Here is a 118,820-nt window from a genome sequence, read left to right on the forward strand (position 1 = left end):
ATCTACCAGTATTTCTTCGTCCTTTTCAGTTCCTCGATGCCTAAACCATCGGGAAAATCCTTTATTTAAAAGAAACCAAATTCCAGTGTACGGAGGTAAAAACTCCGTCCCTGGGTAAGCAGAAGGCATAAACTTTCGCCCCGCCCCCTGTAGGAGGCGGGAACCGAGCCAGGCTTAAGGCGATTGCTCGGTTTCATTTGCATACCCATAACACACTGCAACTAATATAGATAATTTCGTGAAAATATACTTACTTATTATTAGAAGTTTTAAAACTAAAAACATATATGTTATTTAAGGCAATCATGAAGAAATTTCCGTGCGTTAATAACGCTTTAACTATATCGTCACCGTCAGTAAACTAGGAGGTCTTGTTACTACAGAAATGTATCACGCCTCCTGGTCTTCATACTCTGGTTTCTCTTCAGATCGTATAAATCTTTCGCCTTTTACTAAAGATTTCCGTGGAGAGGAACAACTCTGAGTCTTAAACTAATTTTTTGAGGCCTTGTTTTTACAAGGCTCCACTTTACAGTCCTAAAAGTAGAGCTACTTTCAGCTTGTTTGTGCTGTGCTTCTTTAGTTTCTTCGCTGTGCTTATGGCAGTAAGGATGGTGATGGCTTTCATTGCATCTCTAGGTAACACCTCCAGCTGTAGGACTTCGACTGCACACAAGGGAGATCTATGTCCCAGCACTTAACCTACGGGGTAACTCAGGTATGATGGGAAGAATATAAGTACCCCAGCCCAGCCCCAGGAAATGATCATATTGGGCGAGTGTTTGGTTTCACAGACCAAGCCTTTTTTTTTTCCTATTAAGTTTTAGATACAATTGTTGGGTATTCTTTTTTCACAGCCTTTATATGAAGAAAGCTGTATTTTAGCATGTATACCAGGACCTGCAAGATGACTCACCAAGTCTAATGCCCCATGTTTCATCCCCATGGGGATCCAATGTCGAAGGAAAAACAAAAACAAAAACCAATGTATAAGGAAAAAAAAGAATTCCCCCAAAGTTGTCCTCTTACCTCCACATGCACCAGAGTACTTGAACTGGCATGTGTGCAGGACACACACACACACACACACACACACACACACACACACACAAGGACACATGATCCATGCACTGCATATTCAGAGCTCAGAGGAAAGATCTGGCTATGACCACCCACTGCCTTTCTGCCCCAAGCGTTCCTGGCATCACTTTGAGATTTTGCTCTGCTCTCAGTTGTCTTCAGATACACCTTTGGGTCCACTCTGTCAGAGCCTGAAGAAGTTAGGAGGTGGTGAGTGGATAGGAGGAGAAACGAGAGCTACTTTGACTTTAAGACTTTTTTTTTTTTTGCGGTTTTTGTTCTTTGTTTTTATTTTTAGACAGGATTTCACTGTGTAGCCCTTGCATTTCTAGAACTCTCTATGTAGACCAGGCTAGTCTTGAACTCACAGAGATCCACCTGCCTCTGCCTCCTGAATGCTGGGACTAAAGGCGTGCACCACCACTGCCTGGCATTCCAGAGCAAACTATTACTACTCTTGTAGAATCTCTCAGCTAGCTGGGCATAGTGACACATACCTTCAACCCCAGCACTGGGAGGGTCCAGGCCGATTTCTGTGAGTTCGAGGCCAGTATGATCTACATAATAAGTTCCAGGACAGTCAGAGCTGTCTCAGAAAAGAAAGAGAGGGAGAGAGAGAGAGAGAGAGAGAGAGAGAGAGAGAGAGAGAGAAACAACAACAACCAACTAATCGATAAATAAAACCTCTCAACCTAAAAATTAAATTGGCAGCCAGGAGTGATGGTGAATCTCTCTGAGTTCGAGGTCACCCTGGTCTACAGAGAGAGTTTAAGGGCTACTCAGAGAAACCCTGTCTCAAAAAACTATCAAAACCAAATTAACCAAACAAAGAAGAATTAAATTGGCATAAAAAAGAATAACTGAGCCAGACCTTGGTGGTACACACCTTTAATCCCAGCACTCAGGAGGCAGAGACAGTTGTTCTCATGAGTTCGAGGCCAGCCTGACCTACATAGTGAGTTCCAGAAGAGATGGCTTAGTAGTTAAGAGCACTGGCTACTCACCCAGAGGATCTGGGTTTACTATGGTAACTCACAAACATCCGTAATTTCAGTTCCAAAGAATCCAACACCTTCTTCAGACACTCAAAGCTCCAGGCACACAACGCTGCGCACACACATTCTTGCAGGCAAAACACTCCTGCACCTTAAGGTGCAAATCTTTTTTATAAAAAGATTAATAAGTGAAAGTATATAAATTTTACATACAAAAACACCCCACAGGGGCTGGAGAGATGGCTCAGTGGTTAAGAGCATTGACTGTTCTTCCAGAGGACCTGAGTTCAATTCCCAGCAACCACATGGTGGCTCACAACCATCTGTAATGAGATTTGGCACCCTCTTCTGGCCTGCAGGTATACATGGAGGCATGTTGTGTACATAATAAATAAATAAAAATCTAAAAAAAAAACACAGAAAAGTGGCCACTGAATAGATGATCACGTGTTTGTGCACTGCGGAAGACAGAACAGGAGCAGTGGACTGGAGCCAGGCTGTACGGCTCTAAAGAATGGAGTCCACATTGGGTAGAGCTCTGCCCTCGTCTCTCCTTCCAGGTTTAATCCAGCAAGGCAGGTCAGCCATCTGGCTAAGGGACCACCTCTAGGGAGAAGAGTTCACTTTACAATTAGATTTGTCTGTTGTTTTCTTTTGTTTTTCGAGACAGGGTTTCTCTGTAGCTTTGGAGCCTGTCCTGGCACTCACTCTATAGACCAGGCTGGCCTCAGACTCACAGAGATTCGCCTGCCTGTTTCCTGAGTGCTGGGATTAAAAGTGTGCCCCATCACTGTACAGCCAGGTTTTTCCCCCACACAAAGGTCTTCGGCTCAGAATAAATCTTGTGCCTCAATGTCATATTCTACTGTTCCTTCAGGAGAGAGGAATTTGACCCCCGTCTCCTCTTTCCTGTGAGAGAAAAACCCAACATCCCAAGCCCATTTCTCAAGTAGAAAACTAAACCAAAAACATGGCTGAGTAAACCCTGATCAACATAGTAATCATCTATTTAAATGTAATTAATTAAAACAATAAAATAAGAAGTCCGGGAGCTGAGACTGGCGAGATAGCTCAATGCATTTACTGAGAACATTTACAGAGGACCTGGATTCGGTTCCTGGCACCCACGTGGTGGCTCACAATAGTCTCTCTGCAGTTCCAGGAGATCTGACACCCCCTTCTGGGCTCTGCACACACGAGGTATACATGCACAAAAACCCCAGTGGTGGTGTAACCACAGGCAGAGACAGGCAGATCTCTGTAAATTCAACACTAGCTTGGTTCACAGAGTGAGTTCCAGGACAGCAAAGGCTACATAGAGAGAAACCCTCTCTCAAAAACAAACAAACAAAACAACAAACAAAAACAAAAGAAAAAGTAAAACAACAAGAACAGATTTTTAAAAAATAATGCAGGACCTGAGTGTGCACGACCTATCTCACAACATTCATTTCCCAGGTACGCTAATGTTTCAAGGGCCCAACTGTCACACAGGAACAGTGGCTGTCAGAGTGTGTGCGTCTCTTTTCCGCCACAGCTATTCCAAACCGAGAGCTCCAACACCTTCCACCCTGAGGCAAGAACTGCTGACTCAGCCCATTGCCAGCGAGGCTTTCCCCATAAGGGAGAGGTGGCCAGAGCAGGGTGTCGGGGTGCATGCCTGTGATCCCAGCATTTGAGAGAGTGAGACGAAAGGATGGAGTCTGAGGCCACCCTGAGTCACATAGCAAGACCGTCTCCAAAAACACGAAAAGAGCTGGTTTCCATTCATGACAGAGTCAGGGTGGGCCAATCCCGGGAGCCACTGCACTAAAGTTCAGGGTCAGAGACCCACAAGATCTTACCACAGCGGTGGCAAGGCCTGCAGAAAATCGGAACCAGCGTGTAAGCTGCAATTATATTATTTATTTATATATTTTGCTTTTTTTTTTTTTTTAATCGAGACGGCGGCTCACTCCAGGCTGTCCTTGAACTCACAGGGATCCGTCTGCCTCTGCCTCCCAGCACACCACTACCCCTGGCTGCAAACTCCAATTTTAAAGCAAGCTTCGTCAGAGATTCTCAAATAACAGATAAGAAAGCAGAATATTCGCAAGTGAAGGGCTGAATGCACAGCTAACATCCACTACAACCGTAAACAACTTAGATGCCCACTGTGAATGTAAGAAGCAGAAAACCGGTACCTTGTTTATACCCATCCCTCACTCTCAGTAAAGCGAGGAACCCGCATCCTGAATTTAGCGCCCCCACAGTTGATAGCTCTTCTTGTTGGAGTCTATTGCAGTCATTAGGGCTGGGAATGTAGCTGGTTGGCAGAGCGCTTGCTTGACATGTGTGAGGTTTTAAGTCCAATCCACAGAACTAAAAAACTAAAACTAAAAAAAAAAAAAACAAAAAACAAAAAAAAAAACCAGCCTTTAAAGTTAATAAAACATAGACGCAAACCGTAAAACCTGAGTCCTGGACTGAGTGCAGATCCGCTCTTAGCCAGTTCTCGGCGACCGCCCTCTGGCGGCCAGGCCCGGCACTGCATGAAGTGCCGCTTCCACCCTCGTCCACAGGGCGGAGCTGCCATAAATTTGCATACCCATGGAACACTGCGCACAAGACAAAAACAAAACGAAAAATTAACGTATCGTTCTAAGAATGTCTTCGTGAAAGTCAGCTTTGATTTATAAAACAAAAATAATGGTCCCTTTTTAGTTACAATATTTTTGCGCCAAGAAGACACCATCACTCAACTAGGAGTTGCTGTTGCCCGAGCTGTGAGTGACACCAGGCTGAGGCATACTCTGGTTTCTCTTCAGATCGTATAAATCTTTCGCCTTTTACTAAAGATTTCCGTGGAGAGGAACAACTCTGAGTCTTAAACTAATTTTTTGAGGCCTTGTTTAGGCAAGGCTACACAATACTGTCTAACATAAGAGCTTTCTCGTTATTCTACTGAGCTTCCCTTGTAGTGGGTGTACAAACGCTGCCCATAGCATGCTTCTTGTGAATCACTTTCATGACTAGTTCTTTGAATCATGCTAGAGACTTTAGCCCTAGTTTCTAGAGCTGGATGGTATTACAGATATGAGTCAACACTCACAAGGTCCCAGAGTAGCCAATTTAGCAGACTTTGTGGTTGACAAGAGTCAAGGTTATTGTAGCAATAGGAAAAAGAGACTGGGGAGATGGTGAGTCAGATAATCTCTTAACCCCTGTCCCCCAGGCTCTGACAGTTCATGTTAAGGCCCTGGGCTCCAGAGAGTAGAGATAAGAGAACCAAAGTGCACAGTCTGTAAGAACCGCCCCTGCCTTTAGCTACTACAAGGCTGTCCATCCTATGGGACCTGACTCAGACAGGCTTCCTGTGGGGATGAAAGAAGCAGCGGGGACAAAGCCATACTGCAAAGCCAAGCCAAGATCGACAGGCTACATATGCTGTCACGTGCTCATGCACATTCATAGAAACAGGCACACAGTAATGTGTACTCGTGCATGCTTAGTCACACACCACATGTACACTTGCATACATACATTCCCATAAATAACATGCAGTTACTTATACACACATGCACTTGCCTGCATAATCTCACATGCCGGGCACGTGTAGCTTGCTTGACTACAGCCTCAGGCACACCAGCAGGCAAGTGCTTGACCACTGAGTTATAGTAGCTGCCCATGGAAAACTTGCTGTGTTGAACATTAGCCTGGCCCCTGGAACGCTACAGCAATGGACCCGGGGAAGCCAGGCAAGCGAAGGGCAGTGGAAGCAGACTCTGCCAAAGGGGCATAAGGGTCTTGTGGAAACAGAGGTGTGGGGGTCAGATCTTGAGGCAAACCCAGAATGTCCCAACAAGGACTAGCAGGTGCATCTCCATTCAGAATGGGTAGACTCCCTCCCAAGCTTTGTGTCAGAGTCCCTGTGGCTCACACTAACTCCTATTGAAAGGAGCTAATTCCTGCTCCATCTCTTCTCCTCTTCAGGCTGGTAGCTTTTCCAGGATGGAAAACCAGCCCTTGTCTGTCTATCCTGGGTCTCTAACTTAAGACAAGCTGCCGCCAGTGTATACTCCACATCCGGCCCATCAAGGAGGATGTGGCACGGCTTCAGGGCTGTTTATGCCCAAACATCTGACCGTGGTCAGTTGGGATCACTCTGCAAAATGGCAGACCTAGTACCATTTGAACACCAGTGTCCTGGAAAACAAGCGAAGCAGGGCTGTTGTGGAGTGAAGGGGAGTACAGATGTGACCAGCTGGAAAAGGAGGGAGAGCTTTCATTCGACTTTGGATCACTAACAAGGACCCCATCGGATGCAGAAGACAGGATATAAAGGGTTATGGCAAGTTATCAGTAAAGAATCACCAGGTTCTGCTCTTCAAAGATAGTCCACAGAGACATACTCCATCTGAAAACTCCCACAGTCCATTGCTAGAGTAAGCACAGGCAGAACTCACCAGACAGGAGCTGAGGACCTGTCACTAGCGCCACTAGCAATGGTAGTCACATAGCCTTCAGAGGCCTCGAGGGTCTCACTAGTAAGGTGATAAGAACTTTTTTTCTTTTTTGGGGGGGAAGGTGGGGTTGGTTTTTTGAGACAGGGTTGCTCTGTGTTCTGGCTGTCCTGGAACTCTCTCTGTAGACTATGCTGGCCTCACACTCACAGACATCCCCCTGCCTCTGCTATCCAAGCATTAGGATTAAAGGTATGTGCTATTGAGCCCAGCAAAACAAATCTTGGGGGGAAAAAAAGGGTAAAATTATTATATCAAAGCCATGTGTTATTAACTCTTCAGCATTTTTTTTAGATTTGTATGTATCTGAGTGTTTTGCCTACATATATGCCTGTCTGTGTACCACGTGGGTGCTTAGAGCCCTAAGCAATATGCAGGGAATTTATGAGTACATAAAGCAACTTGTTGAAGAATGGCTTTAGATTTTCATTTCTTTTGAGATACGGTTTTACTATGTATTAAGTCTGACTTGATTCATCCTCCTGCCTCAGCCTCTGGAGTTTTCAAGTGATAGTCTTTAGTTCTTCTAAGAAAGATTTTTTTTTTTTTTTTGCCATGAAAACCGTTCTTTACTTGACTGTGCCCTCTGCCGGGATGCCAAGTTTTCTTCCCCTGTTCAGAGAAGGGTCTCCTTATTCATCCTCAAAGGCACCATTGGTAGCCTCCATTTGTCTGGACTTCTTGTGCCTGGCCCACAGTTTCCCAAGGGTGTCCGTGGCAGGACAGCCTGGCTGACTCAGAGTGGAGTGAACAATCTGGGGTCATCTTAAGAGTCCGTATCCCTTCCCTGGGCCTGTCACCTTGGCCATAGTAGGACCTTCAGTGATTCAGGCCACTGAAAAGTTTTTTTTTGTTTTTTTGTTTTTTTGTTTTTTTGTTTTTTCGAGACAGGGTTTCTCTGTGGCTTTGGAGCCTGTCCTGGAACTCCCTTTGTAGACCAGGCTGGCCTCGAACTCACAGAGATCCGCCTGCCTCTGCCTCCCGAGTGCACTGAAAATTTAATGGTTCTCAGAGACAGCATTTCCGCTTAGATCCAGTGCTATGCAGTGGGAAGTCTCCCCAGATTTGGGGCTTCGGGAGGAGGGTGGTCCCCAGGTGGGCCTAGCCAGTCACATTCCAGCCCCACGGGGAGGCTCGGGGTTCTTCTTGGGGCTGGACAGCGAGGAGAGAAACATGTTTACCTTTCCATTCAGCTAGCTGCAGCTGTCTGTCCTTAGTCTCTCTCTCTCTCTCTCTCCCGTGGCGGCTTTTCTGGGTCTGCGTTACCAGGTGTTCCAGGCTGGCCAGCTTATGAATCTTTTGCTTTTAAATGACAGGAAGAAAAAGATCCTGATTGGTAGTCAGCAGTGGGAGGGCTGCTTCTGGCTCACGGCTCCAAGGTCACTGGGTCACTGATGAACTCGGATCCGAGGAGGGCAAGGACAGCGGAAGGGCACTGCACAGGCCTCCTAAGGCGGAGGACCGACAGAAACCCAGAAACCGGAAGTCTTCTCGGGATCTGCCCCTGAGATACAACTTCCTTCCTCTAGGTTCCGCCTCCTAAGGCCTCTTACTTCCCAGTACCCTGTCCTTCAACACGTGGGCGTTCAGGAAAACATCACAGGTGTGAAATATAACAGTTTAACCAAGTTCTCTCGCTTGAGGGTGGGAGTATATGGGTGGAAAAAAAGGACAAATTGTGTATGTAAAGGTGTGCACGCGCCTGTGTGCATGCATGTAGGGGCCAAGGGTTAGCCTCAAACCCTATCTGTTGCTGGGCCCTAACGTCTTCCTCGGGGGAAGGGGTGAGAAGCCACAGTGTCAACGTCTCCGACACTGGGAGTCAAGTAGAAGGCTTACAGCAGATTCGTTTAACAACGGGGAAAATCTTACAAACCCTCCCATCATCCAGCCGTTCTGATCCATTGACAGTCGCTGTCTCATGCTAGACATCATGTCTCATTGGCTAGACATGATCAGGACCTCTGACAGCACTGGTTCTAAAGCCCTCAGAAAACACCACTTGGATGTTCCTTATTGGCTAGGCACGGTCAGGACCTCGACAGCGCCAGGCAGACGCTAGGTTGGCTCCTTTTGGCATCGCAGGCCTTAACTTCCTAAGGGTATTGTTCCTCAAGCGCTATCCATTTAGGGAAAAAAATTAATTTAGTTCGTTACCATCACCATTATGGCTTGTGTGCATGAGAGTATGCCTGTTCCTAGGGGCACACACTGTAGAAGAAAGGACAGCCTTCCAATGTAGTTCTCTCCTTCCTTATGGGTTCTAGGGGTTGAATTTAGGTAGACAGTGCTTCTACACTCTAAGCCACCTCAACAGTCTTTTAGATTTTTTTTTATTTTATTATTTACTTTAAACTTGTTCTTGGGCTGGTGTGGGAGCCAGAGAATGCAGCCCATTTCCCTCATTTGTCTGACGGTCGGAGTAGCTGTCAGACTAACTGGTGCATCCCGCACTTTCCGACATAGGAGGTGCTCACCTAGCTCCTTGGATAGTAAAGCAAACCGGGCGACGTCCTGCAAGTGGTCAGGATATGCTAATGTTGTTCTGCTCCTTGTATTGTAACTATGAGGTCTCCTGGGGAAGAAGTGTTTTCAGTCTACTTGACAAAATGGGCATGACTTAAGTCATTCCTTCCCCGCTACCTAGGAAACAGAATGCTAATGAAGTTTTTGTTACCTTCCCCTTCCGGTTATGTTGATATAAAAGCTGTTTGAAAAATAAATGGGGGGAGCTGGAGAGATGGCTCAGTGGTTAAGAGCATTGCCCGCTCTTCCAAAGGTTCTGAGTTCAATTCCCAGCAATCACATGGTGGCTCACAACCATCTGTAATGAGTTCTGGTTCCCTCTTCTGGCCTGCAGGCATACACACAGACAGAATATTGTATACATAATAAATAAATAAATAAATAAATAAGTAAATAAATATTTTTTAAAAAAGAAAAGAAAAAGAAATGGGGGTAATTTCACGATTTGAATGATCACTGAAACTCCCTCCCAAAACTTTCATGTGAATTGTGTTTTTAATATGCCCACACTTCCACGCTGGTATGAAAAATGATTTATGTTGGGACTGGTCCATGACAGGCTGGAGAGAAGGCTCAGAGGTTAAGAGAACTGGCTGTTCTTCCAGAGGTCCTGAGTTCGATTCCCAGAACCACATGGTGGCTCACAACCATCTGTAATGAGATCTGGTGCCCTCTTCTGGCCTGCAGAGATACATGCAGACAGAATGCTATAGATATAATAAATTAATTTTTAAGAAAGGAAGTGGTGCTGGGAGGTGGTGGTGCACACACGGGAGGCAGGCGAATCTCTGTGAGTTCGAGGTCAGCCTTGTCTACAGAGTGAGTTCCAGGAAAGGCTCCAAAGCTACACAGAGAAACCCTGTATCAAAAAAATAAAAAAGTGCTATCAAAAATTTTATTTATTTATTATGTATATAGAGTTCTGCCTGCCCTGCATGAAACCTGCAGGCCAGAAGAGGGCACCAGATTTCATTACCGACAGTCGTGAGCCACCATGTGGTTTTGTGGCTGGGGAAAAAACTCAGGACCTCTGGAAGAGCAATCAGTGCTCTTAAATTCTGTGCCATCTCTCCAGCCCTAGGCTCATGTATTTTTTTATGTATGTAATTATTTGTTTATGAGATGGTCTTATTATTGGGTGACCTGGAATTTGCTATGTAGATTGTCTGCCCTTGAACTCACAGAGATCTGTCTGCATCTGCCTCCAAAATGCTGGGATTAAAGGTGCCCACCACTATGCCCAGCATTTATTTCACCATCTGTTTATTCATACACACACACACACACACACACACACACACACACACAGAGAGAGAGAGAGAGAGAGAGAGAGAGAGAGAGAGAGAGAGAGAGAGAGACTCATTTGTTTGAAACTCACCAGACAGGCTGGGCTGACTGGCAAGAAAGCTGTAGGGACCATCCATCAGTTTCCATATCTTCAGTACTGGGATTATGAGCATGTGCCAACCATGGGCAGCTTTAATTTTTTTGTGTGGGTTCTGGTAAATGAAGTTAGATCTGTCTGCATTTTCATATACTAGTTCCCTAGTCCCAGAAGACGACTTCACAAGCAGGAAGATACAGAAACAAAGCAAGGCAAAACCTTTGTAGTTCCTGCCTGTGACACTTGCTGCTGGTGCCACTGCTCTCCACAGGGAAAAGCAGGCATGGCCATGCTGCCCATCTCAGAGGTTACGGAAGACGGAGCATGTGCGTGAGCAGCCCATCATCATCATCATGTCAACCTTAGTGCAGCCTGGGCCATGGTAGCAACGCCAGCAGGGTCCCTTTGGGGGACAGCGTCCTGCTTCACAGGTGGTAAAGACTCCTGACTCAGAGGTCTGTACCCCACCTATCTCTGCCAGCTCTAGGCCAGGGGTGCCCGACGAGATTTTCCAGCTGCAGGGGATAGTGTGGACACATGGCTCACATCTCTTTGTTGGTTTTCAGCAAATTAAAATTTATCTCTCAGGGAGGAAATGAGAGGTCAGATATTTTTTCTTCTTCTTAATGGGTCCTGATGAAGGGAATGAATTGGGGGGGGGGGAGGAATCAGAAATCCGATCCACCTCTGCTGGCTCAGAAAGGGAGTGGGGGCTCCCTGCACCCTCAGAAGGGCAGCTGGGCACAGTGAGTTTTATTATATAATTAACCTTGACCCTTGTGGGTTCAAAGAAAGAGGTTAGTTGGAAATAAATCAATAGTCTGGTCTGGTCACTTCAAAGGCTACAAAACCCACTGGAAAATCCCATGTTTGTTCAGTGTGTGAATTGGAATAGGTGTGCAGTTCTTTTTGAAAGTAGGAGGAGGGTTTTAGGTCTAAATTAAAATTAATTGTATATCTGCTTCCTCTAATCAGGCAATCAGGGCCTTTATTGTGTGTCTTGCAGGAAGAGGGGGAGGCCAGGAAAAAGCGTTGTGTGACTGCTGGGCCCGATTCAAGAACAAGAGCTTGGGGAGCAGTAGCAGGGTGCGGTCCTTTGTCATGTCTGAAATAGCTTTTTCTGTTTTACCCAGGGCCTCTTGCATGCCAGCCAGGCAAGCCCTTTCCCTGAGCTGTATCCCAACTGGAGTCCTTAGACTCACCCAACAGCGACCATCACGACACAAAATGTTTATTGAGTGCCTACATTAAACCAGGTGCCAAGAATTTTCTAGTAGGGTCCTCATTTGATCTCTTCACAAAGCAGCGGTTTAAATCTGGTTATGATCGCCACTGGTTAAGGAATTACTCAGTGGGGCAAAGGTCAAGTCTGGAACTGCACTGAGATTCTCAGAGTCTGTTTTCCTGCCCTGGAGGAATGAACGGGAGCTGGGGAGGGGGCGGGGAAGAGTCTTATACCGCCAGCTTCCCCAGGCTCTTTGTTCATTTCCCTTAAGTTCGAGACCAGCCTGGTCTACAGAGCTAGTTCCAGGACAGGCTCCAAAGCCACAGAGAAAAGAAACCCTATCTCGAAAAACCAAAAAAAAAAAAAAAAAAAAAAAGGAAAAAAGAAAAGAAAGAAAAGAAATTGGAAGGTAGCTGGGGCTGGAACCCAGTGCTTCATGCCTGCTCAGTGCCTGTTCTACCTGCACTGCAGCTTTAGGAGCAAGCTTATTTGTTTATTTTTACTTTTAGATATTTATTTCTGTGTGTCTATGCCTCTGTTCACGTGTACACGCAGGTATGTGGGATGTTACCTGTGTGCTGGGGTCTGTACTCTGGTCCTCAGGATTACGTAGCGAGCACTCAGCCACTGAGCCATCTCTCCGGCCCTATTATTATTATTACTACTACTAGTACTAGTACATTTGGTGGGGGGAATGAGGTCTTGCTATGTAGCCTAGGATTGAAATTACAGAGGTCCATTACCATTTCAGCTCAGGTTTATCTTTTGTTTTGTTTTGAGAGACAGGATCTCACTGTGTAATCCTGGATGGCCTACAATTCACTATGCAGAACAGGCTGCCCCTGCCCTTAAACTCACAGAGACCCCTCTACCTATCCTCCCAAATGTTGAGACTAAAGGCATGTACAGCCTCAACCACTCTTGGGTTCATCTCCAGTTTTATTGCTGTCTTTCTTTTCCCCCCTCCCCCCCAGACAGGAATTCTCCGCTGCGTAGCTTTGGAGCCTGTCCTGGAACTCTCTCTCTGCAGATCAGACTGGCCTTGAACTCACAGAGATCTCTGCCTCCCGAGTCCTGGGATTAAATGCATGTGCCACCACCGCCCGTATCGACTGCTTTTGGTCTGTCCCTTCTCTCCTCCACATTTCCTGCTGTTCCACAAATTTTCACTGAGCATTTAGCACAACCTCAGTCCGATCCTAAAGTCCCTCGGCCCTTGGGAAATTGAACCCTAAGATCACCAAGCCCGTTGTGCTCTAGTGTTTCGGGGCGAGGGTTCGGTATGAGAGAGCTAATCAAGGCACAGTGGAAAGTGTAGAGGGCAGCAGTGGCTCTAGCTGGAGAGGATGGGGAAAGATCTCCCCAGACCAAGGTGGTGGTTATTACAGACCAAAGGCACAGCCTGCAGAAAGGCCCAGCCTTCTCACCCTGAAACAGGCCAGGAGAAGCCAGGCCTTGTTTTTAGATAGCTGGACTCGGTGATGGAAATAGAACGTTAGCCTCATTAATAATAATGACAGTGTGCTCAGCCCTGGGGCTTCTTGTTCACGCCTCCAGCAACCCATGAAGGAGGAAAGTGGGACGGAGATGAGGGTGTGTCTGCCAGGTTGCTCAGCTGGACATTGACAGAGCCAGGATTATAAACCTCAGCCCATACTCTTAACTACCCCCGCCTCTGGTGAGGAGACCTTGAATGACGGTCATAAAGCATCTGTTCTGATCTGCGGTGGTGAGGTCACGGAAGGCTCCCTGCTCATTTTATGAATATTTAACTCTCGTTTGGACAGGAGGTGTGTGTGACAGCCCAGGATCTCCTCATTCTTAAAACAAACAGCACACAAGTAACATTATGCAGACTGAGCAGGTTATATTTATATGTTCAGGAACACACACACACACACACACACACACACACACACACAAAGAAAAAGTGGCCACAAATTTGAGAAAGAGCAAGGGCACATATGGGAAAGGTTGGGGAGAGGAAAGAGAAGTGGCAAATGATGTAATTATATTTAACTCAAAACTTATAATAAACAAAACCAAAACAACTCCATGTTAGTTCGTTTCTATTCTACCCCCCAATAATCCTTCTGGAAACACAGAACAAGCCAGTGGCCTGCTAGGACAAGGACTCTGGTGGTCAAGCCCCGATCACTCTTTACTTCCCTGGGTCTTGGGTTTTTCATCTGGTTAAAGCACTTGCTTCCCCCCTCCCATTTAGCTTTTTATTGATTCTTTTTTTTTCTTCTGGTATTTCTAGGGTTTCTCTGTAGCTTTGCAGCCTGTCCTGGAACTAGCTCTTGTAGACCAGGCTGGCCTCGAACTCCCAGAGATCCGCCTGCCTCTGCCACCCGAGTTTTAGGATTAAAGGTGTGCACCACCACCGCCCGGCACTTTTTATTGATTCTTTGTGGATTTCACTCATGAACCTTGATCTCACTCATCTCTCCACCCCTTCACATCTGCCCTCTGCCCTTGTAACCTCCCCCAAGATCAAACAAAACAAAATTTAAAGGAAAAGAAAGAAGGAAGGAAGGAAAGAAAAATCTCGTTGTAGAAGCTGCAGTGTGACATAGTGAGCCACACACTAAACCCTTTAGTTCACATGTCATTGCTTACAAGTGTTCATTAAAACGAGTCTGATTCGAGGCCTCTGGTTTCTGCTGTTCTGCCAATCCTGGGCCCTCACCGGGACTCCTCTTGGCTATCCTGTCATCCTGTGTCAGGAACTGCAGGACCAGTCCCTTCACGAGCTCCGGCAGAGCACAGATGGGGTGGATGTTGGGGTGGGCCAACTCAAAGCCCTATTTCTGGACCTGGGTGGCTGCTGGGTTGGTCAGACCAACAGCTCTCCTTCACCAGCAGGGTGAGCTCTCCAGCACCGCCCCAGCTAGCTCATCATGTGCAGTAAGCAGCAAGGGGCAAGGCCAGTTCTGCTCGCACGCCCTCTGCGCCCTCTAGCTCACGCCTGCACCAGAATCAGCTCTACCGTGTTTCCCAGGTGAGGAAGCACCTGCTTTTAAATCTGGCTGAATTCAGTCCTTGAGAGATCAGACTTCCATAAATTGTCCTGTGACCTTCACATGTGAACCATGATGTACAGACACATTTTCCTCCATAATAAACAAGCAAATGTAATAAAAATGTTAATGCAAAGTAAAAAGAAGAAATTACAGATGTCATGATTATCTTTGGGACATGAGTCTTCACTGAGGCCCCTTTCCTCTCTCAGAAGATTCCAGGCCACATCAGACCATGTGAAGAGCATCCGCTGGGGGAATCTAACAGTTGTTCCGTTTATACGCTTTCCATTGATTATCTAAGCGCCACACCCCACGAAGCAAATGACATCCTCCTGACTGTCCGGTGACCTCCTGGTTCACTTCCACACCTCCAGCCTTTCTTTGCTACCCCCTGGCTTTTCTATTCCTCAATCCAGTACTTCAGCAATTCTGTGCCTTCTCTTTCTACAGCAGGCTGCTGCTATACACCCGAGACAGTCTTTTGATACTTGTGAGTTATTTGTATTGTAGGTTCATAGAGGTTGTCTCTGCGCCTCTCTTGCAGGGGGCAAACGAAGCACATCTTGACCGCTACTGATGTTTAAAACGGCACGCCTGTCCCATTGGCTGTAGTGTTCATTGATTCCACAAGGTGGCAGCAAATCCCTCTTGTCACAGCCCCGTTCCATAAGTGCTTGGCTACCAGGCTGCCAGGGTGGGACCAGAGGCTCCTTTAGCTCCAGAGAGCTCCAGGGAAGTCAGGTCAAGTATAGAATTCCTTCCCACCTGAGTTGCGGATTCCCTCCCCCCACGTAAGCCACGTTTGGTTGGTTGGTTATATGTGACTGTACATGTTATAGTGTGCCTGTGGACGTCAGAGGACAACTTGCAAGAATCAGTTCTCTCATTCTACCAGGCTGGTCACAGGGTCATCAGGTTTGGTGGCAAGTGCCCTTACCTGATGAACCATTTCACCTGCCGCCTCTCCTTGTTTTTGACAGGGTCTGTAGCCCAGGTTGGCCTCAAACTCTCTTCTTTTGAAGATGACCCAGAACTTCCGATCCTCCTGCCTCTACGACCCATATGCTGGGGTTATAGGTGTGTAGCACCATGCTTGGTTTATGCAAGTCTGGGAATTGAATCCAGGGTTTCATCCCCAGCCTCTGGCTCTGTGTGTATGTGCAGGTGTGTGGAGGGGGACTTGCCTTAATTGCTTTTTGCCTGGGTGTTTTTTGTTTGTGTATGTTTATTTTTTATTTTTGAGACATCATCTCTCACTGGACCTACAGGGTTTGCTTTAATAAACAATGTAGCAGTCATACTATTGTTTCTTTTTTTATTTATTATGTATACAATATTCTGTCTGTGTGTATGTTTGCAGGCCAGAAGAAGGCACCAGACCTCATTACAGATGGTTGTGAGCCACCAAGTGGCTGCAGGGAACTGAACTCAGAACCTTTGGAAGAGCGGGCAATACCCTTAACCACTGAGCCATCTCTCCAGACCCGTACTATTGTTTCTAACCTGGCCCTAGAGACACAATAGGACCACTACATTGTTTATTAAAGCAAGTCCTGAAGGCTGGTCATACTTAGGGAAATAGATTACACCGATGGGAAAAGGGTCAGCTGGGTGAAGCTGAGTAGAACAGAGATGGCTGCCCAAACCACAGCTCCTAAGCAGATTAGAGGCCATGTTAAAACACATTACAGGGCACCAGGCAATCAGAATGGGTTTAAGCCCTGGCTACTACCATCTTCTACCTTGAGATGCTAGATGGGGTGGTTGGTGGGAGAGGAGGGGCACCAATGTAACTGAGGACCCTGCACTTATCTTCCTGCCTCCACCTCCTCAGTGCTGGGATTACAGTCACACACTACCATGCTTCGCTTATGTAGTGCTGGGAGGTAACCCAGGCCCTATGCTAGGCAAGCACTAGGCCAACTGAACTCCAGCCCCAGCTTCCCCGCCTCCTGAGTTGTGACCCTAATAATGGGAATGATCACTAGTACAGCTATTTCACAAGGCCACGAGTAGACGTGTGACCTGCCCACAGAGTGCCCACTTGGGGGTGCCTCACACAGTTCTGAAGGTATCATTGCCAATATCCCAGGCCCTGATACTATGAGGGCCCTTTCCCCAAAACACGCCCCCATCCCCCTGCCCTCTCTAGCCCAGAATCTGACCCAGTATCAAAAACCTCAACAGTCACTTTGGCAACAGTATCTTTATTCAGTTAAAAATGGACAGACTGTGACAAACCCAAGCCAGGCCAAGGAGGCGGCCAGTCCCATCTCCCCACAGCCCCTCTGACCAAAGGAGTGGGAGGAGCCCTGGAATCCACCTACCATCTGGGAGAAGGGACAAACTGCCCTTCCCAAGTTCACTTGGACAAGACTCTAGTTTTCTATAAAACGCCACGAATTCTACCTTTATCAGCTAATATCTAAAGTTCAGGGTGGGCAGTCCCTAGAGGATCTGGGGTCAGGGACTTTATGTTCTAACCTCATTTTTAAGGAATACATTTATCCCCCCTTTTTTTCTTTAAAAAAAAGTTTTCCTTCTGCTATTTAAAAAAATGTTTCTGAGTGTAACCAAAAATAGGTATTTCTTTCTTTCTTCTTTTTCTTCTTTTTAACCTAAGTAGCTCAAAGAACAACACAACAGAAAAGAGAAATAAAACGTAAACACACCTCATACAAAAATAACTCCTGGCCACCCCTGCTGACTGCGTAGGTCAGGTTACCTGGGTCCCGTAATACAGAAAGCTGGGGTGCCTCTGTTGGGGTGTACCCACTCCAAGTAATGCAGTACATTCTAGGGACTGGGCCCCATGTCTGGGCAGGACAGGGGACAGCCTCCAGGTTATGTCCTACCTTCCCCAGTGCCAGGCAGGGAGGGATCAGAGGGATCCCAATGGCCAGTGGGTTGTCTGAGAAGATCAGAGCAGGGGTGGACAGACACGGGGGATGGAGGACAGGTTTGGTATGCCAGGAGGTGACCAGTTTGGGACAACAATTTATACTTCAAGGAACAATTTTCCTCTTGATTTGGCTTGTTTCACATTTTCTCTCTGGCCAATTTCATCTCTATTTCTGTAAACCCCATGGTTACTTAGCCACAGACTCCTCTGTTGGGGCAGAGGCAGGCAAGGCTGGGGGAAGAGGGAGGCTTAGGAGGGCCCAGTGACAACACAGGCCCACACCGAGGGCCTTGAGGCTTGAGGTAGACAGTTTCTTTCACACTTAGAGTTGGGATAGTGTTTTTTTGTTTTGTTTTTTTCTTTCTTTTTTTTTCTTATTTTTTCTCCTTTTTCTTTTACTCTCAGGGCAAGAATATGGGGTGGGAGAGGTACCCAAAAGGGGGCTTGAGGTAGGAGTGCATTCGGGCTCTGTGGGGCAGGGGGCTGAGGCTATTGCCCCGCTACTCCCAAGGACATTCATTCCGGCTGAGGTAGGTGCTGAGAGTCCATCCTGAGAAAACAAGATTGGTACAGGGCGAGGGCATCAGGGCCAGGCTGCAGCAGGGACATATTGTTGGCAGCACAGTTTACTTCCTCTCTCTCTTCTTTCTCTTTTTTGACTTTCAAATTTTGATTTTTAAAGGAAAACTTTGTTTCATTAGAACTCTTGTGGGCAGCAGGCATTGGTGAAGGGACATTAGCTCTAGCAGGGGAGATGCCTTCCTGTAGGACCCACTGGCTCCTGTGGTTTGAGAACCCTGCCCTTCAGTTAAACTAGAAGCACTGGCGAGCTTCTAGAACCACTCAAGTCCCACGGAGCAGGAAAAACCTTGCCTTCAACCTGAGAATGGGGCACTGCCCCTCCGGAACACATCAAACGCTGGCTCACAAGGAAGCCTGCACTGCTGGAGGCTGGGCGTCCTGTCCTTCACTGAGGAGGCCTACATCCTGGGGATCTGAGGCAGGTCCAGGCCCTGCAAAGGAGGACTTGGCCTCTGCTGTCCTTCCTGCCAGAAGGCTGAAGCCTTGAAGCTGCACCATGGAGAGCTGGGTCTCCCCACACAGAGGAGGGGCTGCAGAATCCTGAGGAAGGAAGGTTGGGTATGGATGTCAGTATCAGAGCTAGAGGCAAGGGTCGGTCCCCATCCCACCCCAGGATGTGGGGCCAGCGGTTGTGTCTAAACTTTTCATATCCAATGTGTCAGCACATTGTCCATTGTCATCAAAATGATCATGCTGAAGACCATTCAGCCAAGTCACATGAAAAAGATATATATAGATCCTTTCTTTCCAACTGGGCAGTGGTGGCGCATGCCTTTATTCCCAGAAGTCGGGAGGCAGAAGTAGGTAGATCTCTGTGAGTCTGGTTCTGGGCTGCACAAAGAAACCCTGTCTTGGAAAGAAAAAAAAAAAGCAAAAAAAAAAAAAACCCTCAAAATCCTTTCTCTTTTTTCTTTGAGACAAAGTCTCACTCTGTAGTCCTGGATGGCCTAGAACTAGCGCTTGTAGACCAGGATAGTCTAGAACTCACAGATCCACCTGCCTCCTGAGTTCTGGGATTAAAGATGTGGACCACCAAGCTTATAATCATAATTTTTTAGGTTGGTTCTCTATGTAGCCAAGGCTAATCCTGAAATTCTGATTCTCATGTCTTCACCTCCTGAGTATTGCTGGGATGACAGGCATACACCACCACACCCAGTTCATCCTGCTGTTTTTTTTTTTTTGATTGTTTGTTTGTTTGTTTTTTCAAGACAGGTTTTCTCTGCATAACCCTGGCTGTCCTGGAACTCATTCTGAAGACCAGGCTGGCTTCTAACTCACAGAGATCCGCCTGCCTCTGCCTCCCGAGTGCTGGGATTAAAGGCGTGCGCCACCACCGCCCGGTTTATGTAAATTTTCGATTTTAAGTTAGGCCACATTCATAGCTGTTCGTGCCAAATGCAGAAGCATGCGGACTGCAGGCTGCAGGGTGGGTGTGCCTGGCCATCCGTAGGCTTCCCAGACTGACTCAGGACCCAAGGAGCAGCCCTGACCAGGAATTAGGTGCCCCAGGAAGAGACGAAGCAAGGGGCAGCATGGGGGAGTCAGAGACTGAGGGAGGTGGGTGGGGCGCAGGTACTCACAGAGGGCCTGGAGCCTGGCTGCCCAGCTGGTCCAGCTGCAGGGAACAACTGCTCCAGCTCCTTGGCACCCATATGCTTCTCATCTCGGCCGAGCTGCGCCCCCTCTCCTCGGCTCATTCCATTCAGGGACAGGATACCAGGGTCCCTCTGACTCCGGGGACCCTGAGGAGGGGAGAGCTGGTTTTCCACATCCTTACACAGGAGGACCCTAAGAGATGAGGCAAGTGTTAGGGGGGTACCACTGGGGACAGAGGCTGAGCTGCCAGCTCTGTCTCTGTCCCCCGCGGCAGCTCCTCCCCAGACTCAGGACCCACCTGCCCCTCTGGCCAAACAGGAGGAAGAGGATACAGAAGACGATGCAGGTGACTCCGATGTGGATGCCGATGACAATGCCTGTGGTGGATGTATGGTTGGTGACATCTTCCTTCCGGCAGTCACAGGGGGGACTCAAGGCTAGAGGGCAGGGCAGGTTGGGCTGGCCTGAAGCAAGACTCCCCAGCCTTCTTCCTCTGCTCGACCCCTTTAACCTTTCCTTCGGGGCCCCAGCTCAATCTTTCAGCTCTTTCTCTAAGTTCTAAGCACCGGGTTCTGTATCAGATACCAAGACTTGTGCTATTTATTTTGAGACGGGGTTTCACGTAGCCCAGGCTGACCTCAAACTTGCTATGTAGCTGAGGATGGCCTTGAACTTCTCATCCTCCAGCTTCCACCTCCTGAGTGCTGTGATTACAGATGCTATGCCTGGTTTCTATGGCACTGGGGATGGGACCCAGGGCTTTGGAGCTGCTAGGCAAGCACTCATCAACTGAGCTGTGTTCCCAGCCAAGAGCAGCTGTACTTTGTTTTGTTTTTATGGACTGTTTCATCCTTGCCATAGTTTTACAAAGTAGGAACCATTAACCCTGTTTCATAATGGGAAATAAAATAAAATAAATGAATAAATAAATAGAATAAAGCTTGAAAGAAGTGGAGCAACTCGCCCGAGGTCACGCATACAGCTGCAAAGCCGCACAGTTAAGCTTTATGCTTCCAAGCCGTGTGCACGAGGGCTGCAAACAACAGCCTCCCTCCCACCCTTTTGTCACCCATTCGCCCCTTCAGGTCAGGCTGCAGCCCATGGCCTATCCTTAGCCCTTACCTGTCCTCTCAGAGGCTCCCTTCAAAGACACGAAGCGGACGGTGGCGTTCCCGTCTCCATGCTGGTTGTAGGCGAGGAGTTTCACCTCATACACAGTACTGGGGTCTGCAGGAAGCAGGGCTACTCAGCAGCTTCCCCTTCCCTGCCAGGCAGCTTTGTTCTGGAAGGGGAGGGACACCACCCCGGGCACCCAGTGTCATTGCCTTGCCCAGCCCCTCACCCTGCATGTCTCACCAAGCTGGCTGAGGTTGTAAGAGGAGACAGTCCCAGGGAGCAAGATGGGGCCAGTGAAGGAGGCTGCGCTGACCGGGCGGTAAAACAGCTTGAAGCCCCCGTTGTGTTGGACCAGGCGTGGCCAAGGCTTCCACAGAAGTTGCAGAGAGGAGCTGCCCAGCAACCGCACCGATAGCGGGGGCGGGAGGGGGGCTAGAGGGCCAAGATGAGAGCAGTCAGTCGGAGCTTTAGTTTTCTTCCCGTGACCTAGAACCCAAGAACCTGACAGCCTTCTCCTAACCTGAGGCACAGGGCATGGCCTCACTCTAAAAGGCTGCCCCTTCTTCCCGGGAGAGCTGTCCCTGCTTAGCCTCAGGACCAGTACCGGGTGCTCCGATAGCCCGAGCATCTAGGGTTCCGCATCCCAATCTCCTTACCTTCCCCCAGGGTGCTGGCCAGGGTGGGGACAGAGGCTAAACTGGCCCCCCTTGGTGTGTAGGCCTTGATATAGAAGCTGTAGGCTGTGGAGGGCTCGAGATCTCTGACCAGGTGCTGGAAGGTGCTCTTGCTAACTGCTTCCTGATACTCCAGCTTGGGAGAGTCTGGGAGGCAAAAGGGAGCCCCAGGGAGTGTTAAGAGATGGGAGGGCATCTTGGAAGTTTTGGTGAAATAAGGTGGTCAACGAGCCGGGTGTGGAAGGAAAGGGGGTCAGGATATGTGTGGTTCAGAGGGTTAGCTACAGTTAGGGTGGGTGACAGAGCTCTCCTGATGGTCACTACGTACCAGCAGCCTTCCTGATGTGCAAGACATAGCCGATGATCTCCTTGGTGTGGGCAAGAGGCTCACTCCAAGATACTTGAACCTCGGTGGAGGACACAGAGACAGCACGAACATTGCGTGGGGGGCCTGGCAAACCCTCAGCCCACAGCACGGTCAGCCTGGCGCTGGCTTGGGATGAACCAGCAATGTTCTCAGCCACACATTGGTAGATGGCCTCATCTTCAGGACCAACTCCAGAGATGCTCAGTGTGCTGCAGGGAGAGGGAGAGCCTCAGAGGTTGGCCACATTGCACCCCCCTGAGAGATGGAGAGACTGAGCCCCTGCTTGTCTGAGCAAGACTTATCAGCACAAGGGTGGCAGGCCCAAGACGTGAGTCCCACGTCCCAGAATCCCTAGGATCCCATCCCATCTCCCCTGGCTAGAGAGAGGTACACGCTTATATTTGGACCACTGACTTCAGACACCGTTTCTTCACATTATAGTACCACAACACAGCACGTGCACACACACACACACACACACACACACACACACACACACACCTGTTGTTGTTCTTGAGCCTGACGTGGCCTCCCGGCCCCAGCACTTGACCATTCTTCAACCATGTGACATGAGGGGGTGGTTCACCTTGAGCTTGGCAGGTGAACATGGCCGTGGTTCCAGCCGGCCTGGAGATGGACTGGGGATGCTGGACAAACTCTGCTGGGGCTGAGTGGACACAGAGAAGCATGGGGTCATAGGGGTCGTGTAGAGAGGCACAGGGACAGCCATGAATGGAGGGGTGAGGAGAAAGGGTTAATGGGTCAGAGAAGAGGCCAGGAATGGCTCCCTTTCTTCTTCCTTCACCCCAGCATCTAGGAATAGGATTCCATCTTAAGGACTATTAAAAAAAAAAAAAAAAAAAAAAACACCCTGACATCTGTATCCGAAAGCAATCAAGCTGAGCTCCCTGCTCAGGAAATTGTTAAGTAAATAAATGTGCTAATAGGCTGGCTGCACCTCCAAGGCTGTAATGACAGGAGATGGATGAGCCCCCCTTCACCACCCAATCCCACTTCCCTCCAATCCCCAGCCTCAAGCCTCCATTAACACCCAGGAATGGAATACTCCATCACTTTCACGCGGACAGATTAACAGCACGCAGCAAGCTAAACAAACGGCATTTAAGTTCCTGATTCCCCACTTCCCATCTCTATTCCCATGCCATGGAGGAGAGACAGCCAGGGAGAAGCCCTGGAAATGGAGGCTGCCTGCGGGGGCCCCACATCCCGAGAGAAGGAGATGGCAGGCACACTAGAGCGCACAGCAGGCAGGTGTGAGCGTGGAAGAGCCACATGTGTGAATGAAACGGCTCCGCGGGAAGGGACACGTGTGAGCCAGGGGAATGACCTGCTGATATCAGAAAGTGGCAGAGCTTCCCAGGGTGAAGGGGTGGCACCAACATGTGCAGGGCACATAGGTTGTAAGTCAGAGAATGCCACGCCCCTCTGGCGCTATGACTTGTGTTCTCGGGAAGACCTGTGTCTTTGACAGGGCCAGAGACGTATGAGGGGTGAGGGGCAGGGCTCGGGCGAGGCTAAGCAGCTGCAGTAATAGAAAGTACTGATCTCTGGCACAGACCAGAGGTGCTGAGGGGTCATGGGGAAGCAGGGGTTTGGCTGCTCTGTACCTTGAACCACCAGCCGGCCCTGGGCTGTCCTCCTCACCCGAGTGCCAGGCCTGTTGGCCGCACAGACATAGACACCTGAGTGCTGGACGGTCACATCTGAGATGATGAGGTTTCCTGTACCCAGCACCTGGATGCCCTCCACACCAATGGGGCGACCATCTGCAATGGAAGTGGAGAGGAATGAGCGGCGGGAGTGTGGAGATGGGAGAGATGAGAACATTCCAGAAGCCTTACCCCTTTACTAGTCTTCCGGAAAGCCCCCACCTACGGCTTTGGCACCGTCCCTCCACAGAAGTTCGGAAGTGGCAGAGAAATGCATGGTACTTGAGTCCAGCAGCAGGGGCCAGAGTCCTGATTCTAGCACGATTGCTGGCTGCTTTTGCTGTTATTGTTTGCTTGGTTTTTACCCAGCCTCCCACCGCACAGCCTAGGGTGACATCCTCCCGCTTCAGCACCTACGCGCTTCTAGTCCCTTCTCCTTGAGTCCATAGAGGACTTGAATTTGATCGGCAGTTGTAAACTCCATGGCTGAATATCCATTCTAGTCCAGGCTGCCAAGGCACAGACAGGGCCCTGAACATAAAGGCTCTGAGAAGTCCCTTAGTAAAGAGCCTTGGTTAACTTTGTTTCCCACACTTGTTAGGCCCCTGAGCCATTCTTTCTCTCCTACTAGGCCTAGGCCGTACTCTGGGAAATGACGGAGCAGATGGCTCCTGGAGTGCCTAGTGGCTCCTGATGGTAGCCTACTCTTTCCATTTTCTCCCTGGGACCCAAGCCCTCCCCCCACCCCAGGGATCAGATTAGCACAGTCAGAACACAAGGAGACAGCTCCCCATTCAGGCCCTGAAGTGGTGAAATCTACTCCATTATCCCACAGGGCCCCTCCTTCCCCCATCACTCAGCTGCTAGTGTGGCATAGTCTCCTCGTGCATGCGGCCCCACCCCACCCCTCTGGAGGCTCCTTCCCCCAGTGACCTTTCGGCTTAGACTAGTGGCCCATCTGCACCCTTTCACTGCTTTCTTCTGTTGCCTGCGAGCTCTGGCTGGGAGCAGGCAAGCCTGGGAGTGGGATGCTTGCTAAGGCTTAGGATTGCAAAACTGGGGGTGTGGCCAGGGCATGGAGGGTGGGGTGGGAGGGACTGGGTGCTTAGGGCGGCAGAGCTCTGGGGCTGGAGAGACACTGAGGGAGAACTGTCTCTACTCCGTAACCCAGGGAACTAAGCCAGCTCCGCAGGGAGAGAGAGAATGCAGGAGCAGCAGGCTGACCTCCAGAAAAGCTCAGCCCCTCCCCAGGCCACAGGGGAGGAGACTGACCCTTGCGGAGAACAAACACAATTTAAAGTCCTCCAGAGCTGGGTGATGAGACCACGACACCAGCCCTCCCAGGGGGTAGGCTGGCCAGAGAGCTGGGCTATGGATGAGGCTCACCCAGGCGGCTCCAGGACACAATGGGGCGCGGGTTGCCCGTGGCGACACACTCCAGCACCGCAGTCTGGTGCACTGTCAGGGTGAGGTTCTCAGGCCCCACCAGGATGGTGGGCTCCTTGTAGACCCCGGAGCCTGAGCCTGAGGGGAGAAGACCACATTTCCTTAATTCAGTGGGAAGCTTTTCCACTTCCTCACTCCCACTCATGACCCTGGAGACACACACCAGCCCCCAACAAGTTCTGAAGACAAGGAGATGTTGGGGAACTTCAGGGTCCTGACAACCATCCTTACCCCCAAGCTAGACCTCCAGCATTGGAAGAACCCAGGGATCACTGGGAAAAGGAGAGGGCTAGAGACCAGCCTCGGCTGCCAACTGGGTGTGTCTGGGAGTAGACCAACTTGGGTGACAGAACTGGGCCGAAGGAGCTCACCTGATACAGTAAGCCTGGCCCCGTGGCTGACCCGCACACTGGCAATGTTTGAGGCCACACAGTGGAAGACACCACTGTCTTCAGTCCGAAGTCCTGTTATCTGCAAGACCCCCTTGGGCAGTAATGTGTACCTGTTGGGGGAGGGCACAGTTGACAACCGGCATGACCTCAAGCCATGGCGACATAAACCGAGATGTGGGCACTAACCCAGTCATACTGCTGTGATCACAGACACTCACTGGGACCCTCCCGGGTGGATATACCATCCTAATCTTGATAACAATCACACGCGACCCTCACACACACCTTCTTGAGCCTAGGATCAGGGTCCAGTAAGCCATGTGGACCCCCAATTTTGACTGCAGCTTGCATAAAGAGCACTGCCCCAGGTTGTAGGCACTGTAGCACACACAAGGCTGCAAGTTTTTATCCAGATTCAGTACCTCCGTCAGCCTCTCTGTCCTCCCCACCAGAGGCTCACCTCTCATCGTCCGTGTCAATGGGAACTCTGTTCTTCTCCCACGTGATCAGGGGCTTGGGAAGCCCATGGATTTGGCACTGGAAGCGGGCTACACCACCCTCCTCACCCATGGTGGCCTGGGGGTGCACGTGGAAGTCTGACATGGCTGGGGAAACAGAAGAGGGGGGCAGATAAGGTGCACTGTGGAGGTGCAGAGGAAGTGATGAGGGGTCACCCGCTGAGGTGCAGTCTGTTTGAGGCAGGACAGTAGCTTAAGAGACATACCAGCCCTCCCCTCAGCCCTCTCTACCATGGGTAGGCACACTCTGATCCCAGAGATGACATAATGTTTAAGAGACCTAGAGAGGAGACACTGAGACAAGACATTGTTGTATGCAAAGTTCACAACTGAGAACCATGCAATCTAGTTACCAAAAAAGGCAGAAAGAAAAAATTCATAATGTTTTAAATATATTTACAACATTGTGCTGGACTGGATTTATGACCTCCCTTGGCTTGTAGGGTGAACATTCCTGGGAGGCCAACTCCAGAATGATGAAGCTTGCTGGGCAGTGGTGCACGCCTTTAATCCCAACACTCAGGAGGCAGAGGCAGGCGGATCTCTGTGAGTTTGAGGCCAACCTGATCTACAGAGCGAGTTCCAGAACAACCTGCTACACAGAGAAACCCTGTTTCAAAAAAAAAAAAAAAACAAAAAACAAAACCAGAACAGAGCGATAAGACTCTAAGGAGGTATGTGTGGGCTGTGGAGGCTTCCCAGGGAGGAAAGGGTCTCCTGGACCTCATTCGTGAAAGTCACCTAGAGGAAGGCACTTCTCCCAGACTGGCTACTGTCTTTTTTATCTGCTGGTACCTGAGCAGTATGTGCCACATTCTACAGAACTGCAAACTGAGGCCCAGAGAGTGAACCGGTTCACCACTGTCACCTTGTAGGGACATTGTCAATAGTAGCGTGGCCAGCCTCTTCCCTACTAGGGCCCAGTGGCTTTCTATCCTTTCCTTCCTTGTCCTCCCCCCTCCCCCCACACACACATGAAGCTCTGTAGTTTCCACAAGCGCCCCAAGAGGGTAGTGTATCCATGCAAGGTGACAGGCCTCTCAGAAGACTGTCAAACCTACCAATCTACATTTCAATGTGTCATAAATATTCAAGGACCCCCTCCCCACCTTTTGGGGATCAGACTCACACTTAAACTCTGATCTACAGAGGGGGCCATGGTGCCCCCTTGTACCCCCAGCTGGTTAAGTGTTCCTCCCACCCTGCTCCCACCCTGGCTCAGGCCCCACACTGCAAACCTGGGGAAAGGCCCCTCCCATACAAGCTCCCAACTTCAGCACCCGGACTGAGATTTCATTAAAATCCACTTTGCTTCAAGTGCAGGAAGGCGGTACACCATCTGTCCAAGCTGCGGCCCCTCCCCTCTGGCACTCCATCAATTGGGGCAGTGGCTCCCTCCCTCTCAGAAGGAGCCCCTCCCTCAGCAAGCAGGGACCCTGGAGCTTGTTGCTGGCTGTCCCTGCTCCAGGCTCCCTGGCATGCCTGGACAGCCCTCCTCATGGCTCCAACGTCCTCTCTCAGGCTCCCTCAATCCACAGTCCTGCTCTGGACTCCTGGCCCCTCAGCAGCTTGCAAGGATTGAGGACAAGCCTTTGTGCCTTCCTCGAGAGTCTCTAGGGGCTGGCTCCTTTGTGGCCATTCTCCATCTCATTTGCATGTGGTTCATTAAATATAAACATGCATAAAAATCCCCTGCCCAGCCTCCTCCTCTCTGATGGCCTCCTGGGAGTGTGGTGGATGGGTGTGCACAGCTTCTTGTACATGTGTTCCAGGCTGAGTGTTTGCTGGGAAGCCTGGCTCTGTCTCTTGTATCTGGCCTAACTGTCCCCGTCTGGACAACAGTAGGGGTTTGATCTGCCAGCTACTGTGGCTGGTATGTGTTTCTGGTGTTGTGTTGGTGATCAATCACTAGTGTCTCCCTGTGGGTAAAGCTCTTGTGGACAGGACTTTGGAGCCTGGCTTTGAGAGGGAAGGACAAGTGGTCCAGCTGGGGCCCCCATCAGGCTGGATGAGAGGATTCCCCAAGGAGCATCCAGAGGTCAGCCTGCCCTGCCTCAGGCCAAAGGGTGTCCTTGGAGAAAGGCCTATAGGTCAACCCAGAGGCTCAGGAGTGGAGGTTGAAAAGTCTCTGGGGTTCTGTCTAGCCCAACCTCCAGGGCTGGAGATAGACCTTGGGGGTGGGGGAACGAGTACCCAGGCTCCAGAGTTGCTATCTTGCTCCCTCATAAAGACCCTGCCTAAACAGGAGCTGGTGTCCTCTTCTCTAGCTGGAGAGGAGCTGTATCCCTAGGCCCCCATCCTTACAGATGCTTCCTCATTACTGAATCGAGTCTTTTGTGCCTTTAGGCCCCAGGCTGGACTCCCTGGAGGTCCTAGAACTGGTCTGAGGAGAGACAGAAGAAGCTCCTACTTTTCAGGTCTGGGCGCTGGGATGGCAGAGTCTGGTCTTTATGGGTCAGGCCTCCCTCAAACGCTCAACCTTAGAAGGACACTATCAGCACAGCGAGGCTGAGTATGATGATGCTGGGAAGGGATGCCAGTGCTGGAACTGGGTGGCACCCCAGTAGAGTCACTGGACCCCTAGAGGTTCCCTGGGGCCCTCCTAGCCCTCACTGCCTTCATTGGAGGGGACCTGGTAGACCCTGCGTGTTGTCTTACTGGCACACTTATTCTGAAGGGTTGCTTTGCTTGTACAAAAATGCTTGAAAACCCATTTTGAAGTGAATCTTTTTGTCTTGTAAAAGGGGTACTGAAGGCCAGGCCTTCTGCAGGGGTGTCCTTACTACCCTAGCCAGTTTTTCTCTCTCTCCAAGGCCAGGAACCCCTGCAGCAGACTGTACATTAAACCAGGCTCCTCTTCCTTTCTTCCTCTTCCTCTTCTTCTTAAAGATATCATTTTGGCTGGGTGGTGGTGGTGCACGCCTTTAATCCCAGCACTCGGCGGCAGAGGCAACTGGATCTCTGTGACTTTGAGGCCAGTCTGGTCTACAGAGGGAGTTCCAGGACAGCCATGGGCTACAAAGTGAGAGCCTGTCTCGAGAAAACAAACAAAATATACAATATTTATTTATTCTTATTTTATGTGTATGGGTATTTTGCCTGTTCCTCAAATAGACTGGAAGAGGGTGTCAGATCCCCTGGAACTGGAGTTACAGATGGTTGTGAGCTGCCATGTGGGTGCTGGGAAGTGAACCTGGGTCCTCTGGAAGAGCATCCAGTGCTCTCAACTGGACCATCTCTCCAGCCTGGTCAGCTTCAGCTTCACCCGGGGAGTCGAGCGGGCTATCAGGTGTGTTCTTCTCACCAAGCCTCCTGCTTCCCTCTCCTCTTCCTGGCCTTCACTTACTCTTTGGTCAGCCTGGGGCTTGCTGAGTGACCTAGTTTACGCAGCATACATGGAGGGGTAGGTGCCCTCAGGACCCTCAGATTCTGCGCTAACCTCTACCACAGTCTCCAAGTCAGAGAGCTTACCCAGCTTAGCTGGAGAACCAGAACCTTCAAGGCTTTGGGTTCCTCTTGTATCATGGCAGAACATATTTGGTTCTTAAGTCTTGTGTGTTGTTTGTTTGTTGTGGGATGTTTGTACACGGTGTGAAGATACATTGCTGTAATTGTTTTTTTTAAAATATTTATTTATTATGTATACAATATTCTGTCTGCATGCCGGCAGGCCAGAAGAGGGCACCAGACCCCTTTACAGATGGTTGTGAGCCACCATGTGGTTGCTAGGAATTGAACTCAGGACCTTTGGAAGAGCAGGCAATGCTCTTAACCTCTGAGCCATCACTCCAGCCCTGTAATTGTTTTAATAAAGAGTTTAATGGCCAATAGCCAGGCAGGAGGTATAGGCGGGACTTCTGGGCAGAGAGAGAGGAAGTAGGAGATGAATCTAGACCTGCAAGGGATGACAGGAGACAGGGAAAGAAATAGGAAGGGCAAGATGGAAGAGAGATAATGCCACATGACAGAAAGTAGATTAATTAAATAGGTTAATTAAGTTACAAAAGCTAGATAGGAACAAGCCTAAGCTATAGGCTGAGTTTTCATAATTAATAAAAAGTCTCCATGTCATTATTTGGAAGCTGGCTGGAGGGACAGAGAAAGACTTGTTACATACAAACAGGCTTTTGGGCTCCTCTAGTGTCAGGGTAGAGAGTCAGACGGGGGTGGTGGTGGCGCATGCCTTTAATCCCAGCACCCAGCACTTGCGGGAGGCAGAGGCAGGCTGATCTCTGTGAGTTCGAAAGCTACGGAGAAACCCTGTTTTGAAAGATCAAAAAAAAAAAAGGTAGAGCATATTTAGTTCATAAGTCGTGTGTGTTTGTATTGTTTGTTTGTTCTGTCCTGTTCTTTTTTTTTTTTAAACAAAGTTTTGCTATGTAGCCCAGGATGACCTCAGACTCAATGTAATCTTTCTTCTGAGGTCTCCTAGGTGTTGGCATGAGCTACCTACCACACCCCCCACAGAAACCTGTTCTTAGCCAGGTGTGGTAGCGTACATCTGTAGTCCAGGTATTCAGGAGGCTGAGGCAGGGTGATCATGAATTCAAGAACAGCTTGAGCTACACCGTGGGATTCTGAATCAAAAATGAAAATAAGGTCATCACAGAGGCCACAGTGTGGTTGATGACTGTGGCCTGCGTTAGCTGCTACCCATTACCCAGTGCTATGGTCCTGGCAGTTGATGCGTCCACTTCCGCACTTCTCGGTCCTCTGAGGACAGTTCTGGGTTCTTCCCTTCGCTGGGTGACAGAAGAGGTAAGGAAGTAGGTGGGAGCCTGCCAGGTGTGAGGGCCAAAAGGAAGCAACAGGGAAAAGGAGATAGCAAGCACCCTATCCCTGTGCACTTGTGAAAGGGTCTTCCGGCTCCCCTGTGACCCATTCACCGTGGATGCAGCAGGTTACGGCAGAGGTAAGAGGGGAATAGAAATGACAGGAAATGGTCCTGGACACCCCTATAGATCACCCAGAGGGACAGGGTCTCCAGAGAACCAGAGCTACAGCAGCTCCAAGAAGGGAACTTATTACCTGGTCCAGGGCCTTTGCAGAGGTCAGGCCTGGATTTGATTAGCCAGGCTCCAGAGGGACATGGGGGACAGTGAAAGGTTAAAGCAGAGCACTGGGAATGAAGCTCAAGTCTCCCACCTTTGGCTGCAGCCACATTACTATCTGATGTATGATGATAAAAAAAGAGCTGAGGACATATTTGGAAAACTTCGACTTTGCCAGAGTTCGTAGATGGGGGTGGAGGTTTCTGAGAGCTCACTGCCCCGTTCTCATGCACTCGTTTAAGAGGGGATCACTGTGAAGACGAATCCAAAGATCCTGAAGTCTAAACACACACACACATACATACACATACGTATACATGCGTGCACACAAACATGCACACACACACCATCTCCCTACCCATCTATCACTGTCAAGGATTAGGGCACACAACATCTGGAAACCCAGCTCCTCCTCAGGCAACATGGACACTAATAACATTTTGCTTACACCAAGCACACGCCTGCACCCTCGACACTGCTACCCATTGCTTCAAACTTGCCCCTAGAATTTCATTCTTCAGTAAGTCATGTCTGGGAACCCATGAAGCATCGGTTCCAGAGCCCTCTGCAGATAGCACACATCCATGCTCATGTTCCTTACATAAAATAGTGCACACACTATTTGCATATATATATGATATATATGAGTTCAAGGGCAGCCTGGTCTACAAAGAGAGTTCCAGGATGGTCAGGGCTACATAGATAAACCCTGTCTCAAAAAACAAACAAACAAAATGTAAATTCTGTTCCTTGACTTACTGCCACTTTTCAAATGTTCCACAGCCACAGGTTGGCCGCTGGCTAGCGGGCAGCCAGCCATCCCAAAGTTCTATCGCTAGTGCTCATCTCAAGGCTTCAGAGCCCTAACTGCTTCTGTTTCCCTGTCTCACTGCTGCGCCATCAGAAAGGACCCCTGCTCTCCGTCTTCACTCCTGACCTGCCCCTGCCTCTCACAGTTGCCCCCTCTCGGCCATATGAACACAGAAACAGAGGACCAGCGCCACATTTGTAGGCTGACCTGTAAGCCACGATGCTTCACATGGCAAGATTCTGTACTGTCCCAAGTCAGCAAATATTTGCTAAGAACGTTTTAGGATAGTGGTACAGACATCACAGAAGACTCTAGAATCACCCAGAACTGAGTTCAAAGTTCAACACTACAGTTCAGTCCAACTTCAGTCCACTGTTATGAACTCTGAGAGTTTGGGCAAGTGAGATGACCTCCCAGAACTTTTTTTTGTTGGCTTTCTGTTTGTTTTTTGTTTGTTTGTTTGTTTTGGGACAGGATCTCACTATGTAGCTCTGAATGACTTCCCAGGGGTGGGAAGTAATGGCCTCAAATTCAGAGATCCACCTGCCTCTGCCTTCCAAGTGCTGGGAGAAGAGTTTTGTGCCATTCCACCTGGTCCTCAGAACTTCCTTTATTATTATTATTATTATATATAATAATAATAATAAAACAGGTGTGCTCCCTTCACTAGGCCTGCTGCTCCCTGATGCTCCCTGCTGCTGGAGGGGATCAGGAGAACTGAACGGAACTAAGAGAGAGCCCCCAGGTAATGGAAGAGCAAGGCCGGAGGCGAATGACTCCACCCATGGAAGAGACTCTTTCCCTGGAGAGGACAGGGCAGATGCAGTCCCCTGGAGATGGGACTGCAGAGAATTTGCAAGAGGATGGAGAATGGGGAGGGGGTTCTTGGGTGGGAGACAACAGGGCATTAACCAGAGTGTGGTCTCTTCTATCTGACTTCTGCTGGGAGGTTTCACGGAGGCAAGCTGTCAGTTGGAAGAGGCCGTTGGGTAATCGAGGCCTTGATTTCTCTAGTAAAATGTTTATGAAGCCCATAAAGTCATGCCTTTATTGGCCAGGCTCATTCCCAGCGTTGGATGTGGCTCTCTGAGGCATAGTTAAAACACCTGCTGAACTAGGCACCGAGGGCGACTCTGGCCTCAGTCCAGACCTTTCAGCAGAACCAGCAGTGAAGCCTAGTGGAATCTGAATGCTGAAGGGCAAGGAGCTGTGTCCCTCATATGTTCTTTATACCAGGATACCTCTGTAAATGCCCCCTTCCAAAATGACTAGGGAAGGGAGGGCAGAGATGGTGAGAAACCCTGGGTCCTGAGGCAGCGGGGGTATTGCTCCTGCTGCCCTTACCCCAGGGGTGGGAAGCACTGGCCTTTAAACAGTTATCGGACCCAGGCTCACCCCTAACACTGTTCACATTTCCCCATTATCCAGACCCCCCTTGACTTTAGCTCTGTTAAGGAGCAATATGCCCTGACCAGCTATGGTCATCGAGATGGTTAGCGCACGACTCAGTAGTCCTGGGGACTTTGCTGTGGGTGGAGATGGGGCTCTGAATCCAAAAGTTCACTCGGAAGTGGGAAGGACCGTGTGGATGTTGGAATTAGCAGAGGAGGGTAGATGGACCTACAGACAGCTTCCTAAGACTGTGGTTGGCTCAGAAGCCTGCTGGGCTTTGCTGGCCCACTTTGGCCAGGTGACCCTGCTGAGAAACCTCGGCATCCCTTCATCGGCCAGCATCCCTTCATCGGCCGGCATCCCTTCATTGGCCTCCCCGAGCTCCTGACCCTTTCTTGGGCCCCTGAACCCCAGGCCCTCTCTCCCACCCTCTGGCTCCACCACCAATCCACCAATCTCCCCTACCCTGGCTCCAATTCCAACACAAAAGGCAACTTTGTCTTTCAAGTCCCCAGCCATAAATCCACAGCTCACCCCTCTGCAGCCGCCTCTGACAGATGGGGGCCTGGAAGGGGGAGCAGTGGTGTGGGATGGTGTGTGGAGGGGCTGCGTTCTCCTTAAGAACGTCTGTGCGTCCAGCTACTGCCCGCTGGAAGACTGGGGGAACCTCCAAACTTTGATACCACAATAGGTCAAAGGCAGGATGGCAGGGGATCCCAGAGGCTGGGGCCAAGGGGAATAAAACCTCAAAGCCCTACTTTTAATTACTTAGCCAGGACGTTTGGAAGCTCCAGCTCTTCCCTAGACACCTTCTCCTCCACTTCCAGCCTCCCATGGAGGGTGTGAAGTGCGCCTGGAGAGGGTGTGCTTGCCTATTAAGTATGTGTGCCTAACGGGGGAGGGGGATGTGACACTTGGTGGTGGCCTCTGGAGCACTGGGGCGGGGAAGGTGAAGGAGGAAATGTAAGGGAGCCCCACCCCTGCCCCAACTCCTGCTCCGTGTGGTCCTTCTGCCACAGCTGGGGTTTCAAAAGCATACCCAATTTCAAGTATTTTGTCCTGTTCTCATGCCACGTGTCAGGTGAACCCATGTCCTGGGTTTGGTTCAGGAAGTCCAGTCACCTGTCCCAGTCACACAGTAGACCTGCTGAGCCCTCCGTGAACATTTACTCCACATACACACACACACACACACACACACACACACTGAAAGGAAGTGCCAACATCAGACTCGCTGGCATCCCAGGAACAAAACTACCCCACCCCTGAGCACTGTTCTTAGACACCGCCACCACACTCTGAAAAGAACCTAGTGAAATCAGCAGGCTCCTATATGCTGTCACAGAAACATGGCTATGAAGGCCGGAGAGATGGCTTACCGGTAAGAGCACCGGCTGCTCTTCCAAGAAGCCAGGTTTGATGTCCAGCGTCCATATTGTGGCTCACAATAGCCTATAGCTGCAGGGGATCCAATGTCCCTCTTCTGGCCTCTGAGAGTACCAGATACACACCTGGTACACAGGCAGACACATAGGCAAAACACCCACACAAGTGAAACAAAGATTTTAAAACGTGGCCCTAAAATCCCTGAGAGCCAGGGGTACGCCTTTAATCCCAGCACTCAGGAGGCAGAAGCAAGTGGATCTCTGAGTTCAAGGCCAGCCTGGTCAACAGAGTGAGTTCCAGGACAGCCAGGGCTACACAGAGAAATCCTGTCTTCAAACAAACAAACAAACAAACAAAACACATACATGCACACACACATACACACCAAAAAAAAAAAAGGCCTCTATTTCTTACGTTTGCATAATAACCACATTAGGTAGGGTTTTCCAGCTTTTCTGGGGCTCAGAGAAGTTGAGAATTTGATCAAGGGCACACAGATAATCACTGGGATTAAGGCAGGCATTTCTTCATTTTCATTTTGAACTCAAGGTGGGCTGACTCCAAATTCCAAGCTCCTTCCCAGCAGCACAGCTGCCCTCACTAAGAAAGGACACATTTCCGTGCTGCTCAAATAGGAGTGGCAAGCCCACAGGAAGGCACAGGGTGCCCTGCATCTTAGACCCCGCAGCCGTCTTTCCTGACCACTTTAGAGCTACCCACACACAGCCAGCTTCACTTCAGTCTAACTGCCCCAGGGTTTGGGGATTTTATAGAGTGTAACTAATGCAGAAAAGCACCCTGATAAGGTGGTGTTATCACCACACTAATGGCCCCTAGATTCTATTAACACAGGTAAATAAATAGCTAAGATGTGCTTGTCCCAGGTGGCTCTTTCCTAAGCAAGTCCAGTTCTTCCCACATCAGAAAATCTGAGGTACCGCTCTTTCCAGAGTGGGGAGGCCCAGAATACCCCAGTAGGATATACAAATGGAGGAGTCTTTTTTCCTCAGGCTGAGAGGGCAAAGCATGGTGAAATGCCAGGGGCTTTTCAATAACTGCTTCGGCAATCACGGCCAAGTCAAAGTCCTTCTCTGTGCCTCAGTTTTTGTTTTGTTTGCTTTTCCCTCAGTGTGACTGGGGAGTTAAGGCTGTGGAGTTACAAAGTGTTATCCAGATATAACCTTCAAGGCACCAAGTGCAGCCTGTGGTGCCGGTCAGGGGGTGGGAGTGGACCTAGCAATGAATCCCTGCTTTGGATTTGAAAATGCCCAGGTCCAGCAGAGCCTCCCTACGCAGACTGTGTGTCTCTGTTAGTGTCAGGGTCACCAATCTTCCTTATGTAAACCTGCCGGGTCCTACCATATCCTTAACTTCCGTTGTTCTGGTCCGGACACCGGATCTCCCTCACCTCCCGGAAGGGCGTCTGGTTAGGGGGCCCAGGCTGGAGCTATTAAGTAAATTGCTTTCACATGACCACCAGGACAACTCAACAAAAACAGACACTTCCCCCAAATTTCCAGAGCCATATATTAGGATTTGTAGGGATTGGTGGAGTGGGGTTAGGTAATAGAGGCAAACTGGATCAGGCTCGGCTCTGACCAGGCTGGGAAGACTTTCAATTCCAACCTGGCTTTTACTTGTCTGTAAAATGGAAGTGGAGGAGGATATAAAAGGTAATACCCAAGATCCAGACCTAAAACAGAAAAAGAGAATATCTAGGATTCTAAACCGGGGCTTGGCTGTCCTGCACCACAGACAGGTACTCTCAGCACTCAAGTGGAAAATCAGAAAGACCAGAAGTTCACGGTCATTCTTGAATATTTGAGTTTGGGACCAGTCTAGGCTACATGAGACCTCGGGGGTCTTCTATTGTTTTCTTAAAGACTAGAGAGTTGGCTTAGTGGATAGAAGCATATATTGTTCTTGCAGAGGACCTGCGCTCGTTTCCTATCTGATAATCACATAACTATAGCTCAAGGAAGATCTGATGCCTCTGACCTCCAAGAGGCTCTGCATTCATGAACACACATACACACAATTAAAAACTTTTTTTTTGTTTTGTTTTTTTCTTTTTTTTTTTTTCAACTGCTCAGAAATCTTTATTCTCTAATAGGGTGACACTTTCCCCTTCCCAAGCTGCTGCCCCTCCCATTCAGGGTTTCTCTGAGTTCAGTATCATCTATCCTGTTACAGGGGGAAGGACCTCTTCTTTCTGGGGGGCTCGGGGTGGGTTTTGCTGGTCTTTGTTGTCTGGGAACAAGGTGGGGAGGGACATTGGCCGCCAGCACTTAGAGCTCCATGATGTCCCCAGCTGGGGATGCAGGGTAGAAGGGACTGGGGGTATCCCCCAGCCTCAGTAGCCTGAGGGGCTCAGGGATCAGGCTCCCAGGATAGCGCCACAGAAGCAGCTCTGGGCAAGAGCTCCTGAGTGGTGGCAGGACCTGGGGGAAAGTCACAGGGGGGCTGCAGTAGGGGTGGTCATTATGTAGGCTGAGTCGAGAGAAGTGGGTGGCCATGTTCTCCTCGGAAAGAAACTGCTTGTGCAAGGGCTCCCTGGCGTCCAGGCCGCGAGCCACCCCAGTGGTGGCCCGTGGGTCCCGACTTGGGGGGCCTCGCTCCAGGAGCTGTTGTAGGATCATTACGTTTCAGGGTCCCGCAGATAGAGGTTGTTTTGTTTTTTTCAAGACAGGGTTTCTCTGTGGTTTTGGAGCCTGTCCTGGAACTAGCTCTGTAGACCAGGCTGGTCTCGAACTCACAGAGATCCGCCTGCCTCTGCCTCCCGAGTGCTGGGATTAAAGGCGTGCGCCACCACCGCCCGGCCACAATTAAAAACTTAAAAAGATTCTAGGACACTAGGCGATGTCCCCTCCCCATTCTGCAAACGGCACTTCTGTATTACATCTCAAAGCACGCTGTTGTTTCCTGGAATTTCTGGTGCCTCAATACCAAACCCAACAGATGGAGACCTGTAGCCCCTCCACCCCAATAACTCTCTAGAGCCAGCCATATCTGTCTTCAGGAGGAGGAGGTCTGTAACCCCGAGAGGACCCTGGGGCTCCTTGGCTCTTACGGGACAGTGGCTGGAGATCTCCTAATCCCTTAGGAACCATCTGCAGAGGGGTTCAAAAGTTTTCCCAAGAAGTCATAGGACTCCTCGACCTACTCAAGTGGAGAGTCTCTTCTTTCTGTATACTTTTTATGAATAGCCTCATCATGTGCCAGGAGGCCAGGTTATAAACAAAGGAGTCACGGGTCCACCTCCCTCCCTCCCATGGCTAGCTGATCCCGACTTATCTTTCCTTCTCTTCTCTACTGCCCTGGCTTAGGGTTTCATCACCTGCTGTAATAGCACACCCACCTCCACCTTCTCCCTTTCAGTCTTCTGTCCCTCCTCCCAAATGTCCAAAGCCACCATGTTCTTAAAGCATGGGTAGTGTCTCTCCATTGCTGTTTTCCGGGGAACTCTACTTAGATTGACATTCATGGTCTTCTATATTAGGGGCTTGCATCTCTCTATGCTCAAAAGACAGCTCATGCACTCACATGAGATAAGTTTTCCTTCCCTGAATAGTCTTTTTTGTTTTTAAAAAAAGATTCATTAGTTTTATATGTCTGCGTATTTTGCCTGTGTGAATAGGTGACATCAGAGTCCAGAAGAGGGCACCAGAGCCTCTGGAATTAAAACTGAGGCTAGTTACAAGGTACAGGGAACCCAACTCAGGTCCTCTGCAAGAACAAGGGCTCTTAAGCACTGAGCCATCTCCCTAGCAACCTGAGCCTCCCACACACCTCCCCCTTAAAAGACATGGTCTCTCTATGTAGACCTATATGTTTGAAGCTGGCCTCAAACTCAGAGATCCATCTGCTTGCCTCCGTCTCCTGAGTGCTGGTATAAAAGGGTATGTAGACCAGGGCACCAGGCTATACCATGGATGCTTATGCTCGGCCCAGAACTATTTGGCACCTTCCCCTGCAAACACTTTCCATCTTCCACTTCTCCCAAAGTAGACAGCATTGCCGACAGCTCCCACCCAGGCCCTTATCAAACTGTATCAGAGCCAAGTGCCCACATAGCTTTCTGCCTCGTCGCCTGTGGGCTGTGAGTCCCAGAGAATGAAGAACAGACTAGCTTGCCTTCTTATTTGTAGGAACAGACACAAAGCAAATAGGTCTTCATAAACTGCAGTCTACTCGGAACGGTCTAGGTTGGCGGTTCCTTGTCATCTTGAGATAAGGCCTCCTGTACGCCAGGCTGGCCTGCAACTTGATGTAGCATAAGTCAGCCTTGACCTTCTGATCCTTCTGCCTCCACCTCCCAGGTTCTGGGATTAGATATGGGACTATGACACAGAGTTTATGAAGTACTGGCTTCAAGCATGCTAGACAGGCACGCTACTAACAAGTCCCCAGGCCTTCCTCATCTTGTCTTCCACTCAAACCCCCACTTTAGCACAATTTCCTCTACTTCAGCCTAAGCTTCTTCAGTGAAAACTAAAAAGCTGGACAGATCTCAGTACTCAAACTTGGTTGTGGATTCCAGCAAAGCAGAGTTCTGCCTAACAATGCAAAAGGCAGTATCCCACTGTCAGAGATTCGTTGGTCTGGGGTGGATGAAGTGGACAAGAATCCGTTTCTACAAAAGCTCCAGGAGAGACTCACACACTTAACTGGTTGTGGGTACCTCTGGCCCTGAGCAGGTTCTTGAGAACAGCCACAAGGGCAGATTCTCAGCCCAACCCCCCACCTCTTCCTGGAGGCCGGCTGGTCCTAGTATTCCGACTCCAGCGCCCAAGGCAAGGCGCAGAGGGCAGCAGGCGGGCGGTGGGGGAGCCTTCAGAGCGCAGCCCCCCCGGGGGCCCGGTGGAGGCATTCGGGGGGCGGGCGGGCAAGGTCAGGGCCCGAGCCGGGGGCCCTGAGAGTCTCGTTCGCTCAGCCGCAGAAGTAAGTGGGACCATCTGCTCCACTCCTCGGAGGTCATTGCTTTGTGTCAAGCTCCCCATCCCCCTCGCTCCCCTCGCTCCTTTCTCCCCCTCTTTGCCCTTTGACTTCCAAGACTCAAAGGGAGAAAAGCACTTGAGGTCCTGATGAAAGTGGGAATGTGATGGGGAGCAACACCAGCCGCCGCGGCACCACCGCACAGCCTAGGCCCAGAATCTCCGCAGCCCGAGCGCAAGAGGCGCGATCTCGGTCCGCGGTGCAGGCGCAGGCAGCGGGAGCTCCCGCAGGAGCCAGGCCGGGTTCCCACAGCCCGTCGGGTCCGCCGGGCCCCTTTGAAGTGGCCGCAGCTGCACACCCCGCCCCGCGGCTAATCCGGGCCAACGCGGGCGTCCTCGTCGCGTCCCCCCATCCTCCCTCCCCCCCGCATAGCAATAGTGTCCGCGCTGAATGGCACTGGCTAATTACCTCGCTCGCACCACCGCGGGTGAATGAGAGAATCCGACATTGTGCGCAGCGAATGGAGAAAATAAGACAGCCATTGTCCTCGCACGCCAAACGAGGGTTTGATGTCGTTGGGGCGAGCAAAGCACCATTTCCCGCCACCCCCTCCCTCCCTAGGGGTTCGAATTCCCCAGCTAGGCCTGGCCTCCTACTCTGGTAAGGGGAAACTGAGGCAGGCAGCAGTCGCTGTCCCCTAGAGATGATGGACGAGACGGGAGCACCCCTCCTGCTCCGAACGACTCCTAGCTCGTCAGCCAGCCGTCTCCATTGGCGGCAGTCACCTCCTCTGGTCTCCCGCTTCCATGCTTGACACTGAAAGCCAGTAAAGGCCTGCGTTCACCAGGACCTAATTAGATTTCGTGAGAACACAGGAAACCATTGGCGGGAGAGTGGGGGGAACTGCCCACTTTGGTGCCCACCTGTGGGTCACCAACTGCAAGCAACGATAAAGTTTAGAGATTGGGCAGAATGACTCAGAAAAGCTCAGAAGTAATAGAAAAAAACGGCAGGAGGCAGTCTGGGAGGCCAGGAGGCAGGATTTGAATCAGAAGCACTGAAGCCGAAGTTTGGACTGATAGGGACCAACGCCGAGTTCCAGACACAGATAGGTGAAAACAGACAGCTCGTCAGAAACCAATCAAGCCTGAGGCATTTCTTCATCTATTAGGATAGTTAGCTCAGCTAAGAAATCAATCAGAACTAAAGGAAACTGATACAGATGGGCAAGCTGATGGCCCTGCTGTGTAAGATGCTTCATGCCCACTGGGCTTCTGTCTTTTCTTCATCACTAACAAAAAAGACAAGGGGCTTGGGGTAACATGGACAGCACACCCTTCATATGAGGAGTGTCTTCCCTCTCTGCCCGGGGTTACAGGTGTGTGCCACCATGCCTGGTTTTAGTGAGCATCATCATTTTGACACATACCAAAAAAAAAATGTTCTCTGCATCTGCAGGATTTTCTAACATCCGTGTCATTACAACATCACAAGGCCTTTGCAGGCAGCCACAGCAAACTCCTTAGTTGGAGAAATAGCATCAAAAAAAAAAAAAAAGAATGGAGGGCTAGAGATGTAGCTCAGATATTAGCACACATACATAAAGCCCAGAGTTCGATCCCCAGTACCGCATAATCCTAGCACCCAGGAGGCAGGGGCACCAGCAGTTCAAGGTTGTCCTCTGCTGAGTAGTGAGTTCCAGGCCAGCCTGGGCTGTATGAGACCCTGCCTCAGAAGAGAACAGGGACGACACTGGAGGGAATGAGTGAGCAGCCACCAAGCTGTTCCTTGCTGTAAGCAAATGTGTTTAACATTACCAAATACTGGCTGTAATCACATGTGAAAAGCATGTTTTCAAATTTTAAGTCTAGCTCATTGTTTTCCTTACCCAATTCCGAATCAAGGTTTAGTGGAACCCTGATCCTCGCCCTAGATTTGATCGCGATGTTTTCCTCCTTAACTCTAAGTAAATCTTTGTCCCGGACTTTTATTTCTCCTGCCCAAGGCTGTATGGGACCTTTTAAGCCTGCTTGGCTTCACAACACCTGCTGCTGTGAACTACTTACATTTGAAAGATCTGCCTAGTTAGTCAATTTAGAGAACACCAGAGCAAAACAAAGAGATAAAAGCGGAGTGGCTGTGTATGGGGTAGAGGCAGGAGGTCTGGGGCCCGCCCCCAGCCCAGACCCATTCCCCCTCCCTCTTCTTCCACCTCTAGTTCTGGAGTCCCTTCTGCAGAGCCACAAGTCTCTAGGAAATGATGTTTAATGTTTGTTCTTCTACAGAGGAGAAGGTTTTATCCAAGGAGACAGCTGCTAGTAGCAGGGTCAAAGATCATTTGTAATCTAATAGAGTCTACTACCTTCACTTTGTGTGTGTACTTGTGAATGCATGTGTGCACATGTGTTCATGTGTGCACAGGCAGGCAGAGACTAGAGCTTGAGTGTCAGGTGTTTTCCTCAAACATTCTTTATCTTATTTTAATTATTTTAGATTTTTATTTATGCGTGTGTGCACTCACGCACACACATGTCATTGGAGGCTAGAAGAGTGTGTCAGATTCCCTAGAACTAGAGTTACAAGCTGTTGTGGGCAATCTGGCCACTGGAAGTGGGTGCCGGGGCCGGAAGTGGGGTCCCCTGGAAGAGCAGCGAGGACTCTTAAAGGCTGACCCCACCACCTCCATTTTTGAGATAGGTTCCCGGGCTTACCTGGAGCTCATCAATTTAGCTAGACTGAATAATTACCCAGAAAACTCCAGGGTACTCCTGTCTCTGCCTACCCAGCTCTGGGACTACAGGCATGCGCTGCTGTGTCAGACTTTTATATGGGTGCTAGGGATCAGAACTCGGGTCCCTATGCTTGTACGGCTAGCACATTACCAAGCAAGCTATCCCCCAGCCTGCTGCCTTTATTTTATAAGACTTAAATGCTGAATAAACAGAAATAACATGTGTGCACGCACATGGTGTCTTTGTAGTTTAACCAGATTTCAGAGTCAATGCTGAATGCTTAATCCTCAGATATATTATAATTTGGAAGATGGTTCATGATTCAAAAACAAAAGGAGCCTCCAACTCAAATTTAACTCTGTACTTTTGGCTAGAGCCGATTTCACCTATCTACTCAACCCAAATAAGTAACTTCTGAGAAAAATACTCCACAGGTAAGCACTCTGGAAGAAAGATGAGGTTCCTTTTTCCCTTCACCATTTCCACAGCAATGTCCACCCCACAGCTGGCTTCTGTGCTTCTATGGTTGTAATGCTTTCGGGTGACTGGAAGACAGGCATGGATATGAGTTGTTCTTCCAAAGAGAAGGCACAGAGGCTGGAGAAAAGGGAGACTTTCAGCATAGAGTCTGGCCTGTTATCATTTTTCGGGTTGAGGTCGGTAGTCTGACATCCTGGAAATGCCTCTCACTTCCCCAGCAGATAGTCCACCCTGAGATGACTGTACCTCTCTTAGTGGGGAGAAGTGCCCTTCGCACTGGACACTTGCTAAGGACGCCTGTGACCTTGGAGGGAAGGCCCTTCAGAGACCTGAACAGAACGGTGACGTAGGAGTGGACTAAGACTATAAGTGACTAGAATGGGCGCTAAAGGGCACAGTCAGAGGAAGAGATCAAGCCAGGCGGTAGTGGTGCGCACCTTTAATCCCAGTACTCAGAGGCAGAGACAGGCAGATTTCTGTGAGTTCGAGGCCAACCTGGTCTACAGAGTGAATTCAAGGACAGGCTTCAAAGCTACATAGAGAAACCCTGCCGGGCGGTGGTGGCGCACGCCTGTAGTCCCAGCACTCGGGAGGCAGAGGCAGGCGGATCTCTGTGAGTTCGAGACCAGCCTGGTCTACAGAGCTAGTTCCAGGACAGGCTCCAAAACCACAGAGAAACCTTGTCTCGAAAAAACCAAAAAAAAAAAAAAAAAGAGAAACCCTGTCTTGGAAAAAAAGAAAGGAAGGAAGGAAGGAAGGAAGGAAGAAAGAAAGAAAGAAAGAAAGAAAACTCTTTTTCATCTTTGAGCTTAAGCAGCCAGGCACAGTCACCACTGTGGACTCCAGATGTAGGGACCGAGAAGTTCACTGAAGTGGGTTAGGGGAAGCCACTACTGGAGCCCTAGATAAGCTCAGCTTGATTCACCCACCCCATCCTGTCTGTGGAACTCCAGAAGGCAAGCAAATGACGGCAGGCAGGGATCCTATCTTCTCATATTGGACTCCTAATTCCATCCTCAGGGACCAACTCCAGGCCGTGCTCCGAGTCTACAAGAAGGAAGGATCCCATCTGTGTCTTCTCCCCTGTCTGGTCAGAGCGAGAGCTGAGTCATACACACCTGTCCCAGAAGGACTGAGCCCACTTAAGCCCCCAAAGAGCAGAGCAGTGCACACAACCCCGTGACTCCCCCGCCCCCAGAATGAAGGGATAAAAGCAGTAGCTTGTGGTGCTTGGTGGTACACGCTTCCAGTTCAGCATTTGGGACTGTCTCAGCAGCAATCAGGCTGGGACTATAGCTCAGTCAGTAGACTGCTTACCAGCATGCAGGAAGTGCTGGGTCAGAGTCCCCAGCTCTATATAAACCAGGTGCACTCTGAGATCAGAAGGTCACGATTGTCATTAACTGCATAGTGAATTCAAGGCCAGCCTGGGATATATGAGACCCTCTCTCAAAAAAATAAAACAAAATAATACATTCAATTAAAAAAAGCAGCAGCATTTTATCTCAAAAAGTCTTAATCCCAGAAACATCACAACAGGGTGCTTGGTGTGATCTTAATTTTGGCACAGCTTGATGGGAAAATGATGGACTTGTCAGAAGCAAAAGAGGGAAGAGGAATATCAATCACGAACAATGCTATCTAATACCACATTGGTGATCTGAAGCCACAGAAACAGCCTAGCCTAGGCAACCTGCAGGCGATACTACATTAGACAGGGCTTCTCTAGGGCAATAGAGGAGTGTGACATAATTATCAGGGATCTCAAGAAAATCAGGGAGAAGAGAATTGTTGCAGAAAGGGTGTGACATTCTATATAAGATGATGTGTAAGAGACATGACCAAAAAAAATACCCCAAAAGAAAAGGAAAAAAATAAGCCAAAATTGAAGATGGCAGAAAGAGATCTAGGAATTGTTGTTTATCGCTGGGTTACAATTCTCTAAGGTCCTATTCAACTCTGGCTCTGAAATTAAAACTCAAATCCCATTTGACCAATCAGCACATGGGAAAGAGCATCTGGTTCCTTGCTATCTTCTGTCACAGCTCTAAATTCAGGACTTGGGACAAGGTTCTCCATTTCCAGTGGTATGAGAAGCAGACTAGTCAGGAGGATGGAAGAGGGGAGGTCCGGGGCTGTGTGAGCTTGCGATGCCTTAAGAGTTATCCTTCCCTTTCTGATGCAGTCTGGGCAGAAACATTGTCAGGTTGATGTGCACCCATCATGTTTAAGTCTGCTTTCCTGCAGCCTCTGAGACCTTTGATTCTTCCCTCCCAATTTCAAATTGTAGACAAATTGTCTAGCTCTGCCCCTTGATCAGAATTCCTTGGCCAAGCCCCTTAGGAAGAACAGAAGGGGGAGCCCAAGGCTTATAGCTCTGGCATTTTTTTTTTCTCTGCAGTTCTAGATTCCCAAACTGCCATGGGGGGCAAGTTTTCAGAGTTCACCAGGTAAAGATGTTCCTGTTCAAAATGACCAAGCAGGCTACAGAAGGAGGGACTCTGAGACACTGGGCCTGGACAGCCAGAGCCAAGGAAGCAAGGAAACACACACAAGGGCACAGCCACACGTTCTCACACTTGCACGGATGCTAGTGGCTGTAGAGCTGACCTGGCAGCAAGGGACTAATAAACTACAGAGGAGAGAGGACGTAGGTTGGGAGGGTATGAGGGGCTGCACAAGATCAACAGAGACACAGTGCTGAGCAACGCATTTACGAAGTGACTTCAGGCTGAGTGTGCACCGGGCAGAATCAGAAGTAACAGTGGCTGAGGAAGACTGGAGCTTTGAGCACCATGGCTGTCAACTGAGTCCCAAAAGATACAACGATTGATCTGTTTGGGGGCCTCTTGGTCACGTCTACCCTTCACTAAGGATCTCTGTTCTGTGCCCTTCCAACAAACACCTTTTACTCTTCCCTAGTGAGCAGGCTGCTACATGAGGGCCAAGAGGGCAAGGGGACCACCGTGGACTTCTCTCTGGATTAGTGGGAGGAGGTGTTCTTTCCTCCGCCGCCACAGGCCCTGAGAGAGTCTAACCTTGGGCAGAAGTGGGCAGATAACTCCTGGAAGCTTCAGGCCACCGAGCCCTGGGGACAGTCGTTACCGCCTTGGCCAGGAGACAGCACAAGGACAATCAGCAGCCAGCAGCCTTCACTCCTTCCTCTGGGCTGATTATGGTTCTTCCCTGACACCCTCCTTCCCCTCCCCCTCCTGCTAGGACCCCTGGGGAGAAGGAGCCAGCACAAACCAACCCAGTTCCTCTCCTGTGATTTGTTCTGAATTTTCAAACAAAGAGTAATTATGACAGCTGTGGAGCAATCAGCATCATTATGCGTGAGGAACAAGAAAGTGAAAGGGAGCCTGGGGACCCTGTGGGGGGGGGGAGGGGAATTCGTCTTCCCTCCTCAAGAACAGGCAACTCCCTCCTCTACCTCCAGCAGCCCCAGCAAACGCCCCAACTTCCTTCGCTAGTGCGTTTCTCACTCTGCCCCCTCCAGGAAGGTGAGCAGAGCCCAAGCCTCTCTGGGAGGCCCAGCAGTGGCTCAGGGTAGGAGGGAAAGAGGAACCTCCTAGGCCAGGATTCTAGGCTGGTCTCCTCTCCACCCCCATGTGTTCCAGAGAGCACCGCAGCGGGCTAATCTGGGCTTTAATCTCAGCTTCCCTACTTCCTGTGACCCTTGAGGAAGTTATTCAATTATTCCGGACCCCCATTTTCTCATCTGCAAAACAGCGCTAGAAACACTAATGGAACTGTTGTGGAAATTAAGTAAACAAGCCCAGAGAGAGTTCATCACAGAGCAGAGCAGACCCCCTTCCCCGTGATCACGACTGCATCTTTTATTGTTATTATTAGCTGGTTCACTGAGTGCCAGCTCATGGCCAGTGCCCTATATCCAGTGTGCTTTGGGAACTCATTAAGACCTCCGCAATCTGCCACGGGTGTGTCAGCATCCTCCTCAGAACTCCAACCGTGACAAAAGCAAAATAGAGACGTACACGTTCGACTAGGAGGGGCACAAGGGATGCTTCCCCACCCCCCCTTCTGAAGTAGCCGGGAATAAGGTTCTTGGCAAAGGCCAGAATTCAGAGAGGCAACGAGCCAGATTTCCGAAATTTCTGACATGGAAGTGGCTGGGCCAAAGCCTGAAGAATAGGAGAGAGAGACAGGGTTGGGAGTCCTGGGTACAGGCTGCCCTGGTTCAGGCAGGGAGAAGAGTTTGCTACCCAGGCAGAAGGACTGAGAAGTCCTTGGGCAGGTCTTGCCCTTGAGACCCCAGTTTTTTTTTTAAATTTTCTGTGTCTGCATGTGCATCTGTATGAGTGTATGCCACACGTGTGTGCCGGTGGCCTCCAGAGGCCAGAAGAGAACAATGGATCCCTTGGAAGTGGGATTACAGATAGGTGTGAGCAGCTGGATGTGGGTGCTGGGAACCGAACTCAGGTTCTCTCCAAGAGCGGCAGCAAACGTTCTCTACCTCTGGGTCATCCTTCCAACTCTGAAGCCTCAGCTGTTAAGTCTATAAAACCAAGTATGGCCACGCACATTTGTAAGCCTTGAGGTCAAGGCCAGCCTGGGCTACTTGGGAAGAAAAAAAAAGGAAAAAGAAAGAAAGGAAAAGGAAAAAGGAGCTAGATTCACTCACAAGTTTTTGCTGGCTACTCAGTGGGCTGAGCATTTTAGGATCTTTTTCTGCAGCATGCCATTCAGGCAAGAGCTACAACTTGGGTCTCTCTCATGGTGGTCTGCCCCTCATCTGCCCCTCCTCTCCGTTTAGGTGGTCTGGTCTCCATCTGCCCACCCCAAGTCCCCAGGGCCTCTTGATAGTCTCCACTCCCTCACATTCCAGTGGCCTTGGGGGCAGCAGCGAGACCAGAAAGTCCAGTTTCTGCCCATTATCAATTGCTAGCATCTCTTTGCAACCCAACACCAGCATTCCAGAGAGCAGCCTAGGGCTGCCCCAGCTCACAGTCAGGGTCAGTGTCCAGCTAAGAGGCGCTAGCTTCTCAGATTCCTCTGGAGAGGCCCTTGCTTATGGGGGAAGCCTGCGGAGTCCTTCTTTTGGGGTCCTCTTTGAGCTTCCCTCTCTTTGGCTCTCTACAGAGGCCTTCTGCTCCCATAGCAGAGGGTTCCCTGGGAGCAGAGCAGGTTAGAGAAATCACTATGGAGGAAGGCAGGCGAAATGGCAGACTAGTAAAGGGAGAAAAAGAACCGGTGAGGAGAAGATAGGGAGAACAGAGCAGAAGAGATTGGTCCCATTATTAAAGGCAAACACCCTAAAAGCTGCTCTGAGGAAGGCAGAGGTGTGTATGGATAGACGTTGTGAGCAGCACAACAGAGACAGAAGAGGCAGTGGGTGCTTGCAAGTCTCTACCCCAAACTCTCTCCTCTGTCTGAACCAGGATATACAATGCCTAGGTTCAATTCACCTGCCCCTCCAGGCCTTCTTCAGGCTTTTCCCCATCTTCTTCGTATGGGACATCAGGTCCAGGAGCCCCTCCTTGTGAAGTGCACAAGCATTCCCCTTCCTGCTCTTTGATAGCAGTAAATATCAGAGTTTTATCAAGTCTTGGGACATGGCAGCAAGCTCAGAAATGAGGTTGGGGGGGGGGCGGTCAGCACATGTCCATAGGCTCACTTAGGATGGCAGGCAGATTTAGGGACCCACAAAATGAATGAAAACTAAAAATTAGATACCTGGGGAGCTACGGCCATGTTCACCGCCTTACAGTCTAAGACCTCACCCTCCAAGCCCTGACCCGTGGTTCACCTGCTTCCTTTGCACTTCGGCCCATCAGGACAGGAAACTATCAACCTTTTATGGGGTCTGCGCCAGCTCCGCAGCCCAGCCAGGCTATGCTGCTCACACGAGGAGGGCGGATAGATGAACCTGCCCCCCCCCCCCCCACGGCTACAGCTAGAGAAATGTAGGGTGTCACAGATTGACACTAGGAGGGCGGAGAGATGAACCTGTCCCCACTCCACGGATACAACTAGAGAAATTTAGGGTGTCACAGATTAGCTGCACACAGGGCAGACATTTTTTGATGGAATTAGTACAGTTTCAACAAGACAGGAGGGAGCTATTGGGTTTGCCATTCTGGGTACCTTTCTGTTCCATTCACTTTTATTAAAGGAGTGTAAAATAACCTTTAAGCTACTGTGCAAAAGTCTCTCTTCAAGACACACACACAAACACACGCACGCGTGCATACACACACACACACACACACACACACACCCCACACACACATACACACACCAGCCTGCAGGGGCTCTGGAGAGGAAAGAGAAAGGCGATACAAGTAGGCCAGGAGTGAAAAAGTCCTTTCTCCCTAGGGGTGGGAAGAGGGCAGAGGGCTAGGGGGGGTTGGGGGCCTGTTTCATTTGCAGGCTGCAAATGCCTCTCCTATTCACGGGCCCACATTCCCAGCCCAGGCGCCTGGCCACTGACAATGCGGGGACAGGAACAGAGAAGATTTGCACATTGTGTTTAAGGGGCCAGCTGGCTGCCTGCGACAGTGGAGCCAAGGTGTGGGAACCAGAAGCACTCAACTTCCACACTCAAGGCCCGCGGGTGGGGTGAGGGGCAGCCCTGAGCCCTGCACAGGGCTGGACGTCTCCCTCTCATCAGGCCAAAGTGCCTGGGCTAGCAGGGCCCCATCCGGCCAGAGAGGAAAGTTCCAGGCTAGAGATCCAAGAGCTACTGGGAGAATTAGGCAATCACACCCGATCTGGTGGGGCAGACAGAGCTTCCAGTTCCTCTAGAGAAGAGCGGACACCCATGATCCTGCCCCATATAAACACAGTGTACTTTCAGGCCCAATCTCCATGCTCGTGGTCTCTGTTCTTTGGAGCTGTGTTATCAGTCCGTCAAATTTAGAAATGGAGAGAGAGAGAGAGAGAGAGAGAGAGAGAGAGAGAGAGAGAGAGAGAAAGGGGAGAGACACGTACTTTGGGTACAGAGGCCACATGCTCATTTAGTTTTTACTCAGGCAGGAGATGTGAGGAAGACAAAAACTGAGAAGCCTTCCAGGAGCTTAAAATCTAGCTGAAGAGACAGATGGAGTGTGTAGCTATAAACCAGTTACTTAACAATGCAAGCAGCCATCACCCAGGGGAAGGACTCTAATCTGAATGCCACAGACCACAATTGTTCCCACCCTAGGAGAAGGAAAATAAATGACTGTAAATTAGATGGCTAGGGAGGAACTGGTAAGGGAAGAAGGGCAAGAATGGGCTGGGGAGAGTTCCAGCAAAGGCAGGTCTGTGAGGACTTTATAGCAGAGATGGGCCTGGGCCACACTCTCAGGGCCTTGTTTGTTCAGGCACACAGGACTCTTGGGTCCCCAAAGGGCCTTTCCACTCTCCTTCCCTTTCTACCACCCCTCAAAGTGGCTCAAGACTGCCAAACAATGGTGCACACGTGGGCTAGGAGACACTCTAGTCAATAAAGTGCTTGCCTTGCCAGCATGAGGACCTGAGTTCAATCCCCAGAACCTGCTTGTAGAAAAACAGACAAACAAAATGAGACATCAGGTGGATACAGGTAGGTCCCCAGCACCCTGGCTAACAGTCTGCTCTACTTTGAGAGCCAAGGTATTGAGAAACTCTGTTTTAAAAACAAGGTGCGCTGGGTGTAGTAGGCCACACCTTTAATCCCAACACTAAGGAAGCAGAGGCAGGTGGGTCTCTATGACTTCAAATCCAATCTGGTTTACACAGTGAGTTCCAGACCAGCCAAGGACACGCAGTGAGACTCTGTCTTAAAAAAACAAAAACAAGGGCTGGAGAGATGGCTCAGCGGTTAAGAGCACTGACTGTTCTTCCAGAGGACCCGAGTTCAAGTCCCAGCAACCACATGGTGGCTCACAACCATCTGTACTTTCTATACATAATAAATAAATAAAATCTTTAAAAAGATGTCATGCCTACAGAATGACACCCAAGAACGCCCTTGGGTTTCTACACTCACACACACGCACGTGCACACACACGTGCACGTGCACAAACACACACCACTGTGAGGCTTGACTGGCAGGTAAAGGGGCTGACCCTCACCCATCTGTCTTGTCATAATGGGATGAACTTCAGCAGGAAACACTTCTACATGTGGACAGTCACCTACCAGTTGGCACTTTGGCTGCAGTGCCTGCTTTCTGCCCTGACAGTAACCAGATGTGTGTTTGAAAAGCAGTTAGGGAGCTAGGTGATGGTGGCCCACGCCTTTTATCCCAGCTCTCAGGAGGCAGAGGCAGGCAGATCTCTGTGAGTTCAAGGCCAGCCTGGTCTACTACAATGTGCATCCCAGGACGTCTAGGATTGTTACGCAGAGAAACCTTGTCCCCAAAAAACAAAACAAAAGACAAACAAACAAAGCAGCGAGGGGCATTTCCTTGGCTCTCCTGAGCTAGGCTGCCCTTCAGGGACAGTAGGCCAGCTTTAGTTCCACACGCTACACCTGGACAATCAACCATCAGGTGACAGAGGCCATCACAGTTACCAGCCACGGTTCTAGGACCCATCTCCCTACCACCTATCACCCTACCTCCCCATCACCTTACTCAGAGCCTTGTAAATGCTCTGAGCTTCCCGCCAAGCGTAGCCCCCCACAGCTCCTGCCCAAACTTCTCCTAGTCCCACCCAAACCTAGCTCCAGATCCACACAACCACCAATCGTGTGGAAAGGGGACCCAGAGCTGCCCCAGCTGCTCTCTCTTGTATGTGCTGAGAGTGATCCCGTTCTCTGAAGCAGGAACTGTAGCTCTGGAGAGAGCAAGGAACTAGAGTTGGCCTTCCTCCTTTGCATACCCACTGTTTTACCTAGGTCCTGATCTCTGATCTTGTTTGTTTTGTTTTGTTTTTGTGTTTTAAGACAGGGTCTTACTGTGTGTCCTTCCTAGGATCGCACCACAGCCAAGACTGGAGTCACAGCTCAGAATAGAAATCGTTCACATTGTGGTTCCTCATCAGTAGCCAAGAGCACTGCCTGTGCTGAACTCTCCATGCACATAGTCCTGAGAAATCTGGGGCTCCAAGAGGTTAAGTGAAGTGCCCAAGGTCCCAAAGGCAGTGGAGAGTGGGGGCCAAGGCCCAAGGCCACCCTGCCCAGATCTGTTTGCTGTACCAGCCCATGTCTGAACTCACTGTTGGGACTGCCCAGCCTGCTTGATAAATATACAGGTGGCATTAGTGGACAATGCCTACCCCTACGCAGGATGCTCACTTGCTTTTCCTAGATGTCAAGCCCTTTAGTCCACTACCTCAAAGAATGTTCCCAAAGCCAGGTACACTGAGCAGATCACAGCCTGTGGCCAGCTGGGGAGACAGTGACTCAAGAGGATTAAGTAACGCTGTGCAGAACTTCTGATCGATGAGAAACAGAGCTGCTTCAAACCTCTGCCCCTGAAGCCTTGGCTCTACGGACTTCACTAGGCCACCCACAGTTTTCCAAACTCTATGACGTGAGCCTGGGTGGCCACGGTGGCCACGCGGCGGCAGCTGGGTGTCAGCAGCACTGACATTCCCTGAACTCTCATTAGACACAGAAATCTGGGCCTTGTCTAGATGTTTAGATTCAAAACCGTATCTCATCAAGATCTCCCCACCCTGGGGGGTTGTCAGGATGGGTTCAGTTTGGGGAATCCTTGAACTTGATCATAGGGTGTTTCTCTTCCATTCCTCCAGGAGCCTGGGACCAAGAGTCAAGGAGGCAGGACTGAGAGGTTCTACCAGAGGACAGAGAGCTTGGAATAGACCCCTTCCTTATCTCTACCACTTGAGCCTCGGCCATCCCCCTCCTTTTGAAACATTTTTATTTTGTGTGTATGGGTGTTTCACCTGCATGTGTGTCTATGCACCATCACGTCTCTGCCTGGTGCCCAAGGAAGCCAGAAGAAAGCATTAGATTTTCTGGGACTGGAGTTACTGATGGTTGTAAGGTGCCACGTGAGTGGTGGGAATTGAACCTGGGTCCTCTGAAAGTGCAACAGGTTCTCTTAACCATTGAGTCATCTCTCCAGCCCTTAAAATCATCCCTTTTTGAAGTAAATCAGCTACAAAAGTCCCATTCAACAAGAGGAAGTCAATGAATGCATGTGTCCCCAATAGGGATAGCAGGGAGTCTCTGGTAGGTAGGCTGGGAAGGGTTCCACAGAGCATGGAGCCCACAGACTCATGGCCTGGAAGATTCCATGGAGCTTTTTCTAGATGAATGCCAACAAGTGAGAAAACCCAGGCTGGGAGTGGAATCAGGTAGTTGGCTTTAGCTGAAGATGACGTTTAAAGCTTTTTGTCTGTGAAGATGACTTTAAACAAACATGGGTTCCTGAGAGATCTCTGTTTGTCAGGAAGTTTAGGATGCATTGGTCCTCGTGACTTTCCTTCAAGAAAAGACAATGCACGTGCTGTGGGCCAGGAGATGGCCAAGGGAACAGGGACTCCATATTAGCAAGTCTGTTTTCAAGTCTCACGCTATGAGCCTGTGAGACAGCAAAGCAGAGTCCAAGAATCCCAAGGTCATGCATAGATCTTAGGACTCAGAGCTGCTGTACCCCAAACTGAAGTTCCAAGGATGTCAGACTGCAGCACAGCCCACCTCTGGAAGAATGTGGTTTAAGGAGCCCGCATGGGACTGATAAATGTTACAGTTGTATACCGTGGTCTTCTTGAGGGACTCCTAATAGTGGGAGCAGGTCCTGTCTGTCTCTTTTGCCGGCTTTTGGGATCCTACTCCTCATACTGGGCTGCCTTGTCCAGTTTTAATACAAGAAGAGGTGCCTAGTCTCATGGCAACTTGATATGCCATGTTTGGTTGATATCCAGCTGCCCACGTGTGAGGACCTGAGTTCCGATCTCCCGAACCAATGTAAAAAAGCTGGGCCTATACCCCCAGGGCTAGGGAGGTGGAAGCAGCAGGATCTTGGGGCATGCTGGCCAGTTGGGTTAGCTAAATCAGTGAGCTTTGAGCTCAATGAGAGACACTATTTTAAAAAGTAAGGCTGCTATTAATTAAGAAGGTCACCTGACATAAGTTTCTGTCCTCCACACATATATGTACATTCCCTCATATGTGCACACACATGAACATGTACACAATACAACACACATACGAAGACACCGAGAGATAGAATCCTTACTCAGTATGTTTAAGTTTCTCCTAGCATGAAAAAAAGAAAAGGGAAACACATCTACCATTTTCCCCTCATACCTCTTCTCTCTCCTTCTGAGGTTTTACCTCCCCAGATCCTTTGCTGGTGATACAAAGACCCAACAGGCCTCTATCTCTCTGCACTAAAGCAGGCCATGACGGTGTAGAAGGACTCATCACCATAGCCCTTACCATCACTGTCACCCCAAAGACTCTGGGTAGCCCTCCTGGGAAGCTGTGGCGTGTGCTCACTGTGGGACTTGTCAGAACATAATCCCTGTACCCACTGGCTCTGCCAAGGATGTGGGCAAGGTCACCCCAGAGCCGAAGGGGATGCTCACTGGCGAGGCCTTCCGTGTTCCTACCCCTGGTGTGTCTGTCGTGGATCTGACATGCCGCCTGGAGAAAGCCGCCAGGTACAATGGCATCCAGAAGATGGTGAAGCAGTGTTCACTAAATGGCATCCTGGGCTACCCTGAGGACCAGGTTGTCCCTCAAGTCTTCAACTGTGCTGCCCACCTTCTGCCTTTGCTGCTGGAGCTGGTGCTGTTCTCAGTAACAACACTGTAAAATCCATTTCCTGCTATGACAATGACAGGGTGGTGGATGACTTCCATGGCCTCCAAGGAGTAAGAAACTTTGGACAATTCACCCCCAAAAGAACAGAGAGAAAGAGAGAGGCCGTCGCTGCTGAGGAGTTCCTCTCCCAATTCAGTTCTGAAGCACGTACTTGAGTATCTATCTCCCCTCACAGTTTCCATTCCAGACCCACAGAAGAAGGGGGAGGAGCTTAGGGAGCACTGTTCTCTTGAACACCATCAATAAGTTCATTGCACTTGCCGAAATAAATAAAATAAAACAGAACAGAACAGGGAGGTGGGCAGTGTTTTCCTGGGCAGTTCCTCTCAGTCTCCTTCTTCCCCCCTTTCCTCATTCATCCTTAGTCAAGCCCAGACTCCAGGTCTTCCCCTGGATCCCACCCTCTACTCACACACCCGGCCATCTGCTCAGAGGCTGTACCAGTCTCTCTTGCCTGGTGGAGAGGGCCAGGGCCAGGGGTGGCTGAGCCAAAAGTGATTCCCATCTCCAAGTCCAGGGCTGCTTCCCAGCAAGCTCCATATGGGGGCCTGGATCGGCCTTCCTCAGAACAAAGGGGCATCTTCAGCCCAGCACGAGGGCTCCTGCCTGGAACAATCCATCACTCACCAGCCTGTTCACAGTCACAGTTGCAAATGTCCCCTGAGCCAGGAAGGAACTTGTCAGCTTTCACAGGAAAGGAGGCAGCATGCCATAGGAGTTAAGTGGGAGGATAGAGAGTTCAGGTTGCCCAGGCTGCAGCCTGGCTCTTCTGCCTCCCAGAATGTCACTACCAAATCCCATCCTCCTCCAGGCCCAGCTTTCTCATCTCTAAAAGGGGGGTTTTAGTGAATGTCTCCCTCAGTCGTTGTGATGAATCAATGAAATAAGTCGCATAAGGAATTTTGGGTGTTCATCGTCCACCCAGTACTGAATAAATGCTGGCTAGCATTTGACCAAAGTCAAAGCAGTGTTTTTAAGTTGTTTCCCTGAAGTACAGAAATTTAGGATGGAGAACACTGTCCACTGGCCTCTCAACCCTTGCCATTTCTCAAGAGGAGTGTCATTTTTTTCTCCTTCTTTCCTTTCTTTCTCTTCCTCCTCCAATACCCCCCCCCCCCATTGTTTGAGACAGGGTTTCTCTGTGTAAGAGTCCTGACTGTCCTGGAACTCATTTTGTAGGTCAGATTGGCCTCAAACTCAGAGATCCACCTTTTTCTGCCTCCCAAGTGCTGGGATTAAAGGCATGTGCCACCACCGCTTGGCTATTCTCTTCTCTTTTTAACATTTATTTATTGTGTGTGTGTATGTATGTTCAAGTGGAGCATGTGTGTGTGTTTGTGTGTGTGTGTGCGTGCACGCACGCATGCATGCACCAGAGATCAACCTTAAGTATATTCCTCAGCAATGCTGTCCACCTTGTTTTTTTGAGGCAAGGTTTCTCATTGGCACCTAAGGCTTACCAACTCAACTGAGCTGGCTGGGCAGTGAGATTCAGGGCTCCTCCTTGTGGTGATATTTTGTTTGTGCTATAACAAATAAAGCTTGCCTGACATCATAGTGGGGAGGTAGCCACTAGTTAGCCATAGAGGCCAGGCAGTAGTGGTACACACTTTTAATCCCAGCACTCAGGAGACAGAGGCAAACAGATTTCTGTGAGTTCAAGACCACCCTGGGCTACACAAGAACAATCCAATCTAAAAGAGAATCAGAGCCAGGCGGTGGTGGCTCACACCTTAAATCCCAATATTTAGGAGTCACATGCCTTTAATCCCAGCACCAGGGAGGTGGAGACAGGAAAGGATATGGCTGGGCAGAGAGAGGGATATAAAGCAGGTGGAGACAGGAGCTCACGGCATTCAGTCAGAGGATTCGCTAGAGGTAAGAAATAGTGGCTGGCTACTCTGCTTCGCTGATCTTTCAGCATTTACCCCTATATCTGACCAGGAGGTTTTATTATTAAAACCACTTAGCGTCCGTACTACACCCCCTATCTTCCCTTCCCCAGCTAGAACTACAGGCTGCTTCTGACAAGGGTTCCAGGGACCAAACTCAGGCCCTCTTGCTTGTGTGGCAAATGCTTTGTGATTCACTGTTTCCCCAGCACCATCTACCACATATTTTTGTTGTTGTTTTGTTCTTAAAGAAAATTGTTGACAGGTTTGAGAACCCTATTACTGGCATAGTGAAGACTTATCCTACTCAAAATGTTTCAAAAATTAATCTATAGCTAAAAATTTCATGTTATTAAAATGACTCTTTAAAAATCTAAGTACCCCACAAAATAAGGCAGATTATTCTATGTTTATACCCCAGAACACACTCAATGGACCAGGATGCTCCTGGCACGACACACAGCTTGAGAAGCTGAATGAAGACATGGGTGAGGCCCCACCAACAGCCTATGAGTCTCTGACTACAGTCTCGTCAGTTTACATTCGAGTCACTAAAAAGAGCACATGACATAACTGTCATTTCCATGCAAAGACACCCCTGTGCCACCAGCCAACTGAAAATCTGTTCTTCTGAGCTTCACAAAATGGGTCTCCCCCCGCACCCACACACACTGGTCACCAGGCTGGTTTATGTCAAGGGGAAAAAGCGGTATCTACTTACTTGCAGCCTGGATACGGGCCTTCCGACTGACCAGCAGCCCAAAGCGGTTCTGAGCCACGCACTCATAGTCCCCCTCGTCTGAAGGGCCACCTTCGTGGCCCAGCCTGAAGCAGTGGATCAGCAAGGACCCATTGGCCAGGAGGGTAGAGTGGGTGCCCTCAGGCAGCTCTGCTCCATTCTTCCTCCAGGAGACCTGCACTGGAGGGGTCCCCTCCACCCTGCAGCCCAGCACTATGGGCTGTCCAGGGACTGCAATATCATCATTTGGCTCCACAGCAAATGCCAGTTCAGCGGAGTGGCCCAGACCTGCGTCAGGGAAGGGGACATGGAAGGAAAGGAGATGTTAGCATGGAATGTATGTACAGCCAGGAAGAATTCCATACACAGAGATTTCAAATTTTATGGTTCTATGTACCCATCACATCCCTGTGATGTATCTTTGGGCTTAATAGAAATCCCTATTATACACAGAACTTTTATGTTTACAAAATGCCATCCTGTGTATTTTACTCAATTCCAACCACTGCAGAAAAGTGAACGCCATTTGTATCACTCTTTCTTTCACAGATAAGAAAATTGGAACCTAGATGTCAGGTGACTTGCCCAGGGCCTCACAATTGGTCATTGCAAATCTGAGTCTTGGAGGACTGGAGAGATGGCTCTGTGGCTAAAAGCACTGGCTTCTCTTCCAGAGGACTCATGTTCATTTTCCTGCACCCACATGGGGACACAACAACCACCTGCATCCAGCCCTGGTGATCTAACGCCCTCTTCTGGCCTCCATGTGACCCGGGCACAGAGGAAATGCACAGACATGCATACAAGCAAAACACCCATACACACAAACTAAACTTAAAAAAAAATTAGAGTCTCAGCTGGGCAGCGGTAGCATGTCTTTAATCCCAATACCCACCATCAATCCTAGCACTCAGGAGGCAGAGGCAGAGGCAGGTGGGTCTCTGAGTTTGAGGCCAAACTGATCTACAGAGTGAGTTCCAGGACGGCCAGGGCTACACAGAGAAACCCTGCCCCCAACCCCCAAAATAAAACCGAATCAGAGTCTCCAAAACAAGACTGCTCCTAACACTCTGCTGCTGCTTTTGGCACCGCCCAGCACAGGCACCGAACCCGCACAGACTTTCCCATGTATCCTGGCGGACCCTCATCAACTATTTAAATGTGACGTAATTAAAAGGAGAGCGCCGAGGAAAATTAAAATCGCTCAAGCAATGCAAAGGACTGGGAATGTTGGTAGAGTGTTTGCCTAGCACACAAAATACGTCGGTCCCCAGCACTGAAATCCAACATGGTTGCCTGTAATCCCAGAGTTGGTAAGGTGGAGGCGCGCGGCTGATCAGTTAATCAGGGAGGCATTCTGGCCATCCACATACAAGGGTGACAAAGATTCCCCCTTACTGTGAATTTAAAAAAAAAGGGGGGGGGGGAGAAAAAAGTTAAGCCTGGTGTGGTGGTGCATACCCTTAGTCCCAACACTCAGGAGGCAGAGGCCAGTAGATCTCTGAGTTGGAAGCCGGCCAGGTCTACAGAGTGAGTTGGGAGTTCCAGGTCACCCAGAACTACACAGGGAAACCCTGTCTCGAAGAAAAACCAAACTAAATCAAACCTAAAAAATGGAGCAAGATAGTAATAAATCAGGTTTCCATTTAAATGCTGGCAAAACTATCAGAGACCTGGTCCTCCAGGGCCTGGTTGGGAGCAGTATTCAGGTATGGACTCAGTATTCAGGGTACAGGTTAGACTATGTGTGACCTGTGCTGTTTCCCGTAAGGGTAACCCAGGCCCTGGGTGTTGGTCCTTTGGCCTTTGTTATAATGAGAGATCAGAAATAATAAACATGAATTTAGATTTCCTAAATTTAGCAGAAAGTGTGTATGTGTGTGTCTATAATTTTCACTCCCAGGTAACTTCACTGCTCTAACAGGATAAAAAGGAGCATGTGAGCGTGTGTGTGTGTGTGTGTGTGTGTGTGTGTGTGAGTGATCGTGACTAGGAGTGAATCAGGGCCCAGGCAAAAGGAATAAGCACTCATATCCCACGGGTGACAGGCAATCTCTCCTGCAAGCAATTTACAAGATCAGCTATGACTTCACTCCAAGAGGAATAAGCTCTCCGTGTCTAAAAGGGCGGGCATAGAGCCCCCTCCTCACATTTCCAGGCCTTGTGATCCTGGACCTGGATGCTCTCTAACAGATCCAAGCCCTTCGCTGATGAGCGAGACCTAGTCTTGGGGCGGGGCAGGGGTGCCTAGGCATTGCCTCCTTTCTAGGATAAGGACACTTTAAGACCTTTGATGCTCACACTCTTCCGATACCTCGCATCCTTCACACATCCTAAGTTTGAGCCGCCTCCGCCTCCAAGTCAACCCCGCTGAAGCCATAGGGGATAAAGTTTCTTCTGGGTGCAGATGCAATATTTTGCTTTTGGGGAGGGAGAGACTAGTTCAAATGTGTGTCTGCGATGAACTTGAAAAAGAGAAGGACCTAGATTTACACCCTTCTTGGGTGAAATGAATCTAGGAAGCGGACGGGTGGCCCCACAAACCCAGGGAAGGACTCCTAGAAAGCTCCCTTGGGGAAGGGCGGGGCCCTGGGCAGTGAGGCTGGCAGGCGCTTGCCCTGGGCGACATCAACTCTCCGGCGGCTCTCCGGGCTCTTGGTAGTGTCACCTTCCCCGCCCACCGGGAATCTTTCTTTCCTCTTCCTCGTACACTCCCGGACCTAGTACCAGCTCTTAACACTGGTGTGTATGTGGGGTGGGAGTGGGTGGGAGATGATGCCTTCTCAGTCCCGTGCAGGCGCGCCCCCATCCCCGGACCCGGATCTGCCGCTTCCGGCTTCAGTTGCCTGGGGCTACTGAGGGTACTCCAGCTCAGCTCTGCACACCCAAGCTCTCCCTCCTTAGTTGGAACTCGTCCGCTCATTTTCCTCCGGCTGGTTTCCTTCAGTCCCCAAAGCCAGCCTGTCTCCCCAACTCCCGCTTTGCCGCGCTCTCAGCTCCTCCGACCAGAATCTGGGTCCAGCCCTGGACTTAGCCTGAGGCCCAGGGAACCGACCCCCGACTCCTCTCCCGAGACTCTGCGCCCCCCGCCGCCCCCTGCCCAACAACCCTCCCAACCACAGGTAGCCTTGCCAGAGTGGCTCTCCCCGTGCCCGCAGCGCGCTGTCCCGCCTGGTCTCGCCAGCACGCGCTCCTATCGCAGGTCTGCGAGGTGTCCCGGGGTCCGCCCCTCTCGCCTGGTTCTGAGCCCCAGCTCACCCCGGCTTGGTGCGGGCAGCGGCAGCAGTAGCAGCAGCGGCAGCAACGGCAGCAGGAGCCGGGGCCGGCGCAGCTCGGGCGGGCGGCGCGGGGACGCGGTGCGCGGCGCAGCCATGGGGCTCTCGGTCCGCTGGGCTCGGCGACGCGCGGCGCTACCCAGGGTGGGGGCCTCTCGCAGGCTCACAGAGTCCCGCGGGGCCGGCGCCGAGGCCGGGGCCGGGGCTCGGGCCGGGGCCGAGCCCGGGCGGCGGGAGGCTGGGGCCGCATGCTGGCCTTAGCGGGGAGCGGGGATCAGGGAGAGCGCCGCTTGCGCCATCTTGCACCCACCGCGGCGATCTGTCAGCCGCGCCCGGGGTGCGCGCTCCGCTCTCCGCCCGCGCCCGCACCGCCCTCCTCCTCTGCCCGCCGCCCCCCCTCTTCTCCCCTCCCCCAGCCCCCTCTCCCCGGAGGCCGGGTCTGGGGAACAAAAGAGCCGGCGAGCGCTTTAAGCTGCCGGACATTCCCGGCTGCGCGGCGGACGCGCCCCCTGCGCTTTGAACTGCAGCGGGAATAGCCGGCGCCGACCCAGGCTGCAACCGGGTGTCCGCTCCTCGTGGCCGGTCCGGACTTTAGGATCTGGGAAAGTGAACACTTATAAGAGAGGGTCCGGGATGCGGAAAAACACGAAAAGCTGAGGGGTTTGCTCTCATCCACTTTCTCTGAGGTGCCTGCCCTGTTCCACAATGTCCAACTCTGTTTTAAAGACAATTTTCTTAAAACTGTTCAAAGTTGTTAGAAATTTGGTATTCCCTAGGTTCCCAGTCCTGTCCGAGGGAACGGGTCGTGTCACTACAAGACTGGACTCTCTAGACTGAGGAGTTAGGACACTCCTAAAGATGATCTGGAAAGAGCAACACCAATACGACAATAAGAGCCCGATAGAAACCCGAGACCCCGCCCGGTTCTGCCGGCTGATCAGCCCAGTCATTCTCACTGAGTTCGTCTGAAACCTGAAGACAATAGTATCTCCCCTCAACTTTTCAGATGTTTAAAAGCCAAGGTCCAGAAAATGACCTGGTAACTGGGTAAGAACCCTGGAAGTTACAATCGCCAGGACCATCTCTGTGCCTTATCTGATGTTTCGCCTATGGGGATGCAACTCTTAAGAGAGACACTTATGTTACCCTACAAGGACCTTGAATCTTGGCCTCTTACTACTCTACACGACCATCCCATCCATCGGGTCCATCTTGGTGGGTGTGTCCATCCAAAGTAAATCCTGGAGGCTAGAGCCTTAAAGTTGGCAGCGCATGCTTCACGAAGGTGCTCTGACTTGACTGGAGTGGTCGGAGTGTATCGAGTCTCTCTCACCTCTGCTAGCAGAGCTTGGCCTGAGTTCACTTCGTCTCTCTCTCGCGGAGGCTGACATTGGACTCTTTAATCCCCCTCCCTCCACAGTGCTAGGATTAGGAGCACGTGCCACCAAGCTGTGGTACAGGTGGGTAAAGCAGTGCAGGCTTGGGGCCAATGAGATGGTTCAGGAGGGAAGGGCACCAGTGGCCAAGTCTGACCGACCAGCTGAGTTCCATCCCTGGCACCTACATGGTTGAAGGAAAAACTGACACCCAGGGCAAACTGTCCTCTGACAGCCGGCCACACTTGCTCTGTGGCACATGTACAGACCACACACACACACACACACACACACACACACACACGATAAATAAATAAAATATGCTAAAATTTTCATATTTAAAAGACGTTCAGAAGAGCTGGACATAGTGGCTCACATCTTTAATCCCAGTACTTGGGGGCCAGAGGCAGGTGGATCTCTGTGAGTTCAAGGCCAGCCTGGTCTAGCGAGTTCCAAGACAGCCAGAGCTACATAGTGAAACCCTGGCTAAAAACAAATACAAACCCTTCAGATCTCTAGAAACCAGTTGCCTGCACACAGACAAATCTGCATTATCATAAGGCTAAAATGATAGTCTGGAGTCATGTGAGCAGTGGAGAGATTCAAAAGCAGGGACCCAGGTCTGCCATTGCCATAAAAGGATTCTCTGAGGAAGGGCCGGGGTGAGGCCTCCACAGACAACAGGGAAGATAGTATTGGAGGAGGGGCCTCTCTGGGGTCTAAAGTCCCGGAATGCCCTCCTGCAGGCCTTGAATCATCAACCACCCCTTCTTGGCGTGTTCGGGACTCCAGAGAGGTCAAATTGGTGTCCTGAATTGCTGTCATTTTAAATTCATCTTGACAAGTGTTTAATTTTTCTTTATCGCAACCCTTGGTCTGAGAGTGATATGCAAATAGTGGCTATTCTGCTGCATGCACAATGTGTAGTATCTCTCTGTGGGATCTGTCAATTAACTCTGAGCCTGGCCCACCACTCACTTTGGGGGTGGTCCCGGGCATGACAGCCTTTGCTGGCTCCTGATTCCTTCCAGTGGGGGGAAAACCACTTTAGAGCCTCCTTAAAGATTTCAGTAAAGGGCAGCTGTCACAATTTGTGAGACCGTGTATACCTTTGAGTTCTTGGATAGTAAGATATTTGTGAAGATGAGTATGTAGCAGTGGTGAGCCAAAGAGTGCATTGCTAGCAGGTGCATCCCAGGAGAGTTAGGAGCGGGGCTCGACGCATCTGTGGGCCACAATGTAGGTCACAATCTTCCAACCTCTCCCTGCACAGGCATGCACGAGGTGCATGTGTGTTCACGCAGGCAAACACTCGTGACACATGCTAGGTGTGCTCATTCTCAACCACACAATGACATTTTCAGCCCCCTTGTCTTAACTTGAAATTTGAAAAAAAAATCATGTTTGTATATATGTATCTATGAGAATATATGCTTGTGTGTGTGTGTGTGTGTGTGTGTGTGTGTGTGGTTTCCTAAGTGCCCATTGAGTGGGAAAGAGGCTCCAGATTTTTTTTTTCTTGGACCCATCTTCCCTCTAAAAATTTACCATTTCCCATCCTGGCAGGAAATAAACTTCCTAGGCCAGGAAGACTGAGGAAACCCTAGTCATTTGGTTCCGTGAAGAACTATCATGAGGCTGAAGGATGGTTCAGCGCTTAAGAGTGCTCACTGGGCCAGGCGGTGGTGGAGCACACCTTTAATCCCAGCACTCAGGAGGCAGGGGCAGGTGGATTTCTGTGAGTTTGAGGCCAGCCTGGTCTACAGAGCTAGTTCCAGGATAAGCTCCAAAGCTACACAGAGAAACCCCGTCTCGAAAAAAACAAAACAAAAGAGTGCTCACTGCTCTTGCAGAGGACCCTTGCTTGGCTCTCAGTGCCCATACTGGATGGTTTACAGCTCCTGGAAGGTCCGGTTCCAGGGACTCTGAAGCACTCTGGCCTCCGTAAGCATCTGCATACGTGTGGTACACATACAATTACACATGTGTGTCCTGAGTGCGCACACAGACACAAGTCTTTAAGGAAATGTTTTTTAAAAAAGAGAGCAACATGTCTGGAAAATAGTTTATTAATTCATTATAGGGACAGATATATGATCAACGCCTTAGTGTAACACTAAAGAATATCATATTTGTAAGAGGAAACATGATGCTGGAAATGCAATTAAATAATACAGCATAAGCCAAGCATGGGTAAATAAGTGAGCATGTCAGTACTGAGTACACTTGTCATGCTTCGAGAAAAGGAAGATTTTCAAATGAGACTCAAGAATTTAAGGCATCCATGGCAAGCGACAAAAGGATTAATACCCTGTAAAAGGCCAATAGACTCTTTTCTAATAAAACCTGCTGCTGCAAAGCCGCAGATGGAGCGCTCCCCGGTTCCTCGGAGCCCGAATCATATATAATGCTCGTGCGTAACGGCTACTTTCTTATCAACTGTGAGTTATAGGCAGATACCAGATTTATTACTTATTTGCTTTTGAGAAACAATTTTCCACCCAACCTAATGGGTTATAAATTGTCTCATTTGCAGCTATTTAATTTAAACCAGAACCTCAGTGCCTGTTAAACAAGAACATGAGAAATGACTATGTGGTGTAATGCTAAGAGCCTACTGTTAAAACAGCTATTTCATTCAAGGCAAGGGGGAAAAAAAATCTAACCAACAAAATAAAATGAGACTTTTGACCTTCAGAGCAGTGAAGAAACACACAGTGGTGTTGGCCATGGCCACTCTGAATGCTAGAGAAGTAGTTCAAGTGACAATCCCGTCTTTAACGAGACGCGAAACCCACATTAATAATCTTTAGTGTTATCATAGGCTGGCTGAAGAGGGGAGGAGGAGGAAATGTAGGTGAGGTGTCAAACGTGAGTGACACACGAGGGTAATAAACACAGATGCTTTCAGGGGCTGCGGAGGCTGCAACTCTGCTGAAAGACATTAAAAAAAAAAAAGGAAAGATACACTGGTTATTTCTAATTTGGCCCAGAAGCCAGAGTTAACGCTTGGTATGCCAGCCGGTGAGAGAGCAAAGGTCCCACATGCTGCACCCCTGGAGAATGACTAAGGTGAGACATCAAACAGATGGCATGGCTTTCGTGACACAGGAGGTACAAGTCAGGCTTGTCCCTTTGTGGGAAGATGATCTCAGGATTCCATTTAACAAAACGAGCCAGCCACCCTTTTCCTGTGCAGGGACATCCCTTCTAGCATCTTGGAGGAAACTCCTTTCCCACTCCGAATCCACTCAAGTTCAAGGTTTAGGGAGCTGAGCTACTGCTGCTCACTTAACTCAGCTACCCTCATCCCCTCCAGCCTCAGCCAGAACTGGAAACTGCGTGGCAAAAACGCACACCCATTTTTCTGTGCAGATGGGTGGCGGTCATTTTGCTCAGCCACTGGGTTTCAGTCCCTACCCCTTCTGCAGCTTCCCTGGTACAGCCGGATTCATCACTTCCATAGAAAACCTACCCATCTCAATCCCAAGGAGAAGGGGACCAGGGAAGCCAAAAGGTCTTTCCCAAATCTACCCTGAGTGGATCATTCGCCTGGAAAGGGTGTTGGCAGGGAGCCGTGGGGACCCAGGGGTCACACTATGGTCTGAAACAGACATGAGGTAGTCATGTTGTTAGGGAAGGGTGCATAGGTTGAAGCCAGGGGCGAGAAACAGGACACAATGACAAGCATGGGAGACACAGAGACAGGGAAAGAGCAGTGAGAAGATGAGAGGCATCACAGGAAAGAGAAGGGCCCTGGGATAAGAGAGCAAGGCAACAAGAGACAGATCACTAGAACAATGAAGGGGCACAAAAGAGGGGATGGGGAGAAAGATTTTCCAAACCAGGCACTTCCCATATTACAAAATTAGGTGCAGGGTTGCTCCAGGGAGAGGGGGGCTGAGCTGGGCTCCCCCAGCCTTCTGGGCCTTAGGAGGCCAGGGGGATGACGGCCATGCAGCTGCAATGTGGGCCTGCAGAGTTGACAGGCCCTCAGCTCAGCCCAGCTGACGGCAGAGGGGCTGGGGCTGTCTTCGTAGACACGGCATTGGAGACACTCTCAGAGTGTAATAGAAGGCTGGGTGACAACGCTATGGCTCAAAGAGCTGGCACTGATCCCTGTTACACCATCCTGCCATGGAGGATCCATTAGGCCACGGTGACCGCTACATAGGGTGAGGTTTCCCAGCTCAACCAGCGCACACACGGGACTTCACACATGTCTAGCCAATGGAGCTGGTCTCAAGTCCCTCCAGCATCCCGTATGTGGAGAACATGGAGGAGTAAAGATCTCCCCCATCCCAGCCAAAGGATCCTAAGAGGCTCCAAAAGGCTTGTCGCTAGTACGCACAAGTGGCCATGCATGTCACGATCCTGAGCCACACCAGCCTTTGCTCAGGGAAGCTGAGCAGAGGTGACAGGAGCCCTGGGGAGGCTTGGGCTGACCGAGAGAGGACACAGGGCTTTGGGCTGACAGCTTTTTCCAGGAGCCTCCTCTAGAGAGGTGCTGGGCTGGAGGTCTGGGCAGGAGCAGGAGGCACTGGCTGCCTCTGGCAAGCAGGTGAGCCTCTCTGGCCCACTGGTTGCCTCTTCGCACCCTTCCAGCTCCCCGCCCAGCCAGTCTGTTCCTTGAGACAGATCCACAACCCCTGAGGTGGAAGGCAAAGCCTCTGTAGGCAGGGGTTCCTCAGGCTCCAGGTCTGGGAGGTGGAAGTCAGGACTTCCTTTGGATGCACCAAAGTCGGAGTGGACAATGACCTCAGCCTCCACCTGATTCCTGCAGGCTGGGGGCGGCTTCTTCCTCCCGTTGCTCTGGCAGAGCAGAGAACAGAAGTCCAGGTGAACATCACTGAGAATGGTTATCAGAAAAATGGCCAACATATGCCAGATGGAGGAAGGCTGACTCTCCATAGATAATATACCAAGGACTGTCCCACCTGACATGATGCTCAGCCCCTGGCAAAGGCAGGGAATGAGAATGCCACCCATTCTGAGGGGTATCTGAGGGGTCACTCAGTTCCAGGTGAAGAAGGAACTGCCCTCAAACTGGACTTCCTGTCACCCACTCCCCTTTGGAAGCTACACGGCCTCCTGAATACATCACTCCCTGGAAAAGCATGGGGGGCCCTTCCCTCCTGCCTTCCCCTTCCTCTCAGGACACGGACCTTTATGGCATCATACACCAGAGCCTGCAGCAACAGCGTCTGCCCAGTTCCAGCTGGAGGCAGCAGGGCACGGGTCAGAGCAGGCCTAGGACCACTCCCCTGGGGCAGCTCACAGCCTGCCCAGGAGCCTGTCCAGCTCAGGCCACCTGGTTGAGCCCAGGAGATCTGCAAAGAAGGAAGATGACAAATGATGGTCCAGGCCTGTGGACCCCTACTATCTCCAGACAGGACCCATGCTAAAACCTCTCCCCTAGGCAGGGGTGAGCACTGGGTTGGGAGATAGGAAGGGCAGAATCATAACCCTAACGACACTTGACATGCAAAGCCCGAGGCTCCCAAGCCTGGTGGACTCTTCCTCATTGCAAAGGAAGGGTGAGAGATGGGAAGACTGACTGTCTTCTTGGTCAGGGTGTCTCACCACTGCAGCTCCCAGGGGACCTGGCCTATGGGGTCTTACATTATCCTGGGTCCAGTCCTACTTGGCCACAGCCTAAGTGATCAGGGAAGTGAGATCTGGGTGCTCCCAGGTGTAAGGCTGGCTACCCTTATCCAAGGGATAAGGAACCCCACACAGGCTTCCCTAGCTGGCCCAGGGCCTGGAGTATGTCTCACGGTCAGAAGTTGTGCTCTGTCGCCCCCTGGTGTTTAGTTTGGGAATGGGTTCGTGTAGGACTCAATCTCACCTTTCTCTTGGAGTGGCCCCGGCAATCTGAAACACTGCCACCCATAAGGCTGTGCACTTCAGCCTTGTCTTCCACATCCGAGGGCGGTGGGGACCAGTCCTGAGGGCGGGGGTGCACGAGGGACTCCAGCTCATGGGCAGAAGGGAGACTGGGGGGCCCAAGTCGAGCTCTGGAGTACAGTGCTGGATTCCCAGAGGTGGCTGTGGAGGACAGCCCTGGGAGGGCTTCCCTGCAACAAGAACAAAGTTATGAGCCAGACAAGAGTGGATTTGGTTTCCAGGTGTGGCATGTGCAACCAGGAAGGGAGGAATACTGTCCGTCCAGCCTGACCCCTCAAATGGCACCCTTCCTCATATGGAGAGGTTGGGCTTCTTCATCCACGCTGCTGGGGGCTACGAAGGAAGCACACAGGGTGGCTCCGCCTGCTTTTACCGAGGTGGGGAGACTGGGGCTCCCCTAAGTTCATTTCACATTCTCATGAGAACAACGCCTCAATTGTTCATCTCGGAATACTAATAAATCCATTACTGATCTGTTTTTCTGCAGGGCCTCACATAGGCTGGGCAAACGCCGCCCTGAATCCACACCTCCTCCATAGCCCTAACTTTAACAGGCTCCATGTGCCGCAGGGAAGTATACACTCCTTTGTCCACTCTGCATCTCTCCTGGAAACCCTTTCAGTCCCGATGGTTCCCTGGTTCACCTGTGGGAGCTCCGTCGGAGGCCGGCACACATGCAAGCCAGGAGGCAGAGCAGGCCCAGGCAGACGCCCACGATGATGCCTGTGACTGAGTGTACATCCAAGGAGTCTGGTGGGGAGGACAGAAGGACACAGTGTTCGTAAATCCAGGAGGGGAGGGGCTTCTGCAGAAGATGGCTAGCCTCAGTCCCACCCTTTGGGGACACCCCTCTCTTCTTCTCTTTTGGTTTTGTTTTTTGAGATGAGGTTTCTCTGTGTAGCCTGGCTGTCCTGGAATGCACTCTGTGGACCAGGCTGGCCTCAAACTCAGCGATCTACCTGCCTTTGCCTCTGGAGAGCTGGGATCAAAGGTGTGTGCCAGCATACCTGTCTTGGAAGCGCCCTCTCTTCTGACTGGAGTATAGAAGGTTACAGAACCTCATTAGGCCTCACACTAAGCCCACCATGGTCTTCCCTGGTATACATCACTTGTTTCTACTTGGAAAACTGGACTTTACAGAATCAGTTTTTCAGTGGCGTATTCTCCCACCTGCCAACAAGGGCTTTCATGGTGTATACATGTATAACGTAGGAGGGCTAGGTGTGGTGTGTATACATGTGTTTCTGTAATGTATGTGGATGTTCATGTGGGGGGTGCTGTGTCCTGTGGAAGTCAGAGGTCCACATCAAAAGATTTCCTCAACCTCTCTCAGTCCCAGAGATCATCCAGTCTCTACTTCCTCAGCACTGGGGTATAGTGGAAATGGCCGTGTCTACCTTTTACACGGGTGCTGAGCATTTGAACTCGGGTCCTGTTGCTCATATGGCAGCATTTTACCAACTGAGCATCTCCTCAGTCCTATGTGTGCTTAATACTCTATTCATATTTGTAACAACTTTCAATAGCGGCCCTGGGCTCTCACGTTTATCTTAATTGAAAGCTGTGAGTTCCCGTCCAGCTTGCTGCCCACTTCCCCTTCACAGAGCTCCCAGAAAACCATCTCTCTGACAGCCTCTGACCACGACAGCCCCTCTACCAAGCTGCCACTGTCTCACCCACCCTCCACCCCCAAGGACTCCAAAGTCGAAGGAGTATAGTTTCCAAAAGCAGGGCCTTAGGAGCCAATCCAGGGGTCTTAGGGCCCCAGGGTGCCCCAAAGGCCTCCTCCCTCCTCCCTGGTACCTGAGAATGTCTCCTGGAGAGTGATCACATCCTGTAAGCGGGAGAAGGGGCCAGGCCCCACCTCTGTGCGGGCCCCCATCTTAAAGAAGTACCGGGTGTCACTCTCGAGGCCGTGCACTTCTGCACTGAAGATGTTTCCTAGGGTGGGGGTGGGGAGCAGGGGGGCAGGCAGAAGGCAGGGGCAGGAGGCAGAAGTACCACTGACTTGGCACCCGGACAGTAGCTTTTGCCTCTAACCCCAGAAGCCCCCAGGACGTCCTAATGACTAACTCGGTCACCTGGGAGAGGGGAAGGACACTCTTACCCTCTGTGGTGAGCAGCGTCCACTGATGCTCAGGCTGAGTGTGGTTGTTGCTGTAGAGAATTAGATACTCCACGATCTCACCATTGGGCTCTGTTGGGGGACACCAGTGTAGCCGAACAGTGGATGGTGTCAGGGGACTCAGGCGTAGGTCAGAGGGGGGTGTCGAAGGCCCTGCAGTGCAGGGAAGGGAGGGAAGGGTCAGAGACACAGCCCCGGCTGAGGGTAGCTGGAAGTTAGGGGATGAGGGAGGGCACCATCTCCCCTTCTTCCTCCTTCACTGGACCCAGCAAATGGGTGGCACATGGGGGAGAGGCAGCGGCTACTCACGGTCAGGCAGGGTGGAGCGCTCTACTACGGAGCCAAAAGGCCCATCCATATCCACACCGTGGGACTGTACCGCAAACTCATACTTGGTGAACGGCTTCAGCCCGCCAATGAGGATGTCTTCTCCAGAGCTTCCGGGGGAAGGGACAGGGCTAGTGCCCTCAGACAGGCTTCAAGCCAGGCAGAACCCCAGACATAAGCTCCTATCACCAGCCAGACCCTACGCTGGAGGGAGCTGCTCTTTGGGACCACTACCCTCCCCAACACACACACCCAGGCAATCCACAGAGAGACCGGATGTACGCTATTTCACGTCTAAACTCCAAACCAGACCCTCCTGGCCTCCAGGAAGCCTTCCTGGATTAATTAAGTTATTCTGCACCTGGGGGACCAATCACTTCTGAGGCGTCTTTTCTTGTCTTAGTCTGTGTCTCTTGCCTTTTTCGGTTGTTCTCACAGTTAGACTAGCAGCACCTTGAGCCTTCTTCTGCATGATGGGAGGCAGAGCCCCAGCAGAAGGAAGGAAGCTTCTAGTCTTGTACCTCACTCTCACCAAACGGTGACCCACAGGCTCTGCCGTCGGGATAGAACCCTTCTCGCTGTTACACCCTGGTCAGCAGCCAGGGAAGAGACACCTATGGAGGTCCTGGTGTGCTCTCGCCACAGCTGAGCCCTGCAGCCCCTCTCCTACCGCCCCCGCCACCTCCCCTTGCTGATACCTGGTATAGTAGGTGACCAGGGAGGCATTCCTGAGTCCCCAAGGACCAAACCGCACAGTGTAGTTGACAATCTTGACGGTGGTAAAGTCTGGCTTCTTCCACCGAAGCCAGATGGAGGTGGAGCTGTTTGGTTCCGCATGGATGTGGGCAGGAGGTAGAGGCGGCCCCCTCTGAATAGGCAGGTCTAGGAGAGGACATCAAAGCGTGGTGAGAGGGGACAGACACTCATAGTCCCAAGAAGCTTTATTTGGTCTTTTTCCTTCTTATTTTTGAGACAGTGTCTCATTATGTAGTAACCTAGGCTGGCCTCTAACTCTCCATCCTCCTGCCTCTGTCTCTCTAGTGCAGGGGTTGGAGCTGTGTGCTACCATGATTGTCACTGGCTCTCTCTTTTGACCCTGTGAGTTGGGTGGCATTATTCCCACTGCAACTGAGGCACCCAAGAACTGAAGTGATTTCCCCCCCCCCCCCCAAGGTCACACCCAGAGCGACTATGAATCATGGTTGACAAGCATGTGACAAAGAAAGCATGCCATGCATCGTGAGCCAGGCTTGGTTGAAATTCCATTTCTGCCACTTATTATCTGTGTGACTTTAGAGAAGCTGCACAATCTCTCTGTGCCTCCATTTCCAGTTCTTATACGGATCTGGTGACAATACCTATGTCTTGAGGTTCTTCTTTTTTCTTTAATTTATTTAAAATTTAATTTTAATTTTTTAATTTTTTGGTTTTTTGAGACAAGATTTCTCAGTAGCTATGGAGCCAGTTCTGGAACTTACTCTGTAGACAAGGCTGGCCTTGAACTCAGAGACCCGCCTGCCTCTGCCTCCCAAGTGCTAGGATTAAAGACGTGTGCCACCACTGCCTGGCCACACATGTATTTGTTATGTGAAGGCAAGGGAGTGGGTGTGCCACGCTGTGCCTGTGGAGGTCAGAGGACAACTTGGAGGAGCCTGGAAACCAAACTCAGGCCAGCTGGCTTGCAGCAAGCCCTTCATATGCCGAACCATCTCACCGGCCCCTCACGGGAGTTCTTATGAGATTAAATTAATGAATACTTACAATGCAGGTAGAAAACTGTCTGGTATAGTATATACTATTTCCTGACAACCATTTATTAGATAAGCATAAAATAAAATAAACTCCAAGAGAACGAAGTTTATTTGTGTTGTTAAACACTAAATTTCCAGAACAGATCAGGTACATGGGGGATACTTAGTAAAATACTCGCTCAATGAAGAGAAATGAACTGTCTGGAATTAGAACCCAGGTTTCTTTGCTTCTGAGTGTCAGGATGGGTCCTCAAGGTGGCAGACAACGCAGGGCCTCAGGGCAGCACAGCACAGCGAGGACCACCCTTCCCTGGGAGGCAGGGTGCTGGGTCCTAGTTAGCCTAGGCTTCGTGTGGCCTTAGATGAGTCCCTTTGCTTCTTTGACCCTTGTGACACTGTGACAGGATGTTGTCACCTATAAAGTTCGCTATCAAGAACTGTGAAATTAGCCTGGTGGTGGGGGCACATGCCTTTAATCCCAGCACCTGAGAGGCAAACATAGGTGGATCTGAGCTTGAGGCCAGCCAGGACAACCAGGGGCACACAAAGAAACCCTGTCTCAAAAACAAAAACAAAGCAAACAGAGAGCTGTGAAATTGCTGGGCAGAGTGGCACATGCCTTCAGTCCCGGCACTTGGGAGGCAGAGGCAGGTGGGTTTCTGTGAGTTCAAAGCCAACCTGGTCCATATAGTTTCAGGACAGTCAGAACAACAAAGTGAGACCCTGCCTCGAGAAAAACAAAACAAACAAACAACAACAAAACCAAACCAGACCCTCCCTTGCCCCCCAACATGGAGCAAGAGATGGTGTAGTGGGTAAAGGTTGCCAAACCTGAGGACTTGAATTTGATCCCCAGGGCTCACGTGACGGAAGAGAATCAGATACTCCTCTCACTCCCACAAGTGCACACAAAATAAACAAAATGTAATAAAAAATTAAAAAATAATTTAAAAAGATTATATCCAAACAAACCTTAAAATATTTTAAGCAAGCTTATGGTTCATGCTGAGCAGAAGCAATATGACAGGAGAGGGGAAAGATGGCTCAGCAGTTAAGAGCACTTACTGCCCTTCTAAAGAATCTGGGTTCAATTCCCAGTACCCACATGGCAGCTCCCAACCATCTTTATCTCCAGTCCCAGGAGATTAGGAGCCCTTTTTCGCTTCGAGGGACACCAGGAACACAGGTGGTGCACAGACACAACACCCAAACATATAAAATTAATTTATTTTTAAGTAAACCATAAAGATATTCTCCCTGTTTAAGAATTATGGGATAGCCGGGCAATGATGGCACACGCCTTTAATCCCAGCACTTGGGAGGCAGAGGCAGGCAGATCTCTGTGAGTTCAAGACCAGCCTGGTCTACAGAGCTAGTTCCAGGATAGGCTCCAAAGTCACAGAGAAACCCTGTCTCGAAAACCAAAAAAAAAAAAAAAAAAAAAAAAAGAATTATGGGATAATCTGATGGATAACGCGATATAGGTGGACGTGGTTGAAAAACTAAAGGTTGAAGGTTGGAGCCAGGGATCACGCATCGAGCATGGGGTTTCCTAAACCTCTTCACACTCTCCCCATTTGCCCGGCTTAGCTTGAGAAGGAGGGGCATATCTGACAGCAGGAGGACTCCTGCCCGAGAGGGTGAGCAGGAGTGAACGTGGCACACACACTGCCTGCTGGCTGATCAGGGAAAGGGGGAAAGAGGCTTTCACAACCCCCCTGCCGCCTCCTCACCTGGCGTGGGCGCCTTCTCAGTCTTGCCCTTCCATACAGCTGCGTAGCCGTCCTCATGTTTGTTGAAAGCTACGAGCTTCACCTCGTACAGCCTGCCAGGGACTGGGGAAGGCCACGGGGGTCACTCTCCCTGCACCCGGCTTGCCCAGCTCACAAGACCCTCCCAAGCCCAGGCCTGCTCACCTAGCTGGGTCAGTTCATACTGCTTCACTTTCTTCTTGAGCCGCACAGGTCCCACGTCCCAAGCCTGGTCTCCTCGGCCCCCTGGGGGGCGGTCACCGTCTGCCTCTTCCTCTGCCCCCACCTCACGCCAGTAGAGTTTGTATCCAGAAATCTGGGTGGGGTGAGGGGGCGGCTGCCATGACACCACCAGGGATTCCATCTTTGCCCTCACCTTCAGTTCTGCAGGGGCAAAGGGAACTGGGGGCAGAGGGAGATGATGGGGACAAGGGGAAGAGAATGAGGAGTGAGGACGTCAGGAACCTGAGCGGGTGCTGGGCACAGCACAGAGTTATGCCAGGGCTTTCCCTACTGCTCCATTCTGCCACCTCCCGGTGGTCTTGAGCACTGCATGCTAGCTGTGAGGGCGGGTCTGTAAGGCATGCACAAAAGAGACGGCAGGGGGCGCGTCTGTCAGAGGGAACACAGGGGCTTCTGCTAGTCTCTTGAAATAAATACAGACAAGGGGCTGCAGAGGTAAGGAAAGAGGTCTGGAACCATTAGAGTGAGGAGCCCTACTCGGAGCTCAAGAATAGAGGGCTGGCTATGTGTAAAACACTGTTTCAAACATTTCGTATATGGATTTTTAAAATTTTAGGTATTTATTTATGTGTGTGTGTGTGTATGTGGAGGTCAGAGGACAAGTTGTGGACTCATTTATTTCTTTTCATCGTATAGATTCTGGGGAGACAATGGGAGTCTGATCCTCTGATAAAAAGAGCAACCCCTTTACTAGCTGGGCCATCTTGGCAGCCCTTCATTCTTATAACTCTATAATCCAGTAAAAAAACAAAACAAAACAAAACAAAGCAGCCGGGCGGTGGCAGTGCATGCCTTTAATCCCAGGCAGAGGCAGGTGGAGCTCTGTGAGTTTGAGGCCAGCCTGGTCTACAAGAGCTAGTTTCAGGACAGGTACCAAACTTACAGAGAAACTCTGTTTCAAAAAACAAACAAATAAAAAACAAAACTAAAACTAAAAAAAAAAAAAAAGCTATCACCTATATCTTACAGATAGAAATTGAGCTCGGGATGTCAAGTAACTTGCCAGATGTCTGAAAACAGTGTTCGACTTTGTGAGCATTTAATCACTCTACTTACTATTAGGCCTTTGGCAAAACCAGCTACCATTTAATGGATTCCTTCCTCCCTTCCTTTGAAACAGAACTTCATGCATCCCAGGCTGGCCCCAAACTCACTATGTAGGTGAGGCAGATCTTGAATTTCTGATCTTTCTGCTGGGACCACCGGCATGGGCCACCATGCTGGGTTTATGCAGTGCTGGGGATCGAACCTAGGGTTTTGTGCTTCTAGGCAAGTGTTCTACCAAGCGAGCCACATTCTCAGACCACGGAGTTCCTACTCTGTGCCAACCACTTTATGTATAATTGCATTACTGACCCTGCCGCCCCTTACGGTAGTAATGAAGCTTTCCGGATGCGACTTGTCAAAGGTCACAAAGGCAACAGAGAGATACCCGAACCCAGCCCTTCACTCCTACACCCAGGCTTCCCTGATGCATTGAGTGTGTGTGTGGCGGGGGGGGGGGGGGGGGGGGGGGGGCGGAGGAAGGTGACAATTACAGGTCTGTGTTGGGTGTGGCCTGGGGTTCCAAGGCCACAGAACACCCGTCCCCACTGTCTGGTCTGCCCCTGAAGCTCCATACCATGGCTCTGGTTGTGCATGCCAGGTGTCCTGTGCTGCATCCACTGGGAAGGGACTCCGTAGCCAGCCCCAGTGCCGGCAGAAATCCGGACTCGGTATACCTTGTTCGGCTGAAGTGAGTTTAACGTAAGCTGTGTCTCATTTCCGGGTACCTCAGTGGAGAAAACCTGATCTTCTGGGACAGAAGAGATGGACTGCTGAGTGTCCTTCATCTGGAAACCGAGATCTCTAACTTATCACACTGACTCTTCCACTTAGGCCCCCGAGGTCCTCTGGGCACTGACCCCTCAGCTGGAGGCAGGCTCTACGCCTCCAGGCTGACCCTGGGGCCTCTGGCTCCAACTGCTGAAGCCCATTAATCTTGGTTCAGCAAGAAAAGACCAAAGCATGTTTTTCTCCTCCCTGTTTATGGTCAAAATAGCCAGTACACACCCCTTGTACAGCCCGCCCAGTCCCGAGAGCTAGCCAAGGGCACCCAGCAGCGCCTGCTGTCAGGAGCCCTGACTGCTACTTGGGGTCAGCTTCCTGTCTCTCTCTTTAGCTTTACTCTGACCCCTAGCCTCTTTTCTTTTCTGCACTCCCCCATTCCTTTTAGAACCACATCAGCGCCCCTAGACCACCACAATCTCCCCAACAAGAACATCCCATGCCCCGTGGGCACACCCGTAGCATCCCATCTCTTCTCTGGTGCTTAAACTAGAAGGGTTCCAAGGACCAACTAGGTGAACTGCTTGCTTCACAGAAAGGAAACTGAGTCAGAGGCTCCGCTGGCTATACACATGGCACCTCCTTATCTTGTTTCCGCTTTTTTTCCCCCTTTTCCTCTACTGCCTCCCTGTACTGGGATTACAAGCAGGCACCACCACCATGGCAGACTGGGATTGAACTCAGGTCCTTGGGCTTGAACATGTACTTTATGCATGGAGCTATCTCTCTAGCCTCCCACTGCTCTTTTCCAGAGCTTTCCCATGCCCCGCTGGGACTTACTCCCACAGACTCCCTATCTGGGGGAGAACCTCCTTTCCCACTGGCAGCTCCCCACTGCCCCAGCCCCACTCACCTTCCTTTCCCAGGCCATACTCTATCTTGTACTTCACCACCTGGCCGTTGCTCAGGCCTGAAGGCAGGGGCAACCATGCCACCCTGATGTCTGAGGGGTTGGGGCTGGACAGGGCGAGCTGGGGTGCCGCACTGGGGACTGAGACAGAAGAACGCTGTCATGAACTCTGCCCCACTGACGGGGAAGGCGAGGTCAGGAGTGGTCAGAGACTTGCCCAGGTCACACAGCAACTCAGGAGCAGGCCCAGGATCAGAGGGAGGGAAGGGAGCCTCTCGGGGAGCCTCAAGCTGGAGGATGAGGAGACCTCCTTCCTACCCCAAGGCTAGAGGACAGTGTGGGCCAGAAGATTTTTGTATCCAATGGCTGGATGGTCCATGGGTGTAAGGAAGGAGGGCTGTAAAATATGGGGACTCACAAGAGCAGGGTTCAAATCTCAGCTGTCCTACTGACCTTGGGCAAGTCACTTTCATTTTCTGATCCTCAGTTTCCCCATTTTACACGGGGAAGAAGAAACCCTGCTCCCTCCTTTACAGGGCACAAAAGACATCACAAGGTAAGGAAGAGGTCCTTGGGGTACACAGTCTCTGGGTAGGGATGTCCTTGGGTTCCGGGCCACTGCAGGTTCAGAGGTCCTACCATCATCCAGTGTATGCACCAGGGCTGGGCTGGAGGTGCGGCTGGCCCCTAGCTGGGAGTAGGCCACCACGTAGAATTCATAATCCGTGTTGGGTTCCAGGTCCCGAACCTGCAGCTCTGTGGTGTCATTGTTCACTGCGAACTGGTACTCCACGTTGTCCACTCCTGAGGTGGTGGCACAGGAGACAAAAGGACCGTCGCAGCCCACTCACTTCAGGTCTTACCAGTCGGAAGTTGGTCTGGGGATCCTAATGGTCTATGTATAGCTAAATCGTGGAAGACAGTCTAGGCTGACGGGTATAAAGGCCCTCGCCTTCTAGTCTACCCATTGTATTAATTCCAGAACTGGTCAGGAAGTTCCTTGTGCTGTCTAGTTAAGTAGTTACTACTGCAGTTAGTTAACTAGGATGGACGACGGCTCCATTAACCCTGTAAAAGCAAGCATCCTCTCAGGGGGAGTATATGCACGGCTCCGAACTCTAATACTAGATCGCTGCCCCTCACCCCATCCACAGAGGTCCCCCCACTGGGCAATCCTTCAGTCATCTAACCCGTGGCTGCCCTAAGTGGGGCCACTTGGTCTTGAGTATACATACCCCTTGCCTTTTGGTAGTGAAGGGAGAAGCCAATGATTTGCTCGCTGTGCAGTTCAGGCCGCTCCCAGGCCACCAGCACAGCGGAGCTGCTCAGAGGCGTGGCTGTAACCCGAGTCGGGGCGCTGGGCAGCCCCTCGCGTACCACCACCGCCAGGGGCGCAGCCGCACACGCGGTTCCTGCGCTGTTCTCTGCTATGCACTGGTAGTAGCCTGCGTCCTGCAGGCCGATCTGCGTGATGACCAAGCTGCCACCACCGCCCTGCACCTTGACTCGCCCGTTGGGTCGCAGCGGGGCCCCGTCGTGCAACCAGCGTAGCGTGGGCCGTGGCTCCCCCGACGCGCGGCACACGAAACGCGCAGTGCTGGCCCGCGTCCTCGACAGAGCCTCTGGCGCTTGCGAGATAGCAGGAGCCCCTGGAGACAGGAGAGTCTCAAGCGTTCCAACACCGCATCCCCAGCCTCTCCCTGAGGTCCTCTCCCCTAGTCACCTGGGCCAAGTTTGGGTCCACCCGCCTGCCCACTTGCTCTGGCCCCTCCTTGATAGCTCTTCTCTCTTTCAGGGCCTGACATCGAACCCACACTCCTGCTACAACCTTCCGGGTGATGGCATTGCAGGCAAGAGCTACCATGTCCAGATTCTGGTTTCCAGGCTTCACACCATATAGTCCATTCCACTATCTCCTCCCATAACCTCACCCCACTCCAGCTCACCCACTCTCTCCCTCTCCATCATCCAAACCAGGCTTTACATACCCCTCTCCATCCCCGTCTCAACTCTCTCCACTCTATCCTCCAAAGATTCCTTCCATGTATGTTACCCCTTTCCACGCTTCATCTTCTAGCAACCCCTCTCCTCCCTCTGACACCCAACTGTCCCTAATGTCCCACAGCTCCAGGCCTCACCCAGCACTCTGAGCTCAGCTGCAGCGGTGGCAAAGTCGCGGGTGCGGGGCTTGTTGGCTCGGCAGACATAAACACCAGAGTGCCGGGGCTGCGCACTGGCGATGAGTAAATTGGTCCGGCCCAAAACGATGACATCCGTGGAGATAGGCTTCCCATCTGGGAACAGAGAAGGAACAGGTTGGAGGGGGACTCTGGGGCTGTCCCTCCACGCCCTCTTCAACTTAGGGGACCCTCCCCACCCTCCCGGACAAAGCAGGATCACAGTGACTGGCTTGAATCCCAGTTCCTCTGGTCCTATTCCTGGAACTCTGATCCCTAGATAGATGGGAGATGAGAGATGGGAGGTGGGCCTCTGGTGGGTGGGGCATGCATTTAATACAGCCTTCTTTTTTGGTGTTCTATTTTTTGTATTTTGAGACAGAGTTTGTATAGCCCTGGCTTTCCTGGAACGCACTTTGGAAACCAGGCTGGCCTTGAACTCAGAGATATGCCTCCCTCTGTGCTGGGATTAAAGGCATAAACCACCACCACTGGGCTTTTTAAATACAACCTTCTTTACACTTTTTTTAAAAAAAAAGATTATATATATATATATATATATATATATATATATAGTGTTCTGTCTGCATCTATGTCTGCAGGCCAGAAGAGGGCAGGGAATTGAACTCGGAACCTCTGGAAGAGCAGTCAGAGCTCTTAACCACTGAGCCATCTCTCCAGTCCTCTCCTTCCATCTTTAGGTAGCTCCTGACTTAGAGCCTGTGAGACACTGTACCATCCCGACCACTTCCCCACTCTTCGCCTCTTCCCTCCACACTCACCCTGTCGGACCCAGGACACAAAAGGCGTGGGGTCAGCGGAGGCCACACACTCCATCACTACACTCTGTCCAGACACTACTGTGGTGTTCTCTGGGGCTGCCACAATGACCACATCCTGGCCCCTGCTAGCCTCCAAGGACCCTAGAGAGACAATAGGAGGACGGGGTCTACCTGCCACCTGCTGCTCCTGTAATGGCTGAGCCAGGGGAGCAGGGGGCATCAAAATTCCTTATGTCAGAAGGGGGAAAACAGCTACTAAGTTCAAAAGAGCTGACTTAGGCCTCAGGGCTTATCCTGGAGCCACAAGAATGCTCTCCGACACAAATGAATCCTCCCTCAAATGACTGGGCAGATCATACCCATATTTCCTCCTAAATCCATCCTACCCAGCCTCTACCTTGGATCCAGCACTCAGTTCTAGATCTAGCATTGCCTAGACAGATAAGGCGTTGTGTGGGTTAGGCAGGTCCCTTTCCCAAAGCGCCGGGAAGGGGGGTTCCTAAGTGCAAAAGCAAGGATTGGGCTCCAATTTTTAGCCAGAAAGCTTCGCATTGTGTTTTTTGTCCAATACTCTCTCGGCACCGCAGAATAGTGAACACCTTGTTTGTCCAGCAGGGGGAGGCAGAGACCCAGTGCAGAAGAGAGCGCAAAGATCTCCCTGAGCAGCGTTTTAGAGAAACCCCGGGATGGCACAAGAGAGCGACCTTCGGGGAGGCTTGAAGTGAGATCTGTTGAGCAGCTGCTGAGCGCCAAACACTGTGCATTCCCATCTCAGCTGTTATTCTCAGCCCTCTGAGCTGGACATTTGATCGCCTGACCAGGGCCGCACTGAGGGATAAGGATTCAAAACAGGTCTTTGTGACCCCAAAACCAGGGGGTGCCCTTGCCCCTATCTTATCCCGGCAGGAGCCTTTCAAAGAAAAGCAGAAAAGGGACTCACAAAACGGCTCAGCAGCTAAAGGTGTTTGCCGCCAAGCCTGAGACATAAGTCGGATCCCAGGAACCCACTTAGTGGAAGGAGACACTGACTTCTACAAATTGTTCTCTGTGTCATGGACGTGTGCACAAACACACAAAAATAAATGTAAAAAATAGAAGAAGGAGGAGGAGGAGGAGGAGGAGAAGAAGAAGAAGAAGAAGAAGAAGAAGAAGAAGAAGAAGAGGGGGCTGGAGATACGGCTCAGCGGTTAAGAGCATTGCGTGCTCTTCCAAAGGACCGGAGTTCGATTCCCAGCAACCGCATAGTGGCTCACAACCATCTGTAATGAGGTCTGGTGTCCTCTTCTAGCCTGCAGACATACACACAGACAGAATAGTGTATCCATAATAAATAAATAAATATTTTAAAAAAGAAGAAGAAGAAGAAGAGAAAGAAAGAAAGAAAGAAAGAAAGAAAGAAAGAAAAGGACCGGCGCACAAGCGGCAGGAGCCAGACTGACGGTATAGCAAAGGAGAGTGGGACAGTTAGGGCACCCGAGGGCGAAAGGGAACCAGAGACCTATGGAGGCATTGACACTTCTCCTTTGATACGTCGTCTGCTCACCAGTTCCTGCCTAATTCTAGGAAACGCATACACCTGGTGGGAAGGAAGGACCCCTCCACTGGAAGTTGGGGTTTGGTTCTCAAACCCCAGTTCTGTCTTCATGTAGAACTACTATCCAATCATTTGTCTGAAGATCTTGCCTGATCCCTTTCATCCCCAGAAAGCTTCAGGTTTTCTTCACCTATCCCCTTACCTCTGAGGGCCACACTCAGGAAAGCCTCGTGGCTGAAGCGCTGGCGGGCGGAATTGGTGGCCACGCAGCGGTAGGAGCCTGTGTCACTGTCCTGGACATCCAGGATCTGGAGGACGCCATTGGGAAGAGTGATAAGCCTTGAGAAGGAGCAGAAGGAGCCTGTGAGGTGGGGGAAGGGCATGTACGAGGTGGCACATGGTGACAGAAATGCAAATTAAAACTGTCAGATCCAACCTCGGCTAACAGACTGGCCAAGACCAGAAGACTTAGTGACAGCTCAGGTGGGTGAGGAAATCGAGGAAGGCACAACTGTCTTGTAGCTGTCACTGAATATATCCTCTTTCCTGGGCAAGCCCCACAGTTCAGCATCAAGGAGGTTTCCATCTAGCCCTGGCACTTCTTGGAGTCTATCGAGTGAGTCCCAGACGTGTGCACAAACACATGCCAGTGTTCACTGCCCTCCCCCGCCTTCCACAAGGCCAGAGGCTGGAAACTATTGGGCCTGGCCTGAGTTCACAGGTTTGGGGACTTCCTGAAATGGGACGCAGCAGGACCAGGAGCCAGACTAAAATTCTTACCAGTTTGTGTGTGAACTGAATGTCCCTGTAAACAGAGGTTGTCTTTGGGGAGGGGACCTGGGAGCCTGGAAGCTGGGTGTATGAGGAACTTATTTTTTATTATGCAGACATGCCCTTTTAATAATTTGGACTTTTTAAAAATTACATATGCGTAGGTATGTGCAAGTGTTCGTCAGGTGTCTGCAGACCAGAAGAGGGCTGGAATTACAGATGGAGCTGGAGTTATGGACAGTCTGGAGCAGCTGATATGGATGCTGGAAACTAAACTCAGGTCCTCTGGAGGGGTTGTACACATTCTAACTTCTGAGCCATCTCTCTGCTACCTCCCTCCCCCCCGCCATTAACCTCTTACCGTGTTTCCTTTTCCTCTCCCTGAGAAAAACTCCTTTATCCCCTTATCTCATTTGACCCTCAGAAGAATCCCAAGAGACTGGAGAATTACAACCTCCATTTTATGGTAACGAAAGAGAATCTCAGATTAGGATGTTGACCTAGGATCTTCAAGCTAGGGCAGTTAAACCCTGAAACCAGGGTCTTGGGATGTGGCTCAGTTAAGCAGAGTGCTTATCTAGCGTGCACCAGGCCCTAGCTTCCATCTTCAACACTGTATAAACCAGCGATGCTCCATGCCTGCAATTACAGCACTAGGGAGGTGGAGGCAGGAGGATGAGAAGTTCAAGGTCATCCTGTAATACGTAGTAAGTTTGAGGCCAGCCTAGATGACATGACACCATAATACAAAACCAAAACATCTTGAGCCTAGGTCTCCTAGCCCACTACTCATAGCTAGTGAGGCTTAAGGGAGGGAATGAACAAGGTTTCCAGTAGGTCCCATCCAGCAATCTGCACAGCAGTTTGGAGGACCAGGAGGGATGAGGAGGCCAGGAGACCTTGCTTAAGAAATCTGGAGCAGGAGGAGGGTTGGGAAGGTGAGCACTGAGCATACTCAACCAAGCAGGAAGTGGTCAGCTCCGGGTGGTGACAATCTTAGGTGTACAGACTAGGTGGAGTCAGAGGGGGCAGGGCAGCTGTGTGCTGGAGGAAGACCCTTTGCTCCTGGAGAAGCAGGGGCTGAGAAAACCCAACTGTCAGAGAAGTGGAGTGGCCCAGGGACTGAAGAAGGGTCCTGGGAGACATTCTAGACAGGTGCTTAGAAACCTACAGAGGCAATATGACTCCTTTTCCTGTTCCCCAGGTGAACCCTTGCACCCCCATAACCTCTGACCTCAGTTCCAGATCCACTCCCACATGCGTTAAGGTAGGGAGGTGGGGGCAGCAGAGCAGGACAGAATGCAGGGAAGTATCTGGGTTGGTACCCAACCCCCCGTCTGGAGAAAATGAAGTAGAACAAGCAGGTGCCTGGTGAGACCCCCTCACTCCAGACTCGACCTAACATGCTGTGTTCCGCAGCCGTTTCTCTTCTCTCCATCCTCCATCCAGACAGCGCTCAGCTAATTGCCTCCACTTTCTAACCCTAATGGTCTCGGTCTTGACAGGAAAATAGTGTACCAAGCGCCAAGAGCAAATCCGTTCATTGAGCTTTGCTTCGTGTGCATGCGTGGACACGCTCCTTCCTTGGGCACAGAGCTGTAGTTAAGCCAGAGGCGAGGTGGGACCCTGCCTGCTCAGGGCTGTCTAAACCTTTTCTGTTTTTGTTACAGTGTGGTTTTGGAAACTCTGATTCTGGAAAGATGTTTGAGATGTATTGGTTAGTAGGGAAGAAGTCACGAAGTATTGCTTAGGAAGAAATTCTTGTTTTGGAAAACAGATAATGATAGGTTGAGATGGATGAAGAAAAAGCAAGGTCAGTGAAGCTTGTGTAGTGAGGGGGGCTAGTAGGGATTCTTACTGGTTGAGCTTTACAAAATGAGATAAATAATTATTTGCGATAGGCTATCACAGGCTGGTCTGGAACTCATTCTGTGCAGCTGGGGATGAGCCTGAACTTCTGGTCCTCCTGCCTCAACCTTCTAAATGCCGGGAGAGGACGTTTTCAAATGTGAAACATCAAAGTGTGTGCCTTTCCCCTTGTTTTGTGACGGAGGATGTCCGCACACAAGCAGCAGTGTGGAAGGGTGAGAGGACTGGTTCTCATGCGTGTCATTGTAGCGAGTGATGTGACGTGTTTGGGCAACAGGGTTCTTGTCCGGAAAAGGGGCCCAGTGAGTCCTGCCCTGCAAGCTTCATAGCCTCTCCCATGAGCTCACATTCTACAGGGGACAGAGACACTGTAAGTTACCAGTTCCAAACACATCTATACAGGTATGAACCTTGTATATATTTCAAAGGACCTGGATGGAATGCTCAAAACGTTAGTGGCTTCTCTTCTCATTCTATAAAGTTGTGTGTTTTTGGCATAAATTTTAATATAAATTCAATTTTTAGTCTCATTCATGACTGGTTCCTATGGAAGAAAAAGTATTCCCTGTTAGTAGAAATTCATGTAAGTGGAGCTGGGCTGTAGCTCAGCTGGAAGGATAGACACAGACAAAAGCCTGGGTTCTATCCTCGGCGCCTTGTGAACATGCCATGGTGGCTCATGCCTGCAGTCCCAGCACTAGGAAAGTAGGGAGTGGGGGAATTAGGAGTTCAAGGCCAGCCTAGGCTCCTGAGATTCTGCCTTTTTTTAAAAAAAAAAATATTTATTTATTTGTTATGTATACAATATTCTGTCTGTGTGTATGCCTGCAGACCAGAAGAGGGCACCAGACCCCATTACAGATGGTTGTGAGCCACCATGTGGTTGCTGGGAATTGAACTCAGGACCTTTGAAAGAGCAGGCAATGCTCTTAACCTCTGAGCCATTTCTCCAGCCCCGAGATTCTGCCTTTAAATAAGTAAACAAGTACATAAGTAAGTAAGTAAACAAACAAATAAATACTAAATGCCAGGGAATTGGCTTGGGTTTAGCGCTATCATAGGTTGGAGAATACGTGCTTTTCCCCTGACAGGGTACCCCTGTGCTGCAGATGCTCAGTTTACAATCTCCTATAACCACTGGGCTGAGTTTACGACTATCGTATTTGTACATCTGGCCACGTGCAAAAATACATTCCTTGGCCTAAATCAAGTTGCTGTTTTAGACATTTCTTTATTCCCTGACACAATGTGCTAGGGCATGTGAGCCTGGGCTATTTATAGTCCAGGATCAATTTTCAGAGGACTTGGTGGCAAGCACTGCTGGAGCTGGGAGCTGGCAGCCTCACCTCATGGGTGAGGCCTGTAACACCATGGGAAGGTGCCTGAATTAGATGCTGGGAGGAGAAGTCTGCTCCCCCACTGTTTTGCTGAGGCCAGCCTGATCTACATAGTGAGGTCTGGACAAGCCTGGGATACACAGGGAGACCCTGTTTAAAGCAAAACAGAAACCTAACAATGAGAGAAAAACAAAAACAAAAATTAATAAATGGGGCCAAGTACACAGGCCTATAATTCCAGGACTGTGGAAACTGAGACAGAAAGGTCATAAGTCTGAGGCCAACTTGGGCTACCTAGCAAGACCCTATGTCAGAAAAAAAGCAAACAATTGATCCCCTCCAAAAGAAAATAACAGTAGTTGGGCAATGAGACAATTCTCCTTTCTTTTTTGTTTATATGAATTTTAAAAATGTATCTTTGAGCTGAGGAGGTAGCTCAGTCGCTAAGAATACTTGCTTTGCATGCTCCAAACCCCGAGTTCCATCACTAGTACCACATAAACTGTTATTCTGAACCCAGCAGACAGGAAGACCAGGAGGTCAGGATCACCCTTGGTTAATGTTGAGTGTGAGGCCAGCCTGAACTATAATGAGACCTTGTCTCAAAAATAAAAAAAAAAAAAAAACCTAACATGTTATAAATTACCACATTTTGGGAAATCACAACTTAATTGAATGTCCTTCCCATTTCATTGCAGATATGGGTAGAATAGAGCTCAATGAAGTGGTACACTAAGGACAAGTGGAGGTCAAGCTACACTAGGTCAACGACGATCCTATCCGTTGACTCTATCTGATCACAGGTGTCCTGTGACTTCTCTATACCTTCCACCCTGACTTGGGCAAAAGTCAGCAAGGCTGGGAGCAGCCCAACAGTCACGAAGCGAGTTGGGCGTGGCGCTTGGGAGTGATTTGGAAGTCAGTGTTTCTGAGCTGGGGGATCTCACTTCCATGCAGAAGGGGAGAAAGACACAGCGGACAGACAGATGCAGGAGAGGACTGTGGAATGCCTGGGAGAGATCTTTGGAGCTGCACCCCCCAAAGATGTGCAATCCATAGGTGAGGCCTACGACTTGACGTCAACCCAGAGGCCACAGAGGCAGGGAGGGTTCTGGCCTGCCATGTGTGTATCTGGACTTGCCAGGAGCTCACTGCAGGGAAAAAGTCCTGGTTGTTCTCTGCTTTGCTTCCAACCTGAAACTTTGCCTGGATTATTCCACCAAGCCACTATTTTTATAGGAAGAGAAGGGGATGAAACAAGATAGACCCTGTAGCCTCCTGGTCAGATGTCTGCACCTAACAGGGTAGAGTGGAGTCAGGAAGAGAAGAGGAGTCCAGGGAGAAACTCCAGAGGAACCTTGGAAAGAGCAATCTGAGCAGAAGCCAGCCCTCTGCAGTGGCTCCTGGTGTGGTCGTAAATAGAACACGGCAGCTCCCTGGCACTTAGTGCCCCAGTAAAGCAGGCAGCAGACTACGGGAGGGCTCTAGACTGTCCTCCAGTTCTGGTTGGTGGCTTTTCTTCTAGAGAAAAAACCTAACTTGACTAGAAGTCAGGCTAGCAGTTGGCTCTTGGTTGAGTTTAGGTGGATAGAACCACCTTGCCTCTATGAATCCCAGCTCTAAGCATGTACGGGAACCCTCTGCCCTGCACTTTGGGGCAGATTCCCTTGCGGGACACTCACCGAGGCTCCTCAGGCACTGTCACCTGGTCCTTTTCCCAAGTAATAATGGGGACTGGCAGCCCTTCTGTGTGACATTCAAAGCGTGCTGTCCCATTCTCCTCCACGGTCTGGGACTCTGGGTGCAGAGAGAAGTCAGCGAGCGCTGGGGATAAGCAGAGTGAGGAGAAAGAACGAGCGTGAAGGTGTGAACACAGTATGCATAGGGACACAGAACATAGAGCCAAGCAAATCCAGAACAAGGCAGACACATTTGGGGAGCAGAGGGAGGATGCCAAGTGATACACAGGTGGGGAGCAGAGGGAGGAGGCCAAGGGATACACAGGTGGGGAGCAGAGGGAGGTGGCCAAGGCAGACACAGTTGGGGAGCAGAGGGAGGTGGCCAAGGATACACAGGTGGGGAGCAGAGAAAGGAGGCCAGGGATTTCTACTTAGATGGTGCTGAGTAAATTCCAAGGTCCTCCTGCTCAGCATCACCATCATGCTCATACTATAGGTACATTTCTTAGTAACATGTGCTCTAGAGAGCCCTGAGGGTCCAGAGCCAGAAGGATAGGGGTTGGCTATATCTCTGTGCACAGCACTGATAGGGGTCGGCTATATCCCTGTGCACAGCACAGATAGGGGTCGGCTATATTCCTGTGCACAGTGCTGTGTGGGTGGGAAACACAAAGAGACAGCTCTGGGGCCCTGACCTCTTCCTGGCAGAGAAGCTAATCCTATACACTAAAACTCAAAGAGTGGGGAAAGGATGGTGAGGGGGTGAAGACACAGTTGAAGGAGCCCTGAATGGTAAGGGCAGATAATAGCAGGAAGGGACCCACTGAGCAGGACAGGACAGGAGGCAGGGAACCTGGGTTGGGCTTCTGGTTCTAGTGTGGGTAACTAACCGTAGTTCTACCCCCACCCCATCCCTTCCCTTTGGTCTCCAAATCTCAACTTTCACCCCAGATGCAAGCACTTACTGGCAAGCTTAACCACAGCAACCTGGCTGGCCACGACTCCCAGTGGGCCATGTGCCAGACAGGAATAGCTGCCCTCAATGACCTTCCATGTTCTAAAAGCTTCCTCATCAGCACCGTCTTCTGGTTCTGGAGGTGAGGACAGCCACAGGGAGCCGTTGGGTAGCAGGTGCAGGTGGTCATGCTCCAGCACGGTGTCCCCATCCTTGCTCCATGTCGCTCTGGTTGGTGGTCCAGCAGCAGTAGCCCCCAAACTACAGTCCAGCACTGCAGCCTGCTGGGGGCCCAGGACCACTTGCAGTGGCCCTGCATCACAGCTCAGCTTGACCGGTGTCTCCTGGGGCAACAGCAGCTCCCCTGTGAGGAGGAAGAACCACTAGGGCTGTGGGCGGGTGGCCTCCTGGTCGCTGAGACACACCACCTGGTACCAATCACTTATGGAAAGACCCTGTCTATTAAAGCCAGTTCTTCATTTGCTAGAAGTTCCTTCCTTCTTGGGTCCCATCTTCCCGGAACATGACTTCTTCACCTACCACAAACCCTCGCTCACTGCAGTCTATCACAACAGCCGGACAGTAGATCAGACCCAAATGTTTGCTTTCCACCTGATAAGCGGTGGCTGTTTTGTTCAGTCAGCAAAAGGGACGAAGAGCTCTACAGGCTAGTACACAGAGGAACCCTGGGAGTGTCATGCCCAGTGCAAGCCGCCTGCCACCAGATGCCACAAACTTTGTGAACTCATCTCTGGGAAATGTCCAGAGATCAACGGTTACCAAGGATTTTGAGCAGAGAGGAATAGGGGAGCGACTGCTAAGGAGCACGAGGTTCCCTTGGGGTGAAAATGTTCTAGGCTTAGACAGCAGTCGAGGAACACAACTTTATTAGTATATTAAAAACCACAGGGTGGAGGGTGCGGTGCGGAGGAGACTGCTGGCACAGCACACATGAAGCCTGGATTTGAACCCCAGAGCCACATAAGTGGGGTGGGTGGTGCACACCTATAATCCCCAAATTCTGGAGATGGAGCCAGGAGGATCGATAGCTCGGGTTCCTCCTTGTCTTCAGCTATATAGCAACTTGGATGCCTGCCTGGGTTGCATGAAACTCTCAAAAAAGCATACTCGTACACGTGGCAAATTCTATGTAAATTGTATCTTGGTTTAAGAAATACATAGCAATTCTTTCCTTTAGGGCTGTCATGAATGCCCACTGCAGCATTGCCTGGCTCTGTGTGGTGCGGCTCAGTGGTTTTATTCCCTCTGCAATCCAATGGGTCATCTCCACCACTATTACCCAACTAACTACACACCACAAGCTAGAAAAATGCTGTAGGTGGAAAACTCTGAGAAACGTGCTATGAGGGTAAAGCAAGTATGAGCATGCGTGCCTGTGTGTATGTGTATGTATGTGCGTGTGTGTGCGCGCGCATGCACATACTGCCTGTAGACCCTAACACTGCCCCTGCCACAAAGGAAAAAGAAGGAGGATCACACATTACCCTGAATCAAGACAAAAATCACAGAGGGAAATATTTCTTGTCATAATTAATGCTTCAACAGGGCCTGCCCATCATCATAATAGAGCAACGGTTCTCCATGTGAGTCCATCATCACAACTGAACTGCTATCCCCCTGTCCCATAAAAACTCAGTAGCCCAAGGTCGCCCCTTAGTCTCTGGCCTAACCAGACCAAGGATGGAGATGACATCCTCAGTATGAGGCAAGTCCGGAGTGACAGAGCCACATGAAGTAGGAAGGCTAGGCATTCTGGGAGATGTATGCCTTCAGCTAAGCACTTCTTCCAGGTCTCAGGTTTTTTAATGATACAGAGATATTGGTTCTGGAGAAAACACAGCACCATCCCACACACACCCCACATGGTTTCATCTGTGTTCCCCTGCATACATGTTCTTCTGTCTGCCATGCTGGTCAACACCTAGACTCCTCTGTGTCCCTATTACTTCCTCCCCATAGCATTCAAAGAGGAATAAGATAGTCCATGAGCTAGACAGCAGTGCACACAGTTAATCCCAGCACTCGGGAGGCAGAGGCAGGTGGATCTCTGTGAGTTCAAGGCCAGCCTGGTCTACAGAACAAGTTTCAGGACAGCCAGAGCTACACAGAGAAACCCTGTTTCAGAAAAAAAAAGGGGGGGGGACTGGAGAGTTGGTTTAGCCATTAAGGCTATTACTCTTGCATAGGACCAGAGTTCAAGTCCCAGCACCCACATGGTGGCTCACATTTATAACTCCAGTTCTAAGGGATCTGAGGTCCATGCAGTTGAACACATACAGAGCGTAGCGTGAGCACAGTGGTCCAGTCAGCTTCCTGCTGACTCTTCATCCTTCACATTCCTTCCCTCATCCCTTGCCTCAGCTAGCTAAGACTGCCTTTTTCCTCCCCTGTATTATTGTTGTTATTATTAATTTTATGTATATAGGCATTTTGCCTGTATATGCCATGAATACATACATACACAAGCAAAACACTCATACACATCAAATACAATAAGCAACTCTAAACTTTTATTTCTTTCTTTCTATTTATTTTTCGCTATGAAGTAGCTCGAAAGGCAGGATTTGTACGAGTGATGCCAGGACACGGCTAGCACTAGCAGACGAGCTGGGAGTGAATAAAGGGTTCACCTTGCTGCCACTCCTCAGCTGCTGAGACAGCTCTAGGCTGCCTCCTCCTCACCCCCCCCCCCCCCAGCATCCTGGTATAGCTGCTTGCTATTTGTTATCCTCAGTGAACCCCATCTCATCCATGCCCTCACTTAAAAAGACAATAACCTCTGACTTTGCATGTACACTTACACGTGAACATGTACATACATCACAAACAACAGGTGCGCGCGCACGCGTGTGCGCGCGCGCGCACACACACACACACACACACACACACACACACACACAGATGGAGACAGAGAGATCAAGGTCTCAGTCTTGCCGCTTCAACTTCCAGCTGTCTTCACAGCCGGTGTCCTCTCTGGGACTCAGTTTCCACACATTTAAAATGCAGGTGCTACTGAGCCTCTGAGAATCAACCAAGTGCTGCATGTCAGAGGTTCAGCCCAGGGCGTGAAGGACATCGCTCAAGAAGTAGAGGGGCTCATTCGCTTTTGGTGGGGTGCTGGGGATAGCACTAACGGCTTTGTAAGGTTAGGCAAAAGCTCACCCGAAGCTGCAGAGGCGCATTCTTTAAGACCCTGGGCACATGGCAAGGAGTTACACAAATGCTCTTTGCGGCCCTTAGCACCCAGTCCTCTCTGTTTTTCTAAAGCCCTAGATTCCACGATTCAAATTCAGAGTTGTGGAAGGCAAGCATGGGCTCTCAGCCCAGCAGCTTCAAATGCTCTAGTCCCGAGGCAGAACTGCAGGCTTGGGTTTCAGAGGAGAAAAAGACCCACAGAACACGAATCCTCGAGCCCTCTGGCAGCCTCCCCACCCCCTAAAGCACGTCCGGGGCTTGGAAAATCCCCTGCCGCGCTGAACAAACAATGTGAACAGTTGGGGCCCGAGCAGCTGCTGGGTATGTCAGCAGCCTGGGCTCAGGCGGGCAGGACAGCCGCCAGAGGGGCTGGTGGCTGGCAGGGGGGCCCCAGGAGCTCCAGTTCCCTTCCTGAATATTCATGGATCAGCAGATGTCTGGCTTGACTACCTCAGAGGAGCCCAGCTAGGCGGAATCAGGGAAATCCACAGGGATGAAGACACAGAAGGACGGGGGTCCGTCTCAGAGAGGCAGCAGCACTGTGCCGCAGCCTAATGGACCCATTTCAGTGGCAACTTCCCCAAGTTCAAGGTCCAGTCCACGGATGAAGTAACTAGAGACCAGACACAGGGGTGCGGTGGGGAGAGCTGAGCAAACTGTCCTTTGACTTTCAGGAGATGAACCCGGAAGGGATGTGGGGGAGATGCTCCTGAGAAAGAGACTTCCCAGGGAGCTCTGCCGGGATGCCGGCCTCCCTTCAGGAGACCTGCCTTCCTCTAGGAAAGTTTTCCCCATGCCATTTGCGAGTCTCTTAAGCATTCTTCGTTCCTGTTAGAGCTGAAACAACGTCGTGCTCCAGCCATCATTTGGTCTTCTCCAGGACTTTAGGGCCAAACGTTGCTTGCACAACCTTGGCTTAGCTCCTTTTCTCCCTTTCTGTCTCAGTTTTCCAGCCTTAAACAGGGGAATCTCCAAACTCAAACATTTGCATCAAACTTCTTGGGCTAGGGAAGTAGTAGCTCAGGCCTAGCATGCTGGAGGATCTGGGGTTGATCCCTAGCTCTGGGTAATTGCAGCTTAGAGCTAGACACCTGAAATAGAAAATATCTGCCCTAGGGAGGTGGAGGCAGGGGGATTAGAAGTTCAAGAGCAGGCTAGAAACATAGCTCAGTGATAAGAGTGCTTACAACCCCCCCCCCAAAAAAAAGCAAAACAAAAAACCCCAAAAACTTGGATTTGGTGGCACATGCCTTTAATCCCAGCACTTAAGAGACAGAGGTAGGTAGGTCTCTGTCTACAAAGTGAGTTCTAGGACAGTTAGGGTTGTTGCACAGAGAAACCCTGTCTTGAAAACCAGAAACAAAACAAAGAGGAAAGAAAAGAGTACTTGCCTAATATGTTTGAGCCCCTAAATTCAATTCCTAACATGCGTACATAAAGTTCAAGGTCACCCACAATGACATAGGAAATTCAAGTCCAGTCTGGGGTACTTAAAACCAAATCAGAGGCAGGTGGAGCTCTGTGAGTTCAAGGCCAGCCTAGTCTACAGTGGGCGTTCTGGAAGAGCCAGGGCTGTTACACAGAGAAATCCTGACTTGAAAAACTAAACAAAACAAAACATAAAGTATGATTCCTCTGCCACCAAACCTGTAAGAGTGGTGACTGAAAGTGGGGGGACCTTACTTGTTCAAGGGACCTTGCTCCCCCACCCACTGCATGGCTGACTCCCAAGTCTTGTGTCCCAGTGTTTTCCTGTTCTTCTCTAGCACACTGCAGGCGTCAGAGACGCTTGCTGATCACCAGTCTTTAGCCTCCAAGGGTTTCCCCTCAATCCCCTAACAGAGATAAAGAACTTCTGTTTTGGGGATCCCCTGGCCATTTTCAGTCTTCTTTTCTTTTTCCTTCCTTTCTTTCTTTCTTTCTTTCTTTCTTTCGAGACAGGGTCTTTTGACTTAGCTCTGTCTGTCCTGGAACTCACATGGTAAGCTTACAGAGATCCTCCTACCTCTGCCACCTAAGGGCTACTAGGATTACAGGCTTTCCCCACTTGCCCTGCCCCTCAATCTTACTTTTCTTTTTCTTTGTTTTGGTTTTTTTTTCTTCTTTTTTTTTAAATTTATTTTTATTTTATGGGTACTAGTGGTTTTGCCTGTATGTATGTCTGTATGAAGGTGTCGAATCCCCTGGAGCTGGAGTTACAGACAGTTGTGAGCTGCTGGGGACTGAACCTGGGTCCTTTGGGAGAGCAGCCAATGTTCTTAACCACTGAGCCCTCTCCCCAGCCCCTCAATCTTATTTTTCAAACGGATATTTCTCTCTCTCTCTCTCTCTCTCTCTCTCTCTCTCTCTCTCTCTCTCTTTGAGACCTGGTCTCATTATGTGGCCCAGGCTGTCCTTGACCCTCCTGCCTCTACTTTTTCTCCCCCCAACCTCTGGCTTTTGAGACAGGGTTTCTCTGTGTAACAGCCCTAGGTGTTCTGAAACTCACTCTGTAGATCAGGTTGGCCGCGAGCCCACAGAGATCAGCTTGCCTCTGCCTCCCAAGTGCTGGGATTAAAGGCATGCGCCACGACTGCCCAATCTTGCCCCTGCTTCTTATACAGGTTTGTGCCACCATGTTGGGCTCTGAGAAACTCTTTTGCCCACTTAGGAGGACAAGTTAGATTTTTATGAGACCAATGAGAACCTAGTCAGGAAGGCAATTTGCTATAGCGTTCCAGGGTCTGGCTGGAGTTATTCCGTGAAGTCATCAGGAGCCTGAGTTGGGTTCCATTCTCCAGGGAATGTTCAAGAAGGACAGCGCATGTAGGTGGGGGAGGGAGAGTAAGGCCAAACATCAGAGCTTCCTCGCTGTCCTCCCTGACACCATAGGCCATTCTTCTTTCCCAAGAAACACAAGGCAGTTTCTTCCAGAGCCTTGGCCACCATCCTCACCACATACTAAGTCCCTCCCTCCAACAGCTGGATGTGGGGTCTGAATAGGTGGCATAGACACGAGAAAGGCCTCAGTCCTCCCTCTCTCTCTCTCTCTCTCTCTCTCTCTCTCTCCAATCCAGAGAATCAGTGTCATCTGGGGCGACAACAAAGCCACATTCAACATGGCTTGCCTCCTCCTGGTCCCCAATACTTGTGCCCACCAAGCCATACAAAACAAGCCACCCCCAAGTGAATACCTTGTGGTTCCCCTGGCTACTTCTTCCTAGAATGGCTTTGGAACTGTCTGATTAGGACACTTGTCCCTGCACTTCTTCCGGCCTTGAGGAAACTGCGTGCCTAGATTGCTGCAGTTACCACTCCAGACCATTTTTGAGACCCTTGTCTCATGTAACTCAGGCTGTTCTTGAACTCTATATGCAGCTGAGAATGACCTTGAACTTCTGTCCCCCTGCCTCTACCTCCCAAGTGCTGGGATTACAGGTTGGATCACAGGTTGGCACAGTGGCATGCTGGGCACAGCGCTCTACAAACTGAGCAACAACCCTGGCCCTGTTTTTGGCTTGACTTTCACAATCTCTTAGGGTTATATCCTAGTTGTCCTTTAGGCTTTAGCATCTGTAACAGTGTCTTGTGTAGAGCAGATCCTCTACTTAAATAGCTGTGTAGATATGCAGACCCTCTCAAGCATATCATAGAATTCTACCCTTATGCCTGTCCAAGCCTTGGCTTTGTTATCTGTGAAAATAGAGTAAATCCCTTCAGAGTTAGGAACAATCTGAATAATACAGACAGAATCTGCCTGGGATATTATTATTAGACACCTAATAAAATGCTTTAAAACCACCTAGACCGGTGGCTGGGGATATGTTCAGCTGGTAGAATGCTTACCTAGCATGCATGAAACCCTGGGTTTAGTCCCAACACTGTATAAACTGCATGTGTTGGTAAACCCTGTAATCCCAACACTCAGTGGGTAGAAGCAGAAAAATCAAAAGTTCAAAGCTATATAGTAAGTTCAAGGACAGCTTGGGCTACAATGGGCCTATCTGAAACAAGCAAACTAAAACCACAGAGAAACAGAACAGCAAATTCATAGTAAAATTTTGTCTAAATATCATTAAGGCAGGGAATCATTTAGCTTGCTGGTTCTGTTACACATCTCATATGCTTCAAAGTATTTCTTCTGGGCTGGAGAGATGGCTCAGTGGTTAAGAGCATTGCCTGCTCTTCCAGAGGTCCTGAGTTCAATTCCCGGCAACCCCATGATGACTCACAACCATCTATAGTGAGATCTGGGGACCTCTTCTTGCATGTAGGTGTATATGCAGGCTGAACACTGTGTACATAATAAACAAATAAATATTTAGAAAAAAAAAGGATTTCTTCTGAGTTCACCCTGTCTCCGCATATGAACTGTTGATGGGTGCCATAGCTCTGTCCTCAAAACAAGAAAGAGACTCCCCTATTAGTTGATCAGGAGTCCTGACTTGCACCTGGGAGAAAGCTTATTGGCCCTTGGCTTCCTTGACCCCAGTGACCTCGTGGTTCCTCCACAGCTACAGAAGTCCTACAGCTGGCCTGGCCAGAGGAGAATGCAGGACCCCAGGGTAACCTTTCTGGTTTTCCTTCCTGAACCCCACTTTCTATCCCATCAATTCTTCCCCCTGCCCTCCTGGGAGCCCCAGGCCTATCTGGCAGCCACATGTGTTCTGAATCTGGAATTCCAAATCTGGTTGCTGTACCTCAGAGACCGTGGAGTGAACAGGAGATGAGCAAAAGAATCCCACATCCTCGGACCAGCCAGAGAGAAAACTCAGGTCTAAAGCTGCTAACTTGTCTTATGTAAGAAGTGCAGAGGGGCGAACTTGTTATGCTCCCAGATCCCTGGGAAGAGTGACTGGGCGGTCTTACAAAGAGGAGCCAGGAGACTGGTAGGACCCAAGATCAGTTTCTGAGTAATGTCAGAAAGCCACACAGGCTTCTCATCTGTAAAATGGACTCACAATAAATTCTTTCTATTACTTTCTATTTTTTAACGGGAGTAACTTGAGTAGCTATGTAGACCAGGCTGGCACTTAACTCTCAGCAATCCTCCTGCCTCAGTCTTTCAAACACTAGGGTTACAGAGAGGCACCAGAATGCCCAGTTTCCTATGTCTCTTTGAGTGCTGACATTACATGATGATCATGAGATTTCTTAGTTTGAAAGAGATACTGTCAGGAAAATATCCATATATCAACATGTGATTAATGAGGCCATGGAAACACACACAGGTTCACACAAAGGTCTAGGTAAATTCCCTGCAAGAATCACTATCAAAAGAAGCTTCCTCATCTTTAGTCCCAGTACACGGGGGGCAGAGGCAGGCAGATCTCTTGAGTTCCAGGCTAGCCTGGTCTACAGAGCAAGTCCCAGGACAGCCAGGGCTACAACCCTGTCTCAAAACAAACAAACAAAAGACTTCTAGTGTTGACTTCTAGGAAGAACCTGAGACAGGGATGACAGGGAGGAGGCGTTCCAGGTGAGGTAAAGCTCCTATGTTCTCAGAGCTCTCTGGGTCCCCCAAGCCCCAAATTCTAACTTGAGTGGAAGGGGGAGCCCCACTCCTTCATATGGTAAAAGAGTACAGCTTCCAGTCACTGCTCTCAGACAGAAATCTTATTTCTAAGAGCTCACAGCCACAACCTCTGACCCATAGGCAAGGTCAAAGGACTGGGCATTGTCCTAACCCAGCCCCAGCCCTTCATTCTGGCCCACACTGACTCTTCTGGGAAGACTATTATGTTTGACTTTCTTCTTCACTCCTAATAGACTATATCTATAGGTGCAAGAGAGATGGCCCAGTGGTTAAAAACACTGGCTACTCTCTTCCAGAGGACCTGGGTTAAGCTCCCAGCATCCACATGATGGCTCACAACCATCTGTAGCTCCAATTCCAAGGAATCTGACACTGTCATCTGGTTTCCACAGGCACTGGGCACACATGTGGTGCACAGACATATTTGCAGGCAAAATGCCCATCCACAGATAAAAAACTGATAACAAAGAAAAACCCACTGATCTATGCTCACACCCTTCCCATTCCATTTCCTTAATATCTCTAGAATCCAGTGCCTCTGGCCATGCAAGCCACTAGCTGCCACCGTTCTGTATCCCCACCTCCTCCCCAGGAGGGCTTCTTGTCTCGCCCTGCACCCTCCACGCAGGCTACCTTGAGCTGATGCAAAGCTGGTCTGAAAACCTGCCCGTGACCCTCCTGGGTCTCAGGCCAGACTTGGTGGGACTAACACTGCTCTTTGGGAGCTGGGACTAGTTCCTTCCTTAGCCTCCTCTCTTGACACGGTAGTAGCCTACCCCTCCCCCATCTGCCCCACTCCCACCCCGTATTCTAACCGCCAGCCAGATTTAGCTTGATGCAATGATGTGAACGAAATCTCCTCCCAGTATTGGCACCCCCTGCTTGATCTGGAAGACTCCTCCCTCTGCGGGGCTGGCTCTTCCTCTCTCCATCAATTTCTTCAGAACCTTTCCTGATCTTCCCAGTATGGCTTAGGAGCCTCTCTTCCCCAGCACCTTGCCAGTCCTGGGCTCCGACCCTGACCCTGAGACTGACAGCCTGCCGCTAGGACCTTGTTTGCAACATTCTGGGCATCAGGCAAACGTTAACCTATAAAGACAGCCCAACAAATACTGTGAAAGAATGGATGACCTCTACTCTAAAGGGGTGTCCACAGACTGCAGAGGCTTAAACACTCAAAGGAGGTTAAGCCAGGGCAAGAATAGTAGTTGTTGTTAGTCATTCAGGTGGCCAGGAAGACCACTCTGCTCTCTGCCTGTATAGTGGGGAGCAGGAAAAGGCCAGTCTCCAGACTTTCTCCGGTGGCCCGGCCCGAGGCCTCAGAAGTATTTAATAAAGCGCGAGGGCGATTGCCAGCCAGGATCCCGCGTTACTGGAGCTTTGGGAAGAGCAGGAGGAGGAGGGGACACGCAACTATTCCTAATCCTTTGGGCTCCAGGAAGACAGACACCTCTCTGACATTTGCCCGCGCCACATTCACCTGACAACTCCCGGACCCCCAGCTTCTGCCGCCCAGCCAGCCCCACGCACCGAGCGGCCACCACCGGCTTCCAGCTGGGTCCACGGTCTCAGAGGGAAAGGGGCGTGTCTGGCTGGGCGAGCTAGGGTCCGAGCTGTTTCCAGCACTCTCCCACACACTGTTTTCCTGGAGATGGGCCTCGGGTTGGCCCGGCGAGGCTCCTTCCCGCCCCCCCCAACCCACTCCCGCCGTCCTCCCTGCCTCCCTCCCACGTGGCCTGGCCCAGTCTCTCTGGAAAGCCGCAGCAGCTGGAGAAAAATCCCCCTCCCCACCCCCACTGCCAAGTCCCTCCCCGACTCGCCCCGGACACATCCTCAACTCCCCCCTCGGCAGGGAAGGCAAGAAGTAATCGAACAAAGCGGGCAGCCCATCCCCCTCGCGGCCCTACCACCTAACCTCCCTTGGGCCGCCCCGCAAACGCACATCCCACTGAGAGTCAGAGGACCCAGGGGTGGCAGAAGCAGCTCTGGCACACACACTTGGACACTTCGTTACTCCCTCCCAGCCCTTTCTCAGATGTGTACAGTTGTGATCTTTACCCCTGACTCTACCATACGCTAGGACCGGGAGACTAGAGGGGGCCTTGCTGATCTCGTCCACGCTTCCCATGTCCGCCCTTTGGGGTGGGGCAGGAGTGACACGCGTCCCATCCAGAGACCAAATGTTGGGTCCGTTCACTAAAGCAACTGGTTTCCTGCCCTTCCCCCAACCCTCTCCGAACCCCAGGTCTGGGTCCACAACAACCCCATATTCCCCTACCGCTCTAGCTGGCCCCAGGGGCCACACCCACTGGGCAAAGTTGAGTGTGGTTTTTCTCACCGCCGCCCCCACCATGAGCAAGGACACTCCCCAAAAGCCAAGGCCAAATATTAGCACAGCCGCATCCAGTTACACACGCACCCGACACAAATGGAGGTGTAAGAACACACTCCCGCCCCGCCTGCTCTCTCAGGCACACTCGCGACCGCGAGACGCGTGCAGGCAGGGCAGAAGCATGCCCCGCTTAGAGCTACCAGCGCCGCAGCCACCCTCGCGCCGGCGATGCCACCCGGCGCCTTAGGCACGCACTGTGGACACATTCTCCCGCAGGACACCCCCACCCCGACACACAGACACGCACACCTCACACACACAAGGTCCACGCGCAGGGGGACACGCACGGAAACAGCAAGGACACACACACCCCCTGCGGGCAAGTCCCCGCATCCCCCGGCGTGCAAACATCGCGGGCGCTGGGGACGCCCACTCGCGACTGCGGCCACCCCGGGCCCTTACCGCGCGCGGACAGCAGGCAGAAGGTCAGCGCCAGGAGCCCGCGGCCCGTGTCCGCCCGCGCCATAGGGCCGGGCTTGGGCCGCCGCCGCCGCGTCCGGGCGCCTGGGCCGCCGCCGGGGGAGGGCGCGCCGGGCGTCAGTGGCTCCGGGAGGCGCGGCGCCGCGGGCGGGGGCGCGGCCTCCGGGGCCCGGGCCCGAGCGGGGGCCGGCGCGGGGGCCGGGACCGCGGCCACTTCGCCCGCCCCTCTATCGCCATCTTGGGCGGGCGGCCCGCGCGGGGCCGCCCCGCCAGTGTGGCCACCGTGCCCCACAGGGGACCCCGCGCCAGGGCACCACCGAACTGCTCCTGCGCCCCACTCTGCACGCGGCGCCTTCTGCTCTCCCTCCTGGTCACCTCCGGCTTCTTTCTGTTCATCTTTTCACCTGAGCTTCTGGATCTTGTCCTTGTCATGACCCTACCTCAGGGTCTCCTCCATCTCTGTTCTAGGCTCAGTGGAGGCCAATTCATTGAGGCTCTGTCTTTTTCCACCTCACGTCTTGACCTGAGTCCTGCTTAGCTTCTCCACAGGTTGTACCAACAGACCCACAGGAGATACCACAGTCCCCTCTACCTCTGTCATCCCAAGCTGAAGGTTCTCTTGGCTTCCTTCCTTCCTCCTCAGTTGCCAACCCAGTCCGGACTGTGTTCCGCCTCTCTGAGGGACAATGAAGACTTGCTTGGTCCCATTTTACCCACCTGCATGCTGGGAATACTGGGGCTTTGAGGGTGGACTTTGTGAGGGCAGGAGGCTTAGAGCAGCAGGTGCAGGGCCTGCCCTTGTGGTGTTGGGTCCTCTTCCCCTTTTCCGTCCCATTGTGTGGTTCTCATTTTCAGGTCTTCTCCACATTTCTCTAATTGACATAGCCAGGTCACTTGCCTCAGTGTCTTGTCAGGCTGGACTGGGGAGAGGAATGCACACACAACGGCTGTTTAAATAATGCCACATATGAGACTGAAGAGATGGGTCACTGGCTAGAGTGCTTATTGCGTTTGCAGAGGACCTAGGTTTGGGTTCCAGCACCCACTCGGGCAGCTCACATCACTCTGTAACTCTCGCTCTGGGAGTTCTGATAGCCTTTGGCCTCTGTGACACTAGTACCTACAGGCAGACACACATTGCCTACAATTATAAAACGAACCTTGAAAAACAAAACCAAGGGGCTGGAGAGATGGCTCAGTGGTTAAGAGTCCTGGCCACTCCTCCAAAGGCTCTAGATTCAATTCCCAGCACCCATATGTTAGTTCACAACTGTCTGTAACTCCAGTTCCAGGGGATCTGGCATTCTTACACAGACATACATGCAGGCAAAACACCAATACATAATAAATAAATAAATCTTTTTATATATAAAAAAAAAACAACCAAAACCAAGAATCTATGGATAGTGATGGCTCACACTTTTAATCCCAGCACTCTGGAGGCAGAGATGGGCGGATCTCTTTAAAGACCAGCCTGGTCTACAAAGTGAGTTCCAGGACAACCAAGACTGTAATACAGAGAAACACTGTTGTGAAAAGACAAAACAAAGCAAAGAAACAAACAAACAAAAACCCCACCACATTGGAGGCTGGAGAGATGATGACTCAGTGCTTAAAGTGCTCCCAGAGGACCTGAGTCCTGGTCCCAGCACCCACAGGGCAGCTCACAACCATCTGTAGCTCCAGTTCCAAAGGATCTGATGCCCTCTTCTGGTCTCTGTGGGAGCTGACACACACGGTTCATATAAACTCATGTAAATATACATACACATGGTGTTCCCATGACTCAAAACCGTTTAGTTTCTGACTTATGTGCTGCTAGTTAGCCCTTACTATGTCTTTAGGAACACTTTTGGACTGTACCTTCAGAGAGAGGTTAAGACTGTACTCTCAAATCCATCATATAGTCAAAGATGACCTTGAACTGATCCTCTTGCCTCGGCCTCTAGAACGCTGAGATAACAGCTATGCACCACTGTGCTCCATTGACAAGTGATGGGGGCTGAACCCAGGGCTTCACAAATGTCAAGCAAGCACTCAGCCAACTGAGCCACAGTCCCAATGTTTGTACTTTACATAACTAATGGAATCTGGCATTGCCCCATTTCCTGCTCAGTTTTATTTTATTCTAGATTCACCATTAGCATTTAACTTGAGGGATGCCCCTTCCTTGAGGCTGAGTGATCCCTTGGTCCTCAAGGCTTTGATAGGCCCTCATCTTTATAGTAGTGATGCTGAATGGACCAGCCTGAGTCATCTCCAGATTTGCATATCCAGGTACCTGCTCAGTAGTCCACATCCTGATGTCACTTCCAGGCTTCGCTGTCTCAGTTCCAAACACCAACATCCTTCCTGTAGCTCAAATCTAATTTTTTTAATTTCAACACAAATGATGTGTGTGTATGTATGTGTGTGTGTGTGTGTGTGTGTGTGTGTGTGTGTGTGATCTGTGTGGGGGTTAGGCATGATTGCCACAGTGCAACCTGGAGGTCAGAGGACAGCTTAGTGGCATTTCCCTTCATCTTTTACGTGGGTTCTAGGAATTGGCCTCAGTTTGTTGGGCTTGCACAGCAGTCCCCTCTACCTGCTGAGCTTCTTCATGACCTTGCAGCTCAAGTCTGCATCATATCATGCATTCCGCTTTGATCCTTCCCCACCTGATTGTCCATCCTGCCTTGATCACACTCCTCACCTCTCCCCTGGATTGTAGCTGTAACCTCTTTGGCACCTGGCTGTCACCTTTTCCCCTTTCAGTGCTTTGATCCATACAGCAGCCAGTGAATTCCTGTCAGGACAAGATCATGTCACAGTTCTGCTCAAATCTCATCGGTGGCTTCCGTCTCAAAGAAAAAGCCCAAAGTTTTGTCTCTGACTCTCCCTTGAAACTATCTTGTTTGTTTACCCTTTCTCCAATCACACTAAATCCTTCTCCTCCAGCTCCAAGACTTTGCCCAGGACTGGGGATGAAGTTCAATTCTCATCATGAAGAAAACGAGGAAGAAGAAGAAGAAGAAGAAGAAGAAGAAGAAGAAGAAGAAGAAGAAGAGGAGGAGGAGGCAGAAGAAATAGTGAGGAGGAGAAGGAGGCAGAAGAGGGGAGGAGGAGGGGGAAATGATGATAAACTTTCCCTACCCAACACAGGTTGAGCACTTTACTTTTCCATACTACACATTGTTAAGAAGCCTTCCAGGAGCTGGTGTTGGGGGATAGTCAATCACACTGTGAAACTTGAGTTTGCATTTGCATTGATTAAATAAAATTAACCTTGGGTTAGGCGGCTGAGTTAGCAACTAGTCGACAGAGAGTAATCATAGAGCATTAGAGGGCATTCCGGAGACATAGAAAGACACAGGAAAGGGGCTGGAGAGATGGCTCAAAGGTTAAGAGCATTGCCTGTTCTTCCAAAGGTCCTGAGTTCAATTCCCAGCAACTACATGGTGGCTCACAACCATCTGTAATGAGGTCTGGTGCCCTCTTCTGGCTTTCAGGCATACACGCAGACAGAATATTGTATACATAATAAATAAATATTAAAATAGAAAGATACAGGAAATAGTAGGGAGGGATTTGGAGTGGCGTAGCTTTTGTCTGGTTTAGCTGAGCAGAAGTGTGGGTCTTTCAGAGACACCAGCAAGAATAGAAGGTCAGCTAGTTGCGACCCAGCTTCTCTGAGCTAGCAGGTTTTTACCATAGCCTTTGAATCTTGAGTCTTATTTATAAATAGAACAATAGAGATTCAGTTAAGGCTTCTTTCAGCAGCAGCAACAGCCAGTGCCTGCAGAAACAGAATTTCCGCAGGCTGCAGCCTGAGTGGCCAGGTTGCTGCTAGAGAAGCAGGTGGGTAACTGTGGAGTTGCGATTGCTGCCTGAGACAACAGTAGATTAAGGCACAGATGCTGTGCTGAAGTTCAAACAAGCCGGGGGTGTAGCTTGGTTATTGGAGAGCTTGCACAGCATGCGTGAAAACCTGAATTTAGTCCCCAGCACTGCATGTTCAGACCTACCTTTAATCTCAGCACGTGAGAGGCAGAGCCAAGAAGATCAAAAGTTCAGTGTCATCCTCAGCTATTTAAGGAGTTCAAGCTCAGGCTGTGATACATGACACCTGGTCTCAAAAACAAAATAAAAGATCTCTTGCAACTTCCCCTCCTCTTCCTGTTCTCCTTCCCTGTTTTTTTTTGTTTTATTTCGTTTTAATTTTTTAGATTACATGTATGTATTTACTTATTTATTTATTTATATTTGTGTGTGTAAGCACGCCACAGAGCACATGTGACCGTCAGAGAACAAGTTTCAGGAGTGAGTTTTTCCTTCTACCTTGTAGGTCCCAAGGTCGACAGGCTTGATGGCCATCACCCTCACCCACTGACCCATCTCACCCACCCCCTGCTTTGTTCTTGTCTTTGTGTTTAATATTCTACATTTGACTTAGTCTGAGCCCCCACACCCTCTGTCCATTCGAACCTCAGAAGGATAGGACTTTCTGCTTGCTAGGTTCACAGCTGACCTCTCAGCACGTAGACGAGTTCCAGAGCTTAGAAGAGTGCTGGGTAGGAGGTATTCACCACTCAGTGACAAGAGAGTCCTCAGAGGTGTGGGGTGGCAGAGAGGGCGGGGGCAGCAGGAAGGATGCAATGTTTGTGGTGGGGGACTTTGAACCGCTGATGAAGACTTCAGCAAAAGGTGGGTGGCTCTAACAGGAGTAGCCGAGTACAAACCTCTGGGGCTCCTAGTGCTGCAAGAACACAGGACACCTTCCAGTAGTGGCTGTTTGGACATAGAATGTGGCCGAGAGGTTAAAGGGTACTTGATGCTGTTCCTAAGGACCTGAGTTCGTTCCCGGTACAGAAGTAGTCAAGCGGCTCATAACCACCTATAACTTCCAGCTCCCGGGGATTCATTACCCTCTTCTGGTACCTGCATGCACACACACACACACACACACACACACACACACACACCACACATACACATACCATACACATATATCAAACACATACACCACACACACACACACACACACACACACACACACACACAGTCTTAAGGAGAGAGGGTTCGGATCCACTGATGTCCACACATACACCACTACACTCTAGTTGGAACACAGAGCTGAAAAGGGTTCCCTGCCTTCCCTGTGTAGTGTTTGGGCTACCGAGTGCAGCTCTACTGCTCTATGGTTTAGACTGGGAGCCAGGAGTCATGCCAGACTTGGTGAAACAGGGAGGGTTTTCTAGGAAATCTAGACAGGCAGAACCCAGGAAGTGTGAACTGGGCCATGCACAGAGAGGCTGGGGATGGAAGGGAGGTCCTGCATCTTCCCTAAGCAGTTGAAGAGCTAGGTGTGGAATGAAAGTGTAAAGGAACCATCACTGCGTAAAGAGGTAAATTCCACAAGCCACCAAAAAGGTCCTTTAACTTTTCTCTATCCCAATCTCAGCTTTGGGGTGCAGCTCAGGGGCAGAGTGTGTGCTTAGCACATGCAGACCCTAGGTTCAACCACAGCACCCAAAAGTAAAAAGAAGGAATACAAATGCATTAGTACACAGACTCAACCTTCCCACCGCTGCGACACTTTATACATATTGTTCCTCATGTTGTGGTGACCTCCAACCATAAAGTTATTTTCATAACTGTAATTTTGCTACTGTTATGAATTGTAATGTAAATATTCTGTGGTTTTTGTTTTCTTTTTAGTTTTTCATGGCAGGGTTTCTCTATAGCTTTGGAGCCTGTCCTGGAACTAGCTCTTCTAGACCAGGCTGGCCTCGAACTCACAGAGATCCGTCTGCTTCTGCCTCCCGAGTGCTGGGATTAAAGGCGTGCGCCACCACCGTCCGGCTATTCTGTGTTTTCTGATGGTCTGAGGCGACCCCTGTGAAAAAGGTGGAGAGTGGGCATGGGAGAGGAGGAGGGCGGGGCAAGAGTGACAGGCCTGGGGCGGGGGCAGCCTAACCCAGAACAGTGAAGTAGAATGTGGTTCTCTGTAGACTTGGGTGACTTCTATCCTCTCTCTGGGTTTTGGTTTATCATTGGTGAATGATGCCACCATACCCAACTCCATTTCATTTATTTATTCTTTTAAATACTAAAAAAATGAAAATTCTCTGGCTCCTACAATTCATTTCCTTTAATAATCTAGGAAGCTTGCAGCCCTTGGCTGTTCCTGTGGAATTTCACGTGCAATTGGAAATTCAGAAGCCCTGGGGGAGCTGTTTGTGTAAGGTGTGTGTGTATTTTAGTTGGCTCCAGCGAAAGGATCTCTCTAAAATTAACCTCATTGCTTTTGTCTCAGCAAACTGACTTGGCCCCTCCGCACAGCTTCCCGGCTCCTGATGTTAGTGTCTGTTTTCTTTCACAGCAAATTTATGGCCATCGGTAGCCGCTGGTTGACACAGCCTTCCTTCACAGCTACCATGGGTTTTCCCCTCTCCATCCATTATTTCTTAGAAGCTTCTACTTTGGTCCCGTGAACTTTAGTGGCTTCCTGGGGTGAGGTGAGGACACAGCCTGTTATCTACCTGCGCCTCTAAGAAGTAGGCAGTGTTTGCTCCCCGTTTTAATTTTTGATCAAACAAACCAAACATTCTATTCTTTTCAGGTGGTCTCACAGAAAGCTTCCGAGTATGTGAGGAATGTTCTAAAGGCCGGTAAAGCTCAGTACAGTGGAGAGCATGGAGAAGTTAGCTCATTTGCTTAGGGTCACAGGACAGGTACTGGATCAGTGAGGCAGAAGGACAACTCTCAAGGTCAAAGCTCACATTCCTCTTCTCTCCCACCTTTTGGGGTTCAACCAGCGCTCAGCTTAGCTCTCTTGGCACTGACACTTTTTGTTTACACATCTGTCCCCACTACTAGACCAAGAGCCCTTTCAGAGGGGGAAAATCTGATTCTTTTGACAATGCCCTGATTCCCGGAACCATCGGCGTGAGCCAGTGGGATCAGAGTTAGCATTCCTGTTTTGTGGAAAAGGCCTACAATATCTCTGGGCTTCAATTTCATTTTCCAGAAAAATAAAAAACAAAAAAGACCTGGGAGTTTGTGCCTCACCATTTTTCTTATTACACAGTGACGAGCCAATTGAACATATTGGGGCCGGGGCAGTGGCTTAGGGGATAGAGCGCTTGCCGCCGAAGCATGGGGAGCAGAACCAGAGGCAACAAGATGGGAAACCAAACCGAGTATCCATGAAGCTCGCCAGACAGTTAACCAGGCAAGTGCTTTGGTGAACAATCAAAGACGCTGTCTCAAACGAGGTAGAAAGTGGGACTGACTCCTGAGTTTGTCCTCTGACCTTCACACTCCCACCGTGGCACCTTCTGGGAACTCAACGTACGCACGTCAGTAGTTTGTGTCACGAGGATGATGTGTCACCTGCTCACTCGGTAAAATGTGTCATTCCTACCAGTGGCCTTGTTACAGTTAGAGTTGCGCGATTCAAAGCAATGCACCGTACTGCAAGATCAGTACGTGCGTCAGGAAGGTGAAAAGAAGCTGGGGCCAGGCAGAGTCCGGTCACCATGATGGAAGCTTCTGGAACCCTGTCTTGCTCATGGCCCAGAACCTGCCAATCTCTCAAGATCCCAGAGACTGAGTCACAGTCCTTCCCCCACCCAGCATCTGTCATCTCCCTGTGGCTGTACAGCCAGGTCCTGGATAGCAGAGGGCTCCCACTGGCAGCTGTGAAGGGGTGGGGTCAGACCAATGGCAGCCGGCCAACTTCAGCTTCACAAATCACCGCCAAGCACCACCTCCTGCTCTCCAGTTTGGCTTCACAGCGGCTCATAGAACAAGTCTGGAAAACCCATGTTAAGTTAGGAACGCGCCAGCGAGGGAAAAAGAGGGTCGCTGGGAACCACAGCTGCTGGGCGTGAGCGGAGCACCACTAGATTCCAAGATGCCTTCTGTTTCCCACGCTCCCCCCATCCCTCGAGCAAAAATACGTCTCCAAGACGTATCCAAAGCCCGCTTTTTGTGCTAGGCAGTCACTCAAGCTCTGAAGGAACTCAAATTTCAAGCAAATATTACACTTCCTTGATTTTAAGATACACATCCCTCGCGAGGTCGTTTCAACGCTGGGGATTGAATCTTGGACTTTATAAGTCACGCAAACTTTCTATCCCTGAGGCACATCTACAGACTATGTTCATAGTTAAAAAAAAAAATTAAGAGCTGGGTGGGGTTTCGCACGCCTTTAATCCCAGCACTCTTGAGGCAGTGGTAGGTGGATCTCTGTGAGTTCGAGGCCAGTCTGGTCTACAAGCGCTAGTTCCAGGACAGCTAGGGCTGTTACACAGAGAAACCCTGCCTCATAAACAAACAAACAAAAATTAAGGACCTGTGATAGGGTCTGTTGGATGAAGGGACTTCATCCCAAGCCAGAGGACCTGAGTTCGATCCCAGGACGCACATAGTGGAAGGAGCGAACTTAGAGTGAACTTATTCCTGCAAGTTGTTCTCTGAGCCCGATGTGCATGCCATTGCATGCGTGTGCAGACACACACGCTCAAAATGAACGAACAAGTGAATGAATGTAAAAAAAATAGTTAAAATAAACTGGGCATGGTGATGTTGCCTATAGTTTCAGCAGGGAGGTGAAGGCTGGAGAATCAGAAGTTCAAGATCATCCTTAGCAATGTGTAAGCTTGAGGTAACTTTGGAATACAAGAGTCTGTGTCTCAAAAAAAAATTAAAATGTCCATACTATCCAAAGTGATTTACAAATCATGTCAAAATACAAATGTTAGGATTGCAGAGGTGGTATAGCAGTTCGGAGACCTATTGCTCTTCCAGAGAACCTGGGTTCAATTTCTAGCACCCACACGGTTGTTCATAAGCATCTGTAACTCCGATCCCAGGGGATCCAGTGCCTTGTTCTGACGGCCAAGGGCACAATGTGTGCATGTGATGCTGTTGCAGAATATTAGTTAGAAATGTTACATTCTTTTGTGCTGTGGAATATTTGTTTTGTGATGCAAAGACATGCTGCATTCTTTTATGTTGCATTTGTTTAACTCTGTGAAACTGTGTTACTTTACTAGTCTATAACACCTGATTGGTCTAATAAAGAGCTGAACAGCCAATACCTAGGCAGGAGAGAGAAACTGGCTGGGCTGGCATTCAGAGAGCACCAACAGGAAGAGAAGAGAGAAGAGGAGGAGTGAGAAAAGGAGAAGGAGGATGCCAGGGACCAGCCACTCAGCCAGCCATACAGCCAGCTACAGAATAAGAAGGAAAGAAAGGCATATGGAATAGAGAAAGGCAAAAGCCCAGAGGCAAAAGGTGGATGGGATAATTTACGAAAAGCTGACTAGAAAGAAGCCAATCCAAGGCGGGGCATTTATAAGAAAGAATAAGTCTCCATGTATTTATTTGGAAGTGGGGTGGTGGGCCCTTAAAGAGCAAAGAAAGCCGGGCGATGGTGGCGCACGCCTTTAATCCCAGCACTCGGGAGGCAGAGGCAGGCAGATCTCTGTGAGTTCGAGACCAGCCTGGTCTACAAAAGCTAGTTCCAGGATAGGCTCCAAAGCCACAGAGAAACCCTGTCTCGAAAAACCAAAAAAAAAAAAAAAAAAAAAAAGCAAAGAAAAACAACTATACGATGCACAGATATACACGCAAGCAAATCACTCATAAACATAAAATAATAAAACACACCTAAAAACGTCATTCTGGAACAATACTAACGGTCATATAGAAACACAAAGGACCCTGAGGAGCCAAAGCAACCCTGAACCAAAGGACAGAGCGGGAGGCATGGAAGCAGCTGATTCTAGAACAGCACAGGGCCACAGCTCTTTAGTTGTTGTTGTTGTTGTGGTTTTTTTTTTCAGTTATTTTCTTTGGTTTTTCGAGACAGGGTTTCTCAGTGTAACAGCTGTGGCTGCCCTGGCACTTGCTCTGTAGAGCAGGCTGTTCTTGAACTTACAGAGACCCGCCTGCCTCTGCTCCCGAGTGCTGGGATTAAAGGTGTGTGCCACCACCACCACCACCGAGGTAGTTGTTAGTTTCTTAGTAGTATTTTAATTCATTCTTTGAGAATTTGATACTTGTATGAAACACATTTTTTAAATGTATTTATTTATGTTTATGTGTTTTGTGTGTATGTATGCAGGTACATTATGTGTCTGCCTAGTGTCCCTGGAGTCCAGAAGACATTGGATCTCCTGGAACTGGAGGTATAGGCAGCTGTAAGGTGCCACGTGGGTGCTCAGCATTGAACATGGGTCCTCTGGAAGAGCAGCTGGTGCTCTCAGCCCCTGAGCTATCCCTCCAGACCTGTAAAATGGTTTTGATCATACCCATTCAGTGCTCTCCTCAATGCCTTTCAATACGTTCTCTTCCTAACTTCATGTCCTTTTCCTTTTTTAAACAACTCACTGAGTCCGGTTATTGTTGCTCATGTGAGGATGGGTATGGAGTCATCCACTGGAGAATTGGCAATCTACTGTTGGCCACACTCCCAAAGAAAACTGGCTCACTCTAACCCAGGAGCCATCAACTGCCAATGTCTCCTCAGCTAGGGGTGGGGCCTCCCCAGTCCATGCTGGATTTAAATTTTGTTGTTTTTTTGTTGTTGTTGTTGTTTTGTTTTTTATGTGTATGGGTGTTTTGCTTGTATTTAAGTCTGTGTACTACTTGCATGTTTGGTGCTAGTGAGGGTCAGAAAAAGGTGTCAGATCCCCAGGAACTGGAATTACAGTTACTAGCCATCACATGGGTGCTGGGAATAAAACCTGTGTTTTCTGGAAGAGCAACAGTGCTCTTAGCCCCCAAGCCATCTCTCCAGTCTCCAAGCTGGAATTTTCTCCACACCCCTTTATGTTTGTTGTCTTTCTTTCTTTCTTTCTTTCTCTCTTTCTCTCTTTCTCTCTTTCTTCCTTCCTTCCTTTTTTTTTTTTTTTTTTGAGACAGAGTTTCTGTATGTAGCCTTGACTACATCCTAAAACTAACTTGCACTGTAGACCAGGCTGGCTTTGAACTCATAGAGATCTGTCTGCTTCTGTCTTCCATGTGCTTGAATCAAAGTTGTGTGCCACCACCTCCCAGCTCAAGATAGAATTTTATTTTATTTTATTTTTTATTTTTAGAGACAGGGTTTCTCCATAGCTTTTTGGTTCCTGTCCTGGAACTAGCTCTTGTAGACCAGGCTGGCCTCGAACTCACAGAGATCCGCCTGCCTCTGCCTCCCGAGTGCTGGGATTAAAGGCGTGCGCCACCACTGCCCAGCTCAAACTAGAATTTTAACTGACTTGATCTTGTGCATCTGAGGACAGCGGCGTGAGCTCATGAGGGCATGTGTGCCGTGTCTAAAGACAGCATTTCACAGGACTCCTTGCCATCCTCCAGCTCTTACAGGCTTCTACCCCTCTTCCAAAATGTTCCCTGAACCTTGAAGACAGGGGGCTTGATGTAGATGTTACATCTAGGGTTGAGTAGCCAGTCACCTAGTCACCATGCTTTGACTAGTTGTGAGTACTACCCACTGCAAAAAGATCTCTCTCTCTCTCTCTCTCTCTCTCTCTCTCTCTGTGTGTGTGTGTGTGTGTGTGTGTGTGTGTGTGTATAAAATATTTTAGAAGGCAGTTTGAAAAGATGACAGTTTAGTAAAAGACAGTAGATTTCTTGCTAGGGTTTAGGGACATAGGTTTTAGAACACGGTTTTACTGTGTAGTTCAGACTGGCCTTGAACTCATTATCCTTCTGTGTCAGCTTTCCAAGTGCTGAGATCACAGGTGTACATCACCACGCTTGGCTGATGTTCTGTCTCCATTCTCTTTCTCCTCTCTCATTCCTCCCTCCCTCCCCCCTCTGCGTGTGCCTGTGTGTGTGTGTGTGTGTGTGTGTGTGTGTGTGTGTGAGAGAGAGAGAGAGAGAGCATGCGTGTGTATGGGTACATGATGCGTGTGCCTGTGTGTGTGTGAGAGAGAGCGTGCGTGTGTATGGGTACATGATGCGTGTGCCTGTGTGCGTGAGAGAGAGAGCGTGCGTGTGTATGGGTACATGATGCATGTGCAGGTACCCATGTCACAGGGGCCGTGTAGAGGTCAGAGAACAACTCTGTGGAGTCAGGTTCCTTCTTACATCTTTCCGTGGGCTCAGGAGCTTGAACTCGGGTTGCAAGCCTTGTGCAGCCAGCAGTTTCATCCCCTGAGCCATCTAGAAGGTCTTCCGCCTTATATTTCGAGGCGGGGTCTCTTATTGAACTACCCAACTTTGTATGTGGGTGGTGGGGATTGTAACTCGGGTCCTCATGATCACACAGCGAACAAGCCATCTCTCCAGCTCAGTTTTTTTTATTTATTTATTATGTATACAATATTCTGTCTGTGTACATGCCTGCAGGCCAGAAGAGGGCACCAGACCTCATTAGAGATGGTTGTGAGCCACCATGTGGTTGCCGGGAATTGAACTCAGGACCTCTGGAAGAGCAGACAATGCTCTTAACCACTGAGCCATCTCTCCAGCCCTCCAGCTCAGTTTTGGGCATTTTCATTTACCATGTTTTTCCGTCACTCAGGAGTGAAAGCCCAGCTGCTCAGGATGGAGGAGGGCTAAACACCCAGAGCCCTCCTCACTCTCTGTGGTCCACCCAGACACCTTCACTTTGGCGTTGGATGTGATGTGGCTTGGTAGAATATTGGGAGGCAAAGGCAGGTGGAATTTGAGACCAGCATGGTCTACAAAGCGAGCTCCAGGTCATCAGGGCTACACTGAGAGACTTTGTCTTGAAAAACAAACAAACAAACAAAGATTTATTAACTTTTATGTTTTATTTATATGAGTGGTTTTTGCCCCTGTGTATTTCTGGGCATTATATGCATGCCTAGTGTCTGAGGCTAGAAGAGGCTGTCAGGTGCCCTGGACTGGAGTTACAGACAGTTGTGAGCTGCCATGTGGGTGCTGGGAATCGAACCCAGATCCTCTGGAAGAGCAGCTGTGCTCTTAAGCACTGAGCCGTATCACAAGCCCCACAGACACGCTCCTTCTTCTCTCCCCTCCTGGCATGGCTAGATTGTAACCACATCCCGGCACAGTCTCAGCTCTGTGAAGCAATAGATTGTAAAGCTCTATTCTGCGAACATCTTCAACCGGTAACACCTCAGAGGCTCTTTAGCTGTGCGTTAAGATCACTTGGGGAGTTTATAGAAACTGAACGATAGCAGGACCCTCCCCTTTGCTTTGATGTAATTGATCCCAGGAAGAACTCAGACCCCATGTTTTTAAAAGCTCCCCAGGCAACTGTAACAGCAAGCAGGCTGAGGAAAGCTCTCCTCTTGGCTTGAAGCCTCAGTGGGACGTCATGAGAAAGGATCCCGATGCTCTGTTCTGTTGTTGAGCTCAGTGTCTGTTCTTCTGCTAACCCTGTGCTGTTCTGGTTACTGTAGCTGAGCTGAGATCAGATATTATAATGCCTCCAGCTTTGTGCTTTTTGTTCAACTCTGTGTGTGTGTGTGTGTGTGTGTGTGTGTGTGTGTGTGTATGCTTGAGGAGGCTAGAGGTCAAACTCAGGTCTTCCTCAGGAGAGAGAACCACTTTGTGTGTGTGTTGTATGTACATATGGGCTGTGGGTGTGCATACCTATGTGTATTCACAGAGGCGCAAGTAAAACTTTGGGTGTCCTGGGGCTGGAGAGAAGGCTCAGAGGTTAAGAGCACTGCCTGATCTCCCAAAGGTCCTGAGTTCAATTCCCAGCACCCACATGGTGGCTCACAACCATCTATGAGATCTGGTACCCTCTTCTGACCTGCAGTCATATATATAGGCAGAACACTGCATACAAAATAAATTAATTAATTAGTTTAAAAAAAAAAACTTTAGATGTCTTTCTCTATCCTTCTTTGCCTCACTGATTCCAGACAGGTTTTCTCACTGACCCAGAATCTCATCATTTTGGCTATGGCCAGCCAGAGAGCTTCCAGGATCTGCCTGTTCCTATCCCTAATGCTGGGATTACAGTGTGCATTGCCATGCCCAGCTCTTTATGTGAATCCTAGGGATTTGAACCCAGGTCCTCATGCTCTACAAGTGCTCTTAGCCTCTGGTCATCTCAGTGTTTTCAGAGACACGATCTTTTGTTGGCTTGGAGTTCACCAAGTAGGCTATGCCAGCTTCCATGGAGCCCCAGAAACCCACCTGGTTTTGCCTCCCTGGTGCTGGGCTTACAAGTGTTAAACCAATACACCAGGTTTGTCACGTGGGTTGTGGGGAGCAAATGCAGGTCTTCATGCTTGTATGGAAGGCCCTCTGCCTAATGTGCTTAGAATTCTCACCATGAAGGCATAGGCATATTGGATTGTATCAAATACTTTTCAGCAGCTTTTGATTGTTTGTTGTTTTTGAGGCAGGGCTTTTCTATAGAGCCTTGGCTGAACTCACTCTGTAGACCAGGCTGGCCTCAAATGCACAGAGATCCACCTGCCTCTGCCTCCCGAGTGCTGGGATTAAAGGCGTGCGCCACCACTGCTCAGCCCAGCAGCTTTTTTTGTTTTCAAAGATTTTATTTATTTGTATACAGTGTTTTGTCTGTATGCTTGTTAGCCAGAAGAGGGCACCAGATCTTATTACAGATGGTTGTGAGCCACCATGTGGTTGCTGGGAATTGAACTCAGGACCTCTGGAAGAGCAGTCAGTGCTCTTAATCTCTGAGCCATCTCTCCAGCCCCCATGCCCAGCAGCTTTTGAGATGCCTGTGTATATTTTTTTTTCCTACTGCTGGAGATTGAAGCTCTTACCACTGAGTTGTATTTCATCGGGAACTGATTTTTCTTCTTCATCCTGGTAGATGACTTGCATACAATAAGCCATCCTTGTAACCCTTGGATAAATTCAGCCTGATCGTAGTAAAGGATCTTTCTGTGTGCTGTAGGGCTCAAGTTGCTAGAATTGGGTTGCTTTTGTACATACTTTGCATCTGTGTTCCTTAGGATATTGGTCTAGACTTTTCTTCCTGTTGTTAATAGAGATCCCAGGAATAAATGCACGTATCTGCAGCCAGCTGGTGACAAACACATTAAGAGCTCATCAGAGAAAGGGCAGCATTTTCAACAGATCGAATAAGATCAAATGGTGAAGCCTAATACTCTGTACAAAGACCAACCCAAAATAAATCAAAGTTCGAAATGTAAGCCCTAAAACCGTGAAACTCCGAGAATAAAACATGGGAACTATTGTTCAAGGCTTTGGTATAGAGCTGGGCAAAGTGGTGCTGCCTGTAACCCAGCACTTGGAAGACTGAGGCAGGAGGATCGTGAGTTAGACGCCAGTCTGGGCTACTCAGTGAGATCCTGTCTCAAAACAAAGCAAAACAAAATAAAAACAAACAAACAAAAACCCCTAACCCACAACTGCCTTCCTAAAAAATAAAAACTAGGGCTAGAGAGATGGCTCAGCAGTTGACAGCACTTGTTGCTCTTGTAGAGGACCAGAGTTCAGTCCCCAGCACCCATACAGTGGCTGACCACCCACTGGAGCTCCAATTCCAGATCTGACCCTCTTTTCTAAACCTCCTGGGCATTAGACACACACATGGATCACATACACACACACAGGCAAAACATTCATTGCATTAATTACTGCTCCATTGCTGGGATGGAATAGCATGACCAAAACCACTTATAGATGAGTTTATTTCGGGCTTACGATTCCAGAGTTCATCACATCACAGGGGGAGCACGGCAACAGGCACGCAGACACAGTGGCAGACACGGTGGCGAGAGCAGCAGCAGAGGGCACATCTTCACCCACAGGCAGGAAGCAGACAGAGTGCACTCAAATAGCACAGGGCTCTTGAAACCTCAAAGTCGGCCCCCAGTGACATTTCCTCCACAAGGCCATACCTCCTAAACCTACTCAGTGTCACTAACTGGGGACAAAGGCCTCAGATGCCTGGGAATATGGGAAACATCTAATTAAAACCACCACAGTCATAGACATTTTTTTTTCTTTTTTTTTTTAATATTTATTTATTTATTATGTATACAATATTCTGTGTGTATGTCTGCAGGCCAGAAGAGGGCACCAGACCTCATTACAGATGGTTGTGAGCCACCATGTGGTTGCTGGGAATTGAACTCAGAACCTTTGGAAGAGCAGGCAATGCTCTTAACCACTGAGCCATCTCTCCAGCCCCGAGTCATAGACATTTTTTAAAAATATTTATTTATTATGTATGCAGTGTTCTGTCAACATGTATTCCTGCACACCAGAATTGGGCACCAGATTTCATTACAGATGGTTGTGAGCCACCATGTAGTTGCTGGGAATTGAACTCAGGATCTCTGGAAGAGCAGCCAGTGCTCTTAACCTCCGAGCCACCTCTCCAGCCCAATCATAGACATTTTTAAAAAGTTACAAAACCCAAACAAATATACAAACCAAAATAAAAGGCTAACAATTTCACGAAAAGCAGTCAGAATAGGGGAAGGCAGATCTATACCATCACCCAGTCAAATGGCTATCATCAACACAAGACAGGAAAATGCTGATGGCTGTGTGTAGAAGGAATGCCAGCATGCAGCCTGGGGCTGAGCACTGCCAACTGAACTACATCCGAGCCCTCCGGTATTTGTTTTCTATTTCCTTCATTTCGTGTGTGCTGTGTGCATGCAAATGCCACGGCTCATGTATGGAGGTCAGAGGTCAACCTTTGGGCGTTGGCTCTCTCCTTGCTAGTCCCCAGTTTGAATTCAGGTCACCTGGCTTAGAGGCAAGTGCCTTTACCTGCTGAGTCACCTCAGTGGCTGTGTATTTATTATCTGGAAAACTCTGGAAGTAAGTATCTAGCAAGTGAATCCTATTTGACTCCACAGACACCTGAAGAGAAGCCAACTAGTTTAGGAGCGCTACTTCCAGACTCTGTAATCCCACTAGAGGAAGAGAGCCAGCAGGAACTGTGTGGCATAAAATGAAGTACTCATTCTGAGTTGACCTTCATTGAGTCCTCCAGCGCTGCAGGTGCCTTCTGGGCAGAGTCTTTTGAGCACAGTTTTATCATTGCCATCTTACACCTAGGGACACAGAGGGTCAGGATACTGTAGACCAGGCCCAAACGCCTAAAACTGGCAGGGAGCAAAGGTGCAGCCAGCTTTGAGAGCTAATGTGGCTGCCATTTTGCTTCTCCACCTCTCTTGGGCAGCAATCCCAAACCCCACACAGGCAAAAGCTCTGATGGAGACCCAAGCTATACTGACTGAAAATTGAAAGCCTCAAGAGCCCCCCCACCTCATGTGCTGGTGAGAGGCAAAATAAAACCAGGTCAGGTGACACAATTCTTCCCAAGCCCCCTCCCACTGCCCCAACAAGGTCTTGCTATATTACCCAAGCTTCCTCAATATCTTGTGCTCCAGTGGCCTCCTGAGTGGGACCATGGTGCATACCACCATACCCACTGGACTCTCTGGAAACTTGTGTTGTTGCTGCGGTAGGGACAGGTCTTGCTGTGTAGCTAGCCTGGTCTCCAACTTGCAACTTAACTGCCTCCATGTCCTTAGTGTTGGGAATAAAGATATGTACCATCACAGCTGCTCAGATGTTGGCTTTTTCTCCTTTCCCCCTTTTCAGGATTTTTTTTTTTTTTTTTTTAGGCAGGGTTTCTCTGTGTAGCCATGGCTGTCCTGGAAATCCCTCTACTGACCAAGGCCTTTAACTCAGAGATCCGCCTGCCTCTGCCTCCCGAGTGCTGGGATTAAAGGTGTGCGCCACCACCACCCGGCTGGAATTTTTTCTTTACCCCATCAGGCTAGTGTGAGAGCTGCTTCAGGTATCCAGCAGGAGACAAGATCCACCCTGGGACAGGAGCGGAGAAAGGAATGGAGGAAAGGCTGAACTGCAGAGACAACTCAGGGGCTAACTGGCAAGGCCGACATCACAGCACTGGACTGTGCAAGTGTATGGATATTTATGATCCCGTGTTCCTTAACTAAGCCTACACAGAGGACACACTTCACAACTTCCTGCAAAGGACTGCACCCGCACCCGAGTGGACTGTTGAACAAGAAAGACTACCTACCCAGGTGTGTGAGTTCCTGGCACACTGGTCCACTACGTGGTCCACTACGCTGCTGTTTCCCTAAACTTCTCTCTCAAGAACTCAAGTTCAGAGACAGCAATGTTTCAGGAAGAAGCAAACAACAATCTACACAATCCCAGTGTCTATGTTATAGCTGAAACCTCTATTTCTGTCAGGGGCAGCATGTTTTCTGAATCGAAAAGCCAGGGCATCAGATCTGTGGAGCACTGTGGGCCAGACTGATGAGCACTTAAATCCCAGCAATTCCTGAAACCATAGCAGCCCCCGCATGGAGCCATGCTCTAATTAGAAGATTTTCACATTGCTGCCAGCTGTATTCACTGGGTGGGTGGGGTTATGCAAACAACAGTGGAAAGGTTCTAGGGCTGTGTTTGCTCCTGTCACTGCGGAAGCTGTGACCACTGGATATCTCTAATACTTCCAGCCCAGCATGCAAGCTGGTGGGAAGCTGATTTCTCATCAGAAGTCAGTCCAGGCTGAATCAAAGACAAGGTAGTTTCTGTCTTGGTTCCACACAGACTATGCGCACATTCAGAGGCAAATCTTGGTAGTGGGGCCAGGGAGATGTCTCAGTTAAAAAGCATATGCCACCAAGTCTAGTCTGGAGTCCAGTCTCCAGAATCCACATGCTGAAGGCTCAAAACCAAACTCCCAGAAGTTGCTGCCTGCCTCATATGCACACTCACACAATAAACACACAAATGTAATAATAATAAATTTTCTTTAGAAATGGGTTGGACCTGGCTGGTGACTTCTGGCTACAATCTCAACAGATTATTCTGGTGTTTCTCAGTTTACCCACGTGTTGTACTTTTTTTTGCACCCCAAGGCAGGACTTTTCCTAAACTGTGTAGTTCTAACTGGCCTGGAATTCACTATGTAGACCAGGCTGGCCTCAAACTCACAGAACACACCTGCCTGAGTGCTGGGAATAAAGGCATTGATCACCACACTCAGACAATAATTTTGTGTGTGTGTGTGTGTGTGACATGGTGGAAAGTTTAGGAAATCCTAATTACACAATTACTTTACTTTTATTTTATGTGCACCATGTATGTGCTTTGTGCCAGAGGTGGCACAAAGAAGGCTCTAGGTCCCCTGGAATTGAAGTTACAAACGGTTAACTGCTAAGTGAATGCTGGGATTTGAACCCAGGTCCTTTGGAAGATCAGCGAGTGCTCTTAATTTCTGAGCCATCTCCAACCCAAACTTTTATTCCTAATTTTATATACAAAAGACCCTAGCTGGGTGGTGGCACATATCTTTAATCCTAGCACCTGGGAAGCAGAGGCAGGCAGATTCTCTGTGGGTTCGAGGCCAGTCTGGTCTACAGAGTGAGTTCCCAGTTCAAGCTCCAAAGCTACACAGAGAAACCCTGTCTCGAAAAGCAAACAAACAAACAAACCAAAACCAAAACCAAAAAAGACCCTATAGTCCTGCTTGTTCATGTGATGTTTTATACATAACTACAGAGAGCCATAGAATCCAGATGAACTCTGTGTTCTGGAACATCGACAAAGTCAACTTGCTGTGAACAATTGTTGGCTTGGGGATGTAGTT

General features: G+C 50.0%; 3 protein-coding genes and 2 non-coding genes across 8 annotated transcripts; 2 read left to right on the top strand and 3 right to left on the bottom strand.

The window, feature by feature from the left end:
- The first annotated feature begins 408 nt into the window (after positions 1 to 408).
- LOC121466249 lies at positions 409 to 524 on the top strand. Its single transcript, XR_005976733.1, has one exon. It is a non-coding gene; the product is annotated as a U5 spliceosomal RNA (small nuclear RNA).
- Positions 525 to 4,862: 4,338 nt separating this feature from the next.
- Positions 4,863 to 4,978, top strand: LOC121466251. The gene has a single exon (XR_005976734.1). It is a non-coding gene; the product is annotated as a U5 spliceosomal RNA (small nuclear RNA).
- Positions 4,979 to 17,000: 12,022 nt separating this feature from the next.
- Igdcc3 (immunoglobulin superfamily DCC subclass member 3) lies at positions 17,001 to 60,714 on the bottom strand. The gene is made up of 14 exons (XM_041679676.1): positions 60,409 to 60,714; positions 57,133 to 57,438; positions 25,947 to 26,091; positions 25,466 to 25,596; positions 25,035 to 25,172; positions 23,607 to 23,765; positions 22,480 to 22,645; positions 21,940 to 22,187; positions 21,594 to 21,758; positions 21,178 to 21,369; positions 20,944 to 21,048; positions 20,120 to 20,198; positions 19,806 to 20,013; positions 17,001 to 18,762 (listed from the first exon to the last, which is right to left on the bottom strand). The coding sequence occupies exons 1-14, from the start codon at positions 60,521 to 60,523 to the stop codon at positions 18,565 to 18,567; spliced, it is 2,355 nt and encodes a 784-aa protein (XP_041535610.1). The 5' UTR covers positions 60,524 to 60,714; the 3' UTR covers positions 17,001 to 18,564.
- Positions 36,797 to 37,292, bottom strand: LOC121466121 (host cell factor C1 regulator 1-like). Its single transcript, XM_041679675.1, has one exon. The coding sequence runs from the start codon at positions 37,281 to 37,283 to the stop codon at positions 36,933 to 36,935; it is 351 nt and encodes a 116-aa protein (XP_041535609.1). The 5' UTR covers positions 37,284 to 37,292; the 3' UTR covers positions 36,797 to 36,932.
- A 3,147-nt stretch (positions 60,715 to 63,861) lies between the features above and the next one.
- Positions 63,862 to 99,328, bottom strand: Igdcc4 (immunoglobulin superfamily DCC subclass member 4). Of its 4 annotated transcripts, XM_041679323.1 has the most exons (20): positions 99,212 to 99,328; positions 87,697 to 88,050; positions 86,735 to 86,876; positions 81,278 to 81,414; positions 79,542 to 79,682; positions 78,721 to 78,876; positions 77,818 to 78,231; positions 77,222 to 77,386; positions 76,586 to 76,723; positions 75,527 to 75,700; positions 73,828 to 74,064; positions 73,645 to 73,746; positions 70,859 to 71,042; positions 70,143 to 70,270; positions 69,816 to 69,986; positions 69,512 to 69,649; positions 68,353 to 68,458; positions 67,650 to 67,878; positions 66,967 to 67,131; positions 63,862 to 66,613 (listed from the first exon to the last, which is right to left on the bottom strand). In XM_041679323.1, the coding sequence occupies exons 1-20, from the start codon at positions 99,273 to 99,275 to the stop codon at positions 66,197 to 66,199; spliced, it is 3,762 nt and encodes a 1,253-aa protein (XP_041535257.1). In that variant the 5' UTR covers positions 99,276 to 99,328; the 3' UTR covers positions 63,862 to 66,196. The 4 variants fall into 4 exon arrangements, with proteins under 4 accessions (XP_041535257.1, XP_041535259.1, XP_041535260.1 ...); XM_041679325.1 differs by lacking the exon at positions 79,542 to 79,682; XM_041679326.1 differs by lacking the exon at positions 76,586 to 76,723 and having other exon boundaries at positions 75,527 to 75,697.
- Between the last annotated feature and the right edge of the window lie 19,492 nt (positions 99,329 to 118,820).

The sequence above is a fragment of the Microtus oregoni genome, unplaced genomic scaffold, assembly GCF_018167655.1.
Source record: "Microtus oregoni isolate MIOR12 unplaced genomic scaffold, Mior012 000032F_ref0000030, whole genome shotgun sequence".
NCBI lineage: Eukaryota > Metazoa > Chordata > Mammalia > Rodentia > Cricetidae > Microtus > Microtus oregoni.

What these genes read in the sequence shown, in the direction of transcription:
- LOC121466121 (XM_041679675.1), bottom strand. Translation starts at nt 37,283, where the DNA reads ATGATCCTACAACAGCTCCTGGAGCGAGGCCCCCCAAGTCGGGACCCA.
- Igdcc3 (XM_041679676.1), bottom strand. Translation starts at nt 60,523, where the DNA reads ATGGCTGCGCCGCGCACCGCGTCCCCGCGCCGCCCGCCCGAGCTGCGC. An exon ending in GGCCCGTATCCAGGCTGCAA is followed by an intron (nt 26,092 to 57,132) that starts GTAAGTAGATAC and finishes CTGTTTCCCCAG; the next exon opens with CCATGTCAGACTTCCACGTG. An exon ending in TGTGTCCTGGAGCCGCCTGG is followed by an intron (nt 23,766 to 25,034) that starts GTGAGCCTCATC and finishes CTTCCATTGCAG; the next exon opens with ATGGTCGCCCCATTGGTGTG.
- Igdcc4 (XM_041679323.1), bottom strand. Translation starts at nt 99,275, where the DNA reads ATGGCGCGGGCGGACACGGGCCGCGGGCTCCTGGCGCTGACCTTCTGC. An exon ending in CTGCCTGCTGTCCGCGCGCG is followed by an intron (nt 88,051 to 99,211) that starts GTAAGGGCCCGG and finishes TCCTCCTCACAG; the next exon opens with GGGAGCTGCTGTTGCCCCAG. An exon ending in CTCCGACGGAGCTCCCACAG is followed by an intron (nt 67,879 to 68,352) that starts GTGAACCAGGGA and finishes TTCTTGTTGCAG; the next exon opens with GGAAGCCCTCCCAGGGCTGT.